Source organism: Crotalus tigris, unplaced genomic scaffold (genome assembly GCF_016545835.1).
Source record: "Crotalus tigris isolate CLP2741 ecotype Arizona unplaced genomic scaffold, ASM1654583v1 scf7180000018825.4774228, whole genome shotgun sequence".
Lineage (NCBI taxonomy): Eukaryota > Metazoa > Chordata > Lepidosauria > Squamata > Viperidae > Crotalus > Crotalus tigris.
This window is the reverse complement of record NW_024097215.1, coordinates 3,866,016-3,976,178: the sequence shown is the minus strand read 5'-3', so window position 1 is coordinate 3,976,178 and position 110,163 is coordinate 3,866,016. Positions and strand designations below refer to the sequence as shown.

The 110,163-nt window shown below is 41.5% G+C and overlaps 7 protein-coding genes across 22 annotated transcripts; 4 read left to right on the top strand and 3 right to left on the bottom strand.

Annotated features, from left to right (window-relative positions):
- Positions 1 to 21,893: 21,893 nt before the first annotated feature.
- Positions 21,894 to 40,000, bottom strand: DDX25 (DEAD-box helicase 25). Of its 4 annotated transcripts, none has more exons than XM_039356616.1 (13): positions 39,882 to 39,913; positions 38,810 to 38,870; positions 38,070 to 38,143; positions 37,856 to 37,918; positions 35,870 to 36,005; positions 35,262 to 35,354; positions 34,150 to 34,252; positions 31,821 to 31,935; positions 29,857 to 30,034; positions 27,493 to 27,730; positions 25,294 to 25,456; positions 23,844 to 24,032; positions 21,894 to 22,024 (listed from the first exon to the last, which is right to left on the bottom strand). In XM_039356616.1, the coding sequence occupies exons 3-13, from the start codon at positions 38,083 to 38,085 to the stop codon at positions 21,963 to 21,965; spliced, it is 1,356 nt and encodes a 451-aa protein (XP_039212550.1). In that variant the 5' UTR covers positions 38,086 to 38,143; positions 38,810 to 38,870; positions 39,882 to 39,913; the 3' UTR covers positions 21,894 to 21,962. The 4 variants fall into 4 exon arrangements, with proteins under 4 accessions (XP_039212550.1, XP_039212549.1, XP_039212548.1 ...); XM_039356615.1 differs by having other exon boundaries at positions 38,803 to 38,870; positions 39,882 to 39,907; XM_039356614.1 differs by lacking the exon at positions 38,070 to 38,143 and having other exon boundaries at positions 39,882 to 40,000.
- On the top strand, positions 39,966 to 47,371 carry PUS3 (pseudouridine synthase 3). 6 transcript variants are annotated; one of them, XM_039356608.1, is made up of 6 exons: positions 39,966 to 40,367; positions 43,950 to 44,340; positions 45,600 to 45,660; positions 45,847 to 46,150; positions 46,328 to 46,518; positions 46,869 to 47,371. In XM_039356608.1, exons 1-6 carry the CDS (start codon positions 40,057 to 40,059, stop codon positions 47,186 to 47,188), a joined length of 1,578 nt encoding a protein of 525 aa, XP_039212542.1. In that variant the 5' UTR covers positions 39,966 to 40,056; the 3' UTR covers positions 47,189 to 47,371. The 6 variants fall into 6 exon arrangements, with proteins under 6 accessions (XP_039212542.1, XP_039212541.1, XP_039212545.1 ...); XM_039356607.1 differs by having other exon boundaries at positions 39,982 to 40,367; positions 45,600 to 46,150; XM_039356611.1 differs by having other exon boundaries at positions 40,297 to 40,451; positions 45,600 to 46,150.
- Positions 40,716 to 49,847, bottom strand: HYLS1 (HYLS1 centriolar and ciliogenesis associated). 3 transcript variants are annotated; one of them, XM_039356618.1, is made up of 4 exons: positions 49,758 to 49,847; positions 49,086 to 49,138; positions 43,629 to 43,710; positions 40,716 to 42,676 (listed from the first exon to the last, which is right to left on the bottom strand). In XM_039356618.1, the coding sequence occupies exon 4, from the start codon at positions 42,644 to 42,646 to the stop codon at positions 41,732 to 41,734; it is 915 nt and encodes a 304-aa protein (XP_039212552.1). In that variant the 5' UTR covers positions 42,647 to 42,676; positions 43,629 to 43,710; positions 49,086 to 49,138; positions 49,758 to 49,847; the 3' UTR covers positions 40,716 to 41,731. The 3 variants fall into 3 exon arrangements, with proteins under 3 accessions (XP_039212552.1, XP_039212554.1, XP_039212555.1); XM_039356620.1 differs by lacking the exon at positions 49,758 to 49,847 and adding an exon at positions 49,440 to 49,514; XM_039356621.1 differs by lacking the exons at positions 49,086 to 49,138; positions 49,758 to 49,847 and having other exon boundaries at positions 43,629 to 43,946.
- A 248-nt stretch (positions 49,848 to 50,095) lies between these two features.
- Positions 50,096 to 55,205, top strand: RPUSD4 (RNA pseudouridine synthase D4). Of its 2 annotated transcripts, none has more exons than XM_039356602.1 (7): positions 50,096 to 50,281; positions 51,266 to 51,431; positions 52,071 to 52,272; positions 52,598 to 52,691; positions 53,583 to 53,733; positions 54,329 to 54,426; positions 54,603 to 55,205. In XM_039356602.1, exons 1-7 carry the CDS (start codon positions 50,132 to 50,134, stop codon positions 54,825 to 54,827), a joined length of 1,086 nt encoding a protein of 361 aa, XP_039212536.1. In that variant the 5' UTR covers positions 50,096 to 50,131; the 3' UTR covers positions 54,828 to 55,205. The 2 variants fall into 2 exon arrangements, with proteins under 2 accessions (XP_039212536.1, XP_039212537.1); XM_039356603.1 differs by having other exon boundaries at positions 54,616 to 54,758.
- Positions 55,206 to 55,344: 139 nt separating this feature from the next.
- Positions 55,345 to 62,146, top strand: PANX3 (pannexin 3). The gene is made up of 5 exons (XM_039356601.1): positions 55,345 to 57,022; positions 58,442 to 58,584; positions 58,758 to 58,972; positions 59,263 to 59,915; positions 61,028 to 62,146. Exons 1-5 carry the CDS (start codon positions 56,842 to 56,844, stop codon positions 61,060 to 61,062), a joined length of 1,227 nt encoding a protein of 408 aa, XP_039212535.1. The 5' UTR covers positions 55,345 to 56,841; the 3' UTR covers positions 61,063 to 62,146.
- On the bottom strand, positions 56,962 to 78,339 carry SIAE (sialic acid acetylesterase). 3 transcript variants are annotated; one of them, XM_039356599.1, is made up of 11 exons: positions 78,200 to 78,339; positions 76,359 to 76,544; positions 74,425 to 74,583; positions 72,686 to 72,861; positions 72,043 to 72,181; positions 71,539 to 71,722; positions 70,323 to 70,432; positions 70,111 to 70,244; positions 68,836 to 68,990; positions 67,665 to 67,860; positions 56,962 to 57,094 (listed from the first exon to the last, which is right to left on the bottom strand). In XM_039356599.1, the coding sequence occupies exons 2-11, from the start codon at positions 76,420 to 76,422 to the stop codon at positions 56,996 to 56,998; spliced, it is 1,416 nt and encodes a 471-aa protein (XP_039212533.1). In that variant the 5' UTR covers positions 76,423 to 76,544; positions 78,200 to 78,339; the 3' UTR covers positions 56,962 to 56,995. The 3 variants fall into 3 exon arrangements, with proteins under 3 accessions (XP_039212533.1, XP_039212532.1, XP_039212534.1); XM_039356598.1 differs by lacking the exon at positions 56,962 to 57,094 and adding an exon at positions 65,719 to 66,737; XM_039356600.1 differs by lacking the exon at positions 56,962 to 57,094 and adding an exon at positions 65,719 to 66,563.
- Positions 78,012 to 84,287, top strand: SPA17 (sperm autoantigenic protein 17). Of its 3 annotated transcripts, none has more exons than XM_039356604.1 (5): positions 78,012 to 78,282; positions 80,328 to 80,507; positions 81,832 to 81,902; positions 82,495 to 82,557; positions 83,890 to 84,287. In XM_039356604.1, exons 2-5 carry the CDS (start codon positions 80,354 to 80,356, stop codon positions 84,106 to 84,108), a joined length of 507 nt encoding a protein of 168 aa, XP_039212538.1. In that variant the 5' UTR covers positions 78,012 to 78,282; positions 80,328 to 80,353; the 3' UTR covers positions 84,109 to 84,287. The 3 variants fall into 3 exon arrangements, with proteins under 3 accessions (XP_039212538.1, XP_039212540.1, XP_039212539.1); XM_039356606.1 differs by lacking the exon at positions 78,012 to 78,282 and adding an exon at positions 78,555 to 78,685; XM_039356605.1 differs by lacking the exon at positions 78,012 to 78,282 and adding an exon at positions 78,692 to 78,875.
- Positions 84,288 to 110,163: the final 25,876 nt, after the last annotated feature.

Here is a 110,163-nt window from a genome sequence, read left to right as displayed (position 1 = left end):
AGACAGATGGATGGAGGAGGTATTCTCCTTGATACTTTAGAACAGTGGTTCTCAACCTGTGGGTCGAGACCCCATTTGGGGTCGAACGACCATTTCATGGGGGTCACCAAACAACGCAGTCCGCCATTTTTCCCCCCTTTTTCTTAGCTGTGCTACTCCCTTTTATTCTATTGGCTTTTGAAAGCCAATAGAATAGACTCTCTTGAATAGAGTCTAATTCTATTGGCTTTCAAAAGCCAATAGGAATTGTCCAGGCTGTCTCTGCCCTGCTGCGCCCGCCAAAAGTCCCATTCTGCAAACGGTGCTGCACCAGTTGAGTAGACCTTGACTTACGACCGGTTGAGTAGTCCTCGACTTACCACCGGTTGGGGGTTGCGGCATTAAAAAGGTTGAGAACCACTGCTTTAGAACATGTACAGAATGAAAGTCTCTGACTCTGAGAAACTATGGCTGAGTTGCCTCAACATACGGAGCCTCAAAGTATCCAAGGCCATTTTACTAGGAGAAGATCATTCTATTTTCCCTCAAAATGAACAAGTCTTCCTTTATTTTGACCACGCAGGATTCCACATCTGGATTTTGCAGGTGGAAAGATTTTCCCAAGTGAGACTGATCACTTGTTTGTTTGCCACTCTCTTGGGATTTTCAATCACCCATCCCTGCTGTCTCCAAGAGCTCACTGCTTCATAAACACAATGGCTGCTTCTCAGATACTTTCCTCTTAGGCTTTAGAAAGATCCCTCTATGAAGTGGTGCTCCTGTCTTTCCTAGTGAAAACAAAATGGGATGGAATGAAGTCACTTGGGCCAGAAAAAACAACAACACCTTCCCCCCCCCAAAAGCAAACCAGAACCTAAATTGAGGGGAGAAAAAAAATAGGAGGGCAGAGAAAATCAAATGGAAGTCCTCCTCAATGAATTGTGTTTATTATTATTTACCATGATGGGCAAACAAATTTCAATGTCTCCACAAGTTCTTTCTTTCCAGTATGAAGGCACGTGAGTCCCCAAGAGACAGATACTATTACTACATAGGGTACAGACCACACACAGCGAGAACAGAAAAACACACGCTGGATTATTAGCTTTCTCCTCGTTACACATTACACGCCCAGCCCTGATGGATTCTTTGGCTGCTGCTGTTCCCTCTTGCAGATCCCAAGTGAAAAGAAAATCATGACTTGGTCAAGATGGAGGTTAGAGGCCTTTTAGGTCAGGAAACAGGTGGGGGAGGAGTTACTGATATTGATTTTGCCATGGTTAACCTTTGGTTGTGTGGCCAAATAGAGGGAAACATCCCCCCTCCCAAATAACTCCATTTTAAAGCAACTTTGGCTTCCTGCTCCGATGCTACACTTCATGAGAATTGACTCTGATTGTAGAGTAGCACAAGGATTTTGTCCAAATGCTAGTAAAAAAAATAATGATCTATTTAAGACAGATGGTCTTCACCCAGAAGCAGAATAGGAAGAGCATTTGACCCTTTTGAACTTTGGTGGGGGAGAAAACTCTTGAGAAGCCATGAAAACAATCCAGGGGGACATGGAACAAGTCAACCCAAAGTTCTCACTCATGGGCTGACCTGTTCAATGTTGTCAGACTCAAATTATTCTATTTCAGGCACATTATGCAAAGATCTACCTCTTTGGAGAAGGCTCTAATGCTAGGGAAGGCAGAAGGAAAGAGAAGACACTGACCAGAAGCAAAGTAAATGGATTCAGTCACAACAGAGACAGATAACAAACTGTGAGAATAATCTTGAGGAACAGGAGGAAGAGACACAACCAAGATAACGGTTAGAGAATAGGAATTTGAGTCCAAATCAGGAATGTAATTTGAGACTCAGACTAGACTAGTGTTTCTCAACCTTGACAATTTTAAGGCATGTGGACTTCAACTCCCAGAATTCTACAGCCAGCATTGCTGGCTGTGGAATTCTGGGAGTTGCAGTCCACATGCCTTAAAATTGTCAAGATTGAGAAACACTGGACTAGACCCTCCCTAGTTCTTGCAGATAAAGGTAGGGCTTTTAGACTTGCAAGATTCTGTTGCTATAACCCTATAATAAAAATAGCATAAGTATTCATGGATTTGGTATCTAGTCTGATCTATCTGAAAGGGGAGGCAGGCCTGAAGGACCAGGTTAAGTTCAAATCATCACCCAGAGAAAATCTACAAGTGTTGGCATTGACTTGGTGGCAACATAACCAATCAATTTAAGATGGGTGTATTTATGATTATTAGAGTTAGGGTTATAATTTTATAACCTAAATATAATTTGACAGATGGGATGCAGCTCACAGAAGCCCATTTGAAGGCATTCCCTCTATGTAAAAGAATGACATGATCACATTTCTAAACTGAGCCATTCTCTGGCATGGTGACTGATGACTGGTGATATTATTGATCCTTCTCTTTGAGGGTAAAGGATTGCAACGTTCAACTGTCAGTTGCTGCATGGCATTTTTCCACAATGATTGTCCATCAGAGAACGTAATCATTAGGAAAACGATTTTCGATCAAACAATGAGAGCATTCTCTTCGAGGGCTTCTCTTGACCCGCTGATTAATGAGATCAGAGTATGATTTTAAAAACAGTTATTTTTAGCAGAATCCACTCTGTGCTCCAACAGAATATAAACATCAATCCAAGGAACAGAGAAGATGCCTCTCCAGCAATGTTATTGCTCTCCTTTTTTGTTCTAAAACCAAAACACATCTACAAAGTTACTTAAGGATTGATGTGTTGACTCCATACTCTTTATTAATCTGCCAATAGATTTAGATATTAACTGACCATATACGGTGACCTTTCCTAGATAGCTGTCTGCCAGATGTATTGGGACTACAGTTCCAGAAAATTCAGGACATAGCCCTGTTTGTGTGGGTGCTGTTTCACATTCTTTGCCTACTGAAGCTCCTTATTAAGACACGGCTGTGCTTTCCAGCTATCCTGGCAGCCAAAAAAGCAAATATCTCTTGCCATCAAGAAAACAGAGGTCTATAACCTGGGGGCCAGGTGCTTTGAGTGGGATGCAAGTCCTCGAAAAATTAGGAACAAATTGTAACATGAATGCAGGATAATGGGAAAGAAAGATTAAAAACAGACTGGGAGAAACACCACAATTAAATTTGTTCAATTTAAGTGATGCCAAACTACATCAAATCAACTTTTATTACAATCAAACACCAGCATAGGAAGGGTGGGGCACAAGAAATTTAAAAGCAATTTAAAAAGTACTAAAAATAAACTGCATTAAAAAAACCCTAAAAGGGTAAAAACAAAAATCTAAAAAAAAGTCTAAAAGGAGGGGCAAAAAAATAAAGGGATATAAAAAAACATGGGAAAGAAAATCAAATACAAATAATCCAATAAATCTTATACTAAACTCTCTACGATAATGGTCCTGGTACACATTAAAACTGATTTGTGGCACAGCTCACCTTCTGACATATTTTAGATGCTGCTGTGCAGAACCTGGCAACTTTGTATGTTGTAGCAGAATTGGTGTCTAAAAGCAACAGAAAGTATAAACTTATTCTGTGCACCCTGGAGATTTATTTAATAATGGTGAAATGAGGACAATTTAACTATCTCTATAGTGCAATCACTGGAAAAGTATATGTTCTGTTGTTTCTACATGTCCTGAGTCACAAGATGCCATACTAATAGTTTGGTCCCCCAGCTCCACCCCACTTTGCTGAAGTCATGTGCCTGCCAACACACAGCCCTTTTGAAGATCTGGTACAGCTTTTTGCCTAGGAAAAATGAAATAACAGAATAATAGAACTGGCTTGAGCAGGAAACCTATGCCATTTCAGACAAGTGGCTGTCCAGTCTCTTCTTAAAAGCCCCCAGTGATGAAGCATTCACAACATCTGGAGGCAAATTGTTCCACTGATTAAATGTTCACACTGTCAGGAAATTTCTTAGTTCTAAGTTGCTTCTCTTCTTGATTAGTTTCCATCCATTGCTTCTTGTCCTGCCTTCAGGCGTTTTGGAGAATAGGATGACCCCCTCTTGTTTGTGGCAGCCCCTTAGACAGTGGAACACTGTGATCATGTTACCCCGGTCCTTGTTTTCATAGACTAACCATACCCAGTTCCTACAACTGTTCTTCATATGTTTTAGCCTCTAGAAAAACTCTACATTCCTGCCCTAAAGGGTGAACTTTTGCAAAATACAGCACCAAACAGGTAGAAAAGAGGCGTTTTAGCCACGCACATATTATTCAGCAGGGAGGTAACTCCAGCAATGACAAACTTCTTCTGGGAAATGGGTTGGTTCTGTTTTCTTTAATTAACTGCTCCAGAATACACACTCCTCTGGCAACACACTGAATCTACATGGCTTTTCCAAGAAATACATTTAAATGCAGACATCCTCAAGGGAAGCAGGGGAATAGTAAGGTCTGGAAGCTTGACTGTTTTGGCACATCCCACATATGCTAATCCTGATTTTCCAAAAACAAAATAAAACACCAGCTAATGCCGTTTTAATAGCACACGGAAGCATGCAGATTTCAGTAACGTTGATGTTGATATTATCCATTCAGTCATGTCCAGCTCTTGGTGATCCTAAGGTCCAGGTCTCTCCACATCTTCCAATATTGCACTTCTTCTTTGAGTTGTTATATGCTCTGACTGGTGTCAGTTTTGATTATGTCCAGCCGCCGTGTTCTTTGCCAGCCTGGTTTCCTTTTACCACTAACCCTTCCAAACATTATTGCTTTCTCCAGTGAATTTGCCCACATGACATGGCCAAAATAAGTGAGACACAGTTCCATGGTTTTTCCTTCTAGTGACAAAACCTAGTGTCTGGTGTTAGGCACTCCAAAATGTGCTTGCTAGTCACCTTTGCTGTCCGAGGAATATGCAGGAGTCTTCTCCAGCACCACAACTCCAACAAGTTGCTTTTCTTCCTGTCTTGCTTTTTTAAGTGAAAAGCAAATACATTTTCAGTAAAATTAGTAAAATGCGATTAGGCTTTGAGTGGGAGGATCTGCTGAATGTCAACTCTTATCCAACTTAAGTTTGCCGGGCAAGCTTCGGTCAAACATTCTTTCTCTGATGGCCTACCACAATATATATTCTGCAGATTGGTATTCTGCTGCCTGTTTGTCAGTATTCTGCTGTAGGAGCCCTTTGTTCAGAGCTCAGTGCTGTTTTTTTCCATGATAATGTTGGTTGTCTTCAAATTTGTCACAAGCTTAACTTTCTGAGTTGCGGTCTGCTCGCAATCATTCAAGCCCAGAGCCTTCGGCATTCTTCTTGGTTTGTTATTTCATCCCTCCTTCTCCACTTAGCTTGAGCCATTCAATATAGATGAGGGTTTGTAATGTAACTAAAATGCCACTGCCTGCGAGATGAGAATGATGTCAACGTAGAGATTCTTCCGAGCTGAATTTGTCTATTCATTCTCGCATCACATGATCCGTGACAGGGAAACTGCATCCTTATTATGCGCAAAAATAAAGCAAAGTGCCATGAAACCAATGACGTTAACTTAGAGATTTATGTTTCAGAACAGCTTTGGAACAAACCAAAGGCAGTAATTTACTGGGTTTTTCTAGTCTTGGCTGCAAAAATAATTTGTTTTTTTTTTTAAATCTTCATACATCTCTTCAGGCAGCGCTGGAAATGCAAAATGATCGTGCTCTCCAAGCTACTTTGTAAAAATGCCTTCTATCCAGGGAATGGTTCGAGAGACAGGCCAATCTATTTATGACACACTAGCTGGTTCAAATTCCATGCTGAAAACATGGAATGATAAGTGTTGTTCCTTAGAGCTACGAAGGAAATATCACACACTTACCTCTATGAATCTTTCGGTCTCCAGTGGCTGACCAAATTAATTTTGAGATACGCATCTGGCAGATTTAGACAACTGAACTACTTTGGGATTCAGATGGCGAATTAGACAACTGACGGCTTTCTCAAAAAAAAAAAATTAAAAAATAGGCACAACGTGCATGCATACAAGTGGAAGAGTTGTGATTCAACACAAACATTAACGCAAGGATTATTGAAGTGAAATATTCCCCTCTGTGTTTTGGAGGGGTATAATATTGCAAATCTAAAATGGCCCATCTTCCTCAATAAGTCATCCTCTAGTGTAACATAGGCTGCGACGTGGGAGGGACAGAAGGAAGTGGAGAAAACAAAAGGTGGAAATAAAGAAATAAAGGTGGAAATAAAGCCACAAAGGAGTTGAAGTTCTGAAATGTCAATGCCTGCCGAATCAGAAAGACCACTTGGGACCTCTCCAAGGCTTTCAATCCAAAAGAAGTGGTTGAAGTTGTAAAAGAAGAACTAATTTTCAGTCAATCCAGGATGCAGAGAATGTTATAAACATCTGATGTCCAGAGGAAGCTAATTCATTCATGCTGGGAGCTGGGAATTCTGCTATTACAATTTGTCCCTAAGTGAATTTCATGAGCGGGGTGAATTCCTTCTCCAAACCTATCAACTATCTGTAAATACTGATAGCATAAACAGCCTGAAGCTTCAGGGTTTTTAATAATTAAGGTACTGTATTCTTACTGGAGTGTAAACTGCTCGAAATTGTGGAGATAGGAAAAATCCTTTTTTTTTTTTTTTTTTTTGGTTGATTTACGGTTACACTGCTGCCACCTAGCAGTTTTATTGGACTTTCACAATTGCCAGTGTAAGAAATGAGAAAAGTCTCCTTGGAGGAAGAAACCTTTTGAGAAACTGGTGAACAGTTGGCAACACTATATGGCCGAAAGTGGTCTAATTAGAGCTTCGTTCTCAGCGTCCCTTGAACTTAGAATAGAGCTGGAAGGGACCTTGGAGGTCTTCTAGTCCAACCCCCTGCTCAAGCAGGAGACCCTATACTGTTTCAGACAAGTGGCTGTCCAGTCTCTTCTTAAAGACTTCACAACTTCTGAAGGTGATTGGTTAATTATTCTCACTGTTAGGAAGTTTCTCCTTAATTCCAGGTTGTTTCTCTCCTTGATTAGTTTCCATCCATTATTTCTTGTCCTGCCTTCTGGTGCTTTGGAAAATAAGCTGACCCCCTCTTTCTCTGTGGCAGCCTCTCAATTAATGGAATACTGCTATCATGTCACTCCTAGTCCTTCTTTTCTCTAGACTAGCCAAACCCAAATTCTGCAACCATTCTTCGTATGTTTTAGTCTCCAGGTCTTTAATCATCTTACAGCAGTTGTTCTTTTTTGCTTTCTTTGCTCTGTACAAATTTCCATTTGTCCTAGGTGCCTGTAGAATACTCTCTGGATACTCATGTGCTGTGGATATTCCTGCAACCCCTTGCGCAATGTCAGGTCCTTTTCTTGAGATCCTGCAAGGCTTCATTTCTAAAAAGTTTCCAAACTCAAGGACTGAAATGTAGCTCTTGCAGGGTTTCCACGGATCCTGTCAAACCATACTGGTTTGTGATTTCCGCTGGCATCCCCAGACATCGTTCGATAGAGTAATGGAATTGAGTTAGTTACTCCTCTATCCTTGGGGATCATTTCATAACAAGCTAGACCTTGGAAATATCTCTCAAATTCCCCTTGGCTTCCATCCTCATCCTCTTGTGTGGATGTAAATATATGTTCCTGTCCTTAGTTGCTATGTCAGTTTTAAGAGCCTCTGACCCCTTACCAATTAAATGTTTCCTGTGTTATCTGCACAAATCCTAATTTATGGTCTGCCTTCTCCAGAAATGCAATCTCTGGTTTCAACATATTGCTGCTAGCCCTGTCAAGGGAGCATGTGCAAAAATCATTCCCTCATAACATCGCTTCCCTGATCTCTGTTTGCTTTTCAGCAATATAGAATTAGGCTTTCTGAACTTTATTTATTTATTTTATGCCTTGGAGTCAGCGTTGATTCCTGGTGATTGCCTGGACAAATCCATGCAGTTTTCTTGTCGCCAGAATTCAGAAGTGGTTTGCCATTGCTTCCATCCTAGGGCTAAGAGAGAATGACCGGCCCAAGGTCACTGAGTTTTCTACCTAAGGTGGGTCTAACCTGTTACCCTCCAAATGTATCAGACGTCAATCTCCCAAAATCCCTATGAGATAAGGATTCTAGGAGCTGATGTCTGCATGTTTGCAGGGTGGTTAAGTTGGAAGATTAGACTCCAAAGTCAGTCCCAGCGGGAACATCAATGTAACATACATAGACGAGCCAGGTTGGAATCTACAAAGGCACACTCTGAAAATATCAGTACATTTGCTACTCTGCAGCAATAGTTATATTTATGAGTAATAGTTTTGTCTGTATTTAAAGAAACAGAGAGCCATAGTCAGAGCCAGCCTGGAAAAATGCTAAACTATGGATAGAGGGCTTGCAGCACTTTTCAAAAATATTCAAGATTTACAGTTTAAGGCATCTTTTTTTTTTTTGCCAAATTTGGCAAGTATGGGGTTGTGAATTTGCATCATTTGTATGCTCTTGTTTGTAATGCTGGTTGCTATCCTCAGAGAAGACGTCATAGTGCCAGGGTGGATAGGAGATGAAATCACTTGGTGTCCAGTGCCAAAACTGAAAGAGCAGTTGAGGGGGGAAAAAAAGTTGGATTTTGTGAGTTGGGCAAAGTCCTCCTCAGCTCTTGTCAACAGATTGGAGAAAGAAGTTGAGAAGAACTTGGAGGACTTTCTTAGGAGACCTTAAGGAAAGGAAAGCTACTTAGGGAGGATCTCAAGATGTATGACATTCCATAGCACCTCACGAAGGTTGTGACACTAAGCAGCTACAACAACGTTCCTTGAATGCTTAAGGCTGAAGCAAGGGGGTGTCACTGTTCACCCAACAAACGGTTGGCAAGGAGAGATACAGTCAACATGAAAGATTCAGGGATGCTGTTCAGAGTTTTTCTGGTTCCTTCCAGTCAGTGTTGATTCCTGGTGACTGCGTGGTCAAGTCCTTGCAATTTTCCTGGCAAGATTTTGGAAGGGATTTATCATTTTAAAACACAATTTTCAAGCAACAGAATTTCATTTTTAATGTGTGCCAATGTGCCCACAGTAAAAAATGACAATAAAAGTCATCTATCTATCATTGCCTCCTTTTCAAGGATGAGAGAGAGGGACTTGCCTAAAGTCACCTAGCAGGCTTTGTGCCTAAGGCAGGACTAGAACTCCCAATCTCCTGGTTTTTAGCCTGGTGACTAAACCACTGCTACAAACTGTAGCATGAAGAATGACTGAATCAAAGAAAAAAAAAACCCTACCCATTTTGAGAATTGTCAAATGTAGTTGGGGTGATGTTTGGGTTGCCAGTATAACAGAAGGTAAAATTATCATTAATTTTACAGCCCAGGTGTCTTTTATATGCTATATTTTTTAAAAGAAAAATCAAAAGCTTTACTGCTATTAAAACAAGCAGATGCTAATTATAACTCTCAGGGATTCTTTTTTTCCATTTAAAACAGTGCTTTACTAAAAGCTGTCATTTTCCTCTGGAAATAGAAAGGAAAGAAAAATACACGGGTCACCACCACATTGCCGAGATTATCACACATTGTCACTTGGCTTTTGATTGTCTGTAGTCTTAGAAACAGTGTTTTGTCCACAAGTCTCCGAACAGAAATAAATTAGCTCCGAAGCTGCAAGTATTTTAGGCCTACTTGTGTAAATCCAGAAATAGAGAGAGTGGAAATGTTTTCTAATTCAAGAACAATGTATTTTGGATTGAAGCAAAAATGTAGATTATCATTGTGGTCTAACAGGCTCACTACCTTGAAATAAAGACAAAGCTCCATTCCTAATTGTCTCTTTAGGAATTCATTAAGCCTCGTAATTGTCACTGATAAATTATATTTCTATTAAATTATCTCTTTCCACCAATTGTAGCCAAGCAGCACATTACAATAGCCACATCATAGGGGTGATATGATAGCAGTCTTCCAGAGAAGAGGGATCAACTTATTCTCCAAAGGACCCAAGGGCAGGACAAAAAGTAATGGGTGGAAATTCCAGGCTAGAACTAAGGAGAAATTTCCTAACAATGAGAACAATTAATCAGTGGAACAGCTTGCCTTTAGAAGTTGTGGGTGCTCCATCACTGGAGGTTTTTAAGAAGAAATTGGACAGCCATTTGTCTGGAATGGTATATAGGGTCTCCTGCCTTGAACAGGGGATTGGACTATAAGATTTCCAAGTCCTTCCCAACTCTGTTATTCTATGTTCTAAATAGATGGCTGTTTTCATAAGTACTACACAAGGAGCCAATCAGCCACGGTGTAGCAGTGCTTAGAATGCAGTACTGCAGGCTAACTCACTGCTCACTCCAGGAGTTTGAATTCTCAAAGGCTCAAGGTTGGCTCAGCCTTCCATCCTTCCATGGTCGGTAAAACGAGGATCCAGATTTTTGGGGAGGGGAAATGCTGTCTCTGTAAACCACTTAGAGCAGGGCTTTTCAACCTTTTGACCCATTGTGCCACTTTTAGGATATGGCAACATCCGAGTACCACCAGTCGCCTAGCAAGATGTCAAAAACTTGCTGACAAAAAAAAAAAGGAAAAAAGTGATAAAGTACAGGTAGTCCTCGACTTACAACAGTTCGCTTAGTGACTGTTCAAAGTTACAATGGCACTGAAAAAAGTGTCCCCCAAGCCAGAGCCAAGCGAGACACCTGTCTGCCCACCCGGCGGCACTCTTCCTCCTGTCCGAGGTTTTCATTGTTGTGAGCATTTCTGTTGAGGATTGGCAGCAGGGGTGGGGTGGGCCTGTTTGATTTTTATTTCCCCCATCTGCTGGGTGGTTGCAGCAGGTTTTGGTCACTTCACATGACCCTGGGACACTGTGATTGTCATAAATATGAATCGGTTGCCAAGCATCTGAATGTAAATCATAAGACCCTGGAGATGCTGCAACATTCCAGTTGATCGATGCTTCTTCTGGGCTCAGCAGAAGCACCAGGATCAGTGCTGCTTTCCAGCTGATTGGTGCTTCCTCAGGGCTCAGCAGAAGCCCCAGGATCAGCGCCGGGCTCCAGTTGGAGCCTGGCACTGATCCTGGGGCTTCCACTGAGCCCTGACAGCCCTGCAGCTCCAGCCATCTCTCTCTCAGGCTTGTGCAGTGCTGCCACCGGTTCAGCTCATTCCCCTCCCCCGCTACCACTTTTCTAGGATGGTCGCATACCACCTGCCAGGTGCCAACGTACCACAGGTGGTACCCGTACCACTGGTTGAAAAGCCCTGACTTAGAGAGGCTGTAAAGCACTGGGAAGCGGTATATAAGTCTAAGTGCTATAGTTATTTTACACAGCCAATTATCTAGCATTAGAAGATGAATCTCCTGGCTAACAGTAAGGGCATCCATCCAAAAAGTTACTGGTGTGGATTAAGTGAGGGGGGCTTTAATTTCTTTCAGTCCTCACTTCTCCTGGAAGACTGCACAACTACTTTTGGCTCTGACTAATTTGGTCCCGCCACTCTATTTAGTGTGCCTAATCTACATTATCATGGTAGGTGTTATTAGTTTTGCTAACCAGAACAAATATCTGGATGAAATTTTCATTTGCGGAAGAGGCACTTTGCACGCATGCCAAAAAAAAACTCTGATCAATCACCTCTACAAATACTGTTCCAGCCTATAGTGGTGCGTTGTACCCCGCTTTTTTAAAAGACACCACCCCAAAGGTATGCTTGCAACAGGGAGGAGCTGGCAAATTAGTTAGATTAGCCATTCCCATAATCAGAGGCTACCTCTGAAGGGTGCCAGTTTGAGGAAAGTTGATTAAGACCTATCCTAAAATGAGAATCCCATCTGCAATTAAAGTACGAAGATTTATGTTCCCCTTTTGCCTGCCTGGAGGGTTATTTTTAATCCCCTTCCTGGCGTTTGTAACTTCTCAGTTCCATCAAGGAGAAGAGTGAGCTCTCAAGGAGAGAAGCCTGGACAGCCTCCCACTACAACATGCCTCAGGTTTCCTTGGCAAGCAGGAAGGGAAAGAATTATTTTTCTCAAAGCTGCCTTGTTTGAGCTTGTTGGGGAGATCTGGCAGCCTGAAACCATCCACTGTTCCCATAGTAACAAACAACTAAATAATGACAATTAGCTATACTCGCACAGGGAGCAGAGGCCAAAGCAAACAATACAAAATTACCTGCAAATTCTTCATCTCCAGCATTTACACATCAGGCCCCTTTTAAACAACCAATCTTTTAATTAAAATTAATTGCTTATTACCTTAACTACCCCCAATAAAATAATAATCCTGAGGAATACAGAGCAAAGTATGAGTCTACCTGTCAAGGATCTTATCCCGGTGAAGCAACAGCTAAGCTAGACAGTAACTCCAGTGTCTTACAAGAGGTTCACTCTGACTTTTGCCTTGTCACACCACACCTGGAAAAACAGCTGGGAGATGCCATTGCTTCTCCAGTGAGTCTCATGAGACAGGTTGGACAAAAACGAGAATCAACCTCCAGCTTAGTTTAGTTAGTTTGATCAACTAATCAACAAGTCTTGCTCCACATTGGGACAACTGCAATGAAATTGTCTTTTCTCCACCCAAGATAATCCAAGTTGCCCCAGATGGCAGAAGATTCTTGTCAAGGTCATCCTTTGCAGGTGGACTGTCCCCAGTCTGATGACCTCTAGATGGGTGAGAGTACACCTTACATCATGCCTAGCAAGAATACAGCCATGTGAATAAATCTGGAAGGTAGCTACTTGGGGAACCTAATATCAGCCACAAATGGGCTCTTGTGTAATTGGAAACAGAGTTGAATGAACACATCTGTAATATCCTGGAACAAATCTTCAAAGTTTGCATATTGCACTTTGCACAAATAACTCCCAAATATTACTATAGTCTTGAGAGTAACACCCAACCTTGAAACTCTGTGAGACTTGCTTCCACAGAGCAAGAAAGAGAGCAAGGAAACATTTCACTGAGAATCATGCAAAGTATTAGTACCGCTTTATAAAAGCCAAGTGAGATTACACCTGGAATACTGCAACCAATTTTGGTCACCATACTACAAAAAAGATGTTGAGCCTTTGGAAAAAGTTCAAAGAAGATCAACTAAAATGATCAAAGGCTTGGAGACTAAAACATATGAAGAATGACTGCAGGACTTGGGTTTGGCTAGACCAGGGGTAGGCAATCTTGGCTCTTTTTTGACTCGTGGACTTCAACTCCCAGAATTCCTGAGCCAACCATGCTGAGGGGAAAGGGAGAGGTTTCCAAGCTGAGCCATGCTGGCTCAGGAATTCTGGAAGTTGAAGTCCGTGAGTCATAAAAGAGCCAAGGTTGCCTACCCCTGGGCTAGACTAAAGAAAAGAAGAAACAAGGATGACATGATAGCAGTGTTCCAGTATTTGAGAGGCTGCCACAAAGAAGAAGGGGTCAAACTATTCTCCAAAGCACCAGTGGGCAGGACAAAAAACAATATTTGGAAAATGACCAAAGAGAGAAGCAACCTGGAATTAAGGAGAAACTTCCTGACAACAAGGATAATTAACTAGTGGAACAGCTTGCTTTCAGAAGTCGTGAGTGCTCCGTCAGTGGAGATTTTTAAGAAGAGACTAGACAGTCACTTCTCTGAAATGGTATAGGTTCTCCTGCTTGAGCAGGGGGCTGGACTAGAAGACCTCCGAGGTCCCTTACAGCTCTATTCTATTCTAATTTCAGAGTCAAGAAATTTTCAGATTCAGAAGATGAGGTGGACCCTCTGATGCTAAATCAAAACAACCCAAGACCTAGCATGAGGTGTTGATATTCTCTCTGTCAGGAGCCATACCACATGTTCTATGGTACATTTCATCCATACTCCAAAAGTAAGGCCAGAGCCCATTTCTTGTGGTGGATTCAGGAGTTGCAGGGGGTTAAAATCAGTACCACTTTGGCTTAAGAAAACACAGACTTGGATTAATTTGAACAAGTCGTTCAGTCTAAGATTGCCAGATGTTTTTGCACTAAACCACAATGACCTTACCAGCTTACAGCCAAGGTTGTCTTAGTATTTATTCCATTTTTTTTCTCAATTGCACAAAATAGATATCAAGAAGTCATTCAAGATAGAAATTACATTTTAGGCTGAGTTCCCAGCCTAAGGAACACGCACAACACAAAATTTCAATTTATTCGCCGTCTGTTGGTTCGCTGACAGCAGAACTCACTGAGAACAATGGGCACCATTAGTGTCACAGAAGTCGACACAGTTACTCCCACACACAAGATCAGCCCATCGAATGAGTCTACTCTGCTGTAAGTGTGTAGTAGCTCTGATTCTAACTGCCCTGTTGGAGATAGCCAAGAATCCCATAGCAGTACCAATCAGGCCAAATATATAGCAAGGACTTTCTAGTCCTTGGAAGTGGAGACTATATTGGGAAGCTGAAATTGCATAGCCCAGGGGTAGGCAACCTTGGCTCTTTGATGACTTGTGGACCTCAACTCCCAGAATTCCTGAGCCAGCCATGCTGAGGGGAAAGGGAGAGGTTTCCATGCTGAGCCATGCTGGCTCAGGAATTCTGGGAGTTGAAGTCCACGAGTCATAAAAGAGCCAAGGTTGCCTACCCCTGGCATAGCCGATAGCATTGTACACTTTATAACAGGGGTCCCCAACCCCCGGCATGCCAGCAACCGGTCCGGATAAACAAACTCCATCCACTGGATGCAGGCAGCACACGAAACCACGCCTCCTCCGGTCCACGGAAAACCCTCTCTCCATGGAACTGGTCCCCAGTGCCCCAAAAGTTGGAGACCTCTGCTTTATAAAATGCTCATCATTGTATTTCCAAATGCCTAGCAAGGGAAACTAGATATACTACTGTATCTTTGTGCAGGATACAACACAAGGATTCAGCATTCTTCTTTCTCTTCAGAAAAACAACCTGTGACATTTTTTTTTCAATTATTACTAATAACGTCTGATTGAAATTCATAGGGAAGAAATACCTGTCAAAGAGCTCTGTGCCAGCTGAAGCATACTTCCTCTGCTTCCCAGATCAACAGTTGTTAATTATGTCTGTTTAACTGGAGTGAATCCAAAGGGAGAAGAGGCTCATAGCTAGCAGAATTAATTGGCAAAAAGAAGAAGAAGAGATAATTTGCTTTTCTGACAAGAATCTGGTAGAGACTCTGTTGGGCTTGCAAGCACAGAACGTCTCCTGGAAATAATGACATCAGATCTCAGCAGATCGATATGCAGGGAATTAATTAAGTTTTAAAAAGGGAAGACAAGCCAGCTGCACCGCCACCCCCGTTGGTTCCCCTAAAGGTACTTCTGTCAGTGTCTGGAGACTAATGGTTGTCTTGTCTTAAGTGGGAACTTTGCCACGATTGAACAGATAGAAAGTCTGCGGTAAGAAGAGGGCTGCGCCAAGGCAGATTTGCAATGATGACATCCCTTCTTTCTTCACTCTTTTGGGTAAATAACACCTAGGAATTTGGAATCCAGCTCTTTCCCAACAGCTCATTCTCCCCTTCTTTGGACTGTCTTAATCGGCTTGTTTAGTAAGTCATCAAATGCAAAGCCTCCATTCAATATATTAAAAAGTTAAGATATCGTTCGCAGAGCACAGATGTTGTTTAGGTACTCGGAGTAAACAGAAGACCAGGAGTGACTTTTTTTTTTCCCCAGACACAAACGCTCTCGGCGTAGTTGAGGGGGAAATCCAACCCCCTGATTGAAATCACAAGGGCATTTAAAAAGCAGCAGGAACTTCCTTGCCATCCACCAAAGCCTTCAAGGTTTTTCAGGCGATAAAAGTGCAAAATATCATGAGGGAAACAAGACCAGGGACATAATGAAAATGCAGACATGAAAGGGGAGATCACCCTCAAGGGTCAAATCATCTTGACATTGAAATAGGAGTTGGGACTCAAATGTTCTCCTACAGATGAGAATGGAGAGAGATAATTCGTGCTGACTGAGTTAATTCACATGGGCTATCATTCACAAAGCATCTCTCTCTCTCTCTCTCTCTCTCTCTCTCTCTCTCTCTCTCTCTCTCTCTCTCTCTCTCTCATTTAATCTATCCATCCATCCATCCATCCATCCATCTTCTCTCTAGCCATCAATTCTATCTCTTTCCGTTTTCTGTATATTGATCCATTCTCTCTCTCTCCCTCTCCTTCTCCCTCTCCCCTTTAAAGGTCACTAGGTGAGAATATGGAGAAAGACACCAATATCTGTCCATTTATCACCAGTTATTAAGAACGTCCGTTCAAGCTGGATACAGGATGATGAAGCGTTGCACTGGCTGAGACTAAGGCAGTGTCATTTGTAGCTGCTGGAAGAATGCAATCACATAAATTTCCCTCAACAGCAGAAAGTTCCCTGCCTGGGAACACCTGTTTTTTAGTAAAAGGAATCCGTTAGTTCCTCATAAATCTATCAAGCAGAGTGTACTCAGGATGGTGGTGGGTCATCTGGTGTGTTTGTTGATGATGAGGTGAATGATGACGATGTTGATAATTGTACAATCCGAGGATCCAAAGTATCAATTTCAGCTAGAACAGGGGTAGTCAACCTTGGCTCTTTTATGACTCGTGGACTTCAAGCTGGCTCAGGAATTCTGGGAATTGAAGTCCACGAGTCATAAAAGAGCCAAGGTTGATTACCCCTGAGCTAGAACTACTTACTGCATTGTGTATAAACAATACTTGTACTAGCTTATCAGAGAGCCCACGGCAATTTGAAGGCAAGAAGGCTCTGAGGTGCTTTTCCTTAACATCCAATTTTAAAACATACATGTTGACTTTTTTCCTGAAAAATGCTCATTTCAGGGACACTCCTATGAACAGACAAGAGGCAAGCCCTGTTAGTCTATGGTAGCAAAAAAAAAAAAAGGACGAATCTGGTACATCAGCACCTTTTCCAACTAATAAATCTTGTTTAAAAATCACCAGTTTTCGTGAACTGTTTTTTGTCTTCCTTTTGCATCTTGAACAGGGACGAATCATCCCTTTAATTCCTTTAATCCTTTTATTCCTTTAATCCTTCTATGCCATGGGTCAATCTTTCTATTCTCTTAAAATGTCCGTGTTGCACCCAAATATTGTTTCATAACTGCTCATGGCCAAACCCCCATGCGTTATTTTTGCCGCTTTGTTTTTCTTCTTGAAGTCCTTTATCATTTCTTAACGTTTCATGACCAATAACAGACATCTTAATAACAGTTTTAATCTTCAAGGTGCCATGCTATGCTTTGTTGTGCCTTAAAAAGAAATATTTTCCTGTTTATGCAGATGATTTCGGGAAGGTGAGACAGGCCCTGGAATCGGCTTGCCTGAAGCCACCTTGTTAATTGACAGCAGTGACGAGGTCTGAATCTGAGACTTCCTCACCTATTAATAAGTCTCTTGGCTCTCCTGCTGCTCAATCATCCAAAGTAAATGTGTGTCTATGGGATAAGCTGAGCAATATCTTGTCCATTCCAGTCGGAATTGCAGACTCGACCCTACAGCTGGTTCCAATGTTCTCCACTAACTTTATTGAATTTTTTTTAAAAAAACTATTTATCATTCCTGCTCTGCCACAGGCCTGCTGATTAGCTACATATGACAGGGGGCAGTTGTGGGAACGGAGATGCTGGCAATATAAAGGCAGGAATTGTTTCAGTAATGTAGAGGAGGGAGGGGGAAGAGAAAGGGAAAGGAGATGCAGAAGTAAAGGGAAGTTGTAGGAAGAGCAAAAGCTTGACTTAAAGAGGGTGAGTTTTTGAGCACGTCTCTGCAATATCTTTTAAGCGCCGTTTAAAACTTGGCCCATTGTGGCTTTGATTTCTGGGGACTTAGCGACAGAAAACAACACTATTTGGGGACAAATGGATTCATCCAAAGCTCTAAGCCTAAATGCTGCTGGTCGGTTTTTTTTAGTGTGATGTCAACCCAGCCAGTGGTGGGATTCAAATATGTGAACAACCGGTTCTCTGTGTGGATGCCACTTCCAGAAGTCCATTCTGGGCCTGGGCAACAAAAAATTTGTTAGCGGTTCTGCTGAAATGGTGCAAACAGGCTGAATCCCACCACTGAACCCAGCTGATCGTGGTTTATTCAATCAAATATGGCTAAGCCAGCTTGTTTAGCACAATGGGGGCACAACTCTACAAAGGACAAACTCACAATATTTGCCATGCAGAGGGATCTCTGAGCTGTTAGCTCCCAGCTGCCTTTGTAGACACCCCTGAACTGGACAAACCCAGTTGTTTTATGATTCTGAAAGAGTTAACTATGTACAGAGTATGAATCCAGGTCTCACCTAATGATAAGACTAGTTGTGAAATTTGTCTTCTAACACCGTTCTTCTGGCTCATCGCCAAAGAGTTAAGATGGGAGAAGGCAGATCATGGATGGAGATTAACGTTGCGGCTTGTCTGGTCGGAATTTCCCGCAGCTTTTCCAAACTTGGGCAGTTGAAATGGGTGTGATTCATTTGAGCTGCCCAAACTCTCAGCCATGGGCACTCGGGCTGAGAAAATCTGTCGGTGGAAATCCATCCAGAGTGGAGAAGATGGGCCTAAGCACAAATGGTCCTGCTTCGCGTTATGACTTAGAAGGTTGTGTGAACTCAAACCAGTGGCGGCTTCTTCAAAGCCGTGGCTTAGCACAGTAGGTGAACGCAGCCTAGTGGAAGCAAAAGTGCAGAATATTCTGGGTTTCCCTTAGCTAGTCTTTTTCCTCCAGACAATTTGTTCCTTCTATTTTTTTCACACCACGGGAGACAGGGTTGCACCACGCCGAACCCTTACTAGTGATCCTTTTATTGCTCAACATTCTTCTTTCTGTGCAAGGAAAAAAAAAAAGGGAGAGGGGGAGAATGTCCTGGGGTTTGTGTTTTTCAGTCTCCCGTGCCATGTTTATTCACAGGCCACCAATGTAGCAGGCAATTGGCTGTATCAGCAGAGTGCCCCGGTGCCAACGATCCAAGTCCCCGGGGCTGGGGGTGGGTGGATGGTGCGTGTAAGGGTTATGCAGACTTGTCTCTGCAAGACTCTCAAACTGTTCTCTTTCTTCGTGCCAGCTCCCGGCTTCACTGCAGCAGAGCTTGCATGATGCAACTCAAGGCACCAGCCACGCCTAGGAAGGACAACCACATCCAGCGGAGCCAACGGAATCAACTTTGCATGGATCCAAATGCCAGCCAGCTCCACTAAATCTGCTGAGAAAAGCATGGCTCAAAGCAGAAAGTTTGTAGAAGAAGTGGGAACAAATAAAAAGGGGAAAATGTTTCAGTGTTCTGCCCATTTTGCAGCCCACACTGCTGTCGTTGTGATTAAAAACAAGCAGGAACACAAACTCTGACTTTAGGCAAAAGGGATACGCTCAAAAAATCCTTTTCTAATTTTGCTTTAAACCAGGGGTCCCCAACTGTGGATCAGTACCAGGCTGCAGCATGCCAGCAACCGGTCCGCACACACAAGCAAAGCCCCATTGCGGGATGCAGGCAGCACACAAACCCTCGCCCCCTCCAGTCCCTGGAAAAACCTCTCTCCATGGAACCGGTCCCTGGTGCCCAAAAGGTTGGGAACCTCTGCTTTAAAGGGAGCTAACACACATTTCTTCAACTAGAGCATTGATCGCAACGCACCAGCAACTAGAGTTCAGATGTTTCATGAGGCGCTTGTGTTAAAAATAGCGGAGAGAGAATGTAAGGAGTAAATGCATAGTTTTGAGCAGGGCTTTTTTTTCTCACAGAACGCCCAGAATGGAGTTCCGGCACCTTTTTTGGATGGAACCTTGTAGGGTAGGCAAGGCAGGTTGTATGACTTGTGTGAGTTCTGACAACTTTTGTTTTGTTTTGTTTTTACAAAAAAAGCACTGGTTTTGAGTATTTAAATAGCATCTTGGCTGCTTCCTAAAATCTCCAGGAAACCATCCCAGAGGCCATGAAATATTTTAAGTTTCCTTTTCAGGAAGCAAAGTACAAGATCAAGGAAGAGGGGGGGGAAAAAACAGGGTTTGAACAGAGAAGTCAATGCCGGTTATCTGCAAATGCAGCCTGAAAAAACTCTGCATGGACATCTGGGAACCACAAATAATTAATATAGGTAGCCCTCAACTTACAACAGTTCATTTAGTGACCATTCAAGATTACAATGGCACTAAAGTGAGTTATAACCACAAATAGGAAACATAGACCACAAATAGGAGAAGGGATTTAAAAAAAAAAAAAAAGAACATACATACATACATAATCTCTTTAAATCAAACTTGCCTGTAACTCAGCTTTTAATACAAGCAGCTACTGACACCTAAAGGCAAGTAGATTAATTACCTCTTAAACTCTCTTCTAACAGTCTTAACTTTATTAATCTAAACTTTAGCTCAAATGATCCAGATTTAGCACAGATTGAGTGTCCTCAAAGTCAAATATCGTATGCATTTGGATGTAAGGATAGGCATGATCCTGGAACAACTGATTGTTGGAATACTATCCAAACGTGTAATAGAAATATTTGACATGTGAAACTAACACATTTAAGTTAAAAACAACTTTATAGTGTGAATCACCGAGTTCCTCAATTTTCTCAGGAAAAAAACCCCCAAATTATTGTATACTCATACTCACATTGGTGTAAAACAAAATGACACAGTGCATCTAGGTAGATAATAAGAGATTTTTGAGATCATGTCTCAAAGGTGCTTTTCCAAGAGGCAAAGTGGGCTTTCTTGTTTTTCTTTGAAAAGAGGCCAACTCAACAGAAAGGGAGGGATAGGACATCATCTATCTCCAGTCTACAACACAGTCCTTTCGACGGTTCCAAGAAGGCTCCTACACCCATTTGCACCACTCAGGTGATCCTGGGGACACAGATTCTCCGAAGTGCCTGAAGGCAGGGCAAGAAACAATGGATGGAAACTCATCAAGCAGAAAAGCAACCTAGAACTAAGGAGAAACTTCCTGACAGTTAGAACAATTAACCAGAGGAACAACCTGCCTCCAGAAGCGGTGAATGCTCCAACACTGGAAGTTTTTAAGAAGAGACTGGACAGCCATTTGTCTGAAATGGCATAGGGTTTCTTGCCTGAGCAGGGGGTTGGACTCGATGATCTCCAAGGTCCCTTCCAACTACTACTACTACTACTACTACTACTACTACTACTACTACTAATTATTATTATCGATCATCGCACAGTCAGCCAGATGTTCAGACTAGATTTGGCATTTTGCCTACCTATCGAGTCCTTACCCAGGACCTGGGATAGGCAGATGTGGATGTTTGATGGTATTACAGGTATCGTTGCAGGATGGAAGCAGTTCCTAATAAGGCTGCCTTTTGCAATTGACTAATAGCGAATTTGTCAATGCCAATTGTGTTCAAGTGGTGCTCCAGTTGTTTTGGGATTGCACCCAAGGCGCCTATGACTATTGGTACTACCCTTGCTTGCTTTTGCCACAGTCTTTCTATTTCTATTTGTAGGTCTTTATATTTTATTATCTTCTCCAGTTCTTTCTCTTCTATTCTGCTATCTCCAGGCACTGCCATGTCCACTATCCAGACTTTTTTGTCTTTCTTATCGACAATTGTTAAGTCTGGGGTGTTATGTTGCAGGTGCTTGTCTGTTGTTGTTGTTATTATTATTATTATATTATTATTATTATTATATTATTATTGATAAACCTCCAGGTGGCCTCAACGACTCTCTAAAAGAATGCAAATGACCAGCTATCTGCCAGGAGTATAAATCTTTCCATTCCCCACCATCCAGTCAGAGCTGAAGAAGCTTCTTGGATGAGAAGCGAAACATCTTCAAAAGGAAAACAAAGTCCAGTTGCCTCCTGAAAAAAAGCACCTTTGGAACTCCATGACCTGGATGCCTGAGAATCTCCATAGACATTTGAGATCAATGGTTTGTTAAGCTCCGGGCTCTTCCTGATCAATCGTGTTGAGCCATTCTATGCACCGCCATAGCAGTTTGCAGAAGCAAAAAGTAAAAAATAAAAATACAGGAACAAGACAATTTTCATTTTAATTTGACAAAGCAAAATATATCTGGGCAAAAAGTGTCTTATACAAAATCATTAAGGCTTCAGTCTTCTATTTTTTCCAGGGCTTCCATATCCTCTGGATCCAGGCGTTGGATCAAGATCTCTGAAAAGAAGGAATAAATTTGCAGCTGACTTTTTGGGAAAGGCACCTAAGCCGCTGAACTGCAGTAGAGATAGGCAGTCCTCGACTTAACAGTTCGTTTAGTGACGTTCGAAATTACAATGGCACTGGAAAAAAGGGACCGATGGCCATTTTTCACACTTACGACATTTACAGCATCCCCCTATAGTCACGTGATTTACATTCGGATGCTTGACAACTGATTCACATTTATGACGGTTGCCGTGTCCCGGGTTCATGTGATTCCCCTTTTGTGACCTTCTGACGAGCAGAGTCAATGGGAGAAGCCAGATTCACTGAACAACTTCAGCGATTCACTTAACGAATGTGGCAAGAAAAGTTGTAAAATGGGGCAACACTCACTTAGCAAATTTCTCATTTGGCAACCAATTGCGGTCGTATGTTGACGACTACCTGTACATCTTCTGATGTTTGTGACACAGCACTGCCTATGCTAACCTTTCTACCTGCCAGGTTCCACATCCTATTTTTACACCCTTCTGATGAAAAGAAACTGCAAAAGAAAAATGCCTGTGGCTAAGCTGAGCTGTTTTCAAGAACGCCTCTGTCCCCAGCAAGACCTCTGTAGGCTGAAGGTGGAGGTTCGTTCTCCGAGCTTGTGGGTCGGTTTCCGAACGTTTCGTTACCAGGCTAAGTAATCTCTTCAGCTGAATTTGGGGAATGTCGGTGTTGGTATTCTTCTGTTTATAAGGGCTTTGTGTGGTCAGTAAGTCTTGTGATGGGAGGGTCATGTCAGGTGAGGGTCTTGGGATGGGTCTTGTGAGGGGTCAGGTGTGGGTCATATCGGGTGAGGGTTGTGATGGGTCTTGTGATGGTCTAGTGATGGGTCAGGTGTGGGTCATGTCAGGGTCTTGTGATGGATCTTGTGATGGGAGGGTCACATCTGGTGAGGGCCTTGTGATGGGGCCAATGATAGGTAAGGTGTGGGTCCTCTGTAGGCATTCTAAGAAATTCAGACCGGGCATGGCTGTAGGCAGCGATGTGTTTGCAAGAGGTCCACCTGCTCAGAAAAATGGCCACTTAAAAGCAGACGTGTCAAACACAAGGCCTGGGGGCCGGATGCGGCCCGCAAAGTGGTTTCATGTGGCCCGCGAAGCCATCCTGGAAACAGTGAGGGAACGGCCCCCTCTGCCTTGGCCCTGGCCGGCCGGGAGCCAATGTACAATTTTGTGGTGGCCATCTATGCTGAAACGCATTCAGTCTTAGCTCCACAAGCCCATCCAGAAACAGCGAGGAACCAGCCCCTGCCATGTTGGCCCCGCCACCTGGGTGCATGCTGGGGAGGGGTCACCCTTTGTGAGGAATGAAGAAATGGGCCATGCCTTGGCGCTTGCCTCGGTCCCACCCCCTTCTGCCAGAGACCCTCAGATCTGTCCCACTCCTGCCCAGGCCCCCACAGGCACCCTTGGCACGAAGGATGTAGAGCTGGCCACGCCCACCCAGTAGGCCACACCCACTCCATCCACACCCACCCAGTAGGCCGCACCCACCCTGGGCACACCCACCTGGCCTCCCGAGGGCAACCGCAATGCTGATGCGGCCCTCAATGAAATTGAATTTGACACCCCTGATTTAAAGTGAACGAGATTAAGAATTATCGTCAAATTAAAGGGAGGTAATTCTGTCTCTTGGTGCCTCTGACCCACCAAGCACTGCAGCCTTCAGAGTTTCCCCACTCTAAAGCTCGGGTGCAAACTAAAAGCTGATGAACCTGCTAGGATTATATATGAGATTCCCCACACTTGTGGTTTAACTGGCCCAGGGAACACATCACACTCACTGAAGTGGTCCTGGATTTCGAACAGAAGAGGTAGGTTTTGCCTCTCCACCATATTGAATGCCAGACCATTCTTCCCAAACCGGCCTGCTCGACCGATGCGGTGGAGGTAGGTCTCAAAGTCAGGCGCATGGAACACTGTTGTAGGCAAGGTAAAGTTCACCACGATGGTGACCTGCATCACGTCAATGCCTAGGGAGAAATATAAACAGAGAGGATCTTTACAGCTGACCTACCTGGTGAACAGCAGCAAAAACGAGGGTGTCATGGCCCCATCGGAACCCAGTTGGGAGAAGGAGGAGTTGGAACTGGAACCATCCAACGGGGATGGCACCTCTCCCATGGAATGCTTGGGGAGGCCCAGGGGCTGAGGATGATGCTGTCCCAGGCCCTTCGGCATTGGGGGAGGTGGCTGACTGTACAGAGCGCTAGCTGACCTCACAGACACAGGGGAGGATTGGCTGCAGACCAACGCGGTGGTGCTGAGAGGCAGCAGATCCCCTCTGATAAGGAACAGCTGCCTCCCCCATTCGATCCAAGGACACGGAGAATAGAGCTAAGGAAGCTCAAAGAAGGTCAACGGAGCTACTCGGGACAAAGTCGCCCTGCCCCTCCTCAAAAACAACATTTGATGTGGGTTGACTTAAGGCAGTGGTTCTCAACCTGTGGGTCGGGACCCCATTTGGGGTCGAACGACCATTTCACGGGGGTCACCAAACAACGCAGTCCGCCATTTTTTTCCCCTTTTCCTTAGCTGTGCTACTCCCTTTTCTTCTATTGGCTTTTGAAAGCCAATAGAATAGACTCTCTTGAATAAGAGTCTAATTCTATTGGCTTTCAAAAGCCAATAGGAATTGTCTAGGCTGTCTCTGCCCTGCTGAGCCCGCCAAAAGTCCCATTCTGCAAACGGTGCTGCACCAGTTGAGTAGTCCTCGACTTACGACCGGTTGAGTAGTCCTCGACTTACGGGGGGGGGGTTGCAGCATTAAAAAGGTTGAGAACCACTGACTTAAGGAGACGTTGGAGACGGGAGATTTTGTCTCTATCAGGAACAATTGTTGCCTTTGGCTTACAACTCCCCAGGCTTCGGAAAAACTCAGCCTTGACTCGAGTGATTTTGCCCCTGCCTTGCCGACTGCCTTTTGCCTCATGGACTTGCCTTTGGCCTTGTGGACTTGCCTTTGGCCTTGGAACCTTGTCTCGGGACCATGCCCCATGAATTTGCACCTTCTCTTTGGACCTCCTCTCTGCCTTGCGAATTGGTTTTGTTGTTTACTGGTTTTTGTTTGTGAGTGGCTGCCTTCAGGGAAGTGTGGGGTGGACCCATACTGGCCGTTGTAGGGCCGTCTGTTATGGCATTTAACAGAGCAATAAAGGACTCTATCGATGGCTGCCTCTGCCTACGTGACCCGGGGCCGTAACACAGGGAGAGCTTCAGCTACTAGAACTGTACCTCTGGCGCAGAGGTTGGTTGTGATGATAACTTTGTATTTCCCATCGCGGAACTGCTGGATCACCTCTGCCCGCTTTTCAACGGTCAGTTCCCCGATCAGGAGAGACACTTGGTGCCCATCTGTTTTTAGGGCGTGGTACAGCCATTTAGCATTGTAGCGGGTCTGTCAAAAGTATACAAGAAAAGAGCAGGCCACAAAGGGAAGCCCTGGAATAGACAGTCCGCCGGTTGCATTTTTGATGTACTGTAATGTATTCCTTTATAACCCACCCGATAAGAGATAGGCTTCAGGATGAGAGGCAATAAATAAAAACAAGGAAGCCAGGAAGCAACTTACCACAGCCATTCACTCTTCATTCTTCTTCTGTATCTAATGGCCATTGATAACAAGGATGACATTTCTGCATCAATATAAACCAACTGAAAATGCTGTTCCCTCTTTGGGTGCTTGGCAATGCATGACTATGTCCCAGATTTAGTGGTGACATATCTGCTGTCATGGTTCCAACAGATGAAACTCTTCGAAAGAACTTCGAGGCATTGTTTAACCTTAAAGAATCTTTATTTTGAGTAGCATAATATCGGCACTGCATAATCGAAGCCCAAAACTGAATTCCCCTCCCCTGAGCACATAGTATCAAAGCACAATTCCCTCCTCCAATTAACTGTCATAAATCACATTCCCTAATTAGCTTGAAGCGTGGGCTTCCTCTCCAGTTCTCCAGCCCACCAATTTTTTATCAGCTCTGGTTACAATAACCTTGTTTCTCAGGCTAGGTTCAGTGTTATGTCTAGCTGAACTCTTGTTCACATTCCCCCTCCCAGCATCATCTAACTCTAAAAGCAAAAGGTAAAAGATGACTACATTTCCATCTGTTGTCAATGCAAAAACATCCGATGTTAGCAGCGTTGACATCTGCAGGAAGATGCCTGAATCCAGCCAAATGCTGGCCAGATGTTAATGGGCAGAAGGAAAGGAGGAACAGGAAGAAAAGCTGCTACCAAGACAATGCTTGAATAACAGAAACCTGAGTCAGGAACAGAACTGTAAAGTGTACATGTGGTCCTCCACTTCCAACACTTCATTTAGTCACCTTTCAAAGTTACAACAGCACTGAAAAAAGTGACTTGAGACTGTTCTTTACACTTATGATTGCTGCAGCACCCCCACGGTCACATGACTTATATTTGGACGCGTGACACCTGACTCAGATTTACGAGTTGGTTGCGGTGTCCCAGGGTCACAAGATCCTCCTTTTGCGACCTTCTGACAAGCAAAGTGAATGGGTAAGCCAACTTCACTTAACAACTGTGTTACTAATTGAACAACTGCAGTGGATTCAGCAATATCAGGCAGCTGTGGCAAGAAAAGTCGTAAAAATGGGGCAAAACTCACTTAACAAATTTCTCAGCAACATACATTTTGGGCTTCATTGCGGTTGTTAAGTCGGAGGACTACCTGTATAAAAATCTCAGATAAAACCCTCCCTGATTCTATGAAGGGAAGGAAGGGGGGAAAAAACCTTTCAGACTTGCAAGATTTTATTACCGTAACTTTATAATACAAGCCATCTTGGGCTTGCTTGACTTTGGATTCCTAGAACAATTTTGTTCTGTCCCAGCCTAGGTGAGTCCTTGTTAAGCTCACAAGGAGAAACCCCTCTTCCAACAAGCAGCCTGGAACCGCAGGAAAAAACCAGTCCCCTTTTATTATTCCCAGACCTGAGTCAATGTCCAAGGCAAACAAAACACAGTTCACAGAAACTCGATTCCTCAACATGTACGATTGCCTTTGGCAACCAGCACCTCCCACACCTTCCCTTTGATTATGGAGCCAAGGCGTGGCTTCCTAATGCCTTCTCCTTTGCCTTTGGAGCTGCCCCATTGCATTCCTCTGTCCTACTTGCTTCTCTTTCCTGCGCATTCGTGCATCCGGAATTTGTCCCAGCTGTTCTTCATCACTGCCCAACTCAGACTGCCAGAAGAGCTGTGTCTCAGCCTGAGCGTGAGTAGAGGGGCCAGGCTCCTCGTCCGACTGTAAGTCTTGGAGCTCCTCAGAGCCTTCCTCTGACTCTGATGTCACTCCAGGTCCCTCCTCCTCCTCCTCCTGATTCCCCAGACTCAAATGCCGGGTCCACTGGCTGGCAAGGAATCACAACAGGTTTTTACCTTGATGGGGGAGATAGGAGAGCACCTTACCTGGCAGAAAATGATGGCCTGGCCGACGGTGATGCTGCCGTAGAGGTTGCACAGGGCTCTGAATTTGTCTTCCTTATTCTCACACTCAAAGTAATACTGCCTGATATTGCTGAGGGTCAGCTCCTCCCGGCGGAGGGTAATGATGTTGGGCTCAGGGATGATGCGCTGGGCAAACTTGAGTACCGGCGGTTCAAAGGTTGCTGAGAAGAGAAGCAGCTGGCAATCTGACGATAAAGACCTACGGAGATTTTTTTTTTTTAAAGAAAGAAGAGTTCCAACATGTAGGGATCAAAAGAGCCGATATGAAATACCCAAAGAGAACTGTTCTGCACCAGCCCTTTGCCAACATTGCCATAAATGAATCTGTTTTTAAAGAGCCTGCAGCTCAGGGGTTTTACATGCACGAGGTTTCCAGATTTGATCTTCAGGGTTTCCAACAAGAGAAAACTGCTCTCAGCAAGATCTGCATTGGCCATATTCAACTAACAGCACTACATCAATAGCAATTAGACTTAGTCCAGACCCGGGGTGGGGAACCTTGGCTGGCTCAGGAATTCTGAGAGTTGAAGTCCACGAGTCATAAAAGAGCCAAGGTTCCCCACCCCTGGTCTAGACTTAGGACTATATATACTGTAAAGCATCGGGAAGCTCTAATTGGTGCAAAATGCAGCAGCCCGCACGGTTTTGTGCAAATCCTCGGTGTGCACATGGGTCACCTCTCCAGCGGGAGCTGTATTGATTGCCAATTTGCTTCCAGGTACAATTCAAGATGCTGGTTGTCACCTTTAAAGCCCTTCATGGCTTGGGACCAGGTTATTGGAGGGACCGTCTCTTGTTGGTCACATCCACCTGATCCACTACAGCAGGGAGGCAAGGAACATTGTGGGTCCCGTCTCCTAAGGACATACATCTGGCAGGACCCAGAAGAAGGGCCTTCTCTACGGTGGCTCCCTCCCTCTGGAACATCATCCCTCCGGAAATTAGACTGGCCCCCACTCTGACACTTTCAGAAGCCCTGAAGACGTGGTTTTGCCAGCAGTCCTAGGGAGCCCAGAGTGGGATGGAGCCCATGAAACGCTGGTATGAGTGTGTGTTATCGCCCGAGTGGGGGTTATTATTTTATTATTTTTATTTTATTTTTATTTCTTTGATATTGTGTTTTATTTCCTGTAAATCGCCGTGAGTAGGCAGCAATATAAATTTTCCAAATAAACAAATTCCAAATAAATATACCGCTCCATAGTGCTGTACAGCCCTCTCTAAGCTGTTTCCAGAGTCAGCATCTCGCTCCCCCCCAACAATCTGGATCCTCATTTTACCGACCTCGGAAAGATGGAGAACTAAGTCAACCTCAAATCGGTCAGGATCAAATTCCTAGCAGTGGGCAGAATTAGCCCGCAATACTTCATTTTAACCCCTGTGCCGTCAAGCTCTTCTTGGTAGTAATTTCGTAGATCAAAGATTAGCAAAGGTCTATTTGGACTGCAGTATCCATGATCCCTCACTATGGGCCATGCTGGTTCAGTTGACGGCAACCAGAACATCTGGAAGGCCCTAGACCAGGGGTAGGCAACCTTGGCTCTTTTATGACTCATGGACTTCAGCTCCCAGAATTCCTGAGCCAGCCATGCTGAGGGGAAAGGGAGAGGTTTCCAAGCTGAGCCATGCTGGCTCAGGAATTCTGGGAGTTGAAGTCCATGAGTCATAAAAGAGCCAAGGTGGCCTACCCTTGCCCTAGATTTTATGGTCATGGGATGAACAGAGCAATGGTCCGTTGACTCCATGGGGCAGAAGAGACAAGAAGCTAGAAAGCTCTCAAATCGGAGACAGGAAGACGGCGCATGGATAAGAAATCTGGTACAGGAATTTTAAGAGGGGCATCGTATAATTGAAGTGACCAGTGACCTGGGTGATTTTTACAGCAGATACCAAGACAAACAGTGTGCATCAAAAGTTGTTGATCAACACATCCATGCTTTTATTCCATACCACGTAAAGCAGCATTTGCTGAACCTGAGATCTACTTTTGCCCTGGCAGAGATGGGACTTTCTAAATCAGTGTTTCTCAACCTTGACCATTTTAAGGCATGTGGACTTCAACTCCCAGAATTCCACAGCCAGCAATGCTGGCTGTGGAATTCTGGGAGTTGAAGTCCACATGCCCTAAAATGGTCAAGGTTGAGAAACACTGTAAATCTAAATAATATAAATCCATAAAAGTTTTTTTATTTATACGATCTGTATTTTTACAACTGGATGATGTGTGGCATTGAGGCAACTGGGGAAAAGTTAAATATTCAGCATTTTTAAGAGTGGAAAAGAAACTCTTGTTCAGAAACAGAAAGAAGAAAAACATTTTTTTACCTCTGGATACGAATACTCTGATCCAAGAAATTCTGTTTATCGATCATGACATCTGCTTCATCCAGCACATACACTTTGATCTCCTTCACATTAAAAAGCTTTAGCTTAAAACACCAGTCTAGCAGGGTCCCTGGCGTTCCAATGATTATTTGTTCTCTCACTGGACTCCCCCTTGGAACTAAGAAGAACATATTTATGTAAAAAAACATTATTTGTCTGCAATAAAGAAGCTTAAGACTATGTACTAGTATTTTTGTCAATGTGGTTTTCTTTGGTCTGGTTCAGAATGAGGGAAATAGGAAATTGAATAGACTGGACAACTAGGAACTTCGAATCAACAGAATAACAGATTGGAAGAGGCCTTGGAGGTCATCTAGTCCAACCCTCTGCTCGAGCAGGAAACGCTATACCATTTCAAACACATGATTGTCCAATCTGTTTCTAAAAACCTCCAGCTTGGAGGTAACTCATTCCACTGATTAATTGTTCTAGCTGTCAGATACAAACCAGAATTGTTTTTGTTATTAAATAGTCATTCTCTTTCCCATATTTGGCTCCTAATATTCCTATTACACATATTGACAGCAGCGAGAATAGCATTTGCCCAATATTGGAAAAACGAAAATATACCATCTGATGAGATCATAATTAGGAAAATTTTAGAATGTGCAGAAATGGACAGACTAACCTTAGAGATTAAAGAGAAAGAAGACTCAGTCTATTTTAAAACATAGGAAAATTTTTACCAATGATTAGCAAAACAAACTAACGAGAAATGATTGTGATATTTAATATGAAGAATGATATGTATTAATTGATACTCTTTATGATTACTGTCACCTAATGAGAAGGAAGGACTCACTGGAGAAGGGCTTAATGCTGGGAAAGATTGAGGGCAATAGAAGAAGGGGACGACAGAGAACGAGGTGGCTGGATGGAGTCACTGAAGCAGTAAGTGTGAGCTTAAATGGACTCCAGAAGATGGTGGAGGACAGGAAGACCTGGAGGAATGTTGTCCATGGGGTCGCGATGGGTCGGACACGACTTCGCAATTAACAACAACAACAAATGATTACTGTTTTTCTTATTTACTATAGCTATTTACTATTACATTAATTACTCTTATGGAAATGTTATTGGGGGCAACCCCATTGTTGTATTTACCCCTATCCCAACCCCAACCTTGAACCCCACCCTAAACCCCAATACCTATATTGACCCTATCCCTTCCCCAACCTTATAAAACCCAATAAAATATTGTATAAAAAATTGTTCTAGCTGTCAGGAAATTTCTCCTTAGGGTCTCCAAGTCAATTTTACACCAAAGGAAGAAATTGAAGAGAATGTTGGGCACCCCATAGGATTGCTATGACGGCAAAACAAGTGTGAGTATAAACATTATTAATCTTCTTGAATACAAAAATAAAGAAACAGAGCCATGCAGAGATTTTGTGTCTTCTTTTTCAAAAAGGAAGGCATAAAACTTGCTCTCTTGGTGCCATCCAAATATTTTGGGCTGTCATCCACACCCAGTTAGATACAACTGGTCTGCTGGCTGAGACTCACTGGATTTCTAATACTATATGGAATATATGAAGGGCACTGCATTACCTACTTTGGACCTCATAAAAAGAAGGACGAAGATCATGAGTTTACACCATGGCACTCACACTATCCAATAAGCAGCTTACAAGTTCTTCTCAATCAATATGCGTCTATTGGAGACTCATTCCGACATTTGCGGAGTATGGTTAAGCCAACATCACCAATTGCCATGGTGGGGTATAAATAGCTAAATACAGCCTGTGGAATTCTGGGTGTTGAAGTCCACACATCTTGAAGTTGTCAAGGTTGAGAAACACTGGATTACGGCCAAGAACTAGGAGAGGCAGAAGATGTATTTGCAGAAGGGTGATGGAGGAAAGGCAGGTTAAAAATCTATACAGCATGTAAGTAATCCTTACCTATGTTGCCTCGAATAGCATAATTAACCTTTATGTTGACACAGTATTTCCCCATTTTCTCAACCACACGTCCAGTTTGAACAGCCAGCTCAAAGGTGGGAGAGAGGCAGAGGCACTTCAAGGCAAGAGAAGAAAAATGTAATGTACGACTTATCAATATCAATCTGTAGCCACATTTTAAATTTAGCCTTCAACAAGACATGCCAATGGCATCGGCTGTTTTCACATTCATCGACCCCAATGATGACCTGACTGTGGAGTAATGATGACTTACAAAGTCATCTACCTCTTATGAAATTGATATCTCCCAGCAATTGTTCCCATCTTCCTTTCAAAAGGAGCTGCATTCATAAATGCAGATTATTTGGGTGCAAGTCTCCTGCATTTTAAGAAAGTGTCAACCGCCCGGCTAGCCAGTTCAACACTGAGGAATCTTTACGGCTTTTGAGGTGCCATAAAAGATAAGCTTTATTGAATACACATCTCGGTACTGAAGAAGCAAAACCAACTCTAGTTTTCCCGCGCAAAAATTTGATCAGTTAACCATAGCTTTTCACAACCCTCACCCACCAAGGGTTCAGGTGGCCCAATCACATCTCTTCGGTTTGTTATGGGAACGGTCCACTTCTCTGTCAGACACCTGCCTTCGTGACCTTAGGTCCCACGGTCCGTGGATGGCTTCTTGAAACTTCCGTTTCTTTCCCAGGCTCTCTCCCCCTCCCTCCTGTTTCTATGGCAAGTTGAGTAGCGACCGAGGTTAGCAGGCATCTAAGCAATTCAACCTTGACAGAAAGGTGGTTGCGGACACATGCCATAGCATGCTGGAATGAGTCTTATAACCACACACCTTATGACCACACTGTTCATTACAGGTAGTCCTCAACTTACAACAGTTTGCTTAGTGACTGTTCAAAGTTACGATGGCGCTGAAAAAAAGTGACTTATAACCATTTGTCACACTGATGACCGTGGCAGCATCCCCATGGTCACCAGATCAAATATTCAGACGCTTGGCAACTGACTGATATTTATGACGGGGGCAGCATCCTGAGGTCATGTGATCACCTTCGACCTTCTGAACAAGCAAAGTCAATGACTTAACTACTGCAGCGATTCACTGAAGAACTGGGCCACAAAAGGTCGTAAAATGGGGCAAAATTCATTTAACACGTTTCACTTAGCAACAAAAATTTTGGGCTCCATCGTGGTCGTTAAGTCGAGGACTATCTGTATTTTTCTGACTAGTTACACTTTGGCTAAATATGTACTTGCACTTCTAAAAGAGCTCTGCTTTTTCTGCATGAACAACTCTAGAGCAAATTATATAAAAAAGGCAGATATTACCTGAATTAGTTTCTCACTCACCCCCCTATTGTTTTTTTAGCAGTCAAGTTTGGAAAATGCTTGATTGTGTGTGTGTGCACGCACACACATGCTGAATTGGTACAATAAAATAGTATATCTGGGTGAATTGTTTCATTGCCACCCACATAGCGATATTGCTCACATGCACTAACATTAATGAAATATAGCAGGATATATTCCCAAAGTTTATCTGTAAGCTGTCTCCTAGGTGTGTGAAAAGAGAAATGTACTGTAATTCCCTATAACGTATAGAGAAGAAGTGGATAGAACTAAGGCATCAGTCTGCATGAACCCCAAATTAGGCTATTAAACATGTGCCAAAAAAGCAAAGGCATCAAAATTTGAGTGGAAAATATATATATATATATATATTTGTTACTGTATGTATGTATGTATGTATGTATGTATGTATGTATGTATGTATGTATATATATATATATATATATATATATATATATATGTTTTCTGAGGTTTTCGCAGGTATTTGTATGTAGGTCTTTGGTTGTTCGGGTTTTCTCCCGCGTAAAATTGGAAATGTCTTGGCAACGTTTCGACGAAGTCTCATTCGTCATCTTCAGGCTGGTGTTTTCAGCTTCGTGCTTTGCTGCTCAAAGCACGAAGCTGAAAACACCAGCCTGAAGATGACAAATGAGACTTCGTCGAAACGTTGCCAAGACATTTCCAATTTTACGCGGGAGAAAACCCGAACAACCAAAGACCTACATATATATATATATATATATATATATATATATATATATACACACACACACACACACACACACACACACACACACACACACACAAAACGTCAGATTATTATAAAGCTTTTGCTATCTTTTTCAGTCAAGCAAAGGCAAGGAAACAATCTTACTCAAGTTGATACTAAAAGCTCTGCTCACAAAACAGCACTGGTGAACTGTCCTTGAAGAAAGTAAGGCATGAGCAAATTAGTGACTTTTACCTGTGGAAATTCCTTCTTTGGGTCTGTTCTGCTCAGCATAGCTAGAACAAATGCAGCTGTTTTGCCTGTCCCTGACTGGCTTTGTGCTATAAGATTTTGGGGTCTGAAATACAAAATTACTTTATTAACGTCTGTGCAAACAGAGAGCAACTGACTTAACAAGAGAAAGGGAAACAGTAAAACGATTTGAGGATTTTTTTTTTTTAAACATAAAGCAAACAAAAAGTAAAGTGGAACTGGCATTTAAATAAGGAGAACTAAGGAGAACATTCCATAAAACCAAGTCTGAAAGACCAAAAAAAAAAAAGAAAGAAAGAAAGAATATACGAAAATATATCATTTCAAAGAATGAACACAACTGAACCCGCTGAAAAGATTTCTTCCAACAGGATGGTCATATGTAAAGCAAACATAAATCTGGTATCCTAAGTCCGTCTATTGTTTTGGGAACAATACCCCATTATCACCTCAGCCCCATTCCCCCCCCCCAAAAAAGCTGTTTTGCTTTTATCTTAGGTCATAAGAACCCCAAAGTCCCGTGGACCAGTTCAGCATTCTTTTTCCACAATTACCATCTTTAAAACCCTGAGTAACAAATGTAATAGTTCAGCTTCAAGGAAAAAAAAAAAGTGAGATTCCCTTACATTCAAATCAGTTAATAGAAATCACTGCCTAATTGATATAGGGCAGTGGTTCTCAACCTGTGGGTCGGGACCCCATTTGGGGTCGAACGACCATTTCACGGGGGTCGCCAAACATCGCAGTCCGCCATTTTTCCCCCCTTTTCCTTAGCTGTGCTACTCCCTTTTATTCTATTGGCTTTTGAAAGCCAATAGAATAGACTCTCTTGAATAGAGTCTAATTCTATTGGCTTTCAAAAGCCAATAGGAATTGTCCAGGCTGTCTCTGCCCTGCTGAGCCCGCCAAAAGTCCCATTCTGCAAACGGTGCTGCACCAGTTGAGTAGTCCTCAACTTATGACCGGTTGGGTAATCCTCGACTTACGACCAGTTGGGGGTCGCGGCATTAAAAAGGTTGAGAACCACTGATATAGGGTTTTCCTGGGCTACCAGTGAAGTAAAGCCCTTCTAATTTTTTTTTAAACCAACTTACGGATCAGCAAGCATAATTGGCAGTGCGGTTTCCTGTATCTTGGATGGCCTGTTAAAACCCATGCCATAAATACCTTGCAGAAGTTCTGGCTTTCTGTTAAAACACCAAAGGGTACAAATGTACTGCTGAACAATTCATAACCATTAATAATAATGGTTATTAATTGTTATTGTTATTAGAAACAGTAATTAACAAATGCATCAAGGTGAATGATTTGGAATTGTTTTTAAATATTTATTGTTTTATTCTAAAAAATAAAATACAAAACAGTAAAACAAACGAACAAGATGAAACAAAAGCACACATTCAACCCTAACAACAGCAAAAAAAGAAAAAAAAACCCTAGATTCTACATTTAATATGTAGGATCCACCCTGCCTGGTTGTTGAAAGAAAAGAAAAAGCAGTAAATTCTCTCCCCATTTTACAAGTATACATACATAAAAGAAGAGGAAAAAGCAGTCAACTGGTTAAGTTGAATAATACACTAATATTCAAATCCCTCTGTTAACCATCTTTTATTATATATTATAGGTAACTTTATAAGCAACTGGAAACTGTGGACTTTCTGTATGCTAAATATAATGATTTGGACATTCTATTACTCACAAATGCAGCTTTTCAAAGGTTGTTACAGAAAACAGTGGTGATTTGGGATCTCGTTGTAGAATCTCTACACGATGACTCGATTCCACTAGAGACCTCCGGATCAGCTTATTCAGGAGAGACATTTCTGCCAAACTCACTGGGTAAAGGGAGAAAAATAAAACAGTTAAGCATCCTGTCTGGAAGAAATGGACCTGGAAGAGGAGAGGGCGCTGCTACTATATACTGATACGATCTTTCAAAACTGCCTGGACAGTGGCTTTTTCACCAGGCTACAGGCAAGATTGTACCAAAGAAAAGTACCGATGTTTGATATTTCTTGCCCTGCTCCAGTTTATATTCCTTCCCCACCAGCTGGATTATACACTAAGCCAGTGGTTCTCAACCTTTTTAATGCCGCGACACCCAACCGATCGTACGTCGAGGACTACTCAACCGGTCGTAAGTCGAGGACTACTCAACTGGTACAGCACCGTTTGCAGAATGGGACTTTTGGCGGGCTCAGCAGGGCAGAGACAGCCTGGACAATTCCTATTGGCTTTCGAAAGCCAATAGAATTAGACTCTATTCAAGAGAGTCTATTCTATTGGCTTTCAAAAGCCAATAGAATAAAAGGGAGTAGCACAGCTAAGGAAAAGGGGGGAAAAAATGGCGGACTGCGTTGTTTGGCGACCCCCGTGAAATGGTCGTTCGACCCCAAATGGGGTCCCGACCCACAGGTTGAGAACCACTGCACTAAGCCATATAGGCAGGTGCCTTAAGTGCTACAGCAGAAAAGTCAGCCAGGTGAATAATTACCTGAATTGGAGAAGACTGAATTGAAACCATTTCAACAAATGGCTTCACAATTTCTTCGCCAAACTCAAACAGTTCAGAAATTGCCTCTTCCCATGAGAAATATTAAGTGTATTAAATGGATGCCTTCATCAATGAAAAACTTTGGCAGCCGGCTTTTGTCTTTTGGGGGAGAGAGGGAGGGAAGAATCTATCAATCCCCAGAAAATGAACTAAGCGTCAAGTGGAATTGCATTTAAATGCATTTCCTTTTCATCTTTGGCAACAAGACAATAGGAACAGTTGTTCAGCAAGTAATGGTTAATCTGTAAAGCTTGCTTAAATTCTGCCTTGATATATTGACTCCAACATGTAAATCTGCATACGTTGGATAAGGATGTACACCTGAATATAAGACTTTGGTTAACGACCAGTTGTTTATCAACTGTTTTGAAGTTACAGCAGCACCAAACCAACAGTAGTTACGTCTGGTCCCTGAAGTTAGGGCCTTTGCAGGTCATCTGCTGTCATAGGACCAAATTTTGGATATTTGGCGGCTCACCTACACTTAGAATCACAAGGGGTTTCAACTCCCCCCCGCCTGTTTGCCCACCCTGCACTCTGTACCCATCATCTTCTTTTTCATACACGTTGTCCACAAATGGGTGGGGTTTTTTTTCTCACAAAGGGGATGTAAATGCTGGTTTCCGGCAAAAAATGTTGTAAATTCTGGTCACGTGACCCCAGGATGTTGCAAAAAGCCGAAAAACGTTGCCAGGCACCAAAATGCAATCAGACCTTGGGCCTGAGCAAGGGGTTGGACTAGATGACCTCCAAGGTCCCTTCCATCATCATCATCATCATCGTCATCATTATTATTTTATTATTATTATTACTATTATTCCTGGGGAGGTCTGTTAAAAGTGGCGGGTTGTTTAACAAACAATTAGTCAATTTTAAGAGAGAAGGGAGCACTTTTGGAATATCTGATTACCGGGAAAAGTGCCCGCAATCTGAAAGGACCCAATCTAGACATTGGTGGTCTTCAAACTTGGCCCTTTTATGATTTGTGGACTTCAACTCAGCGTGCCTAGCTGAGGAATTCTGGGAGTTGAAGTCCACAAGTCATAAAAGGGCCAAATTTGAAGACCCCGGCATATTATTTCAACCATAGCTAGGGCTAAGTACAGCTAAGTATATCATCCACAATCCTACCTCTGTCATCATCCTGCTCGTCCTCTGTCTCCAAGCTCATGCTGTTCCTCCTGAAGAGGCATCCTTAAAAGGAATGTTCCGAAAATTTTTAGATTGGTCCATGCTATTTTTAAAAATCTTAAATACCACTAAGAAACATTTCAAGTCCAATTTAGGGATTTATGGCTCTGCAGCATTTGAAATTATACAAACACATGCGCACATATTCTAGTACCTGCATTAGAAGCCATCTATAATACTTGGACGGACGATCAATAGTTCCCACACCACAGGTTGAAACCCACTGATCTGGACAAGGCAGATCAATACAAAAATATTAATACAGTACAGTTTCTGTTAACACTGTAAATCAGTGGTTCTCAACATTTTCTTCACACAGCCCTCTTCTAAATATCTTTTATGGCCACAGACCACCAAGACCTAATTCAAGAGATAAATCATAACATTTCTTCAAGCCTTGGTGCACCCCATGACATCACAGCCACTCCCAGGGGTCCGCGGACCACAGGTTGAGAACTACTGCCGTAAGTAATAAACAATGAGCTCCAGATATTCACGCAGTGGACAAGTAATCCGTGGCCTGTTAGGAGCCAGGCTACACAAGTGGTAGACGAGCAAGTGAAACTTTATCTGTATATGAACGGGATCTAGGTTGCACATGAAACCATTCTCTCCCCCCCCCCTCCCAGGTCCATGGAAAACAATTTTTCTTCCAAAACCGGTCCTTGGTGCCAGAAAGGTTGGGGGCCTCTAGCTTAAATCCTCATACCAATATTCACAAGGAACTAATAATGTTCCTTGCAAATAGTGGTATGATGATTTATAAATTTATGTCTTATAGCTCAGCAATTCAAATATTTCTTGTATGCATATTAGGACTTAGAAAACTTAGACAGCTTAGAAAACAGGGCTGTTGTGGTCTTTAAACAATAAGTACCTAAGCTCACCTCTTACCTGTCCCTGAGAAAAGCTGAGGATTTTGGAGAGGTTTTCCAACAATACTTGGCCTGCAAAGCTATGAGCACAAAAGACAACAAACCATCTGAGACTCAGTAGTTCTACACAGCCAAGCCAACACCAATAGTGCTACAATGTAATTTAACCATAGTTAGTCAATAGTTTAATTAAACTTGTATGCTATCCGATTCTCAACAAATCTGGGCAATAGATAATCAAAAGATGGTAAATGGGTGTGTAGATGGATGATACATGGATGAAGTAAGGAATATATCAAGGTTGGAGCCATATGAATCTCTGCGGGAATATTGCCTGCCATCGACACACCCCGCCAACACCACCACCCACCCTGTGCAGCCCCGTGTAGAGAGGGCCCCACGGTTCCCACAGCACAGTATCTTCTGAACTAACTAGGAGCTGGTGTAGTTGGGCAGCAGGCAGGGACGCTAAGTTCCTACCAATTCGCCTTCGCTGCAGACAACTTGCATGTGCAAAGTTTGCAGGTTGGGTGTTTGGCGCGTGCAGCAGCAATTCCTATTGGCTTTCAAAAGCCAATAGGGGGAGTAGCACAGCTCATGCAAAAGTTGAAAAAAAAAAGTTGAAAAAAAAAACATCCCCCCAAAAAAACATCCCACGCCGTTCTGAGTGTTCTAGGAGATAAAAAAAAAAAAAAAAAAGCCCTGCAGATTAGTCTTCAAATATGGAAAAGGAGGACATGTAGGACACTTTTCGAGGGAGGACAGAACTCACAGAAGGAGGACGTTTGGTCACCTTAAGTCAGTGTTTCCCAAACTTGACAATTTTAAGGCATGAGGACTTCAACTCCCAGAATTCCACAGCCAGCGTTGCTGGCTGTGGAATTCTGGGAGTTGAAGTCCTCATGCCTTAAAATTGTCAAGTTTGGGAAACACTGCCTTAAGTCGTAAAAAGCACACAGAGAAGTAGCAAAGCCTCTGGGCATGCGCAGACATCCCCTTTTAATTTCCCCACCATTATTCGGGATGTGGGTTTGGGGCGCCTTCGGAGGAGAGGGAGACGGGGGGGGGGGAAGCTCCCCGCCTGCTCTTACGTTGTGCTCCACGTGCCCGGCGTCTCCCTTAGGCCGCCCCCCAAGCCCCATCGTTAAGTACTTCGGCTTCGCCCACATCTCGCCCTCTCCCCGAGGGCGACCCAGAGCGGCAACGACAGTTACGCGCTTGCGGGAATCAAGCGGGCGCGACCACTCGCTCTTTACAACCGCTGGAATGGGGCGGGACCGCCGCCACTGTTGCTATGGAAACCGAGCGGAGGGGCGGGGGCTCGGCGGCCTCCTCACGTGGCCCGCTCCGCTCCGCCTTCCCGCCCCGCCCAGAAGTTGCCGTTTTAGGCTGGGCGAGGGAAACGCGGATGACGTAACATCCTTGACGTTCTACGGCAGGCCACGCTGGGGAGGCGGTCTTCTGGACCAGAAAGACTCCACTTCCCAGAAACCTTCGGGACAGGGCGCGTCATTTCCGGTCTGGAAGCTGGCCCGTGGAACGGCGCTCGGTGCTCTTCGCCTGCAGTCCCCCCGTGGGTAGGAGCGGGCTCTGGCCCTGCGCGTGGCGGAGGATCGCCCGCACGCCTCCGCGGGGTTGACGCAGGAACCAATTGGCTCCTGGTACCTTGGGGATGGCGCCGGAGGATCTCTTGGGTGGAGGGGAGGAAACTCATTTAAAGCAGCTTCTTCGACTTGGCAGCCTTATAAAGGACCGTGCCACATGTGCGTGTTTTTTTGCGGGAGCACACGCCGGAAAATGTACGTTTTGTAGTAGGGAGCGGTTTTGTTTAGCCATAGTCAGGGGTAGGCAACCTTGGCTCTTTTAGGACTCGTGGACTTCAACTCCCAGAATTCCTGAGCCAGCACAGCTGGCTCAGGAATTCTGGGAGTTGAAGTCCACGAGTCCTAAAAGAGCCAAGGTTGCCTCCCCCTGCCCAGTTATGTGAATTCACGAAGAATATTCGTAGGTCAGGGTTGAAATGAAGGGCCCTTGGTGTTCTCTGAGCTTGGTCCTTTGCTTGCAAAGGCTTCATTATCAAAACTAGGTGATATTATCATTGATGATGACACTAGTTTGCAGGAAAACCACCAAGCTCAGAAAGCACCAAAGACCCCTCCTCATCTGAATTACCTGCACCCTCTGAATTACCTGCACCCTCCCTATTCGAAATGGTTTTGTACTGTCGCTTTCTTTTTAAACCCACCTATTTGAATTAACATTTACTTCTTGGTTCTTTGTATTTTTCAGTAAGCAAACTACATTATTGTTCCTAAGATAAAACTTCCGTGTGTAGGAAGCATATTGCTTAAATCAGTGAAGAAAATATCCTGCCATTCTGACGTCTATCTGTGAAACAGCATTTTCACATAACAAGGAAGTATACCTGTTAACCTGTCTCTCATTCCAGAGGAAGGTTTACTTCTGTAGCTCTGAACAGCAACTCTAATGCATTCTGAAAAGCAGGGGAAATGAAGTTTGGCCTTGAAAAGAATAAAATAATCATTTCACTTCATACATTTAATTTAATCTATACATCCAGAAGTTAAAACTTTTTAAAAGTACAGGAGTTCAAAAAGGGAATGTGTGTGAAGTATCTTGGGGGGGGGGAGGGAACCAAACAAGGATCCTTTTTCTTGACTGTGCTTCAGTAGGTTTTGATTCATCTTCTGCCTGCCTTTTTATAAGGTAATATTTACATTCAAATAATATGATCGGAAACGACGATAGGTTTTAAAAAATCTTTTGCCAGAAAGTAGCCATTCAGATCCAAAATACATTTTAAGATTAAACGAGTAGGGTTTGGAATTGGAAAGAAATAAAAATAGCCTAGCTGCATGAGCTTAGCTCTTTGGGATCTACCAAGTTCTTCTGTGTGTGACCTTTTAAAGATTCCAGGCTCTTAGGAGGAATAGACGTTTCTAGGCACCACGCCGTTTGCTAAGTCACAGCGTATTCCCCAGCGCAGGGCAGATCTCTTCTTCTCTGTAGGCACCAGGTAATTGTTGGGGATATAAACAGGCTGAGCCTTAGGAGGCAGTTCTGACTTGTAGAGCATCTGTTCCCGAATGCTCCAGCGCACACCTTTCCTGGGATCTTCTCCTGGAAGCCGCAGGGATTCCCAGTTGTGCTTGTGTTCCAGGTAACGGGCAACCCGATCAGTCTTCGTTCGGTTCCGATTGAGCTGCTCCAACTTTGGTAAGATGAAGGACTTGGGGTGGGCAGTTAGGATGAAGTCCTGCTCAAAGGATGAAGAGCTGAGGCTCTGGCTGTCTTTCCGGGAACACTGATGCCGGCTTTCCTCCGAAGGGCTCCAGGAGCAGACTGACCCAGGGGAACTTTGGGGCCGGTTCCCCTCCACACACTCTTCCTCCTCTTCCTGAGCATTCAGGAGGTACATTCTCTGATTTAAGTTCTCACATTCGGGACTGGATTGTTGGACGCTTGGATTATTGGATTCGGTCTCACTAGTGATGGATTCATCTGTCACTTGCACCTCTCCATCAGGCGTTCGCCTCAGAACTTTCCTTTTCATCACAGGTTTCTTAGAAACTCTGGAATTCTCGGGGTCGTCTGACTGGAAGCTGGATTCGGTCTGACCTTGCCTGATCACTGTGGGAAGCATCGGTCTGGCCACTGAGGCCACCGAGGCTCTCGGGTAGGGGTCCAGCTGAGGGGCCGCTTGAAGCTGCCTCGGGCTATCACCATCACCCTGTTCGGCACACATGCGAATAAAGTCCATGGCGGCTTCTTTGAGCCGTTCTTCCCTGCTCATAGAGTTCCATCGGTATCGGTTGGGTCGTATCAGGGCTTGCATTGCTTCTCTCAGTCGGGGTAGTTAGCAGTTCTGGAAAAAGAGATGCCAAGCTGGGTTTGTACAGTCTGATAAGCTTTACAACTCGTGCGTATTGCTCAACCCCATTTCTATCAGCCCATCTTATTATTTATAAATAGGATGGGTTTTTGCGACGGTTGTGAAGGCTACCCCTCCCCAGCTCCTTTGGCCAGATAGGCTGAGACACACCTAGTGCACATCCCAACTTTTTCAGGCAAAGGCATATTCACCCAATCCCTTCCTCTCCTGGAGATGATTTGGGGGAGTGTAGTAACTCTCCAACAGCTTGATAAGTGCCTGCGATTATTCTAGGGAGCAAGGACGGAGTTTATTTCTGAAGAATATATAAGCCTAAGAAGGAATGTACAGTAGTGCTTTGTTATTTATCTCTCAATGCTCTTTAAGTCCGTTTCCCCCCCCCCTGCAAACTCAGTAATTACCGGCATTTCAGTTTTCCTTTAAAATAACTTGTGGCTTTGCAATACCTAGAATCCTTTTCTAAATAAGAATAGTAAAATGGTGCACTTTCCAGTGAAACCAATTTGTGTGTTTCCCTTTTCTTTTAAACCACCTTCTCACTTAACAACTTAGAGCAGCTTTAAAACAAAAACTTATTTATTTAATTTAACTTCATACGGACTGACTCCAATCAACTCTGGGCAGTTCACAATATAAAAACAAATAACAAATATAGAGAAAAGACAACAACAAGATGGCAGGATTTTCCGAGTTAAACATATCATAAACCTGCCAGCCTAACTCAGTAACTAGGAAAAGGATCAGGCCTTTAAAGCTCTCTGGAACACCATTAGGATTGAAGCCCCTCGCATCTCATTCCAGAGGGCAAACACCACGATGTAGAAGGAATGCTTTTGGGGTCCCGATAAATGGCATTAGTTGGCATGCTCTGAATGCCTTCAGGATGCCAGCAGGGGTTTATTTGCTTGTATATTAATATGCCTACCTGGGAAAGATACCTTTTGCTCCTCTTTAGCCAACTTAGAAATGGAGGGTCCCAGGAGAAAGGTGGTTTAAAGCTGATTCTTCTGTAAGTGAACAAAAGCAGACACGCTCAGTTCTCAGTAATTAAAATCATAAAATCCCAACAAGCTTTCTCTACAGAAACCAAACAACGGTCAGCAAGCAAGCAGCAAATTAAATTTTCTCCAGCCGAATAGCTTCTAGCAGCATATACAGATTGCACGAGTTTGGTTATTCCCAGAAAGATCCTTTTTCCACTTCCATTGCATTTTCATATTGCAGGATTTTTTTTTTTTTTTAATAGCATTCCACCAATGGCCCAAGGCACAGAAGAAACAGAAAGGCTACTGAAGAGAATCCAGGAGCTGGAAGAGACGGTGCAAAAGCTAGAAGGCAGGCTGTTGGAGAACAGGAAAAGCCCAGGCGAAGGGAATGGCCTCCCAGCATCAGGAAAGGGGAAGAAACGTCCACAGCGGCCGTTCAATTTCAGTGCGTATGCCCAGAGGCATGTGGCACTAAAGATCGCCTACCTGGGGTGGGAATATCAGGGCTTTGCCAGCCAGGAGAACACCCACAATACAATAGAAGAGAAACTCTTTGAAGCTCTGGGAAAAACTCGGTTGGTGGTCAACAGACAGACTTCTAACTATCATCGCTGTGGACGCACCGACAAGGGAGTCAGTGCTTTTGGACAAGTAAGGCTCATATTTAATTTACACTAAAATGAGGATGGGGCGAACACAGAACATGTGTTATTGCAACAAATAATGCTGTCCCCCCCCCACAACTTTTTAAAAGGCTACGTCAACATTAATTGTGCAAAAATGCTTAGTGAACTTCATTAACAATCTCTTCTGTAACTTAAGAGTCTGATAGCACCTTTTCCAATTAATAAATATTAAATAAGCTTTTGTGAAGTACAGCTCATTTGATCGTATTCACCTGGTAAAAGCTTACAACTGTTAATAACATGTTTAGACAATAAAGGGTGCTTTCAAAATCCTGATTTTTTTGGCCACCACAGAGCTCTCTTCCTACAACTCATATAATTTAATGTGTGCTTTTTTAAAGATTTGGGCTATTGCCCATCTTATAAGCCAATATTTAGTTAACTGCACAATCAAGTTAGAACTCAGTAATATTGTTATATAGCATGATAACTGTACAGTTAGAAAACTCTGAACATAAGAACAAAAACTACTTATTTATTATTAATGCATTGCAACGGTTTAAATTATACCATTTGTAAGTAGACAGTTAAGAGTGCATCTATTATGAAATTAAGAGGTGAGCCTGAGAATCGATCTACAACCGATGACAATCTATTTCTGCAAAAAGATTTAGCTATTTAGAAAAGGTCTATTATTATAAGTAACAAACATCTGTTTAATCAAAACAATTAAGGTCCAGAGTTCCCAGGAAAAACTACTCCAAAACATTTATAAAGCATTATAAAATGCTTTAATGGACAATGGGAAACTTTTGTTATACATAAATGTCTGTTAAATGCAAAACTAACATCTGTTAAATGCAAAAGCACTTTATATAATTTGTCATTTCCATTACAGTAATGTCATTTAGGCCAAAATGTATTCTGTGCCTAACACCATTATGCAAATGACCTATAATTGTCATGGAAATGTAGTCCATTGCACGCAGAATCTTATAAAGCCCCACTAAATCAAAATTATTTCTACTGCAATCCCAATGATAGTGGTATTTCAGCATTAAGGTTCTGGTTGTAATTATATTTTATTGGCACAAGAGGCACTTCTGAACGTATTATAAGTAAACAGAAAAATTATGAAAACAACAGGATATCAAAAAAATTATACCTCAGCCAGTTAGCTGAAAGCTCTTCACCACTGGATTAAACAGGAAAATCGTTCAATGATAATTCAACTGAAAATGTGTATCTAACTCTAGAATCACAACTTTTTTTGCAATGTTTCAGGTGATCTCTTTGGATCTCCGGTCAAACCTTTCAGAGAATAAATCTGGGGTTGCAGCAGAAGGTAAAGGTCCTATTTCAGAGATCCGCTACACCCATATTTTGAATCAGGTACTCCCTCCTGACATAAGAGTATTAGCATGGGCCCCTGTAGATCCTAGCTTCAGTGCTAGATTCAGTTGCCTGAAGAGGACCTATCGCTATTTTTTCCCCTGTGCGGATCTGGATATCGCTCTTATGCATGCTGCAGCTCAAAGATTTGTAGGGAACCACGATTTTCGTAATCTCTGCAAAATGGACGTCGCCAACGGTGTGACCAACTTTCAGAGGACAATCCTGTCTGCAGAAGTGAAGCTTGCAGATCAAGAAAGGAAAGCGGAAGAACGAAACCCTTTCCAAATGTATGTGTTTCAAGTAACGGGACAGGCATTCCTCTATCACCAAGTCCGCTGCATGATGGCCATCCTCTTCCTGATTGGACAAAGGGTGGAGAAGCCTGAGATTATTGATGAATTGTTCGATATAGAAAACAATCCTAGGAAACCACAATACAGGTAGGAATTCCTGAAAGCATGCACTCTCTTACTGCATTGGCACTGGCTCCCTATATCTGAGCATGCCTTGTTAAAATTATATTTCATAATTTGGATCTCTTGTCAAAAGCTATAGCATTTTCAAAGCAATGTGCATTCTGTTGGAATTTGTACTAATTCAAGTTGATTACCTTGCAGCATGGCAGTGGAATTTCCTCTAGTTTTATATGACTGTGAGTTTGAAAACATCCAGTGGATCTATGATCATCAAGTCCAGGAATTTAACGTTACACGCTTTCAGCAGCTTTGGACGAACCACGCTATTAAAACTCAGATGCTGTACAGTATGTTATGGGGCCTGGATTTTGCAAAGATAACTACAGAGCCAGGTAGGAAGAATGATATTTTTAAACTGTATTGAAATGAAGCTTCAATTTAACATGTGGTAGATAAAATCTGCTGGTATTCTATGTACTTTGGTCTATTTGTAAAATTCAATTTTGTCATTTTATACACATGTACAACTCTCTTCATATATACTCAGCATTTTGTTTTGAAAGAACCATTTCCTTTTATTTAACTAATATATCCAGCAATATGTTAAAACTGTATTAACTGGAGTGGTTTTAACAAGTTCCAATATATTTAGAACTACTTCAAAGGTCAGAAGCAACTAGTGAATTAAATGCTATGTTTTTTTTTTTGTTTTGTTCTGATGACGACTAATTGTTGATTACAGCTTCAAGCAATAGCACAACAATACTCTGGAGAGAGGTAACACCACCAGTCCACAACCAGATTAGTGCTTTAATCGAGGGAGTGAAAGCCCGCAATTACAAACCGTTAATGGATCGGCCCAAATGTGAAGGTCTAGAATCTCGTATCAGTCATTTTGTGCGCAGAGGACGCATTGAACAACCAAATTTGAAAAAAACAAAGCATCCTGAAAGGGAATTTGATGAGCAAATGGAAATTAAGAGCAACCAGGTGGATTCTATTGAATTCAACAAGGAAATTCCAGAACAAGCTGCAAAAAGGATATGTATTAGTACAGACTGAATTTTATTGACGCTATCTTGCTATCTTTAAACAAATGAAATTACCTTAAGCAGATATCTAAAATTATAATGGTTATTACATTACATGTAGACTTTCATACATTCCCTTTAACCTTCAAAAAATAAATATTTTGTTATATAACTAACAGGCAGATATCCAATTATTAAAAAAAAACCTGAATCAGATCCTGATATTACGTTTTTGTTTAACCATTAGATACTTTCTATATGCAGCTATAAACAGTTGTAAATAATGATCCTAAAAATTATACTTGCCAAAACAGTAATTCAGAATATGGTGAAAGCTATACAAGTAGGTAACGCTTCCAAGGGAATTGTATTTTAATAATTTAGTTTTCTCCAGGAAATACTAGTTATGCAAATTTCTCGGTCCTTTACAGTTCTCATATTTTTAAAAAACTTTTTTTTACCTGTTTTAAACATTTGGTGAGAATTAGTCTGGCATACAGGGTAAGGTATTGGCTAGAAAGCAGGAGATTATGAGTTCTAGTCCCACCTTGGGCACAGAGATATAATGTCAAACTATTTTCTGAAAAACCTTATCAAGAAAACTTGTCCAAGTGGTCTTCGAGAATTGGATATCATTGAACAGAAGAAAAATCTGAATATGATTTCATTGTCTCTCATGAAGGAAGATCCTGAAGATTACTCCCCCCTAGAAATCTCTACATACACTTTATGAACAGCATAATGTAATTACAGAATGCCATATGAAATATTTTAAAAAAAACATCTGTTGAAATGTACAGCAATCAGTGGACAAAGACATAAAAAGCCTCAGATCATAAGCTTAGAATTCATATATTTTACTAAATCAGAATATGGTATCTTCTTAGCATAACAAGTGAATTCAGTCATTATGGATTGCAAACCATGGCATACTGTACAACTTAATGCAGGCTCAACATGGTGCTTATGACACCTGAAACCCATTTCCATGGCTGTACAATATAATAGATTGCAAAAGTGTCCTTTTGAGATTGCACACAATTGTTCAGCTAAAAATAAACAATCATGCAGCCTATGAGGAGTGATCAAATTTAGAATAGTTGGGAATATTAAGTTTCTTTACGAACTAGGCCAACATGGCTTGTTTGATAGTTAAATGGTGAATTGATGTAATTTATAAATCTAGCCGTCAGAAGTTTTTACATGAGTGATTAGGCTCTATAACTAATTTTCCTAGTACATCCCTACACCATTACTTTAGTTGGGTTGACACACTTAGCCAAAAGTGGCTTGTGGCTTAGCATATGTAAACTAGACAGTGTAATTATTGTACCATGATTTAGCATTTACATTTTTACCCAAGCGAGTCAGTGACGAGTTATTTAATAAACCAAAATAAATCATGATTTAGAGCAGTGGTTCTCAACCTTTTTAATGCCGCGACCCCCCCCCAACCGGTTGTAAATCGAGGACTACTCAACCGGTCGTAAGTCGAGGACTACTCAACTGGTGCAGCACCGTTTGCAGACTGGGGCTTTTGGCGGGCTCAGCAGGGCAGAGACAGCCTGGACAATTCCTATTGGCTTTTGAAAGCCAATAGAATTAGACTTTATTCAAGAGAGTCTATTCTATTGGCTTTCAAAAGCCAATAGAATAAAAGGGAGTAGCACAGCTAAGGAAAAGGGGGAAAGAAATGGTGGACTGCGTTGTTTGGCGACCCCCGTGAAATGGTCGTTCGACCCCAAATGGGGTCCTGACCCACAGGTTGAGAACCACTGAGTTAGAGTGTCTGTGAATAGTTCCCTATGAAGAGAGAAATTGTGCAGCCTTCAAATGTAGTAACTACACCCCTAACTGGATACAGCAAACTCTTCCTATCACAAAACTGATGTTATTTTATTTACAAGAATTAAATAGGGCTCTCATACCTGTAATATCTTCTAGCCCAGTACTATTCCTTCAAAATGTTCATGAAATTTACCTGGAAAAGAAGCAACAGAATAAATATTAAAACCTCCACTAATTGGGGTTAATAACAAATGGAAAAATTCTGTAGCGGAACGAGGTTCTGCTAACATTTATAGCAAAAAATATTGCATTTCAAAGTTTCGCCCTCACAGAATCCATTTCGGTCTAATCCTCTGACCCATCTCTACCAAGCAGCCCCTTAGAATAAAATTATTTTGTGGTCACGCCGTTTATATTAGGGTTAGGATTACTTATTCATATTACAGATCACCTATATTAAAACGAACATCATTTACTGCGAAGGAAACTCCCACCCGAGCAGGCTTCCGAGGCTGCTGCTTTGCAACTTTCCCATCCACAGGGACGGGGCTTCTCAACCTCAGCCACTCCATGGGGACTTCAACTCCCAGAATCCCCCCGGTCAGCATGCTGAGGGTTGAAACGCTGCTTTCCAAGGCTGGAGAGCAAGGAGTAAATGCCACAAGAAAAGTGGGATTTTCTCCTCAGCCTCGCGCTTTCACCGCCTCCCCTTCTTCTAACTGCCTCTCCGGCCGGCTCCGAATCCACCCGCTTCTCTTCCTGAGCGGGCTGAGCCTCGCGACGCTGCCCCGGCTCGGTCCCACCGCGAGTACCTGGCTACCACCGCCCGCGCTGCCTTCCCGGCTGCCAGACAACCGTTAACGCCGCTTCTCAACTGCCGTTCTTGAAAACCAAGACCCACCTAGCCGCCGGCACGTTCCTATTGGCTGTCAAGGTTTCCTTATCTTTCTCATTGGTCTGCCCAGATTTACTCCGCCTCTCCCGGTTGGTTATTGGACGGGGAGAGAATGGGGGGGCATTGAGCGTCGCATCGACGTCTCATTGGACGGAGAGTGCCCTTCTCCCGAACGTCGCGATTGGTGGGCCGCCTCCGGGCAAGGCGCGAGGATAGCCCGCGAGGAAAAGGGGCGTGCCCTGGAAGAGTTTAGTCCGCCTCCTTTCTGACGTCAGGTGGGCACGGAAGAAAATGGCTGCCCAAAACGTTCCTTGCTCGTTTCTGCGAGCCGCCGCTCTTCGGAGGCGTTTTTCCCACAGTCCAGCCGCGGCCGCTTCGGTAACCGCTGAGCAGATAGCGGAGAAGCTGCGGGAGCAGAAGAAGCCGAAAGTGGCCCCGGAGGTGAATCTGTTGGTTTGATCGGGAATCATGAGGTTCGGGGGGGGGGAGGTTGTTGGTTTTTCCCAGTATGCACCACGGAGAAACTACACTTCCCAGCGTGCATTGGTGGCTAGAAGTTTGAAAATTAAGCGAACTGGGTTTCCCAGCTACGCGCGATGCGGCAATGGAAGTTTTGTGATGTGCAAAATCCTAGAGCAGTGTTTCTCAACCTTGAGAATTTTAAGGCATGTGGACTTCAACTCCCAGAATTCCACAGCCAGCATTGTGGAATTCTGGGAGTTGAAGTCCACTTGCCTTAAAATTCTCAAGGTTGAGAAACACTGTCCTAGAAGGATTTGTTGAGATGCAGGAATAATGACGTGTGTTACCGTCCCTGCTTATTGTGAAGGATTCTATTGTGTAGACAATTTACAGACACAGCTTGACCAGTAAGTGATCTGACCTGGCTCTGGACAGATGCGATTATCCTTCCTATTCATAGCATTTCTTTGCCCGCCATCCTGTTAGCTTTCCAATAAAATCGTTCATGTTTTATATTTATATGAATATTTATATTTTAGGCTACCCAGGACTTGCATCAAAGCAAGCTGCAATAATCTTCCAAAAAAAAAAAAAAACATTCTCTTTAGCTGTTCAGTTTTGTTTCATCAGATTTATTTGAATCTATCTTTGAATAACAATTCTCCAAACTTGGAAAAGCAGACTTTTTAACAAATGAGATGGAAGAACTGCTCTCTCTCTCTCTTCTCCCCCCCCCTTTTCTCTCTCTCTCTCAGCCATGCTATCATTTTTCCTATAGCACCTTCACATCAATTTTCACCTTTCCCCAAAAGCAAAAATCCCCCTAACATATGCACTTTCTATGTAGCACCTTCTTTGGCACCTTGTCTTATATGCATTTCTGCTTTGTTATATGCTGTTGCTACCGAAGCTGTGCAGTAAAGAGACTAACTACCTGACTTGTTCTTCATTGACTATTCAAAGGTTCCAAAAGACCGAGTACTGCGGCGAGTGCAAGAATATGTTCAGCAGACCCGATGCTTCCAGCAGCTCCATCCTAACGTCCTAGCCAAGGTTCTCAAAAAGGAGATCCTGTACACGAACGAAGATATTGTAGTAATAAACAAGCCTTATGGACTTCCTGTCCATGGTAAGTGTAATATAATGCTGATTTTCTAGCAGTGTTGATCAAAATGTATTAGACTAGTTGGGTAATAAAAGTCCTGCTGAGACGTCAAATGATTTTGCGTCGGTTTCTGAGGCTTTATAGGAATTCATCCTGTGGAACTAATTCTTATTTTGCTTTCAGAATGTAGCTTGAGACTTCCTAGTTATATAAGTGGCAGATGCTTTATATTGTGGATTCTCTAAGCAAACCCTGCTTTCAGGTTTGTTTGTTTTTCTTTTTGTATACTGCATAGACTGGTATTAAAACCGATGAAAATAAACTGGCTTCATCGTATGTCTGAGCATGTATGTTTTGATAGTAAATATTGGAGGAGCAGCAAAAAGAACACCCGACTCTCAGATTACACTAATGTGTGTTTTCACAGGTAGCTCAACATAAAAAAAATATGTTTTTTTCTGAAACTGGTCCAACTTGAGTTTGATATTTGGAAATGCTGTAGCACCAATAAAAAAAACCTGTAGCTTTGGAAATTAGGTGATTTGTGTTAAGCATAAAATAGTTTGGTTAAGCTTGGTTGAATAAATGCACCTAACAATTATTTGTAAGCCGGGTTTTATGCCTTTGCATTATAAGTAAACCTAGTCTCTCTCTACTTCACAGGTGGCCCTCGGGTGAAGACATGCATTACAGATGTGCTGCCAATATTGGCAAAGATGTTAGGGGGCATGAAAGCTCAACCTCTGCATTTATGTCACCGGCTGGACAAAGAAACTACTGGAGTGATGGTCCTAGCAAAAGATGAGATGATTGCACACCGGGTCCAACAGATGTTCAAAACCCGTCAGGTGGAAAAGAAATACTGGTAGGAGAAATCTTACAAGTGATGAGTAAGTTGTTATTGTGACTTGATAAGAAACAGTGACTTTCAGTAAGACAAGAATCTACTAAGAACCGCCCTTCTGCAGTATGAATTATAACAGGGGTAGGCAACCTCGGTTTTTTTATGATTCATGGACTTCAACTCCCAGAATTCCTGACTCAGCTATGCTGACTTAGGAATTCTGGGAGTTGAAGTCCACGAGTCATAAAAGAGACAAGATTGCCTATGAACCCCGGAACCCTTGGTCTTCACGCAGAGTGTGTAGACCATTGGAGAGGGCTGAAATCCCTCTCTCTTCTTTTCATAGGGCGATTTGTATTGGAAAACCAGAGCCGGAAGAGGGGCTGGTGGACATTCCCATTCTGGAGAAAGAGGTGGAGAGCCACCAGTCGCACTTCAAAGTGAGTATTCCCGGCAGCAGAGATTTGCTGATTCTGGCCACAGCATTTCACTTGGAGACCTCTGGTTTAGTTATTGCTTAACAAACAGCAGTTAGGCAGATTTAGGATTAGCACACTCAATTCAGGAAACTCGCCAGCATCTTCACCAACATGGGTACCAGTTCTTGAAAGAAATGCTGAACAACTTGTACCTTAAGTATCACTTAAGTATCATAATTGCACTAGGTTGTGGGGTGCTTTATGTATGGGACGGGGTGTGTGTGTGTGTGTGTTGGGACTTCAAACCAGTCTTGATTCTTAGCAACTGGCTTGACAAATCCTTGCAGTTTTCTAGATAACATTTTCAAAAGTGGTTTGCCATGGTCTTTATCCTAGGGCTGAGAGACATGACAGATCTAAGATCCCTCCTTTGGCTTCATGTCTAAAGTAGGAAGAGAATTCTCCATCTCCTAGTTTCTAGCCCAGGGATAGGCAGCCTTGGCTCTTTTATGACTTGTGGACTTCAACTCCCAGAATTCCTGAGTCAGCATGGCTGGTTCAGGAATTCTGGGTATTGAAGTCCACAAGTCATAAAAGAGCCAAGGTTGCCTACCCCTGTTCTAGCCTGTTGCCTTTCCCAATACACCAAACTGGCTTTCTTGTTACGCCTATAATATTTATAAGTGGTGGGCCCACTTGAAATTGAGAGCAAGTGTTGGCCTCTAAAAGTTCTTATGTTACCTGTTCCTCTCTAGCTGCAGTACCTAAATGATGTAAGTCTGGATTAACAGTGGAGCAATTCAACAATTTTCTCCATTCTATGTAACCTATTAATCTTCTCAACTGTTGTCCTACTGGCTTTTTGGATGTTAATGAAGAATTGATTTTGAGTCATGTGCGTCTTTGACTTAGATGACACTTGCGCCAAATTACCGTCTATCTTTAGAAGACAAAAAGTTGCACAAAGTGCGCCGGAACAAAGATGCTCACTTGGCAGTGACCCGGTATCGTGTGCTGAGCAACTGGTCCTCTTGTTCTCTCCTTGAATTGGAACCAATCACAGGTAAGCAATTACATGCCCCTTTCTTGGATGCTTCTCATTGCCTTTCCTATTCTCTAACAATTGGGGTTAAGAAACATCATATCAATACCCATAAACCTCCTCAAGCATCCGAGAATGACCTTTTTTATCTTCTTATTTTTTTTCCCACTGAATCTAAATGAAATGCTATCAGATTGAAGTCTTAATTATTTTTTGATGTATGCAATAACCAAAGATTTGCATCGTTAGAACAATAAAATGATAGATATTGCAGAAAGGATTAAAGAATTGAGAAGAACAGTAAAATAAGAAAATGTAAACGCTATTATCCTGGTATAACATAACACTTAAGGTCGAAGCCTGGTGGAAGAAAAATATCTGTATACTTGGGATGTCTGTTTAAGGGAAGACATTGTACTGTTAAGCTATTCATATCCCTTTTTGCTTTTTTCTGCTAAAATTTGTATATCAAGCTGCTTGTACCAAGCAAAGCTTAAAATTTCCTCTCAAGATAAATTGCATATGAAAATGATTCTGTATAACCTGACCAAAACCAACCAATATATATTTAATGGTGACGCCTCTTGGTTTTTTTTCCCATATGTTCATTATGCAGGAGTGAAGCATCAACTCAGAGTCCACTTGGCTTATGGTTTAGGTTGTGCAGTCCTTGGGGATCACAAGTATTCTCACTGGAGCAAGCTAGCGCCACAGGTAAGAGGGGTATAAAGAAGAACCTGGATGGATATGGCCCTGAACTAAAAATCCAAGAAAATGGTAGGGTGGGCTTCAGGGTAGGTAGGATTGCCAAATAATATTTTGTTGGATTCAGTGTAATTAGAAATGCAAGTGGATCATCGTTTATTTTATTTTTTTTAATGCATACATAGAAACTCTCTCCAGGTACATTGAAGAAACTGGGTTTGGAGCAAGTCAAAGCACGTTATCTCCCTCTCCACCTACATGCCTGCGAGCTCACCCTGCCTCCAATAAAGAGCAACGAGGAGCAGGAAATCCACCTGTTTTGCAAGCCACCCGTCTTCTTCAAGCGCTCCTTAAAACGGTTAAAGCTAGAATTTCCAGAACCGAAACAAAAAGAAACTAAGAGTGATTAGCTAGGCTATTTCGTTCATGGAACGCCTTTTCCTGACTTTCTAAAGCCATGGGAGGATCCCGTGAAAGGTGAAGCGCCCGGAACCTGATGTTCTCAGCTGGGAAATCACAACGTATGCTTCTCTGGAAGCTTGCAGCCTTTCAGAGGAAACGCCTGCCTAGCAACTGAAAACCAAACTGAGGAACAGTCACAAATCTTCCCGGGCCATATGTATGCTGGTCTCAAATGAAACTGGGAAATTTGGGAGAATTCAGTGGTTTATATGAGCGGATACATCTGGAATAAGAATTAATTGGGTGCATTTTTTTCAGTATTGGCTGACTCTCAGCCAAACAGAGTTAGCTATTCTACTTAAATAAAGGATGTGGCCTGTGCTGAATGAATGTGATGTAATTGGGACACTGAGGACAGGTTTCTTAATGATTGGGGTGTACAATAGTTGATGGAGCTATGAACTGAGGAATTCTTGGTTCACATCTTGCTTCTGCCATGAGCTTACAGAACAGCCCTAAGAAAGTCAGCCTCAACTTTTTTTTCACAACTGTGATAGCGCATGTAGCTGCTTTATCCCAGGTCTGACTACTGCTGTCTATCAACTCTGAATGGCAGCTGGAGAGGGCCCAGATTGAGCCTGCTTTTTTCATGCAAATTGTGTTCTCCCACTGAATTTCATCAGTTATTTCCCTAACGCTGCAAGTATAGGCATTGTAGAAATTACAGATAAGAACTGTTATTAAAATAATTTAGAATGGTTCTTACGAAAATTAGAAGAACATGTTGGGGTTGATTTGACTGTTTACTGCAAAAATATTTTGAGACCCACTAAAGAAACTGTTAAAGGATTAGTACTATATACAAATCGAAAGTATTTCAGGGGGAAAAACAGGATACTGATTTATGTGCGAAGAAAACTGGAAGTCTTGGAAGCCTTAAAAAGCCACATGTATATGAATTCAGCCACTGTAGTTTACAGGAGGAGAGTTATGTTAGTCTATGATCAAAGCATAAACTTTTATGAATTACCCCTCACTTCCTCAGATGCATGGGATGGCTAAACTGACATAGGATTTTAACTGGGATAGCGTGGAAGGTGGAGGGAGATACAGGGAATGTGTGAGATAGATAACCTTATCAATTGCAGTGTGCTAAACATGTGCATTAACCCACTCAAGCTTTTTGAGGTTCCCTGAAATCTTCCCATATGTTAAGCTTTGGAGACTTAACATGTTATTTTGCTTCTTATTTTAGCAAGGAAAATCACACAGCTGGGACTTGGTTTTGCCACCAATTTAAGCAATATGCTTTAGGAGCAGCCGCAATTTGTCTGATGGCCACATGCAAGTTGTGGATTATCTAAATTGTGGATCCTTACAATTATGTTTTAGAACTGGGCTGCATTTAATTTGATGAGGAGGGAGTTGAGAGAAGGGAAAAATGCAATGAAATGTTTGAAATTCTTCATCTGGCTTTGATAGCAAATGCAGAAGAAAGTGTTGCGGACTCACGTCACTAAACCACAGAAATGAAATTCGTAGTAGTTCTGAGTGGGTTTCTTTCTGCCCCTTTCAACTCTGAAAATATGAACTGTTGGCCAGTCATTTAATATCCACCCCTGGAGATTCTTGGGTCTGAAAAAATCAAACACGCTGGCCTACCTCTTTACCAGTGGTGGCTAGAAATAACATCTGCTTATGAAAGAGGGAGATAAAACCACACGGCCCAGCCTTGCCATGTTAAGCCTGCGGTTCGCCAAAGACGGCGGAGCCCTTACCAATCACAGCATACCCCAGTCAACTGCTCTATTTCTGGGCTGAGGGTAGTTGCAGAGAACAGGTTGCCCTGTAATTATCATTCTGTTTAGCAAACAGCCAAGCTGGTCGTTTGCAACTGCCTGATGCTTAATTCCCCATGGAGAAAAAGCATCCATCAAGCCACCTCCCCCTTTAGATGTAGCTGAGCCCTTGGAGAAGCTGTCTCTTCTGTGCGTGCATGCTTGGCCCCTTCAGACCCGAGCCATGTCGATCGCACATACGGCTGGCAAGTACATGCTCTCTGATGCGCTGCTTCCAGACCCAAACCAGTCCAGAGCAAAAGGGCTTTACCTGGAGCTGCCATGCGATCGCATCATGAAGTTTGTCACAGTGGGGCTGCCGCTCTTCTTGGTGTCTCTCATGTTTGCACAGGAATTTTCCACCGGTAGGTCAATTTATTATTCTTTGAAGGGGGGCTGGGGGTGACTGTTGTTTCTTGAGGAGGCCTTCCGTGGGGCTGAGGAGAGATAGACACCAATAGGGAGATGCCAGCAGAAGGGGCAAGGACAAAATGTTCCTTTTGTTTTTTTAAAGGAGTTTACTACAAGCCCAGTATGCTAACTTGAAACAGACTTTGATATTGAATTCAGCATTTGCAAAATCAATCCAGGAATTTTCATATCTGAAGCCTTGCAATTTGGCCTCTCTGGATTCCCTGGGGCTTCAATAAATATGGCATTGAACTGTAAAGCGAATTCAAGCCACACAATTTTAACATAAAATGCGAAATCTCCCCTGAACTGAAAATGGTGACCTTAAAAGACATTTTACTTCTGGTAGACAGTGACTGAGAAAACATGTCAATCTTCAGCCTGAGTGATGCTTCTATACAGGGCAAATTGGAGGTTTGTTTCCAGAGACAGTTAAAAATTATTCCGTATAAGCAGCCGACTGCATTTCCTGTCCAATGGAGTTCTCCAACTAACAAAAGGGAAGTTCAGAGATGACAGAGAATATCAAATGGGAGTAGTCTGAAGAAATCCAGCTTCAAATTTTCACCCAGCCATGAAGTTCATGGCCTTCAAACAATCACTTATCTTTCAATGGGATCTTTGTGATGCGAGGGCTGAATCCATATATGTATCTTGGAAAAGAGAGACTGGAATACATCCAGATGTTTCTTTCTCAAAATAATTCCCGTTAAGTTTGGCAGCTGCAATTCTAGGTATTTTTCCTTGGAAACAAGCCCCATTAAACACCACAAAAAGGATAATTCAAAATAACCAGCACTACACTGAATAAGGGAGGATACAAAGGTATCCATTCCAGAAGCAACAGTGTCTCGTTTGATAACATGTACCAAAAGCAGGATGAGCTGTGTGTGGCTTTGCACAAGTCTGACATTGGTTAGATGAGGTTTCATGGCTGCAATTCACAGCCTGCCTCAGGAATTTATTTCTGGAAAAGGATGCCTGTGTGAGATTTAGTCCATCCAGATGGAATAAACAAAACTTATTTCTCTCTTTGGCTTGTCTCAAAGCTTGTAAAATATGTTTATTTTTTTTAGCAGACCCAGCCTACAGCGATGATGAACAGAAACAATTTACAAAAACTGCCATAGCACCGTGACAGCATAATGGGCCCAATCTCTTAATTAGTTAACAAAAAAAGGGGGGGCAGTTTGATCCCAAATGCTGGCTTGGAGGGATTAAGGTTGTCTTAATTGACTACGAAGACAATCCTTGCTAGAGGTGGTTCAAAACGTAACAGAGAAGCTCTCTATTTTTACTATGGTAGAGGAAGCTGATGGATGCTGCAGTGCTGGAAAGAAGGGTAGAGATAAATACGACTCTTTCTGTCATAGGATCCCAGATCAGCTGCTTCTCTCCTAGCAACTTCACAGCTGAACAGTCTCATTTTGTTGATGCCGTTTGTTGGGACTCTTTGCTTCGCTACGATTCTGAACCTGCAGGAGACGCTACATCCAATTCCCTCTGGGTCTTCAAGGTACTGGGGTGGAAAAGAACACTATCCGTTATCTCTTGGGTGCACACCATGTGGAGCCCAGGGTGTAATTTGTAATCTTCTACCCCAGTGTTTCTCAACCTTGGCCACGGTTGAGAAACCCTGTTCTACCCTTCAACTGACTACAGTATTCTCTTTTTGTTCTGTTTTTCTAGGTCTTCCCCTATTCTTTGCTGGTCATTGCAGTTGCCATGTACCTGCCTTATCTGCTGTGGAAATACGCAGCCGCCCCCTCACTCAACTGCGATCTGTTCTTCATCATCGATGAACTAGATAAATCCTATAACCGCTCCATCCGCTTGGTGCAATACATGGTGAAACTCCAGCAATCGGAAGAAGATCCAGAGGATTTTTGGGAGGAGCTTGACCTGTAAGTGGTAGACGGATAGGTGATCTGCGGGCTAAATTTCTCTCTCTCTTCCCGGAATTTTCACTTACAAAACCACAGGTTAACAGGAAAGCATTACATTGCAAATTTCTCCCTGCATTCATAATATATATATATCAGTGGCTATTCTTGGGATTATTCCTCCTTAACCTCTAAGAATGTCCTCTTCTGTGTTGGTTGTTTTTAAGCCTCGCATGTGGAAAAGTAGCACCTCACTAGAAGAGTTCTAGTTTGTTCTTATTTTTTTTTCTTATTTTTTTTCCCCTCCCCAGGGCTCGCAGTGAGAGATACTTTGAGTTCCCTCTCCTGGAGAGGTACCTGACTTGCAAGCAACGTTCCCACTACTTGATCATCATTTATGTATTGAGGAACCTCTTCCTCCTCTTTCTTCTGGCTGTCAGCTGCCTCTACTTGGGATACTGTCACCCGCAGGTCTTTTTTCACGACAAATTCAGATGTTCAATCAAGGCAGGGCTCCTGGGAGAAGACTCTGATGTTCCAGATTGGATTCCTTGCAAGCTGGTTTTCTTCTCCGTTTTCCAAGTTACCAGCATCTGTCTTGGCTCTGTATACATCCTTGTGGGCCCAGTGGTCCTCTACCACCTGCTTCAGCTGTGTCAGTGGGACAAGCGGCTTCTGTCCATTTATGAAATGCTGCCGGCATTTGATCTCCTGAGCAAGAAAATGCTGACTTGCCCCTTCAATGATCTCAATATCATCTTGCTCTTCCTGCGAGCCAACATCTCGGAGGTCAAATCTTTCAGTAGACTGAGCGTACTGAGTACTCTCAAGGATATTTCACCCAACAAAGAAAGCATAGACACAGTTGTAGATTTTATGACTCTTCTTGCAGGCCTGCAGCTAGCAAAGCCAAAGCATAATTCCAGTGCCAACGAGAATTTGTTCCATCGTGAGAATGAAGTTGGTAAGTAACTCCCACTGAAAGCTGTGCTGAAATCTGCTGGTTTCCCAGGGTGTGTGTGTTTTTTTTTACTGTACAAAACATAGTTCTTGTTTCTCTAGTTTATGCTCAAGGTGTATTCTTTTGATATCTGTGTCTTCTCTTTTGTTACAAGGGAGCAAAGGGCAACCATGTAAATTGTTGCTCCAATACTTTGCAGCCTCTTTGGCTGCTCCACTCCAGATATCCAAAAATACCCACTGAGTCTTTGTGGTGGGTCTTTGTTTGGAATATAACCAAATACAACCCAAGCTACTGTAGTCTGAGGTTGTGCACTTTTTTTTTATATAAGCCAAGGTATTATTTTAATCAACTCTTGTTGTAACTGAGTAGACCTCACAAGTTCTCCTACTTTTGTGGAAAGCTCTGGGAATTTTCTTTCCTTGGAAAAACCTTGTGCAATTACACTTTCTATAACTCCATAAGGGCTGGGGGTAGAATCACTTATTTCCCACATGACTGACCTGATTTTATGACTTTTTTTGTGACTGCGGTCATTAAGCAAACCGATTGCTTGCTATGGGGAGTTTTTGCCAAAAGCTGGAAGTAAACACTGGTTTTCAGCAAAAATGCTGTGAATCATAGTCAGTTGCCAAGTGCCCAAAATGAAGTCATGTGACTGCAGGGGGCGGGGCCTGTTGGAACTTTGGAGTTGGGTCATAAATACCTTTTGTGGGGGATTCATCATAACCAGGGGTCTTCAAACTTGGCCCTTTTATGATTTGTGGACTTCAACTCCCAGAATGCCTCAGCCAGCGTGCCTGGCTGAAGAATTCTGGGAGTTGAAGTCCACAAGTCATAAAAGGACCAAGTTTGAAGACCCCGATCATAACTATGAACAGTTACTATGTGGCTGGCCATAAGGACTAATTGTACTATTTTATTGGGTTGTTATATGCTACCTAAGTCATTTTTCATGAGATAGGAAACTATATAAATTTGGTTAATAAATAATAAATTATATTCCATCTTAACCTCCAGGAGGAAAACAGTTCAACTATCTGAATTACAATATCCAATTCCAATCTAGGAACTGCTGCATCATTTTAATACAGTCCCTTTTTTTCTTATACCAGAAATGAAACCTGCTTTGGAAGCCAAGGAAAAGTGATTCAGGAATGGAGTCGATACTGCACCAAATAAAAAAATTCGAACTGGTGAAGAGCACTGAACGCAAAAAAGGACTTTTCCCTATGTGTACTTGGGTCATCTTTATTCTTTCTTTTGTTGGACCACTGTCCATTAATACTTTTGTTTTCTGCTATTACGTCCATCGATTTCACCCTTATAATAAATATAAATGCACCAGTTTTGTAACTGACCCCTAACTTCTGCATTGTTTTATAGTCTTATAAAGCTATATTGATATTTCCTTTATGGTAACTTCAGCACTTCTGGCCCTACAAATCTCTGCCGCTTTCCTTAAGCTTTGATCGGATACTTTTAAGATCTTCATTTTAAAAGTGGACTTTTGTTACCTCACATTTTCTACTCGGAAGTCACTAAGCAGTTTATATATATAAAAATAAACCTCATGCATTTTTAAAAGAGCGTGTGCACAAAATCCATGGAGGGGACAGTTTGAAATACATCTTAATTGCTTTACACAATAAAGTGAAGCTTAAAAGCTAGATGAAATTGATAAGCTGGACCACCTTTCCAACGTTAAAAAAAAATCTGGATAATTGATTTTAAATATTATTCTTTAAACTTGGCACTATCATCATAAAGACCAGTGAGTAGGTTCACAGGTCTTTATTCATTGTTTATTGCATAAAACTAAAAATAGCTAGGTATGCTCCCCTTTTAAATAATGGTTAGTGTTAAAAACATGCTGAGTCAAAGCTGAACTTTGATGATTTAAGTATTTGACTTGTCAGAGCTGAGCAACAGGCTCAAAAAGAAGCAAAGTATTCAGAGGAAATGCTCTGGTTTTAAATAATTTATGGTTTTAATTAAATATTAAGGGCTGTGGATTTGGGGGAGTCTGTAATTGGTGCCTTCAAGTCAGACTTGAATCTTGCAGAGACTTCTTCCTGAAAATGTTTTTTTTTTGCCCCGTTTTTTGGAAGTGATTTCCTCTTTGTCTTCTTCCCAGGTCTCACCAAGAGAGACTGGTCCAAAGTCCCCCCCCCCCAGCTGGCATTGTTTATTTATTTATTTATGAGACTTATATACCGCTTTAAGTGCAAGCACTCTCTAAGCAGTGTATACCAGTAAGCAATGTATATATATATTTACATTGCCCCCAACAATCTGGGTCCTCATTTTACCTACCTCGGAAGGATGGAAGGCTGAGTCAACCTTGAGCCGGTGAGATTTGAACCGCTGACCTGCTGAACACAGTCAGCTAAAGTGGCCTGCAGTACTGCACTGTAACTGCTGCGCCACCTCGGCTCATTGTTCCTAATGTGGGGGTAAAACTCATGGTCTCCCAATTTCTAACCCAATGCCTTTAACTGTGGCCCCAAACAGGCTTTCTTAAAGTTTAAGACCAGCCTTTTAAACTGTTCCTGGGAAGAAGTGAAGACAGAAATCCAATACAAATTAAACTGATGCTTCAGCATTCAGTAGCAGCACCAGTTCTGCGTTTTAGATGGATAGTTCCTTTTTTTGTAAGCAGCCACATATGCAGATTGTTACATAATGATTGTGAATTATAGCAGGCACAAATAACTTTAACAAGGGAGATCAATGGCCTAGCAAACCCATTATAGAATCTCTTGGTAATTGAATCCAACAGCCTTCAGTGCTCAGTGGAAAAGCAAAATGTAAACCAACATTGACAACATTGAGAGCTTATATTAACTACATCCCCATGTAAGATATCAAAGCATAAAGACACTGAAATGATGTAAGCAAAAGAAAGAATGTATTATCAACTGACAAAATTCACCACGGTTTGTTTTCTCTTTTTTTCATATACCAAATAAGATCTTGGGCTTAAGAATGTAAAAGAAAAAAACAGAAGAATATTATTTATGACAAAGACGAGCATATTTAGAGAAGGGAAAAAACTGCAGAGCAGGCAATGCAGTGTCAGGATTGTCAGACTTGTATCTAACTGTAGGAATCCTTTTTTCTTAAAAGTTTTTTGCAAATATGTAGCTCTGACTGGAAGCATTCTGAAGCTATCTGCGTTTGCCCTAGACCTTGTGAGAAAAAAGATGTTGGACTAAGCTGATCCAAAATGTTTCTTATTTCTTAGAGCCTACATATAATTAGAGGGAAGGCTGAAACTTAAAGCAGTGATCTTAACTTCCTTTAGAGTAATTCCTGCCAGGGTGAATGATTGAATATTCAATTTTGAGACCACTTAAATCAGAAAGAAAATTTGGAATTTTTTAATCATGGGTGGAAATCATACTTCCCCTTTGCTACTGCAGATTATTTCCTCAACCACAACAAAAACACTCTGACTGGCACAACAATGAAAGTATAACTCATTCATTTTTAAATCATACAAGACTATTATCCAAAATATTTGCCTATGCAATCTACAACAATCCAAACACCCATAGATTTCTGGAACTATGAAAGAAGAACAATTGTAAATCAAGAATTTTTGTCTGGCACTTTTTGTACACTTGTAAAGACATTATCAAATTTAGGCCCTGCTCCAGTTTACTTTTAAGGACAAAATGGTAGTCCTTGACTTACGACCAAAACTGAGCCAGTTTTGTTGCTAAGTCAGACAGTTAATGTGGATTTTGCCTCATTTTACAACCTTCCTTGCCATTGTTGTTAAATGAAACACTGCAGTTGTTAAATTAGTAACACGGTTGTTTAGTGGATCTTGCTTCCCCATTGACTTTACTTGTCAGAAGGTCACTATGGCCGTCATAAATGAGTCATTTGCCAAGCATCTGAATTTTGATCATGTGACCATGGGGATGCAGTACTGTTGTAACTTTGAACAGTCAGTAAACAAATTGTTTATATGTCAAGGACTACCTGTACAGTGTTTGGAGTTTTCTCCCAGGTTCACACACGAATGGCTAGGAAGTTTGGGACAAGTGACAAGAATGCTCCATGTCATGTGATTTTAACTGCTAGGCAAATATTTATACTCTTTGGGATAGAAAATCATCACTCTTTGCATATTAAACATAAGTCTGTGCTGAATAATTGCATACTTTTGAATAAATGAATTCAAATGATGAATAATTTTTTCCATCGGAAGTTCTGCATAGAAATTTGAGGATTTAATTTGAGATGCCTGCTGGAGGCTCATGGATTCATTTTCAAAGAATGATTATGTAGACAAACATGTATCTTGCTGTTGTCTGCAGATTTCATTTTAAAGTAGGTATTTTTATCTAGGGTAAAACTTTCCATTAAATTAAGCATGACTTGATTTTTTTAAAAAATAGAATGAATATTACATGCAAACACTCCATATCCTTTCATTTGCAGTTAAATTACCATATTTGCCCTGGCTGTCTCAACACCCATGTAATTATAGGGAACGTTAACACTGTGCTTTTTCATTCCAACTCTTAAATTTGTTAAAGAAAAGAGCCATACAAGGGATCAAAAATATAGGCACAGCACTTGAAAACATTTTAAATGAACGTTCAACCCAGGGATTTGTTTTTAGAATCACAACTGAAATTCTCTTAGATACACCTCCTACTTGCTCCCTAATTTAGCAAAAAAACCCATGTAAATCATGGACTTCAGAAACCCCTACTACAGCTAATCTGAAGTACATCTCGATCTACATTCAGTCCACCCTTGTCATAGATCAATCTTACTCTGCCACAGGAGGGCAAGATCAATTCAATGACAGCTGTTCCACAGTAAGGATGGATGGAGAAGTCACTTGGTCCATATTTAATTATGAACTTAATTCTGCATTGTCCAATCAAGAAATAAGCTGAATCTTACTTCTCCTTTGAAGTATCAACTTCTCTGAATTGTGCAAAGTTCATCAATTTATAAAAAGGGCATTGAGGCAAGTGTACAAAAATGCCAGCATTTCAAAAACAGCAGTTATTAGAAAAAAACAATTACTGTACAGAAATACACACTTTAGCTCAAACAGCAAAACGATTGTGTGCATTTGAAAATAAAATATCCATTTTGATTCAAGCTTTAAAAAAAACAGCTAACATGGAAATAGAACATTTAAAATTGTTAAGTTAATAAAATTACAAGTCCGCAATACACTGAAACTGGCAGACTCACCCATCTATATTCCACAACCCAGTGCCAGAAGTTAATTTTCAAAGAGCAAAGTCAAATAATCTATACCACCTGGAATCCTCTAGCTGAAATAAGTCTAGCACATAAAACATCTATCTTCTCTTACCCTCAAGTCTGTGTTATTTAACACAGATCAATCCATTATTACTGTTTCTTATACACTGAGAAACCTCATGCATCTGCCTGACTGGCTAGGGAATTCTGGGAGTTAAAGTTGCCAAATTTAGAAAACTCTGGTTTAAATAGTATATCCAACAGACGCCAATTCGCTCAGTTTGGGTGCAAAATCCTGGCAAGTTGCTCCTCTAAGACAAACATACAACATGCACACACAAGTGAGGAAATCAAGTTGATCCAAACCCAATATGGGGAAAACTTCCCTGGCTTTTGGCTGGAGCCCAGGATTTTGCTTGAGAAAAGCAATACACTTCTATGTTCTTATTTTTGCAAAGTGACATTGTGCTTTTAATGTAACATTTCATATTTGAAAGGGTTTTACTTGCTGTGAGACTTAGTTGCTGCAAGTGGTAGTACAACATAATGTAGTTCTGGAATAAAATGAAAACCCAAGAGCTTTATTTTAATCTGGAGGTCAACAGTAGTTCACTCCAGGGCAGACAAGATACACAGTCTAGATATCACTTTAATGCATCTGCCAACATCACTCAACTTGCCAAGATTGACATCCAGCAACATCTGGAATGCCATAGCTCGGCCATTCATTTTAGCACAAGGTGTGGCTTGTATTACGCTTACTCTTGTAATAGTTGCATAGAAGTGTGAGGGGGGAGAATGTTGAGTGTTTGTTCTCTGCTTTCCTTATAACATTCCTTTGCAGATCAATTGGGGACAAGAGAAGAGCAAATGGCTGGACTAGTACAGCATTTTGCAACTGGCCCATCCAACCCATATCTGTACTTGGGAACTTGGCCTGCTAAATTTCAGAAGGACGTTTAAACATGTCAATGTTCCCAGAGGAAGCTTTTGTTGACCACCCATCCTGCCTTATCATTCAGAATCCTGGCTCTCTCTCAGGTAACCAGGGGTTGTTTTAGAAGTGGTTTGATTTCTAGCAAAGTACTTATAAAATAATTCCAATTATTATGGCACCTCAGGCAGGTAACAAGAGTAAGAATCGCCAACTGATCCACCCTCCCTGCTATGACCTTTCTGGCAAGTAAGTAACTGGGTTGTTCATTTTAAAATTCTTCTCTGCAGTCATCAACCTGAGAAGTTTACTACTTTGAGAAAAGGCAGCTGTGACTGTGCTCCATACTTCTTTTTTTTTTCTGCACTCTGGGTTTGCAAAATAAGCTGCTGATTCCTCTTTCCACTCTCAGCTCACAGAAAAATCCATGCAGGATTATTGTCGGAAAATGTAATGAAGGGAGGGGCAGGCAATTCCTGTGGATTGTAAATGGGACACTGTTTGTATTCACAAGGCCATTCCGACCAGGCGTAGCGTAAGCCCTTTATGCCATCTGAACAGGCTGGGCTCTGCAGTATTACTGAGTAGGAAGAGGATGACATAATGGATGCCTGTTTCCAACTGCATGTTCCCTGATTAGAACAACACACCTGCAAAAAGGCAAGAGAGAGCAATTGCTTCAATTGCAGATTCTGCATCTTTCAAAGCAACAACGGCTGAGGGCTTGTGTTAATTTGTGAACAAGAGTAAAGAACAGATGTTTTAGTTCTTGTTACTCCCTCTATACATGTAATTTCCCCCCATCTAAATCTCATCCTTTTAATTGTGATGGTTCTATGAATCTCACTGGAGAAAAGATACAATGACTTTCTATGTTAAGGATTAGGGGAACTTGTGCAAAAAATGTATTATTATATTCATTAAAGGTTGCCATAGCTGAATGCCTCTTAACAGGATGACAAGTAGATGATGGTTTAATATATTGCTTCCTACACAGCACAAGATAGGCAGACAACACTCTCAGAATTTCGGCTGAATTTCCCTCTCATGCCTTGTCTTTGTGGGTGCTATGTCTCCCTTCCTTTTGCTCCGTGGTTCGTAAACCTCATCAACTTTAAGATGTGTGGACTTCAACTCCCAGAATATCCCTGTCACACATGCTGGCTGGGGTATTCTGGGAGTTGAAGTCCATGCATTTTAAAGTTGCTGAGGTTAATAGCAATAGCAATAGCACTTAGACTTATATATTGTTTCATAGTGCTTTACAGCCCTCTCTAAGCTCGTAACAGAGTCAGCATACTGCCCCCAACAATCTGGGTCCTCATTTTACCGACCTCGGAAGGATGGAAGGCTGAGTCAACCTTAAGAAATACTGCTCTAGCTCAATCTTCTTTCTCTAACTTTAACAAGGCCATGTAGGCTACACACATACATATGGATTTAGCAGTCACTTTCAAACAGATGGCAAGCAGGCCGTAATTCAAGGCATTGAAAATCCTTCTCCATCCTGGTAGCTACTAGATGTATTGGACATAACCGCTTTAATCCTAAGCCAACATCCCATCCCCATCTTTTACCTCAAAAGTCTTGTTGTCCATGTGATGCAACTGAACACATTCCGCAAAGGTGATATTAAGAAGCCTCTGGGTTTCATTCACTTGCACTCTCTGAGGATAGGGACCCTGGAAGATTATACTTTTCTCCCCATAAGCTACTGATAGTGCTCCAAGATGCAACCTGTAAGCCACAGTCCGCTTATCCCGGGGGTGGATGCTGAAGGACAAAGAAAAGGGATGAGAGGGATCAATTGGAACGAAGGCTCTTTTTTTTTTCATGCTCGTATTTTAAAAGGCTGTCCAGCTGGCAACCTTCAATATTGCAAGTGAAAGCTGGAAGTAAAGGTGACATTTCAAGAACAAGAAGTCTGAATAGATATCAGAGCTGGATAGAGAGATGGGTTGCACACTAATTTAACAAATAAAAGAAATACTCATGCCAGTCAAAGGCTTCTAGAGCCCATGTAATGTCATTACCTGTCTTGTTCTTTTCTGTCTTGCAATCTGCCATCACTCTCTCTTCTTGGTTCCTGCTCTCATTGTTGAGACTGAATCTCAGACTTGGGACATTATAAACAATAGTGCGGTATATTTCATTTCCCCCAAGGGAAAAAAACCATTTCATCAGATAATGAGAACTTTAGTCCACTATAGATTCTGCCCAAAACAAATCTGTTAAATCCCTAAGATGGCCCAAGAGCTTCCAGTGCTTTTGCTAGGACAGGGTAACAGAGTCGCTTTCTCAGGTACTGCCAATTAGTACTATTTACTAGATCAGAGGTCTCCAACCTTGCCGACTTTAAGATTTATGGACTTCAACTCCCAGAATTCCCTAGCTGTCCCTGTACAAATGGCCTGCTCTTCCAGTCTCAGCTTTGTTTCTGATCAGACTGGAATCCAGTTCATCCTTCTTTCAACCAGCTTTGGTCCACCCTCCTAATCAAAGTCACCATCTCTGTTTTCCCATCTACTTCAGTTTCTTCACACAGCACGTACCCATCACTTCAGTTTCTTCATTCATTCCACCTGCTTGTTTCTCCCTATGGCGCTGCCATCTTTGATTCCCTTACCAAGACTGATATGACCCCAATGCAGTATCAGTCTTCCCCCCCCCCCAAAAAAGCATTTTTTAATGAGGGAAGAAAACTTACAGGAGAGTAGAGGACAGATCTCAAGCAATTTTAAAACGTACCTGCCATAAGGAGATTCATTATCACCAAGATCTATGGTAACAGCCATGAAAGTATTGGGCATTCTCTTGTTAGGGACATAGCCATAGTCTGCAGTCTGATGCCACCGAATACGTGGAAATTTGTCGTTTGTCTGCACTTGGACAGCTGTACATAACTGAAGGCGGGTAAAGAATGGACAGCTTCAAGAAGATAGCCACGGATTTCACAACTTATTTGTCATTCTAGTCAGCTCCTACTTAAACTGAAAGACTCTGATACAAATCATGGACAGAACTCTAGCTATGGAAGATCCGATCCTTACCCCGAATAACCATCATTCATTCAGTTATGATTGTAGAAACATACAGAATCTGAGAATGGAAACAGCCCATAGTTGAGCATTATACTCCACCAACAAATGATCCTTCTTGGCCCCAAAGGCAAATTCTTAGGTTTCTGCACTATAAGAGCAGCAAGTGGGAAAATCAAACCTTTTGCATAATTTCACTGTCTCAATATTAGGCAGCCATCATCAACATGGCGTCTTTCATATGTAGTAGATTAACTCTTATAGTTCTCAGGAATAAGAATTATAGTTAGGAAAGTGGCATTCTGTCTGAAGAACTATGAGAATTAAAATCCAATGCATCTGGAAAACAAGCGGGAGAATGACAAACCAGCGGCTTCAAAAAAAAACCACATACATTATTAGAGACCTAATGGCTAAGATTGCTGCTTAACAGTTACAATTCTTGATGCACTGTTCTCTATGGCTGAAACAGACAGGAGCTGAGGTGTGCGATCTTTCATAGTATGTATGGATCCATGAATCACAGTGAGTCATAATCTGTTTAGTTTTGGCTGACCATATATATATATCCAGTTACGTGCTTGGTCATCTGAACCAGTCCACTGAATTTATCAACAATCTATGATTAAAACCCACAACTTAGAGCAATGTGCGAATCTAGCCAACGCTTGGAAGAGGAAAGCATGCATGTGGAAATATGAACCAATATTTATCAGATTAAGGATTTCATAAATAACCAGGAACAGAAGACATCCAAAGCTATATATGACTGATTTAGAAAAAAAAAACACATTTTCTACATACGTCCTTTGCATTTTATGGTGTCGATCGACCATAAAACATTCACATTAAAAGCTTGATATCGTCACATCTACTTAGAGAGGAAAATTCTTCCTCTTGAAAAAAGTGACATCAACATTTAAAGGGACAGATTTAAATGAGCCCAAATAACCTGCCCAAGAGTGGACTTCCATCCTACACTTACCTGAACAAAGCCAAAGGGAAACTGCTTGTTGGTTTGGCCATCAGATCCTTCATGAAAGGCTTTTCGCCAATCGTCGATGAGTGCAGGAAATGTGCAATTGTACAGATCGGTGTTCATAAGAGTGTTGGCTTCCCCTGCAGTAGACCAAGGTCGAATACATTAGCAGCGGCAGCATCATTCCAGCTCAATCTTGCACTGGTACTCAAACATACCTTGATACCATATAACTCCTTGGATGGTCATGTTGATGAGAGGGTGAATCATTGCGTTCCAAAGCACTGATACTTCTCGGGGACCAGCATCAAGGTACAAAGGAGGACTTCTGTAACACAGCATGAAAGAAAAGGAGTAAGGAGTTCTCACCAAGCAGATTCCTAAGGATCAGAAGCTTTCTTTGTAAAAAGAAAAACAAGAACAAAAAGACAGCTTGGTAGTCACAGACACCTGAATTACTTCTACAAATAACTTTATTAGTGTTTTTGAAGTAAAAAAGTAACAACTAATATTAGAAACAGAAATTAAAGAACAGAAAGAAAATACAAAGCCAAAAGTGCAAAACAAGAAAAAGGAAAAGAAATACAAAGAAACGTCTTCCAACTTTCTGTTACAACAGATACAAATATGGCCTGGAATGGACCTCTTACTGTAAGGCTACAATATGACTTTTATTTTTTCAATTATCTAGTATTTTTCTAATAATCAAGCTCTATAATATAATTGCATTTTTTTCCTGTTTCATGCAAAACATCCAAAACAGGCACCTAAATTACTGACCACTAATGTCATCAAGGATCAGACCTGCTACATTGTGGGGGGAAAAACACTTTAGTAAAATAACTTTCTCCAACTGATGTTGTTCTGGAACATGGTCCTTTAATGTGCAATACACATAAAAGTGCAACATAAGGAAGGCACATAATCACACACACTGAATCACAGCACTCACAAGATTGTAGGATTGGAGGAAGGAGAGAAATAATGACTAACTTATGGGTTCCTTTCATGCCTTCCTCTAATTTGTTGAGGAAAACTCTCCCCTGTAACTAGTATGGGTTGAAATGGATGATTACACATTTTCACTGCACCCAAGAGCATTGGACTCATCCTAAATTAAGCAGTAGAGTAAACTAGAATGGGAAAAATGTCATAGTTACATGGACAAAAGATGTTAGGAGATTATAGAGACTTATGACTCTCTCCGAGCATTAAGCCGTAATGGTGATTTTTAGCTTAATGCAATGTGCAAACACAGCCAGAATCCTTTGCAAAGCAAGGTTTATAGCTGAGTATGTGAACAGAACCTTGGCCAACTGGAGACTGGAGGTTAATCAGTGAAATAAATCATGGCTCAGCCAATAAGCAAACCCATTTTCTAGGATGGAAAGTATCAGATTAATTAAAAAAGACACAGAAGCCAATTTTCCTTACCTCTCAATATACTGTAACAGCCCACATTCATTCAAGGCCTTCTTGGAGGACCAGGCCTCAATTGGAGTCCCTCCCCAGGAGGTATCTATTAAACCTATGGGGTACTTGAGTTTCTCAAACAAATACTGGCCAAACAGCCAACATACTGCAGAAAAGTAGCTGAAGTCTCCGTGGCCCAGGTTTCCTGTGTAATGGAATATTTTTGTGAAAATTTAGAACATTTTGACGCTTTGGAAATAATAAAATTATTAACTTAAACTTATTAGAAAATATGCATTGTAAAAAGATCAAGCATGAAGGACCATTCAAATAATTAAGCCTAACCCTCACACACCATCTGGCCTTCCAATACCTGCTATTCCTTCAAATATGTTGTGCTGGCAAAGTTGCCATTATCCAGCTAAAATGGCCAGTTCTTAGCCCACCAATCAACCATAACATGAAAAATATCTTATTGGTCCTGCCGATTTCTTGCTAGAAGATTGACTTAAGTCAGGCTCTTACTGGCTGTTGGAATGGACCACTGCAAGTTGACGCCTCCAAGGTCTTGCAGTTCCACTTCTGACTGAACAAGGGCAGTGGAAAATATCCGCACAAGGGGATACTTGGATGCATCTTCCATCTCCTTGCTAGCATTGAATATCTAGGAAGCAGAGAAGATTCCACTGAAATTGCAATTAAAAACAAGTACAGTCATACTTGCAGGTAACAGAGCAAGCCAGGATCAGCTGTGATCTGCTGGTCTCCCTCCCTTGTTGGTATTCTAGCACACAGTGACTCAACATTTCCTATTCCCCATTGACCTTGCTCATCAGAAGGTTGCAAAAGGGGATCACATGACCTTGGGACACAGCAACGGTCATAAATGTGAACCGGTTGCCAAGTGGCTGAATTTTGATCACGTGATCATGGAGATACTGCAAAGGTCGTAACTCTGAAAAATGGTTATTAGTCACATTTTTCAGTGCTGTTGTAACTTTGAATGGTCACTAAAAACTACTTGTTAGCCCAAAATATCCTTTCAGCAAAAGCTGTTCTCAGCCTTGAACTAAGTGGCTCAAGATCAGTTCCCAGAATGCTTTGTCATTTGATCTCTCTTGTGCAGGGTCCTTAAAGCACAGCTGGAATTCATAGGAATGTGGTTCACCTGTGAAACAGTCATCTCCATGTTACTCTGTCCACTGCAAATCCAGACATCTCCAAAGTAGATATCTTTTAGTGATATATTGGACACTTCTTCCTTGATGTACTGGTGTACCTCTATAGTATAAGGACCTCCTTGGGCCACGGGATCCAGCATAATTTTCCAAGTGTCACAGTTTTCTGATAATATAGATAGAAAAAAAAAAACAAATTAAATCCAGGCTTGATATCAACATGGAACTGTTCAAAAGTAATGAATGCACTAATATCAAGCCAAATTTTATTTGCTTACAGACCAACGTTTATCACAAACTTGGTTAGAAAACATCATTAGAGTAGAGATAATGAGGAACATGCAAAGAAGATCTGTGCCAGGAAAGTGGCTTACAATTATGATCTCATCACTGAGAAGACCCAGTCATTTGCACCTGCCGATTCACTCATACGTGAAAAGCAAAGAACAGAACTGCCAAGCTGAAACCAGATGATTAGGGAATATTTTCTAAGCAAGTTAGAATCATGGTGGGAACCTGGGTCTCCAGATGCTTCCTGCAAAATCTTCCAGCAACCATTAATACTGGCCTGGCTGACTGAGACTGACGGAAGTTTTCCAGAAAAGCATCTGAAGGATCTCAAACTTCTAATGTTCGATTTAGAGCAGCTTGGCTGTTTGGGAATTCTGGGAGTTGAAGTCCACACATCTTAAAGTTATCAAGTTTGAGAAACACTGATTTAGAGTATTGAAAGGCCAATGCCAACTCTTTAAATCAAGCCTGGTTCAAATGGCAATGAAGAGAAACAAAGGACAAATTTTACTCCTTCTAGTGGATTGTTAAACAGCAGCATTTTATGCCAGACTGTTTTAAAAGCAGTTCCATGTAAAACAGATTGGAGCTCTCACTGGGACATGGCTGGCTATCTTAAAAGAGGAATGCAGCTGAAAAACACCATGAAGCTGGCAAAGGGCACCTTTCCTGTCACCATCAGGTCATCCAAAGGAAGTGACGGGTCAAAGGGTACTCCCCCACTAGCCTCTTGTGGTTTTGAGCAGTAGTCTATTCACTGGAGATCAGTACCTTTCCTAGAATGACCAAACCTGACAGATTCTCTTTATTGTGCCATTACCAAAGTTCAATGTTTTTGTAAGAAACTGATGATTTATTGCCATATTTTTTCTCCTTGGCATTTAGTAAAGCAGTTCTGCTCACCCAGGTGCCACAATCATAGCTTTATTTGGATGCCTGCACCAAGCAGCAGCAGTTAAACTTGATGGCCTGAAGTGTAAGAAGGAAATATACAGACACCCGTACAGAAATGGAATCAAATCAAAGATAAATCTAGAAAGAAGCCCATTTTGGCATCTAACATTTCCAACTGAGGGAACTAGGTATGTGTAGCCTAACAAACAGAAGGACTAGAGGTACTGTTGACTATTCTCCAAAGCATCTGAGTGCAGGACAAGTAGTAACAGGTGGAACCTAGAACGAAGGAGAAATTTCCTGACAGTGAGAACAAATAATGAATGGAACGACTTACCTCTGGAAGTTGTGGGTGCTCCATCACTGGAGGTTTTTAAGAAAAGACTGGACAGCCATTTGTCCAGAATGGTATAAGGTCTCCTGCTTGAGCAGAGGATTGGACTAGAAGATCTCCAGGATCCCTTCCAACCCTACTATTCTATGTTCTATGTATGAGCATTGGGACAAGGAAAGACATGTACACATTGTTAGTATTTTGAATTACCTTCCATCTGTACCATTTTGGTTACAACACTGTGATTCTGGGAGACTGTCAGCGTCACCTTGGAACCAGGATCTCCAAAGCCCCATATGATTGCACGAGATGGTTCCTTCTGGAGCACCATATGATCAGCATAATAGGAAGCAAAGTGAAACTTAGCACCTGAGACAGACAAAAGGGCAGGACAATCTGATTTACAGCTGCAGCTTCTCAAAAATACTCCATTCAATTCTGAAGACATTTCTGAACAGCAAAAATAGCTGGCAATTTTTAGAGGTTGTCAAGGAAGCATATTACTGAGAAAGAAAGAATACGTCTCAGATGCATTAAAAAAAAACTCTGAAGATTACACAACTACTTTCAGTTTTGCTCTTTCACATGATCGTATTTTTCCTGTTTTTTCAACTGAAGCTGTTTTCTGCTGCTCTCCCCACCACATGTACATTCATACAATCTCCCATTTCCTTATCCGGAATGACCTTTGGAATTCCACTTTTATAGCACTAGTTTTGAGGAAAGTATGATATAAAATGTGTATCTGTATCTTTATGTGTGAATATTTTTTCAGCCCAATTCTCCAAAAAGAGACCATTTCTGCCATGTGATACTTTGTGACTAGGGAGGAGACTCTGCCTGCAGTCTACTATCTGTCCCTGATTCCCTCCCCATTGCAGGAGAAAAATGGAGGCCACTTTGCTTTCTTGCTATTATGAATTTAAACAGTGCACTATTGTCTCCATTCAACATGCTGAACCCTGCTTAATTAAATACAGCTCCTGTGTACTCCTGTCACGATACCTAAGCAAATACAGTTTAATGGGATTGCTAGATTCACATGTCAAAACAATGCCTAGGTTTTCACAATGTCCTGAACACAGCTAACCATCTCATTTTAGTCTAGTCTAGCATCTTGTAGAAACCCAGCTGTTAAGTCTTTAAATAACCTGGCTCAGCATATTGTGTGAGCAAAGCCATAAAAAAAGAATTTAAAAACATCCCTCCTTCTCTCACAGCTATGGCAATCCTATACTTATTTACTTGAAAGTCACTGATACAGAGATACATATACAGCATTACATTCTTAACAGAACTTGAATGACTGAAGGAGAGGAATCAGTCCTCTTACATTTTATTTGAGGCTACCTTAAGCTACTTTTTAAGAGAGTTATTAGAAATATAGATTGACAAATATTGGAAGGTAAACACTTAAATGAAGGCTCCAGCAGCCAATATTTTTCTCCCTTCATTTGAAGCTCTGTTAGCAAGAATCAATTTAGTATTTAACTGAGTTACAGCCTGGTTTGTTTCATACTCTACTATAACATTTCCAGATGTTACAGAATATAGGCAATAGTGGGTGATATGCAACAGAAGTTGAACTAGTACAGGATGCCAGGCAAGCAGTGTTTCCTTGTACAGTTGTGTAGTAGGAACTACTGCATGTTGCTTTTCAGGATACAATGTAAAGTTGAAAATTGGAAAACTCAATGAGAAAACTGCAAAAAAATTTAATAAACCTTTTATCAAAAGGACAATAATCCTAAGCAACTATTAACAAAACTCTTAAAATATACAATCCTGAATACACCAGGAGTAAATTCTTCTGGGACACTGAACTCAAGGGATTTTCTTTGTAAATATGTTTAAAGTCAGAAGGAAAACTGACATATACTGTATTCCTCTACTGAGATGAACTAATTATCCTCACCAAATGCTGAACCAAACTTTGTTCAGTTTTGCTCAAGAAAGCTCAGCCTATGCAAGATACAAATAAAAAGCATCTGGTGGAAGCTTAGCATCATGGAAGGGAAGCAAATTCCTACCAGCTAAATGCTGTTATTGTACTTTTAAACAGACACTGATTTCTCCACATTGCACTTGCCTGGCCAGTAGTGCTCATTCACAAGTAGAAGCAACAACTGTCTCTTCTCACTCACCTGCTGTATAAGCCAAGAGCAACATGAATGGCAAAGAAACCTCCATCGTCCTTTTTGATATCATGAAGTCAGAAAGTCAGCGCATACAATTCTGGGAGCAGAGAATGTCCAGAGTCTGTATCTTAAAGACACCAATCTCCTTGTGACCTCACACTGGGCTGATCCAAGCCTTGAAGTAACATATGACTGGTAGGGGAAAAGTAACACAGCTGTTTATAGGTATGGCAACCTTGTCACCACCCAGCAGAAATCAATCCTTAATAATGCTCCAGAGTTTCAAGCGTTAGGCTGAGATGAAAAAGGCCATTTGACTGTATCCAAAATCTGACCCACAGGATTCCCTTATGATTTGTCCCTCTTCTGAAAATGTGCTTTCTGAATTTGAGCAAAAATATAGCTTCTGAAGCAGAAAAAAGGCTGTAAGGATAGCAAAGCAGTTGAATGCTTCCCAGTACCTCCTCAGAAATTTGTTTGAATTCCAATTTATCTCAGTGGTAGATTATTGGCGCTTGTAACTCTGCAAATCCACAACTTGGGCTTAGTAAATAGAGGGGCCAGGTTCCCCAACTTAATTTTTAAAAAACAAAAAACAAAAATCTGGTTTATTCACAAAGCCATGGTAATCAAGTTGCACACAATCCTCTTAAACCACACAATGCTTTCATGTGTAAACCCTTTCCAACACCTCTGAAACTTTACCCTTTTTACTACAAAAGAATGGCTTGCATAGTATTCTGAAAGCTCAGCTAAGCATTTCAAATGAGGAGGATATGTGTGCAAACCCATATGGGAACCCCCAGGACACCCCAGGAGTGCTGGATAGATTGGGAAGCAAAAAAAAAACAACAAAACATCCCAGGCAAAAGCCCGGGCTTTGTCCTGGTACAAGACCACTCAGTTTTGCCTACCACAGTACAGTTATTTGCAGTTTGGTTCATACATAATGACATACATTAGAAATGGAGATTTTGGGTACACATTGGGTTCATACAGAATGACAAATGGTGTTATTGTCTGTACTATTCAAAAACTTAAAAATACAAATGCCAAAGGGGGGGGGGAGAAATATTTTTTCCCCTTTGACGTTTGTATTTTAATTTTATATTATAATTTACATATGTGTATGTGTCTGTATATATATAGATATAAAATTAAAATACAAACTTCAAAGGAAAATATATGTATATTGTATGTGTATAAAAAGGACTTAAGTGTGGAATACGTCCCAAGAGGACTAAATCCACACAGCAGCCTAGCAGGGAAACGGCCGAGGGATTCTCACAACATGCTAAGACATGGCTTTTTTATGACTCGTGGACTTCAACTCCCAGAATTCCTGAGCCAGCATGGCTCAGCTTGGAAACCTCTCCCTTTCCTCTCAGCATGGCTGGCTCAGGAATTCTGGGAGTTGAAGTCCACAAGTCATAAAGGAGCCAAGGTTGCCTACCCGTGCTGATATGTTGTGCTGCCTTGATGGGCGAATCCAGCCTCATCTCTGGATTCTAATATATCTGCTCTAATATCCCTTTCTGCAACCTGGCGCCCGCCCCTCCCCCCCGGAAACTTTGGACTGCAACTCCCATCTCCGCCCTCCTGGCCTACCCCATCTGCAAAGCCACAGGGGATCAACCACCTGCCCCACTGGCTTAACCCGGACGGCGCCGGGCGGAGGCCCTGTCCTGAGACACCCCCCCCCGCCGCCCGAAGGTTGACAAGAGGCCTGGTGTGTGACGTCACCGCGGCCTCTCTGTGACGCCACCGCCCCGGGCCCGGTCTAAAGCGCGGCCTCAGGCGCACCCTGCCCGCAGAGTCCCAACTCCATGGGCCCTGACAGGACGTACTAGGAGCGCAGGCTCCCCGCTTGGACCTTAAAACCTCGGCCGCGCCACCGCCTCCTTCACCGGCGCCCAAAAGAAGATCCGAGGTGAGGCGGTGAGGCGATTTTAGTTGAGAACCGGCTCAAGAGGGAGGAGGAGAAGAGGAGGAGGGGAAAAGGTTTGGTCGCTGAAGGGCGGAGCTTATAGCCAATCGGCAGGCGGGGGAGGCCGACCTCCCGTAGGAGAAGCCAACTGAGCTGAGGCACATGGGCGGGACAGGATTTTAATTGGGGGCGGGCTCAAGAAGGAGGAGGAAGAGGAGGGGGAAGGGTTTGGGTCGCTGAAGGGCGGAGCTTACAGCCAATCAGCTGGCGGGGTGGGCCGACCTAAAGAGAAGCCTACCGCGCGATTTTCCGCTCTATTGGCCCTCCCCGCTTGCCGTCTTAATTGGAGTTGCTAAGCAACGGGAAGGACGCTGGTCTTTATCCTTGCGGACAAAGGAGTAAAAGGGTAAAGGCGGCTTGGTGAAGATCCTCCTGACCGGCCGGGGAGCCGAAGAGGACGGGGCGGCGTGGGGGCTCTGAGCGCCTCCCCCGGTGGTGTTAGCTCCAGGCTGGGAAGGAAGGGACGCAGGCAGGCCAGGAACCAGGGACCTGGCTGCATCAGAACAAGAGTGCTTTTGAGCATGGGCAGAGTACAGGTAGTCCTCGACTTACAACAGTTCATTTAGTGCCTGTTCAAAGTTACAATGGCGCTGAAAAAAGTGACATCACCGTTTTTCACCTTATGACCGTTGCAGCATCAGGTGATCAAAATTCAGAGCAACTGTCTCATACTTACGACGGTTGCAGCATCCATGTGATCCCCTTTTGCGACCTTCTGCCAAGCAAAGTCAATGAGAGAAGCCGGATTCACTTAACAACCGTGTTACTAAACAACTGCAGTGATTCACTTAATTACGGTAGCAAGAAAGGTGGTAAAATGGGGCAAACCTCACTTAACAAACGTCTCGCTTAGCAACATCCATTGTGGTCGTAAATTGAGGACTACCTGTATTTCGCCCCATGAAGAAGAGGCTTCCATTCTTGTTCTGTTCCCTGATTTTCAGAGATACATGAATACAGCCCCCATCGTTCTCAGCAAGCATGGCTGGGAATTCTGGGCGCTGCATCTGAGCGTATCCGGAAAGGATCAAGCAGGGTCAGAGGTGTGACTGGGAGAAGTTGTGGGTTCCAGATGAACCTCCTTGCAGGAATCCAACAATGGTTCAGTCCCAGCACAGTGTGTTTGGGGGGGGGATGCACATACTGAGTCAAAAGACCACAAAATTGAGTCTGACGTTTCTCTGTAATGCAACAATATTTCTTCGCAAAGAAGCTGAGGGCAAAGATTCTGGCTTCTGTGTCTTAAGCAGGCTCCTATTTTGTAGCCTTGCTTTATGCCATATTTTTCGCTGGGAAATCTGATGAGTCTATTCAATACTAAATGTTGCTAAGAAGGGTAAAGTAAAATACTGTAAAGCAGGGATGTCCAATCTTGACAACTTGAATCCCTGTGGACTTCAACTCCCAGAATTCCTAAGCCAGCCATCCTCATTCTAGCTGGGGAATTCTGGGTGTTGAAGTCCAAAATTGCCAAGGTTGGACACCCCTGCAATTTAGCCTAAACTTGAGCAGGCATGCAGCCGCAAATAGACATGTTTATCTCTATATGAGAGTCAATTCAAGAAAACTTAGTGAATTCTCTATGTTCCTAAATTTAGTTATCCGTTTCCAGTTAATTTGGGTGATTCTGAGATAGGTGGACTAATAGTTTGCTTCAGATCAGAGCAATTCCTTGTTTAAAATGTTGTTACAATCAGATACTTTGTAGTAATTTTTAAAAAGATTGAATAGTGTGAGCTTGACATTCAGATTTATTTTTTTATTCTGCCTTTAGTAACTCAAGGTGGCAAAGATACACTTCCTCCTTATATTTTTGCCACAATATCACACTGTCAGGTGGGGTTGGTCTCACCTCGGCTAAGAAAAGGAGATGAGCACCACCCTATAGAGTTGGACACGACTGTAAAGGGGAAACCTTTATCTTTTTATCCATTGTTTAATGTCTTATTTAGATTATAAGTCTTACTAGTTGTTCTTGTAAATTCTAGGTATAAGAGAAGCTTATCCAGAAACAATGGCTATTCCGTTCTCAAACACCACTCAACGCATTCCTCCAGGATTTGCCAATCTGCTTGAAGGGCTTGCCAGGGAAGTCTTAAGAAACCAGCCTGACGATATACCAACTTTTGCCGCCAAGTATTTTGAATCTCTCCTTATTGAAAGAGAAAGTAAGTATAAATTGACTGTATTCAAGATTCTTAACGTATATCTGCATTCTTGGGTTTCATCTGGTTTGCAAAAAAAAAAAAACCAAAACCCCAGTATTTATTCATTTAGGTATCCATTCTTTGTTAAAACTTGATGAATCTTTACTGGAAATTCATAGAAAAAGGTGTTGCATTTTTAGCTTTATTTTTGCTTTATTAAATAGATCTAAGTCTAGAATATGAGTAATATAGAAGAGGGAGATCGTGAACAGGTTTGGTTCCCCAACCTTAGATCTTTTTGCTTCCCCAACCAACTCCCAACTCCCGAGATTCTTTTCCAGGTTCCCGTCTCCGACAGCAGAAGGGACAGATGCCCTCTGCAGCCCCTGGCCCAGAGAACAGCCTTATGCCTTTCCTCCCTTACCACTCCTTCCCGCTACGATCCGCAAGACTCTCCACATTGGCCGAGACGTCCGTGGTCCGCTGACCTGGTGGAGCTCTCCATATTCTTTGTTAAAACTTGATGAAGTGCTGTCCGGTTTAGCCAATATGTAGGTTCTGAGTGGGACTGTTCTCAAATGCTCAGTCCCTTCTTTCTGTTACGCTCAGATTGGTAGGTTTGGGTTTACTATGTATACATATACATCCTATCATACTATAAAGAGTATTATATCTTTTTTCCTTGGAATCAGGCAATTTGCCATGGCCAGCTCAGCCTGGCTGGCTTGCCATAGTCATCTTGCCACAGCCGGCTCACCCCAGCTTACTCACTGCGGGACTATTCAACATGGGATAACTCAACAGTGGAACGAGTGAATTGCAGAGGGCCTTGCCTTGTTTTAGATTTGAAGGACTTTTCAAGTTAGAAGCCCTTCAGACTGGGGTGAGCCAAAGCGTGGAGTCCCAGCAATTCACTTGTCCCTCTCTTGAGTTATCCCTCATTGAATTGTCCTGGGACAAGATGGCCATAGCGAGACAGTGAGGACCAGTTGTCCTAGACCATTTTTTCCTCTTTATTGTTGTTCGTCTATCAATTTCGATGAAGACCTTGACATCTTGTGGGTTATGGGCCATTAACGATGTGTCCGTAGGTGGCTAATAAGACCGATGTTGTTACACCTGATTGAAATTACACCTACTTGAAAAGTTGTTACACCTACTTGAAAAGCTGTTGAGCTCTCTACCTGTGGTTGTTTACCTTTTTTTCAGTTAAGAAATGTCCACTGTTCATAAAGGAATGTCAAGTGTCATTATGATTCCCAATTTCATTAAACACCGTTTGTCCAGGAAGCTTTTTTTTTTTAAAGAGAACTCAGTATTTTTTTTTTTAATCGTGTCTTTTCAGAAACTGGATATGATCCAACTGAATGGGGAGCAAAACTAGAGGACCGATTCTACAATAACCGTGCTTTCAATGTAAGTATTATTATATAGTAAACAATTCCCCACCCCCACTTTGACATGCAGGACTTTGAATCAAATATAGGAGATTAAAATCCGGTTTAAAAATAATAGCCATGAGGTTAGTTAGGATTATTGACATATTTTCCAAAGGAGTAGGGATTATTTATTTATTAAATTTATCTCACTGCCATGCAACTCTGGGCAGTTACAGTAATTAATTTATACAACAATGATTTGTGAAAAACTTACTTAGAAAAATGATGAGCGTAAATCTAAAATTTCTCCTACTACGGAAATTCAAGTTCACTAGCTTCACCCTCTGACTGTTATAGTTTTAAAATCTCCACTGTCGTACTTAACTGTATCCATAAAAAGGACTGAAATTACTTGTTTTCTTATGAAGCAGCAACTTCATTTTAATGGATTCTATATAAGGAACAATGAGAGCTTGGCATACAATTAGCAATCTTGTCACCATGTTCTCAGTTACCATTCCAATTATTTGTCTTTAAGGTTTTACTTGCATCAAAATTCAGTGGGGGGGGGGAAATAATCTGTACCAATAGGTTCCCCATGGATCAATAATACCCTCCTGCTTTTTCAGGAACTTGCACCACCAGGAGATGGAGTTAAAAAGGAAGTGAAAGAAGAAAGTACTGGAAAACCAGTGAGTAATTTTTCCAGAGAATAATTGCATACCTTTTCTAAGCTAGCCTTTATTGTAGATAATAGTTGCTGACTTTGGTGTGCCTAGAAATCTTTAGTGAGGTTGTCTACTCTCATAGAGGCCAACATTAATTTTATATATGGTGCAGCCAGGGTAAAATTGATGAAGGCCCATTAGTAATTTTTCCTTTGGAAGTTTAAACAATTGAAAGAATTTTTCTCACTAAAATTAGTAAATACTCCCTCTTCAAAACCACTTGGCATAAAGAAATGCCACATTTCCCCTGAAGACTAAAATTGCCTCTTCTATATTATTCATATTCTAGACTTAGATCTATTTAATAAAGCAAAAATAAAGCTAAAAATGCAACATCTTTTTCTATGAATTTCCAGTGAAGATATGTATGAAGAAAAATAGAAACGCCAACTCTGAGCAGTTTAAAATGCTTCTTAAATCCCACTAGTTTTAGCCATCAAGACACTTGGCAAAATCCTGTGCATATTTTAGCAGCTTTAAGCACTGCTAAATTTACCCAGTGAAGTTATCACAATTGAAAACTATTTTAACTTTGCCTGTTTTACCCTTTGCATTCTTTCTGTATAAATAAAACTAAAGACATAGATAGCGTGAAATTGCAGTCTGTACTTTTATTTAGTCGCTAGATTTATATTATCTTTATGATTTATATTACTATATCCTTGCTACACCAGTGCACCCATATAAGAAAGAGGTTTTGCTGATGGGTGGTCTAAAACTCAGACAAATAAAACAGCTCAGCTTCAGCAGGGAATGGACAAGCCAGATACTGGTTAATTTGACCACTACATCCTAAGACCTTTTATATTGGTATTTTTCTTTTTCCAAATAGGGATAGCTTGCTGTTGGATGAACAATTGGCATTATCTAAGCATTAATTTGGGCATTCGTACCAGGCAAAACTTTCTTTGAAAACTGTGCAAACATTGCCCAACTGGTATTTGCAGAGTCTAGTATTCAAAATAGCCCTACTGATTTTTGGGCGGATGGGGGGAGAAACTGGGGAGAATATATATATTTTAAAAGTGAAAGAAAAGCAAGATGCATCTTACTCCCCATCTAAGCTTCAGCATCAGTCTTCTAAAGTAGGCCGATTCATACAAAATTGATTCACATTTGTTGTAGCTTAATTTTTTGTCCTTCCTTCCTTCCTTCCTTCCTTCCTTCCTTCCTTCCTTCCTTCCTTCCTTCCTTCCTTCCTTCCTTCCTTCCCTCTGCACACCCCTTTTTGAAACCCGGTGGGCAAAGTGCAAAGGTGGGAAATGTAAACTTGGTTTTCTTTTTAAAATTGTAAAGGTGATGGAAGAAGACAAGCCTGTTGTGGATATTGAAGGGACCTTATCGGAAGAACAAGCTGCTATAAAAATCCAGTCCATTTTCCGAGGATACAAAGCAAGAAAAGAAGTGAAAGGCCAAGAAGAAGGAGAAGATGAAGAAGGGAAGGAACCTGGAGAGACAGACAAAGAAGCTGGGAAGGAGGAAGTATCAAGTGAGCCTAATAAAGAAGCACAATGATCAGACTCACCCGTTCCATCAACAGTCCCATCTTCAAACAGGCGTAAGGCAAGGTCCCATCGGTCTGCTTAGAAACAACCTGCCAAGTTTATTAAATAAACCATACAGTTTAAAGCTGCATGTCATCTTGGTGCTCATCAGTGGATCAATAAACTGACCCTGTTTTCACGTGGAAAGATCTTTTGATGTAAAGAGTACTTTCTTTTTCGCTTCGGCTTCAGTGAGTCTTAAGCTAGTTAATCCTTGCCAACGTAAGAAAAAAAAAATAACCATTGCAGCTTGATTAGGACTCATATGCACGACACCAGACTCTCATGACATTGTCTCACGGACCATATACAGGAAGTCCTTGACTTAACAAGCATTCATTTACCATATTTTCCCGAAAATAAGACCTGGTCTTATATTAATTTTTGCTCCAAAAGATGCATTAGGGCTTATTTTCCGGTTAGGTCTTATTTGGGGGAAAATACAATACTAAATATGTCTGCCTGGCTGCCGATCTTAACTAGGGCTTATTTTTGGGGTAGGGTTTTTTTTTTATTAAAAAGTTTTATAAAAATAAAACTCCCTTCCCCACTTCCCAGAGCTGAGTACAGGGTTACAAATATAATAATCATAATCTAACTAACATTAACCAACTATATAAATAACCAAGTCCATAATGTGCTTTAACTCCCCTTTAACATAAATATAAACAAATTGAAAATAAACCTAATAATAAAAACAAAAACAAGTTGATATCCTAATTATTAAACAATATAATCTCCAAATTGTTAAACAATACTAATACTAAAAATAATAATATCATAATAATACTCTAAAATTCACTCATAGCCTAAATGAAACTTTTAGTCCCATATTTATTCTGAATATAATTTATCCATCTTCTCCAAACCGAAATATATCTTTCTTGTGAGTGATCCTTCAAGTAAGCAGAAATCTTAGCCATTTCTGCTAAATTTGACACTTCAAGCGTCCATTCTTCTATAGTTAGGCAAGCAATCCTTCTTCCAATATTGCCCTACTAATAACCTTGCAGCTGTTATCAGATTCAACATCAAATTAATTTCTTTAGCATCACAATCTGTAATAACACCCAATAAAAATAATTGTGGGGTAAACTTTATCTTTCTCTTGAAAATCTGTTGAATGTTCCACCAGCTCTTAATCCAAAAAGCTTTTATATTTCTACAAGTCCACTAGATATGAAAATAGGGTTTATATTATGAGCATCCTGAAAAGTCATACTACGGCTTATTTTCCAGTTAGGTCTTATTTTGGGGAAAACAGGATAGTGACTGTTCAAAGTTACAACGGCGCTGGAAAAAATGACGATGACCGTTTTTCACACTTTCGACCTTTGCAGCCTCCCCAGGGTCACGTGATCAGAATTCGGACGCTTGTCAACTGATTCATATTTACGACGGTCGCTGTGTCCCGGTATCCCTTGATTCCCTTTTGTGACCTTCTGACAAGCAAAGTCAGATTCACTTAACAACTGTGTTACTAACTTAACAACTGCAGTGATTCGCTTACAAGTGTGGCAAGAAAGATGGTAAAATAGGGCAAAATTCACTTAACAAATTGTTTCACTTAGCAACAAAAATTTAAGGCTCAATTGTGGTCGTATATCAAGGACTACCTGCAGAAGGTTCCAAAAAAGCCTTTGGTATCAGTTTCCCCAATGTTGATACTTTATCCAGCGGAGAATGAAAAATCTGAAGAAAAAAAAATCCACCTTTAAACCTCTATATGTTTTTTGTGCATGTAACTCCAGTAATCCTGTTCTGTTGGTCCCCCTTTTTTTTTTTGCCACCTGTCTCCTTTTGTTGGCCTTATTTTATACATTTTTTCAAAGTCTCTTCAGATTTCATTCCCTATGGACATCTTGAAGGGAAGTCAGTATTACCTCTCAGATGTGCCTCTGCTTCTTTAAAAATGTATAGCTTGATTCTTCGTCCATATATTTAAAAATACATTTCATTAGTGTCGAAAGAATTTATTCCCTCCCCCCCCCAATCCTGAGTGTTCAAGATGTTGCAGTCTGAATTAAAAGATTAGCATATACTTTTCTCTTCCAGAACAGGTCTTAATTATATTCCTTGGAGATGTTTGGTAAGAACTGAATATGGAACAAAGGAAATGTCATTTTGAAAAGCAGACACAATTAGTTCTGAAGAAATTACACTTCCTTATTTTGAACCTGTTTTATTTTTGTTTTATTTTTTTAAAAAAACCTTCACTCTGCAATTGTGTGCAAGATCGTATGCGGATAATTGATAGGCAGAAGCAAAAAATGAGCAGAAATTTTGTGGAATTCTATTGTTTTTCGTGTCTGCACCATTTTCTCTCTCCAGGCTGTCTGAAAGGAGGATGTAGGTTTCAAGATGTATTCCAGGCGTAACAATCACTTTCCATTCTTTCTGAATAGTCTGTCTCTAAACCAATAATTGAGGAACAAAAGAGTTCCTTTGGCGTGCTCTTGGGGCAGGAGATTGGCTCATCACGACATTTGTTTAATGAAAACTTAATAAATTACCACCAATAATTAGATACATCCCTGAGGCCTCTCTAATTATTACTCATGATTACCTGAGAGAGAAAGAAACTGTGAACGAGAGAGCGATCTTACTCAGAGCTTCATTATTTAGGGTAGAAACGGTTGTCCTCTTATTTGAAGAGCTTTTTCCTGTCAAGGGAAGCACTAGAAAAATGATCTGCATGTGTCTTTCTAGACCTAGATGATACTTGTGGTTCTAAATTTAGTTTCCTAGCATCCCGGGAGGCTTTTAAAGCTCTCTTTGAGGCAGAAACAAGACATCTGCTATTATCTCACGCTTTTAAGAATATGTAATGGGAGAAAGAAGCAAAGTATTATAGGGGGAGGAGGATGGGAGTTTGAGTGAAGGCTTTTGAGCATGTATAGAGACAATGTCTTCTAAGGTGAAAATGTAACTTTGTCTCCAAAGGACGAAGGATCAGTCGTTCATCCTTCATAAGCACGGAGCAAAACTTTCCAGAAGGAAAACAAATAAGCTCTATGATCCTATTGGCAGAAGTGACTTATCAGAAGTCATTTATTTTCCAAGCGTCCTGCTTCCTACTAACCCAGCCCTTTCAACGGGTTTTAAAAAGGATCTTTCATCAATCGGATGCAATGCGTGACAGTGAAGATAAACCTAGAAACAACGCAGAACGATGGAAGAATCAAGACATTTGGAACGCTTCATGAAACCAAGAAATAGATGCAGATACTGAGACGGCCACTTTGCATATCCTGCACACCCAAGAGTGCTTTCAGAATGGATGATTAATTGTGCAATGCCCCTGCATCTTTCTTGGAATTGCATAGAGGGCTTTACACAGCAGGGTCTTCGGTTTATAATGATTGTATGTTCCTATACTTGCATCTTTTTTTTTTTATTGTACAGGAAGTCCATTTTGGAGGGAAAGAAGGGAGAAGTTCATGATGTCTCTCCATCTGTAATGTTAGCAAGCCTTAATGGATAAGTTGCCCTCTAAGAACCTTCCAATTCTTCTCTAATCATTGATCATATTTTTTTCCTCATCTATTCTTTGAGAAGTTGCAGGGCAACTGAATGTGGGAACTGCCTGAACTTTATCTTTCTGTCCAGGGTTCCCAACATATTGGGCCTTTAATTCCAATTGTTCAGGCAACTCTAGCTAATAACATCACTTGTTGTTATGTTGTTAGTTGCGAAGTCATGTCTGACTCATTGCAACCTGATGGACAACGTTCCTCCAGAAGATGTTCAGACATCTTCTGAAGTCCATTTAAGCTCACGCCTACTGCTTCAGTGACTCCATCCAGCCACCTCATTCTCTGTCATCCCCGTCTTCTATTGCCCTCAATCTTTCCCAACATTAGGCTCTTCTCCAGTGAGTCCTTCCTTCTCATTAGGTGGCCAAAGTACTTGATTTTCAACTTCAGGATCTGGCCTTCTAAAGAGCAGTCAGGGTTGATCTCCTCTAGGACTGACTGATTTGATCACCTTGCAGTCCAGGGGACTCGCAGGAGTCTTCTCCAGCACCAGAGTTCAAAGGCCTCCATTCTTTGGCGCTCAGCCTTTCTTATGGTAACACTGCTAGTAAAGCTAATAGCCCACCAGGACCTGATGACGGAGAAGATTGGGAGTCATCAGAAAAATGTATTTTTCCAAAGCAACTAGAAATGTGGGTCCTTCTCTAGTGCTATCAAAGTGAAATTTGAAATCAGCCATTTCGTATCTGATCTTTGATGCTGTACCACGAAATAAAGGAGATGGCAGTCACACATTAGTCATGGTCCTGTGAGAGTGGTAAAGACATCACCGTTTTAAGGGGCTTGGTTTATTTGGGATGAATCTATCTGCCTTGTTAGTAGATGTTAACAAAAGGAGGCTTTCAAGCTCAGAAAATTGGAATTAATAGTGAATTTGAAATACTGTAGTTTGGATTAAGGAGACAAAGGGTCTTCAGCAGGGCTTGTACTTCCTCTTCAAACAACATAACAATAACTTGCTCGGTAGGAATTCATCTACCACATAATCACCGTGACTAATATAACAGAAAATGTACACATTGCAATAAGCTCGTGCAGAGCCTGCAAATTAGAAGGGTTTTGATGCTGACTTTCCTCTTCCATTGCAAAAGGCGACTGCAAGTGTCATTTAGGATAAAGCACATTTATAACAGCATACAGGAAGAAAAAAAAAACTTAGATTCTGATTATTTAAATACTTCATTCCACGTTTCTCTTCACACAGATACAGATCAAAACTACTCAAACTGTGAAACTGATATGGACTAAGAATAGAATAAACCAGGCAACCTCATCTGGGTCTCCCCAAATGTGATCATCTGTCTCAGAATAATGGGAAAGGCAATCCCAGGTCAAAAACTGCATTCTGTCCAATTGGGCATTCACCCCATTCCAGTTCTTAAAAAAAAAAAAAAAAGATGGGCAGAAAGGAATTCAGTAGGAACTTTATCCGAGAATGTGGGTTGAACTAAAGGAGCTGGTACATATTCAGGGCACTTCCGCAGAGGATTCTGTGCCAGTTCAAAAGCTGTTTGTGGAATTCAGCAGCTGAGACAATTTATTTCTGTCTCAACTGCAATCCTACTCAAATGGCAAAGGAAAAGTTATAAAATGGAATCTTGCTTTTTGTACTGGGGAAGCTCGCAGGGCTTGCAAGCAGTTCATTTCTCCACAGAATAAGATTTATGGTCTCACCTGTCTGTCCTGCTGGTTCTTAAGCTTCACCTGTGCTATCAGAGACATAGTGAGCTTCTAACAAGGGTGAACTTGACCAGGGTTTTGTCTATGAGTGGGCTTTGGTTATTCAAACAGAATGGACAAAATCCGTGGTGGCATAGTATTGTTTTTACGATAACTTCCAGTTCCTGCAGCTTGTAAAGTACACGCTGTGTTTGGAACTTTTCACCCCACCCCACCCCCACTCGCCCCCTTGTGCCAAAACCTCCAAGAAGAATGATGGAATTGCTGAAAAAAGCCTTTGATTACAAAATGGATGACTTGGTCTTTTGCCACTTCACAATTCTGAATGGTGTTTTTCAATACAGAAGGAATGATAGCTGGATAACCAGCCTTCTGAGCTCATTACAAATATTCAAGTTTCTTGCACCAGGTCTGACCAGCCCACACAATATGTACTGAAAACATGGAAGGGAGAGTGCAAGTGGGGGTGAAGCTTTTTTTTGTTGTCCCAATATGGACAATAGTTTGGACAGAGCAAGAATTGAACATATTTTAAGGGCTTTGTTGTTGTTGTTGCAGACACCTATTGTCTCATCTAGAAGGAGAAAATTGACTGGTACATTGTGTTCCCATCAGATCAATAGGAAAGAAGATGACCAGCAGTGCCATTTCACATTACTATGGAAGGATTAAGGCATGGATCTTCAAACTTGATCCTTTTATGACTTGTGGATTTCAACTCCCAGAATTCCTCAACCAGCGTACCTGGCTGAGAAATTCTGGGAGTTGAAGTCCACAAGTCATAAAAGGGCCAAGTTTGAAGACCCCTGGATTAAGGAGTAGAAGCTATGCCATTTGGAAGTGCCCTTCATTTAAAGCTGAATGGACATGTGCAAAATGTTCACTGTCTGGTACATATCTGAGTAATAAGAAGATCCAAAGCATCACCATTATCAGGATTGGCTCCATTGAGAAGAGGCTTTCTAAAAATCAGTTGGCATTTCTTTTATATTCATTTAGAGTTATTCCCATATAATATAGATAGAAAACTAAGTAGATGTGGATGGATGGATGGATGGATGGGTGGGTGGGTGGATGGATGGGACAAACTATGTGTTGAGAAATTGCTTATGTTTCAACAAGTACCGTATATGCCGCCGTATTAGGCGACCCGGCGTATAAGACGACCCCCGTCTTTATAGCCGGGCCGCATTCCTAGAACGTCGTCTTATACGCCGGAAACTACCAGTATTTCCGGCGTATAAGACGACTCGGCGTATAAGACGACCCCTGTCTTTGGCGCCGATTTCAGCGCTCGCGGAAGTCGTCTTATACGCCGGCATTTACGGTAGTTGAAGTTATCCCAGATCACATCTCCACCACCTATTTGCTAAGAGGCTAAACTTCCCAAAGGTTTAAGAATCTCTTTCCCTGCTTCAATCTCTCTCTAAATGTCGTTAAACACCTGTCAGTCTTCCCAGGTAGATCAGACAGAAAACATGAACAGATAAGTTAATTCTGTTTTATTTTAAAGCTACACCAACAGAATTTTGCAAGTCTGAAAGTTTCTCCTGCCATCACCTTTACAGCCTGAGAAACTAGGGACGATCCCTTCTGAGTTTCTTGCCCCACTTACTATCCAGCTGCAGGCTATGTTCCCTCTTATCTAACCGTTCCCTAAGCAGCATCTCCTCTCCATATCTCCCAAGGTCTTTTCCACATACTATCACAAACACCAGAATTTCTTCTTCTTTAACTGGGAAAAGAAGGAAATCCATATCAACAGCTCAGCTCAGTTTTCACATTTACAACCTTCTCTGAGAGTATCTAAAAGCAACTGGCTAGTTATGTAGTTCTCATGGCAACATATCACCTATAGCTCACTATGTAAAAAAAAAAAAGGTTGCATGGTGACAGATGTAACCCTTTCCCAGCCAATTTATGTCTTGCCTCCTAAGGTTTACTGTAGCTTCACAAAGGCAAAGAGGACTGAAAGGCATAGCTAAGGTGGTGGTACTAAAAACAATATCATCTACAAATAAGTCATAGAGGACCAAGGTTTGCATGTAATTTGCACCTGCTATAGAAACAAATTCTACAAATAATTATTAGGCTTTCAATAGAAATTCAACAGATTGTAGCCTAGTCTATGGCAGGGGTATCAAACTGCCGGCCCGCGCGCCGGATGTGTCACAGCGGAAAAGCTCCGATATGTCACATGATGTCACGTGGTGTCACGGGTTTGACATGTCTGGTCTATGGTCAGCCTATATTTGAGCCAGGTTTTTTGTTAAGGAAGGACAAATTAAGATCCCTACTCTCTTTTGGGATGCCTGTCCTCTTTTTCAACCAGACCCGGACTGGAAAAAATAGGAGATAATTTTAAATAGAGAATTACCTACTACTAAAAAGCCCTAGCTGTGGTGGTACTACTGATAGATGGAAATATTTGTTCAGGGTTCAATTGTGTGGTCAAATGCTTCATTACCAAACTAGGTAACATCATCAGTGCACTGATCATGTTACCTAGTTTGGTAATGAAAGGTCTGCAAGAAAACCACCAAAAATCTCACTATACAAATACTTATCTGACCTGTCTGATCTTGAAAACCTAAGCAGGTTTAGATCTGATTAGTATTTTGAACCAGGAAACCCAAGGCAACAAAGCTAGATAGGGGAGCTGAAAAATGCATGTCAGAAGGTGACAATGACAATCCATGGAAATAATGTACATGTAGGCACCAGATGTTGAGCTAGATTAGAAGACTTTACCTCTGTAAATCCCTAATTATCTGGGATTCATAGCACCCAGCCAGCAGGGTCAGTGTTGAGAGCTGCTGGAAGTTGTAGTTTAGCCACCTGAGAAGATCCAGAAGCTCTCCACCTTTGTATAAAGCCACAAAAGCAATAGAACTATACATGCAGAATAAGGCTGCTGAATGACCCTGAACTTTCAAGAGGAGAGCATCTCCTTTTTCATAACAGATGTTGTGGGTCAAGAAAAACAGAAGAGCATTGGGAAGATATAGGAAGTGTCCGAACATAAAATGGCATCTAGTCTTCTGGAAAATTTGGGATAGTGATAGTCCAGCAAAATTGTCTATGGAGATATATGAACTGTGCATTGATCTGTTTCCTGTTTTATGAGCATTTGGACTGAAGAGCTGTATACAAATAAGCAGTGGCCAAAGGACACCGTTAGTTTTGTCAGAGGATGAAAACTGCCCTCTTTTATTAACATCTCTTGGGCTTCCTTCAGCCTAATATGAACTTGAGGTTTTTACACTAAACAAAAAACGGGGGAGGAAATCTAGCTGCGAAAGAAGCTATATATTGAGCAAGGAGGAATCTAGGAAGCGTCCAAAATTGAATTGTGAGAGCATCTGCTTAAGATCAAATAGAAAACATGTCCCCTGGGGAGGATTATCAACAGAGTTTACCACACCCACTGAAAGAAAGACAAACCTCTCCTTTCTGTTGGGCTTTGAGCCACAGAAATGAAAGAATCTTTATTTAGAAGCCAACTTTAATATGAATATTCTTGAAAACACTGTCAAGACAAAACACAGAAGGAAGAATGACACTTGGAAAAGTTAGAACCATAACCTTTGCAACCAGCGAGCTGTTGACAATGAGGATTTCAGAAGGGCTATAAAAACCTCTTATTTCAGAATCACGATTTGCTGGCTGAATAACCAAGAAGTAAAATCACACTACGGACCTCATTTTCGGATGACAAGCCTCTCTGTAAACTGGATTACTGGAGAGATTTATATTGATGGGCGTTAAGATGGGCATTGAGAGGCAATTTGTTCCAGTGATGAAGGCATCAGAGTAGAAACTGGGAGACTGGGAGTTCTAGTCCCCCCCCCCTTAGGCATAGAAACTGGCTGGGTGATTTGGGGCCAATCACCAGGAGACTGTCAGCTCTAGTCCCGCCTTAGACAGGAAAGCCTTCAACATCATTATGACTAGCTTTAACAAAGCAATAGAAAGAATGCTCAGGAAATTTGCAGATCATAGAAAGAGGGACAAATTGTTAGTAACTCGGAAGAGAGATTCAGGGTTCAAAGGGATGTTGCTAGGTTTGATAATGTTCAACAATATCCCCTTGACGAGATGGGCAGCATTGAAGTTTAATGAATAAATTAATATGCAGTTCAGCGGTGAGAAATGAAAGGGTCTTAACCCAAGTAGCAAAAACCAGACACAAGGAACAAGATAGGCAGTTCTTGGCTCAGCAGTATGATTTCTAAGAAGGATCTGGGTGTCCTAGTAAACCCTAGATTAAACGTGAGCCAGCAATGTGCTGCAGTTGGCAGAAGAGCCAATGTAGTCTTGGCTTGCATCAAGAGAGGTATGATATCAAGAGGAATAATAATTCTGCTTTATATCGCACTAGTCAGACTCTACCTGAAATGCCATGTTGAGTTTTGGTCAACAACACAAGAAGGACGCTGAAGAAAAAGTATAGAGAACTACAAAGATGGACTTACAGAGTAAATCCTAGTATGCGTGCTTACAAGATCTTGGTATGGTTGGCCTACAGAAGGCAAAGGACATGATAGAAGCCTGCTTGTACATGAGAGGTTGTACATGGAAATGACTGTGTATTTATCCTCCATAATGCCCATAAGGTAGGGTGAGGACAAGAACTAAGGTTTCTAATTAAAACCAAGGTTAAAACCAATGAACAGAAGCTTAAGGAAGGGAAAGGAAAACAAATCTAAATTTAAGATAAGGAGGAATTTCCTGACGGTGATAATTGTTAAGCTGTGGAACATTCATCATCCTGGACTTACATATTCTCCATCAGTGGAGGTTTTCAAAAAAAGGTTGGACCATTATTTGTCTGGTCTGATAATTCCTGCCTGGATCGAGGGTTGAATTAGAAGACTTCCATGATTCTCCCAACAAGATGATTCTATTTTTGTATTCTCTTTAGTTTGCTGGTCTGTCTCTGCTTCCTGCTCTGCAAAAGCTTTACAGATGGAACTCATCACAATGTACACTATAGCATTTAAACAGAGTATAGGAAGCCAGGATAAGTCCTATTAGATTAGAATGCACAACTGAAGACAGAACATTTTAATCCCCTTTGGCCATTGTGCTGCTAATCTTCTTCTTCTTCTTATGCCATATCCGTTATTGGATGTTGACGATCCTGTTTTTATCAGCAGCCGCACGAAAAAGTGATGCTGAGTTTTGTCCAATGCAAGTTTTGTCTAATGCAAGAAGCCAAACCATAAGAATTTCAGAGAAAGCTTCTTGTCCAAAGAAAGTGGATTTAGAATCCTTTGGTTTCATCATCTGAACGAGACTGGTTTAATTTTTGTTTAGTCACAATTCTTTTACCTCAGCCTTTTGCTTTCCAGATTCTGGCTTGAAAGTCTTACAGTTGTAGTCTTGAATATCTGGAAGGAAATCTAGCTGGAGAAAGACTGCTTTGGATTCAAACCCAGATATAGGTTAGTCCAGGGGTAGGCAACCTTGACTCTTTTATGACTCGTGGACTTCAGCTCCCAGAATTCCTGAGCCAGCATGGAGTTGAAGTCCACGAGTCATAAAAGAGCCAAGGCTGCCTACCCCTGGGTTAGTCTAATCTCTTGTATATTTACCTCAGCTGTGCAGTAATGATTCTTAGCAACTTCTCTCTTTATTGCGATCTGTTTGTCAGAGAAAAATCAACACTTAGTCTTTAAACATCATCACCACTGCAACACACCATGCTGTTCAGCCTTATATAAATTCAAACACAACTTGACAAGTATTGTAATCAACATGACAGTAATTGCCCCGATGTTTAGAGTGGCTACAGGCCAACATCTTTTTCTTCCAAGTAGAAGAACTAGAGAACTGTCTCATCCATGTGCTACAGCTGAACAATAGGCACCTTCATCCAAAAGAACCACAGCTTTAAGTGGATTTTGGTCTAGGAGTGGCTGATGGGCTTGAATGCAAATAGATCCCATTGAAATCGGAAGAAAATGAACTTATAAATTTGTGGGGGCCAAATTAATATATGCAACTTAGGGTTGCATTGTTGGATTCTTTGTGTTCTCTGAGCTACTGTCCTTTTTCCTGCAGATATTTCATTATCGGGCCAGATAACATAATCAGTGCATGGCAGAGTTCACTCCCCCCATTCTCTGATGATGTTACCTAGTCTGGTGATAAAATGTCTGCAGGAAGAGAAGCAAGTTCTGAGAACTTAATAGACTGTGTTTATAGAAATAGTGGGCGCTCCATCACTGGAGATTTTTAAGAGGAGATTGGACATTTACCTGTCTGAGACGGTATAGGTTCTCCTGCTTGAGCAGGGGGCTGGACTAGAAGACCTCCAAGATCCCTTCCAGCTCTATTCTATTCTATTCTATTCTATTCTATTCTATTCTATTCTATTCTATTCTATTCTATTCTATTCTATAAGAGAAGATTAATCTTTTGCTTTCATACTGTTTTCCTGATTTTAAAGATAGCCTTCCCCGCCCTATGCACTCTGAACGTTTTTTTAAAAAAGGGGAAAAGAGAGGCATAACTACCAGTATGTCTTTCTCCCTAATAGAACTAATAGGTTTTGATAAGGTTGCTTTGGATCAGGTAAACAGTATAGGTCTACAAGTTTAACTCATATCCTCCCAACTCCAGTATTCCCTTGGCAGCAATCCAGTTCAAATTAACCTGTGGAGTCCTTGGTACTGCCTGATGATGTTGCCTAGTTTGGTAATAAAACGTCTGCAAGAAAAGCACCAAGCTCAGAAAGCACCAAGGACCTCACCATTCATCGGATTCATGATCACAAGTCTGAAAGAGCGGCTTTCATTGGAATTGGCAGGTAATTTCATGGACAATACATCTAGTAAGTTTTTTTTTTTTCTGGCATCTTACTAGAAATTATTCCTTATTCCTTCTGCATATCAGTTTCTAGGAAGCATTAAATAAATATTGCTTTCTTCATGCTAAGGATGTCCTATAAACACAGGACTGGCATTTTCGAAAATAGAATTTTGAAGAAGCCAGGCCCTGATTAATTCAACAATCTCTCTTCTGTCTCAGTGTAACCTAAAGTTTTGGACAAACTAATGGCATGTGCTTAAAATATGTTCTAAAACATGATGGTCAGTTGTTTGTTTGTTTTTTTAAAAAACTTTTTTTTAAAAAGCCCTTGCTAATGAGTGCATGCATACACACAACACATTAAGACAAGCCAAGGACAAGTTGCAAGATGGAGTGGGAGAATTCTAAGGTTGCATAGCAACATCCAATTACTTCCATTATTTTATGGAAGCACGTTTTTTTTTAATGTAGGCAGCTCAGATGGGAGAAAGAAAACACACAGCTGAACCACACTAATTCACACCCTCTCACTTTGCTCGCACTCAGACAGAATTCCCTTCTTTCCTTAAAGTCTTGCACAACCTTAATGAGATTTTGGATTCCGAAGACATGCCGTCTGATCCATGTCTCATTTAAGTTAGGGAAAAGGATTAATTAAATCTATCCACAGACTGGAGGTGAACTTTTAGTTTTTGTTTTATTATTATATCTATACGTCACTTTTCTCTTAAGAGATATAAGTCTTCAAGATCTTTATTAATTATATATGCTATATATGAACTCAGGAGTCTTGTGAAATCATGACAGACTCAACAGCACAACTGACAAAAAATAAATCTTAGAAGTCCTTGTACTTTTATGGTGAAGCAAAATTTACTTCTCTTATCATAAAATAATGTACAGGTATGAATCAAATTGAATCAAATAGAATCAAATGGAATGGAATGGAATGGAATGGAATAGAATAGAATAGAATAGAATAGAATAGAATAGAATAGAATAGAATAGAATAGAATAGAATAGAATAACAGTTAGAAGGGACTTTGGAGGTCTTGTAGTCCAACCCCCTGCTTAGGCAGGAAACCCTATACTATTTCAGACAAATGGTTGTCCAATCTCCTCTTAAAAACTTCCAAGAGTTGGAACATTCACAGCTTCTGGAGGCAAGTTGTTCCTTTAATTAATTGTTCTGTCAGGAAATTTCTTGTTAGTTCTAAGTTGCTTCTCTCCTTGATTAGTTTCCAGCCATTGCTTCTTGTCCTGCCCTCAAATTAATTAAAGCTTCATCTTGATAAGCCTATGAGGCTATCAGAAAGGAGGCTGAGTTGACACAATATCAGAAGTCTGCTTAATAGACCTGCTCCACCATCTTGGCCTCATTTTACTTGTGCGGAAACTAAAATTTGAAAGCAAAGCTTGTTCTTGGTTCTTGTAAATGAGAAATGGCATTTACTGCTTTGGGTGATATGCTAAGCCTTAGATGAACCCGATTTATCTAGATGAGATAAGAATGTGAGCCTGTGGATATGATGTAAGCTAACATGAAAGCAAATACATCACCTTGCTGACAAAGGTCCACATAGTCAAAGCTATGGTTTTCCCAGTAGTCATAAATGGCTGTGAGAGATGGACCATAAGGAAGGTTGAGCACTGAAGAATTCATGCATTCAGATTATGGTTCTGGAGAAGACTTTTGAGAGCCACTTGGACCTGGACTGCAAGGAGATCAAATCAACCCTGACTCTTCTTTGAAAGGACAGATACTGAAGCTGAAGCTCAAATGTTTTGGCCACCAAATGGGAAGACAGGACTCCCTGGAAAAGACCCTGGTGTTGGGAAAGAGGGAAGATAAAAGGGGAAGGGGACAGCAAAGATGAGTTGGTTAGATGGTGCCATTCATACAATGAACATGAATTTGGGCAAACAGAGACAATGGAAGCCAGGGTGGGGGACAGCCTCCATTGTGAAGGCCAGATCTGCTATCATCTGCAGGTCACTTTCCACTTATGTTTGTAACATTCCATGTTGCAACCAAGCTGCTTTATCGTGGGCATTCGCATCACGTATCTGTTAATGTCTAAGACCTCTAAGATCATAATGATGAGGTTTGATAAGGATAAACCAGCCATAAATAAAACTCTACACACTAATAAAAGTGACTTGCTGAGATGGCCCTAAAATGTTGGGTGTGGGTTTTGCCCCATTGTTTCTATGGCAAAGAGCTCTTGATGCTAGCCTGCCTGTCTCTTTAAGTATTTATGGGTGTTAGTTGGAAGCAAGGGGAGTTGCTGTAAAATAAGCTAGAGAGAGAGAGAGAGAGAGAGAGAGAGAGTCAGAAATTAAAAAGCAGAAGAATCAGAGCTGCCTAGTAAGGCTTGAGAAGCAGTCCTGGGTGCCACAGGCAGGAAGCTCTAGTCAACTTCAGCACCTGCCAAACAGTAAATTCGAAGACAAACGGGAGGAGAGAGAGAAAGCAAGCTTTTCTTTCTTTGAAGTGGAGCAGAAAGAGGATCACAGATTTCTAAGCACCTATCAATCTTCCAGGATGGATTGCTGTAATGTATGTAGAAATTATATTGTCATACTTTTTTTTTTTAACTGTACCACAAAATTTTGGACAGGAAGATGATAAAGTTGACTTAGGGGGACAAACAAAGTCAAAGAACAACAGCCAGGATTTTTCAGCGCTGTTTTCAGCATTTTTCAATGCTGCTGTCATTGACAAAAGATTCATAGAAACAGTCTTCGGATTTCCAGCAAAACTGTAGGGGGTGTTAAGGGCTGAATATCTTTTCTTAATGTTGCTAAAAGACAGAGGCCCCCACTTTGGCTGAGGGTCTACGATGCCCTTTATGGGACATGGGAAATTAAAGAGTGGGAGTCATAGGTGGTCTTTCATTGTATTTACTTGCGTTTGCTGACATTTTGGAGAATGAAGGAAAGATGTGTATCCATGAAAAGGATCAATATATATATATTAGAGAGAGAGAGAGAGAGAGAGAGAGAGAGAGAGAGAGAGAGAGAGAGAGAGAGAGAGAGAGAGAGAGAGATATTATAACTGCTGAATTCAACAAGCTCTATTGCATTTGTAGTAATTCCAAATAAATATAGGTGGACTCTTTGGCTTTAAGCAGCTGCAGCCCCTTCCCAGACCCCCCTTGACATCCAGAGAGTCAACTCTCTGCCTGGCACAAACATTTTTAATTACCGGAACCGCTAAACATGAAATAACAACAGGGCCAGCAGAACTCTGAGTTTGTGTGTGGGAGTTGTTGTTGATTGCTGTTCCTGTGCTGTAGAGGGGAAAAAGAGAGTGAGAAAGAGGAGGAAAAAACAGCTCCGTCCTTTTGCAAGGGGGCTGAGATGGAAGCATATCCTAGCCCCTGTCAATTAGAGGATCAGGATTAAGAAGGAAGGAAAGAAATTAAAACACTTTATTTTATATGAGTGGGTCATATTCTTTTCTCTAGACAGTCTAGGAGTGATATGATAGCAGTATTCCAGTATTTGAGGGGCTGCCACAAAGGAGTCAACTTATTCTCCAAAGCACCAGAAGGCAAGACAAGAAACAATGGATGGAAACTAATCAAGGAAAGAAGCAGCCTGGAATTAAGGAGAAACCTCCTAACAGTCAGGACAATGAACCACTGGAGCAGCTTGCCTTCAAAGTTATAGATGCTTCATCATTGGAGGTTTTTAAGAAAAGACTGGACAGCCACGTATCTGAAATGGTGTAGGGTCTCCTGCTTGAACAAGGGTTGGACTAGAAGATCTCCAAGGTCCCCTCCCTATTCTGATTAACTGATTGATTTTTCAACGAGTGGGTTTGCATTTTGGAAGAGCAAGAGCAACTCCAGATCAGGTGCAAGTGATTGGCACTTTCCAGATGTTTTGGACTATGCTTCCCATCATTTCCAGTTGGGAGGGGGAGAGATAAGTTCTTACTTTTGGTGAGATAGAAGGTGAAGAGATGGCAACTATTCTGGAGATGCCAGCCATGCCCGTTTCCCACTTACCCAGATCATCTTTGCTTTGAAGAATGTCGGGTTAAAGTTTCACACACCCGCATTGCTAGGCCAGATCCGATTTGGCGTTCATTCAAATCTCTGCTTAGTTGGACAGATTCCTGTCAGACATCACGTAGATATAAATTCATGCTTGTAAGTACTGGCTTACTGTGTAAAACATCCGGCACCTGCTGTCATAACTTTTAAATAGTGGATCATGTACAGTACTGTAGGATAAGAGGCTTCAGTATTACAGTTTTCTAAACTATCTTTAACAAGGAGGGGGAAAAAATATTATTGGCTTCTAAAGCAGCATACAATAAATGGCTATGATGCAGGGGTGTCAAACTCAATTTCATTGAGGGCTGCATCAACACTGCGGCTGCCCTCAGGGGGAGGGCAGGTGGGTACGGCCTATTGGGTGGGTGTGGATGGAGTGGGTGTGGCCTACTGGGTGGGCGTGGCCAGTTCTACATCATTCGCGTCAAGGATGCCTATGGGGGCCTGGGCAGGAGTGGGACAGATCTGAGGGTCTCTGGCAGAAAGGGGTGGGACCAGGGCAGAGCCCATCAAGCCAGATATGTGAAGTAGGCAAGGGCCATTTGCTGGCCACTTCCAGGCGATGGTGCATTTCTTCATTCCTCACAAAGGGTGACACTTCCCCAGCATGCACCCAGAGGGAGGGGCCAACACAGCAGGGCCTCCTATTTGCATGCAAGGGGCAGGTTGAGAGATGTACAAGGAGTCTTACAGATACTTAACTATCCATTTCACCCTTAAAACTCCTAGAAACCATACTGCAAATGGGTTGTTTCCCAGCCAAAGACATGCCATATGAAGCCCTCAAGCCAACTGAAGTTGGCCTCCTGCTTTTCAGAGCTCAGCATGGGTTCTTCCAAAGGAAAGGAGAATGTTCCCATTAGCAGGGGCTGACAGCTATTTTCTCTTTTGGATAACGTGTGTCATCCAAGCAATGCATTACCAGCAAACCACAGTGGGTGAAAGTCGGAAGTGAAGATTGAATCATTGGAGGAGTCTTTCTGTTTGCTGGCAAGCAGTGATGAAAGGTGAGAAGTCCCAGCCCTTAAGGCTTGTTGCTAAAAGTCTTTTTCCCCAAAGTGGATGTCATTCACCGCTGAAGTGAGAAAGCGAAGTTGCAATCCCAGTTTACCTGGAGTTCAAAAAGTCAGCATTTCTGGCTCAAAATGCAAAACAGAAAGCATTTGGGAAATGATCAAGAATTCCAGGCAGACTGATGTGACTTGGAAAGGCAGACTGGGCTGCTATAAAAGTTGCTTTGTTTCACACTGAACCCTAGTAGACCCTTAAGGGACGATCTTCACTGAGATACAATTGACAATTGGTTGGGAACAGTCTCCTTCTAAGCAGGTCGTCCTATCTAAGGTGGCTTTCTACACAACCTGGTGCTTCCTTGCCTCAACTTTCCAACATTGTCCACAGTAATGGCAACATTCCCGAGGGCTCAGTATTTCCAGAAGTAGACTCTGTCAGGGCAGAACTGTCCTGGATCTTGTTCTACTCACCTCTTCCTCTTCTAGTGACAGCTCACAGGCCAGAAACATGCTAGATTGTAATGTTGTGTAGAGATTGACAAAGCAAGGAGAGAAGCAACCTAGAACTAAGGAGAAATTTCCCGACAGTTAGAACAATTAATCAGTGGAACAACCTGCCTCCAGAAGCAGTGAATGCTCCAACACTGGAAGTTTTCAAGAAGAGACCGGACAGCCATTTGTCTGAAATGGTATAGGGTTTCCTGCCTAAGCAGAGGGTTGGACTAGATGATCTCCAAGGTCTCTTCCAACTTTACTATTATTATTATATTAGATGTTACCTAGGGAATGGTCAGATAAGAAGAAACATAGCCCGAAGCTGCATAATGGGCAGACCAAGAAGCTCAGAAGGGACCCTGTGAGAATGACAGCTGAATAATTGGACTTTCAGACTTGTAAGATTCTGTTAATACAGCTTTACAATAAAATAGAATTAGCTTATTTGATAGCAATAGCAATAGCCCTTAGACTTATATACCGCTTCACAGTCCTTTACAATCCTCTTTAAGTGCTTTACAGAGTCAGCCTGTTGCCCCCAACAATCTGGGTCCTCATTTTACCAACCTCAGAAGAATAGAAGACCGAGTCAACCTTGAGCCGGTCAGGATCGAACTGCCAAACTGCTGGCAGCCGGCAGTCAGCAGAAGTAACCTGCAGTGCTGCATTCTAACCACAGCACCACCAGGGCTCTGGCTTTGATGTGTTTCCTGTCTGGGCCACCTGATAAAGTTGATACAAAGGAAGAACCACTTCACATCCTGCCCAAGGACTTCCAAACATCTGGAACAAGCATTGCAGAATTGCCACCACAGAGAAGGACTGCCAACTGGTGAGATCCATTGCTGTTTTTGCAAAAGAAATCAGTCAAATGAAGCTTTTACTGAGTATAACACAGCCTTCAGACAACAGCAATTGAAACATGGGGTCGGCTGGAAGCCTTGCCACAAAGTGAGAATGGAGTAAAAGTGCCTAGAAAAGTGACTGTGGAAGCTGACCCAAGGACAAGGCAACGAGAAACTGGAGAAAAGCCTTCCTGTAACTATATTGAGGGATGAAGCCTATATGTTGTCATCAAACAGACCGACACATTTGCAAAGTACATCTCGGATATCCACTTCTTAATTATTCAATACCGAGGCAGAAAAATGGGTCACTGATGTCGGGACTCATTATAAAAGCCAGGAAGGTTTATGTGGCATCTAAAAAATGAACAGGGACATTGTGGCATCAATTTTCAAAGCCAAAGACCCATTTCTGAAGATCAGTAAGTTTTTAATCTGGGTCTCTCTTCCAAGCCCATATTTGCCTCTCTGTCTTTTTAAACGTTATCCCTTTCATCATTACCATTTGTTTTGTTTTTTTCTATTTTTTATCTAATAGACTGCTGCACAATTTTTTTGGGGCAATCATATATTTAAAATTCCTATTCTAAAATACCAAAATTAGGCAAAATTATGGATAACATGTACATAAAGGAAAAGGAGTATAGCAAAAATGCGGAAGGAAGGAAGGAAGGAAGGAAGGAAGGAAGGAAGGAAGGAAGGAAGGAAGGAAGGAAGGAAATATGCAAAATATGCCTATTTAAAAGAAATTTAAAAACAATACAGAACATTAGGACAAATTTCAGGTTAGAAACACATACAATTAACCAAAGCCAACAGTGACAAATTACACAAAGTTCTACTAGGGATGAAGAATAGGATATTGAACTGAAAACCTTCCTTTTAAACACTTGGCCCCCGAAATATAATTAACTTGTGGAAGGAAGACAATTTATCAAGCAAGTCCCTTTTTGGCTTGCTGGTGACAAAAGTCTGGAGGTTTTTATTTGCTGTAACTTCGTTAAAGACAAAAGTGTTTTTTCAAGAAGAAAATAAAAGGCCAATTTGATTGTTAGTTTACATCAGTGGTTCTCAACCTTTCTAATGCCGCGACCCCATAATACAGTTCCCCATGTTGTGGTGACCCCCCAACCACTTATACATCACCGGGTGCCAGGGGCGTGGCCAAAGAAAAGGGGGAAAAATGGCGGACAGCCTTGTTTGGCGACCCCCGTGAAATGGTCGTTCGACCCCAAATGGGGTCCCAACCCACAGGTTGAGAACCACTGGTTTACATGGTGACTATGAAGTTCGGAGATCTGAAGGATCAGTTCATTTTATCCAGATGATCCTGGATAAAGAGCAGAAACATGTTTAAACATGATGATAACCAGAGGAAAGTTGACTTTTATTTGGAAGTTTTGAGTAGCAAATGCTTAGAGTAGGCTGACCTTTTGCAAGGACAGATGCCTGTTGTACTATAATAACATTTTCTAGTACTTCTGTTGGGTCCTGATGGCTCTTTGGACTCATCACAGATGTTCAGTCCTTATTTTTCACTAATTTTGAATAGCTATCAAGTGAACACTTGGTATCTTTAACAGCTGGCAAAGCCCAGAGTTGGTCTTTGGTTGGAAAGTCACATATGTTGTACATAGTATGTTTTAGGTGTGTGTCATGTGTGTGTTCACTTTGAGAGCGGGAAACTAAATTTCATTTTTGATGTATGCTGTTGTGCCCACAGTAAAAAAAAATGACAATTAAGGTTATCTTATTTTATCTTGTCTTGTCTTACCTTACCTTATATTCATCACCCACGATCTCTTGATAGATTACCACAGCAGGGCATTATGGGAAATTTAAATGACTTCCCACCTCCTTCCATATTAAATAGGCCAATACAGAATAGCTTTTCTCCCACATATTCCTCGGCTAAGTATCTCTTCTAACTTGGAACCCATCCTTTATCTATAACCTATAACTGTGATATGCTGCCTGTTCACATATTATACTAGTTTAGGGCTAAACCAAAATGACTAAAAAGAGATAATAAAATATTGTTGATAAATTCTGATTGCTAAGCCATGATATGGGCACACTGAGTTTTGATTTAGTATGGTGGCTGAACTAAGCCTCTAGTTAAAAGTCTGCATTTGTGATGGTATGTGGAAGGATCTTGAGGGATGAGGAGAAGGCATGATGTCTAGGGAATGATAAATAAAAGGGAGAAAAGCCCACAGCTGCTTAGCAGTCATCAAAAGAAACTTAGGAAGGATTCACCCTAAATCGATCAGGCAGTAAAAGAGAGTGGGAGATTTGTACTTTCAGACTTGCAAGATTCTGTTAAATGTAATCTTACAATAAAGTAGAATTAGATCCTCTGGCTGTGTTTCCTGTGGTTTACCTGGGATAGCTAACAGCATTTTAGCCCACTCCAATTTCATAGATTAAGTTAGAACAGTGGATGAACTAATGATACTATGTCATCAGTACACCACAATTTAAAGAACTGCGCCTTGTACAATATGTAAATTTTCTTACATTTGTAACAGCTTTCTTACTTGTCTAATGGAGTCAATCAAAGCTCTGCAGTTGAGGGACATGGTTGTCAGGAAAGGCTGATAATAGAGACAGAGTAGAAGCCAGGAGAAGAATATCTCATGGACTCGAATATCATTATGCAAGTAATACTACTTCATTTTCATGACTTATTTATCTAAATAATTTATATGACCCCCACATGTGGACCCGAGATTCTGGGCAGCAGGCAATCCATCAGAAAACCAAACAAAAGTGAACAATTGCAATTAAAATCCAAAACATTAATAGGAAACTCAATTCTATCCTTCTCCAGATGTCATCATAACACCTTTCTCACCTGTGCTCCTTGGTGGATGTTCATTATTGAAACCTGTAAGATTCCTGGGCTACCAATTTCTTAGACTCTTACTATCTCCTTACTTGCATCTGATTCCTTAGAGACACTTGAGCTACGACAGGCAACTTTTCAATCAAAATTAAGTAGTCAATCATTTTCTTTCTGTCATTAACAAGCAAAACAAAACAATCGCAACTGATTAAAGTAAAACAAACCATGAAATCCTATAACAAAACAAGGGAAATGTTAAAGTTAAAGAATTTGGATGGTAAAAATTCTAATAAGGTATTTATAATTTATGTAAGGCAATTAAATGTGTTTGGAATAATGGAATAGTAAAATTACCGCTCTCACATACAGAACCATTATAACACTAAAAGCCGTGGGAAAACACTATTATGATGATGATGATGATGATTATTATTATATCTAGACAAAATGCAGTGATGTAATATGTATGGATGAATAATACATAAGGAGTGATTATGGTTTCAAAACTAAAAAGAGTCCAATTACTGTGTACTGACTATTTTATCTATGCTGTTAAAGTGACTCTAGTAGCTAGTGAAAATTAAGACAAAAATAAGATTCAATTGACAGTAAGACATTGCTATAAATTAGTGACTAAATGATTACAACAATCAGAGTTAACTTAACCTTTATTGACTGAAACTTGAAACTTTGATTCCCATCTCATTTCCTTTGTGTATTTGTTGTGTGATCCCTTCAACAACCAAATGGACTTATTTTTTCCCAACATAAAGGGGAACATTCATTGATTCATTTATTAATCGTATTTGTAGGCAGCCCACTCAGAAAAGCTCTGGGCAGCAGACAGAAAAATGATATGATTTTTTTTTCTTTCAAGTCCAGCTTCTCCAAAGGACCTCTGAGCTTATCTCAAAGAATTGTGGCATTGTTCTTTTATCATAAACTTTGCTTCATTGGGAAAAAAGAGGACCCAGATAAACAAGAATATTGTAAAAAGTGTACATGGAAACGTATGCCCATCTTCATTATTGTTTTTACAATCAATTTGCAAGAATGCTTGCAAATTGAGACAAAAATGAATGCATTTAAGATTGGATGTCAGAAACTGGATGTGAAGTTTGACTAATTCCTCTCTATGGAGATTCTTAATCATCCAGATCAGGGTTGTCACACAGGTGCTTTTCCAAAAGGCACCTGGACTTCCTGGTTTTTTTTTCATTGAAAATGTTTCTCTTCAGATCCAAGAAGCTTCATCAGTTCTTCAGCCCTGAAGCTCCTTGAGTGAGAAGTGAAATGTTTTTTTTTTTAAAAAAAAAAAAACCAAGAAAGTCCAGATGCCTTTTGGAAAAGCATCTTTGGGTTGACTAATTTCTCTGTTCTGGATCTTCTATTAGATACATTTTAAAAATCATAAACTTTATAAATTAATGATGTGTTGTATGAAGGCATTATTGTACTATTTTATTGCCTGTCCTGGATTAGCTACTGATCAGCAAGTAGAACTTTCAGCGCCAGCTTATTTTTGCCCCGGGCAACATCAGAAAAGCTTAGACTACTTACAAAATAATAATAAAACATGGTAACTTTTATATCTCCTCTCTTCCTTCCCTACTGAAAGAGAGGGAGGTTATCCATTAAATTGTACAAGCTGCTTTCAGCTTAAAAATGACAAAGTTTTGCCCGCACAGGAGATTAAAAAAAGGGAACTGCAAATAGCAGGAAGTTACCCACCCCAAGATAGACTTATATAATCATTCCCCAGCTGTGCAGTGTTAATGTGCTGCACACACACATGGAAAATGCAATGCAGTGCAACCAGTGTGGAATTTGTCAATGTCTAAACACAACACATCTCAAAATAGCTTGCAGGGGAGGAATGCAAGCACTCAAAAGCTCCGTTCACATATAATGAAATGCTAAAATAATTCTTTAAGAAGGCAAGTACATTTTTCATGTGGCCAGTAAGAGGCATTTAAGCTCTGCCAGTCACTTTTAACAGTCTAGTAAATTCACAAAGATTTTTCCAAACTGCAGTGATGGAGAGTGAGTTAAATATGGTTTATTCCTGCTAACCTCGTGCTATGTTCCAAGGGCAAGTCTCTTCAAAAAGGGTCTATAAAGTTTTTTTGAAAAAAGAAAAGAAAGAAAAACTTCTACAAAGAATCAAATACAAAAAGCAAAGAAAGTGAGGATTCCATGTTCTCTAACTGCAAAACAAACATGTTCGATTCACCATTTCTAAAAGACACTTTTTTGTGGTGCTGCATTCATTTCATCTACAGTCCATAGCAGAAACAGCTTAAGTTCATATTTAGCTGGTCCAGTTTTAAAGGATTATTTCCTCTTTTCTCCCAACATATTTTTTTGGCTATGGGCATGATCTGCAGGCTTTCCTTAATATGCTGATTGAGGACATTATCTTGTGCTGGCATGAGCCTGAGATATTGACCTCAGCTTTCTTTTGTTATTTTGATCTGACTTCTTCAGAAGTATCACCTAAATAATGTCTTACTATTTTCTGAAGAAGAGAAAGAGAAAGAGAGAGAGAGAGAGAGAGAGAGAGATCATAACTATCTGTTGAAGTCCACACATCTTAAAATTGCTAAGGTTGAGGAAGACTGAGTTAGATAATCCAATTACATCCCTTGAAATTCAGCTGTAGAAGATTCACCTTTGGAACAATTCTACAGTCACAGCTTGATTATATCTCAATACATTCTGAATATGATATACATATATATTACATAGCTGGCACCCCCATTACTTCCAAATTATTTTGCATTTAGGTTGATGATTCCATTATTGTGCAAACTGGGGCTTAGTAACGAAGAATAGGTGATTCAGGGAAGATGACAATTAAAAGGTGGTTTTCTTATAGCTATCAGGAAGGACAGGAGTTTAGGAACCTGTTCATCAGAATGAGTCGGAGTCCTTCCAAATACAGAAATGCTGTCCTGCAACATATAAAAGAACTAAGTAAAATTATTCCTACTACCTTCTAAAGAGTCCCCATAAGATTTAGTTATGTAACTGCCCTATTTGAGCTCAGAACATGTGTTTGAATGACAATCTCGTCAACACTTGGGGAAACAACACCTCTCCACAGCTAAATTGAGCAGCAAGAGACGTAGAACAGCAAAATCCCATTTGAAAGTGGCAAAGACAGATAGGAACCTATCCACCGGGCACTTGCATCTGACACGTGTAGTACATTTTTGGTAAGAATCGTTCCTTGAACCTTTGGAATAAAATCCTAGGTAACGTAGAACTGAATTCCTAATGATTTCAATGATACAGCCATATCATTTTCTTGGCAACAGTACATGTACTCCCATGTATTTTCCCAGGAAAAGGAGTTAAGGCGGGATCAAAAAGTCAGTGCTGTCCTAAGCATACCGACACACTCCAACTATGTTGGCGATATCCATTTTGCTCTCCAAACTCATGGAGACCTATCCTTTACCCTTAAGTGCACTTGCCCCCAATGGGGTTTTCCTAAGAATTTTACCAGGAAACATAGAAAAGGCACAATCAAAAAGTCAGTGCTGTCCTAAGCATATTGACGCACCCTGAATCCATTGGCAATGTCCATTTTGCTCTCTGAATTCATGGAGACCTAACCCTAACTCTAAGTGGATTTGCCCCCCAATGGGATTTTCCCATGGCTTTTCCCATGAAATGTAGATAAAGCAATATCGAGAAGTCATTATCATCCTAAGCATACCTACACACTGTAGGTAAGGTGGGCTTATAAAGTTAGTGCCCTCCTAAGCATACCCATGTGCTCCAAATCTGTCGGCGAAACCAATTTTGCTCTTTAAATTCAAGAGACCTTATCCTAACCCTAAGTGGGTTTGCCCCCTACGTATCTTCCCAAGAAATGTAGATAAGGCAGACACAAAAACTCACTGTCCTTCTAAGCATACCAACACACTATGTATCTGTTGGTCATGTCCATTTTTCTCTCTAAATTCATGGAGACCTAACCCCTATCCTAAATAGATTTGCCCCCAATGGGATTTTCCCAGCTCCTAGTCAGCCATCTCAAGGCCAATGAACAATGTCTGGCTTCTCAGTATTTTGCTGCCACTGCCTCTCCCAAAGAAGTTCTGCAAAAAAAAAAATCCTCTCTGTAACTCCATGAGATATGTATAGCAACCATTCCTCAACCATCCCCCTTTGGTCTTCCCTGGTCATGTATTTTTAACATGGCAATTGGTCTTCCTTGATGGCATTCCCCACTAGCACACCTACGGAGGTAAGTCGGCGTAGAGAGCAGACTGAGTTTCCCTTGTGCTGATTTTGTATCCTCACTTGTGCCTCAGGAAGGAGCTTGCACCAAACTGGATGAAGACATCTTGGATATTCCATTAGATGATCCAGATGCCAATGCAGCTGCTGCCAAGATCCAGGCCAGTTTCCGTGGCCACATGACTAGGAAGAAGATTAAGGGGGGTGAAATTGACCGTAAAAGCAAGGACACCGCGTGTACAAGCAGCACCCGGACTGGAGACTTGCGCAATGGAGATTAAGCAGCCAGGTAAGGATTCTCCTCATCTCTTCCTCATAACATAACAATTTCAAGCTATTGTGAAATAGCTTTTCCTAAGTGCCAACTATGTCCTTCTGTTTGTCCCCACAAAAATAACCCTGAGAAACCATGATAGACTGGCCAGAATGAAAAGCTCAGGACCTATAGTTTATTATGACATCTAACTGGCCCCAC

What these genes read in the sequence shown, in the direction of transcription:
- DDX25 (XM_039356614.1), bottom strand. Translation starts at nt 39,959, where the DNA reads ATGTGGGCGAAGCCGAAGTACTTAACGATGGGGCTTGGGGGGCGGCCT. An exon ending in TCAGCTTTTCTCAGGGACAG is followed by an intron (nt 37,919 to 38,809) that starts GTAAGAGGTGAG and finishes ATTCCTTTTAAG; the next exon opens with GATGCCTCTTCAGGAGGAAC. An exon ending in TGCTATTCGAGGCAACATAG is followed by an intron (nt 30,035 to 31,820) that starts GTAAGGATTACT and finishes TGTTCTTCTTAG; the next exon opens with TTCCAAGGGGGAGTCCAGTG.
- PUS3 (XM_039356607.1), top strand. Translation starts at nt 40,057, where the DNA reads ATGGGGCGGGACCGCCGCCACTGTTGCTATGGAAACCGAGCGGAGGGG. An exon ending in CCTAGGAAACCACAATACAG is followed by an intron (nt 46,151 to 46,327) that starts GTAGGAATTCCT and finishes ATTACCTTGCAG; the next exon opens with CATGGCAGTGGAATTTCCTC. An exon ending in AAAGATAACTACAGAGCCAG is followed by an intron (nt 46,519 to 46,868) that starts GTAGGAAGAATG and finishes TGTTGATTACAG; the next exon opens with CTTCAAGCAATAGCACAACA.
- HYLS1 (XM_039356618.1), bottom strand. Translation starts at nt 42,646, where the DNA reads ATGCAAGCCCTGATACGACCCAACCGATACCGATGGAACTCTATGAGC.
- RPUSD4 (XM_039356602.1), top strand. Translation starts at nt 50,132, where the DNA reads ATGGCTGCCCAAAACGTTCCTTGCTCGTTTCTGCGAGCCGCCGCTCTT. An exon ending in AGCCGAAAGTGGCCCCGGAG is followed by an intron (nt 50,282 to 51,265) that starts GTGAATCTGTTG and finishes GACTATTCAAAG; the next exon opens with GTTCCAAAAGACCGAGTACT. An exon ending in GGAGCAAGCTAGCGCCACAG is followed by an intron (nt 54,427 to 54,602) that starts GTAAGAGGGGTA and finishes ATGCATACATAG; the next exon opens with AAACTCTCTCCAGGTACATT.
- PANX3 (XM_039356601.1), top strand. Translation starts at nt 56,842, where the DNA reads ATGTCGATCGCACATACGGCTGGCAAGTACATGCTCTCTGATGCGCTG. An exon ending in TGCACAGGAATTTTCCACCG is followed by an intron (nt 57,023 to 58,441) that starts GTAGGTCAATTT and finishes TTTCTGTCATAG; the next exon opens with GATCCCAGATCAGCTGCTTC. An exon ending in CCATCGTGAGAATGAAGTTG is followed by an intron (nt 59,916 to 61,027) that starts GTAAGTAACTCC and finishes TTCTTATACCAG; the next exon opens with AAATGAAACCTGCTTTGGAA.
- SIAE (XM_039356598.1), bottom strand. Translation starts at nt 76,422, where the DNA reads ATGATATCAAAAAGGACGATGGAGGTTTCTTTGCCATTCATGTTGCTC. An exon ending in GTGGTCCATTCCAACAGCCA is followed by an intron (nt 71,723 to 72,042) that starts GTAAGAGCCTGA and finishes TCCATTACACAG; the next exon opens with GAAACCTGGGCCACGGAGAC. An exon ending in TGGACAACAAGACTTTTGAG is followed by an intron (nt 66,738 to 67,664) that starts GTAAAAGATGGG and finishes GCCTTTTTGCAG; the next exon opens with GTGTGTTGTTCTAATCAGGG.
- SPA17 (XM_039356604.1), top strand. Translation starts at nt 80,354, where the DNA reads ATGGCTATTCCGTTCTCAAACACCACTCAACGCATTCCTCCAGGATTT. An exon ending in TCTCCTTATTGAAAGAGAAA is followed by an intron (nt 80,508 to 81,831) that starts GTAAGTATAAAT and finishes GTGTCTTTTCAG; the next exon opens with AAACTGGATATGATCCAACT. An exon ending in ACAATAACCGTGCTTTCAAT is followed by an intron (nt 81,903 to 82,494) that starts GTAAGTATTATT and finishes CTGCTTTTTCAG; the next exon opens with GAACTTGCACCACCAGGAGA.